The sequence below is a fragment of the Poecilia reticulata genome, chromosome 11, assembly GCF_904066995.2.
Source record: "Poecilia reticulata chromosome 11, P_reticulata-male-v2, whole genome shotgun sequence".
Classification (NCBI taxonomy): Eukaryota; Metazoa; Chordata; class Actinopteri; order Cyprinodontiformes; family Poeciliidae; genus Poecilia; species Poecilia reticulata.
The window spans coordinates 12963579-13102257 of record NC_088840.1 but is presented as its reverse complement, the minus strand read 5'-3'; the positions used below and the strand labels follow the sequence as shown (position 1 = coordinate 13102257).

Sequence of the window (138679 nt, the reverse complement as noted above, 5' to 3'; positions counted from 1 at the left end):
CCACAACGGCTCTCGACGCACCTCCACATAGACTTTGAATGTAAAACAGACGAGCCTGACGTTCAAAACGCGTTTGTTGTGAACGCACCATTAGCTGCTCAACATCTCTGGCTAGCTAAGAAGGATCGGCGGAATCAACTAACTCATTCGTTCTTTGGTTACCTAGCAACTCACTCGCTCTTTGGTTGCCTGGCAACAACCTATTGAGTAACTCGCGCAGTTTCAAGTTTCGCCGCAGTGCCTCATAACTGCTTAAAAATAGACAATGGCGTGGAGTGAAAACCGTGGATAAGAGTTTTTCAGATATTTAAAACAAACAAAACAAAAACAACTAATCAATAATTATCATCGATAAGGATAGTGGTGAGTTTTTCAGCCTTATCATCCATGTCTATGTATGACACAGTGGGGTGCTGCTAGAGGGGGCGCCAAAAATGATAGCGGTAAAATTATTTCTAGAGGGGATTTTCTATATTTAACAGCTGTTTGTGCTTTGAAACCCCCCTATAATGTGTCTGCATGCACCTCAGAAAGTACTTAGCTGCACCACGTGTGTGTGTGTGTGTGTGTGTGTGTGTGTGTGTGTGTGTGTGTGTGTGTGTGTGTGTGTGTGTGTGTGTGTGTGTGTGTGTGTGTGTGTGTGTGTGTGTGTGTGTGCGTGCGTGTGTGTGTGTATATTGCTGAGAGGACAGCGGACATCACTGGTGCCACCTGCTTTAATGGGACAAAGGGTCAGACATATATACAGCTATTTGCATATGCAGACAGGCAAGCAGAGGTCATAGTGGTCTCTTAACATAGAATTGCTGGTATCATTTACTTAACCTTTTTACACTTGAGTTATCCCTGCAGTCCCTCCTGTCAGAGTCCTCCTCCTTCCCCCCCATGTCTCCTCTTCCGTGTCCCTGCCTGTCCTTTCATCTCCCCATCTCTGAGTCATCACACAGGGTGAGAGGTCTGAGAGGAAAACAAGCTGCCAGAGTTGGACATGCCATAACAATGCCGCACCTGTCACTATACAGTCTGTGTGTGTGTGTGTGTGTGCGTGTGTGTGTGTGTGTGTGTGTGTGTGTGTGTGCGGGCATGTGCATGTGCATGCAGCTGTCTCAGAGTGTCTGCCATCAGGAGAAAGCAGGCAACTTTGAGAGAGAAAAAAATATATATATATACGCCCCGACCTTTCATTGTTTCTGTGTTTCTGTGTGGCTTTCTCCAGAAGTTGCTCTGCCACCTTATTGATTGGCTGTCTTGCTTTGTGGCAGGAAATGAGCCGGCGGAGCTCAACACCTGCGTGACCCCAGCCGCAGTGGGCTCACTCCCTGTAATGATCTGAGCTCTTCTGCTCGGGTCTCATGCTTCAGTCACTTCCTTCCTTTGAGCGGACCTGATCAATGACACGCCCATCTGCGTCTGCTCGGCAGACAGACATCACACGTCTTCACCGGCTTGCTAAGGTAATCAAAACCATAGTGCTACAACCACACACTTAAGAGTATTTTATGTTGTTTTTTGTGTGTGTGTTTTAGACTAACACAAAGCAGTGTGTAGCTGTGAGGCGGAAGGTAAAAAGTATTCACAGCATCATGACTTCTTATTTCTTTTTTTCTTCACAACTGATTTAAAAAGCGTGCCATGGGATTGAATTCAGTCTCCCAAAGTCTATATCTTTTTACAACACTCCTGTGTCTCTACTGGCTTTACAGACATACAGACTCAGACCAGGATGGTGAGCATATCTGACCATCAGTTTTTAAGTCGGGCCATGTTCCACACCCCTTCTGAAGAGAAGGATCCCCACAGCATGATTCCGCTAGCACCATGTTTCACCAAGGAGGATTATATTTTGTATATTTTCTGTACTTGCGTTAATTTTCTTCCACAAGTGCAGTTTTTCTTGTCAGCCGAAAAGTTAAAATTTGTTCTTACCTGCCCAGAGTATCTTGTTTTGCATGCTCCCTGTGTCGTTTTCTCCCTGCCACTCTTCCGTAGAGATGCATGTGTTGTGGTTCGTTTGCCCTGTCAGCAGATTATTTTGGTTGTGGTCGATTTTTGCAGCTCCTCCATAGGCCTGTCATGATAACAAATTTTGCTGTGCAATTAATTGTCTAAAAAATTATTGCGATAAACGATAATATTGTTTCAAGACTTTTTGACACTGATTTAATGGAAATGACTAATAATGCATGCAATTTCCTGCCATAGATAGATGCACTTTATTTTCAAAAGAACATATAACACTGGAACTGATAAGCTAAATAAATAAAACAAAATGATTCTCAGTCTCCATTAACAAAAAACGTACTTGAATAAAAACTAAGCAACATAAAGCGAAAGTGGAAATAAATATTGCATTCAACCAAAAGAGTCTGTATACTATATTGCCCTTCAGTAATCACTAGATTTAAATAGAGAAGACGGGCACATTCGACTACCTAATGCAATAGTTAATACTACACGATTTTTTGCCCCTATTTTCTCCTTATGACAATCTTAGATCGTTGGCCGATCTAAGATTGTCGCTGGTGATTTCGTAACCGATCATCCTGTAGTGTGATTTAGATCGTCGTGGCAGCTCCGATCTAAATCAGGGGTTTTCCCCGACTGGGAGGGTTAACACCAAATGTGACAGGTAGCCAATCAGAAAGCGCGGATTCTCCTCCGTGCTTTCTGAGGGGAAATTACGGAGGGGAATCCCAAACAGCTGACACGGCGCAACACGAAGTCCAGCAGACATTGGAGATGATATGTGGAAGTTGGAGCCAAATCGCTACCACCAGGGGCGAATCTACTGGGGTGGCATGGGGTGGCAGTCAGTGACTGCCAGTGCCCCCCCTGTCATCTGATTGGCCCCCCCAGTGGCCCCCCCTGATGATTGACATGTAACAGCACCAGGTCATTCCTGTACATTATTTGGAATCATTCTAAGTCATCCTAATATCTAAAGAAGAAAAACAATAATAAATATATGAAAAGAAAATGTATAAAACTTTATATAAGTCCATGTGATGATATAAATAAATAGATTTTTATCAGACGCGATACCAGCCTCCTTTATACTCATAACAACAAGCTGATATTGTTCTCCTGGGTGTTTCAGTTGCTGCGCTGTGGTGCAATTCAAAGGCTAAAGCACTTTATACCTGGTGGTGATGGTAAAACACCAATAAGTTATTTATTGATCCTCCGCAAAAAAGAGAAAAAACCGAAGAAGGGCCGACAATGTTCGTAGTTTGGAGCAGAGGTGGCGCTACAGCTTTTTTCGTTGTCCGTCAAAGAAAAAAATCATTTTATTTCCAATTTGTAGTCATCAAATGAAACATTTATTGTTTCTCTGCGAGAACGTTTTTGAAATCAGGTAACATTTCACGAAATGACGTGATTAGAAGACGGCAGAACTCTGATCATTTCCTGATCCCTCAGCGGGAGAAAAACCAGCAGAAGCGGATCAGCTGCTGGGCTCTCCAAAGCCTCTGGTCCGTTAAAGCGACCAGATCAGAGATGATTCTCTGACAGATGTCATTCTTAGTATGATTAATAATGAGCTCCACGATGTTCTCTGCGTAAAGTTGAAACTGTCTGCGCACCAAGTGGTCAGCTGATCACATTCTGGACAGAAACCAGCGAACTGCTCTCTGTTCTTATCAAGATGAGGGTGAGGAGGGAATCTGACATATTAACTCAGTTAAGTTTTTACTGGTTTTGTTTTTAATACACCATTAACGTAAGCAGTGTAACTATATATTGTATATTTGGCGTTTGTCGTCTCATGTGTGATTAATTGGAACTATACAATATTAAGAAATTGTATGTAATCCTCAGTGCTTCATTAAGCTCATTTTAAAAACAATATTTTGCAACAAGTAAATAAAGTAAATTAAGTCCAATGTTAGGTCTGGGTAAGCTAAATGTGAGAATGAGACGTTTTATATTTCTGATTTAGATATATATATAATTTCTGTCGGCTAATGTGTGGTCTCTCAGGTTTTGAAAATGGGCCAATAGTCGGCCGGCAACTTGTGTAGTGTGCGCTGAGCATTACACTAAGGAAATAAGGAAGGGAGGGTCAGTGGAGAGCACCGGAGCTGAGCCTTTTTTCATTCAGTGTCATCAACAGAAAGAAAAAAAGGCAGGAAGAGATGATAAAACCGATAATTAAAATGAGGTCGATAGGTTTAATTTATCGTGCGATTAATTGATTTATCGTTTATCGCGACAGACCTACTCCAGAGTAATCACGGTGCCAAACTTTTCAGTCTAAATGGGCAGCTGTGTTAGTTGTTCCATAATCTTCCTTAATTTTAATGTTTTTATAATATTACATATATAATTTTCTTACATGCACCATTTTGCGTTACTCTGTCTCTTAAAATTGCTTACAATGTGACAAAATAGGAGAAGGTTTTAGGAGTATGAATATTTGTCATGCTGTGTACTCTCTGTGTGTGGATGTGTACTTCAGATCAAACCACCAGAGCACCTGTATATGTCTCTGCTCCTCCCTGCTGCTTGTTGCTTGTGTTGATTTGTGCATCAGGTTGGTGATTTTAATATTGATAAACCTGATGCTGCAAATTGCCCAGAGCTCAGCTGTAAACTTGCATTGATGTCGAGCCGCTTTCCCTGCAACCAGAGGCGGCAACTTGGAATTAATTAGACTATGACAAGCAGCCCATAATAAGACGTTTAAAACAGGATGATGAGTTGGGGAGGGTACGTGGGGGGGTGACTGGTATCCAAGTGCAGGGTATCCATAGAGACAGTTGCTATGGCGGAGAGAAATCTCACCTCATTAGGAACAAATATAAATAGCCTCACGTCTTGGCTTTATGGTCATGATGCCCGCGAGAGCAGGCTCAGAGGCTTCCGGGTCAGCAGAGCAAGTGCTGAAAGATGGAGAGATCAATATGGGGGGATGACCAAAAAGATTCAGAGGGAGAGATGAAATCTGGATTTGTAACGACAGATTGATGAAGGGATGCAGCCAGAAAGTTTGTCACTTCTGTCAGGAGGAGAGGGAAGAGAGAAAAAAAAATCTCCCAAATGTCAGCAGGTTTGTTTTTTATTCGTGTTACAGCGCCGAAACAAACGCTTCAACACCATTTCAATGGATCCGGATTAGCATTCAGCGTGTTTTTACGATAATTAACACCACCCAAGAAGCAGCATCACAGAGCAGATGTGCAACAAAAACAAAAAAAAACCTAAAATAACACGAGGAGATAGTGTAAACGACCCCTTGAGGTATAGAGCTGATGTCTGTATCTGGTACAACTGGCTGCTTTTGCAGAAATGTTTGCTTTTCCCAGCAACATTCATAATGAGGAAGGAGGAGGAGGAGGAGGAGGAGGAGGAGGAGAACAGAGCAGGAGCTGTGGGAGGAAAGCTGGGAGAGGTTGACAGCCGAGCGGAGAGGAGACAGATGGGAGCAGAGTGAGAACTCAAGAAATCCAGTGCTGATTGCATCAACAGGTCTAAACCCCTACAGGTATGCTGCAGTGCGCCTTCACTATTACTACAGTATTGACTCATCTGGTATTTGCTGTCCGGAGGTCATCCGTCTCACTTCCTCCTTCGCTGTGTTTGGCCGCTCTTCCTTCCTCGGTGGTGGCATCATTAGGTTTAGAGTGTTTCACTGGTACTTAGTCATCAAAGTCCTGCATGTGCGTCTCCGCTTTCAGAGAAATCCACAACACTCTGGCAGAAGCATTCATGCCCCTGAATATTTCTCACATTTTTGGTCATAAGCATCAATGTATTTTAGCTGGATTTAATGCGATAGGCCAACATAATGTAGTTACAGAGTGGCCAAAAAGGGATGATTTTAAAAATTATTTGCAACTACACATCTGTAAAGCATCACATGCATGTGTATTCAGCTCTCTTTACTCTGATTCCCCTAAATAAATTCTAGTGCAACCATTTGCTTTTTATAGCATAATCATAGTCACTATGTTACCTTCAGTTGTAATAAAAATGCTTTACATAACAACATAACGTAATAAATAAATCAAGTTGACTTGTACAAAATCAACAAGTGAAACGTCACATTTTTCCAAAAGCCGTCGTTACACATCAAAATGTTGGTTAGCATTTCATTCATTATGGTACTTAAAGAAGCAATATTGTATAAAATTCACTCTTTTGAGCTTTACATCATGTTTTAATGTTATTCCCTCATCAAAAACATACCTGGAGTGTTGCCTCAATGTTTTTTCATGCATGTTTTAGAAATCCTGTAATCTCCATGGCAACCGTTCAGCTGCGCGAAACGGTTGGGCTGCAGCTGCTCCCCAACTCAGCTCCTTCAGACTAGCCTGCAGCAATTAGCAAACACCAGGTAGGACTGCTGTGCTCATTATACAAGCTACTTTTCTGGGTGACGCTGGTAAAACGTTGCTCAAGGTTTAATAGAGGAGCGATGTTGTGATGACCTCCTGGATGCGGAGTTTCAGAAAGAGCAGGAGTCTTTAAAGAGACAGAGGCCCAATTTTAAGATGTCTGTTAAGTACGTATTGGATACATACAACATTTTCATAACAACCAAAGGTGACACAGTTACTTGATTTTGTAATAAAATGGCACTATGTGCCTGAAAAACTCATAATGCTGCCACTTCAAAAGAAATTTGACTTTTCAATTCAACAACTTGAAATTGGGCCTCTGTCTCTTTAAGAAGGTCCTGCTCTTTCCAACACTCCGCCTTCAGCGCATCATCACAATGTCTCTCCACTACGCTGCTTACAATCGTTCTTAGGAGTGACGCACTGAGAAGTAGTTTGTAGGATAAGGTCTCAACCATTCTCAAGTAATATAGTGATAATAGCAGAACGATGCAAATTCACCCTCTCAAGAACCAATAAACTTTAATTTAGTAAAGGACACTTAACACTGGAAGTGGAGTCAAACAATGAGGTCATTAGCAGGACTCTGGAGAAGTTGACTGCATACTCACCTGAATCAGCCATTTGATTCAGGTGTGTAAAAGTCGCAGCATCTCGAGGCCTGGAATCGATCGCCGCTGGTCTATCTCATAATATCTAAACAAAACACACTCGAGTGTGTGAAAAAAATGGGAGGATATGAATAATTTTGCTTCGCACCAGTCTTGATATCACAGTTCGGACCGAATTTATTTTTCAGTTTTCCAAACAAGTAGGTGTGATTAATGCAGAGCGACTTTCTGTCGCCCTCTTCTTTAACACAGCAACACCAATTTAAATGTGATATTTAAACTCGTAATTATTTGCTTCAGGTACCACGGTGGCGATTTGACAAATTTCAGGGAAACTGGTCAATTAAAGCATAGAAAGCAGGGAGAGTCCCTCTCCTCAATGCAAATAAAACTTAAAAGCTCGCCGTGGCTTCCTGTTCTTCAAAGCTAAATGGTTTTCTCTCGCCTTTGTTGTGAACAGTGTGTTTTCAGCTCTGGAACAAAGGTGTCTGAGACTGAAAGATGAAAACTGCGACAGCTGATGAAGACGGTGTAGAGTTCAGACGTGCGTTTGTGTGGGCTGTCTAATTGAAGAGATTGTTTGATTCCCCTCCCTCGCCGCTTCTCTCTGAAGGCCTGTCAAACTCATAATCAGCCAAAACAACATACAGAGATGGATTTGGAGGAGCAGGAGGGGAAAAAATAGTGGAACTGGGAAGACGGTGTGTTTAGGATGTGAGAGAGAAGGAGGCAGGGAGGGAGAGAGCGTTCGCCCACCGCCTGAAGAGATGAGAAGACAGGCAGAGGAGGGAGAACGTGTGGAGGAAGCAGTGTGCGAGCGCCAGAGCTCATCAGCCTGTCAAACATCCGTTATAGACCACAAACCCACACAGCCATCGTGCTGCTGCTGCTGAGGTCTGTCACTTAACAGGTGCACCTCCCTCACCCTCACACAGCCTCTTACACTCTCCCCAGAAAGTGTCTATACGAGCCTGTCGGTGCCCACGTCTGCCCAAGTTTCGGTCCTGTCCTCGGGGCACAGGACCTCTTGGATCATTCTCCTGTACCCGAAGTGGATCCATAGTGACTCACCGCCATTGATCAGAAAATAAGACCAGTCCTCGTGCTTCTTTTCTCTCGCACCCCTCCTAACAGTGTTTTTAGCTCTCCACCAGCAACAATCCTAGTGCTCGCTTTCAGCCCAGCCCACGTTTTGAACGAACCCATATTATTTCTCACTGTGCTCGTAGTTTTGTAATTCTGACTGCTGACGCACTGCGTCTAGATTCATCACCCACTTGCCCCCAGGTGTTAAAGCGGATTTGGTGTTGGTTTCGTTTACACCTCCCGTTAAAGGTGTGACTCAGGGTTCGATGCGTACGACCCTCCTGAAACGAGGCCAATGGTCGTCCTTCTTGAAAACCCCTTCATCCTGCGATTAAAAAAACCAAGTTATTAATAATTCATGTGTCTTCACATTTAAATCGTCACTCAGATCTGTGTTTAAGAAGCAGAACATCAGTGACATATGCCTTCAGCCCGCCAATGAAAACAGTGGCTGCTAATGTGAACCCTGTTGTGATGCAGAAAATGTTCTCAATGTAGAAAATGTGCTATTTTAAGAGTTAACCTTTTTCTGGGGATCTTTCTTGACTTTTCTACAATTTGCATGTTGATTTATTTTGAAAAATATGCACTTTGGTCATGTAGATGTTTAGGAACCTCTGATTGAGATCGCTGCCTGTGTGAGCTATTATACGACGAAGAGTAAAAATAATTCAAGAGGAAAAATTATTTCCTAATGCAGACTGTAAGTTATTGAGGGTTTAAAGTGAACATAGAGGAAGTAGCATATAATTGACTCAATTCATTATTAGCTTTTTGTTTACACCTGTTGTAGAAACGGATTGCTGATGCTAAATTTCTAAAGTTTTGAATTATTCCTACAGTGCTCTACATAATAACTGAGAGATACGAGTACATGACTTGGATAGATGCGTTCATGAAAGGATATTATGAAAAAATTTTGGGATAAAAAAAAAACAGTCTGTATATTCACTTTTCTAAATGGGAAAGACAAAAGTTCATACCATGCAAATGAGTCAGATATGTGTTCATCTCTATAAATCAAGAAATATTTACAAGAAATCGTAGAACTTTGTTAAATAAGGCTGGATTTTATTGTGCCACCAATCACAGTGAGGAAGAAAAACAAGTAAAAGTAATCAGCAGAGCTCACCGTTTGAGAACTTGAGCAATGAATGGCATCTCTGAACCTTCAGGTCTCCATAGCAACCGTTTAGTTAGTGGTTTTCGACCACATCTTTACAGTGGATCTAAATAACTGTAGAGGCAGCTGTACTTCTGTTCCTAACAATCTTTTTCTTCAGAGTAAGTCCGATCCTGGGGGGGGGCGAGTGGGAAACAGCTTTTAGATTTGTTTCTGCTTAAATGCTCCTGAATCAAATAACCAAATAATAATTATTCAGTTGTTTCCATGTTTTTTTCCCCCCTTCAGTAAGACATGTGAGTTAGTACAAAGAGTGGATGTTACACGCTTTTCTTCTTTCTGAGACATCTACGAACATTTAATAGAAAGTGGAAACTGTTCCAGTGTTCTGCCTGCAAAATTCTCTGGAGTAAGAAATCATTCAATAACTTTTTGTCACTATTGCAATAAGTTCTAGCATCTCCAATGCTCAGACATTGAACAAAGGACTTTCTGAAGACGTCCAAGCTCAGAACTTTATTGAAAACTTTAGGCTGCATTACATCTGTAGGTACAGTCAAGCTGAAAATCAAACCATGACTCATAAATACTGTCACCTCTAGTAAAGATGTATTAAAAGTCTACAAACAAATACAGTGTACGGTAATCTTAGACTTAAATTTGACTAAATATATCCATCAACCCATCCATTTTCTCCTATGGCCATTGCAGCGTCCGCCATTAAACTCCACCAGTCCATCACAGAGGCAGACTCTCAATGGCCTGAGGACAATTTGGTGACACCAATTAATTTCACAGTCATGTTTTTGGACTGTGTGATCCCCCATCGCCATTAGGAGAGCCCTTTGACATCTTCCATGACATTTGACAAGGTTGTTGCCTGAAGAGACCGTTGATCTTTGCAAAGCGTAGACCATAACATCCTGGCTCAGCGCCATTGTTTTCCGTAGGAGCTCCAGAGATTGTGACGCCCTTGGGAGACGGTGGATTTTCTCTTGTTTCGGTGTTTGTGAGGTAGAAATGTTGTTGCTAATGCGATATAGAATTCGTTTTCACTTTTTATTTGAAGTGTTTTGAGATTTTAAGAGTTCTGTTTCACGGGTTCATCCTTTTATTTTACACCGGACTACAACGGTCAAGTTTCATCAAAAGCAAAGCTGTTGCAGGAAAAATGCAAACTCCACAGGTTTACATTTGTGATAGTAGGACTTACCCTCCCCAAATAATCCATTTGCTTGTAGATAGCATTATGAAGGCTTATACACCCAAGTTGCCACTCTTTGCTGCTCCTCTCTGACATTAAGCTGTGGAGACTTTGACCTTCTCCTTCCACCCTGCTAACTATGTTTATTTTATAAATATATATTCTCGTACGTGCTGATGGTCAGTGGCTGTAATCTATCCGGAAGATTTTGCTCGGCTGGTCAAAAATGGAGACTTGGCGTGCATCGCAAACATTAATTTCGCCCTTCTCCACGTGAAAACGAAACGGTGACATTGTGTATTCCTAATTTGAATTAATGTAGTTTTAAAGAAGGGGGATGTGCTGTTGCTGATGGGAAGAAGCAGAGGAAGAGGAGGGAGGTCTATTTATCTGGTCCTTGTCTGTGACTGTCTATTCACTGGGCCACTCGTTCCATCACGGTTTAAATATTCATCAGTCCGCCCTCTGAATATTCATGAGCGCTCTATTAATATTTATAAACCGCACTTTTGAGCTGTCACTTGATCTCTTGTACACATTGCAGTGATCAAAGCACATATCTGTGTCTGCATGGTTAAAATTATGTGGTCAGATACTCTCGTGCCAGGTTGTAATGGTAAATAACAACAAACAAGCTGCTTATGTCTGGAATATGGGTAAAATAAGACATTTTAAATTTGGGGAAACAGCTTTTAAAGTTCAGTCGGTGATATTTCTTATGTGGCTGCTGCAATTGTGCCATTCAACCACTTTGCTGCCTCTATGCATCTACATTAAGTGGGGAGTTCCCTCGTTGCTGCTGAGAAGTATAAGATGTGGCTAAAGGCCTGCATATTATCCTTCCTCAGAATCTTGTTTAATTTCGCTGAAGGGCACCATGTAAGCGAGAACCGCCTCAGAACTTGGTGTTATGGTTTGGTTCAAAACGCTGCATCAGATGCCCACTACCTCAGACTGCTTAAAATAATCCACAGCAAACCATGTCAACACACATGCTAACAAGCGAGGCAGGCAGCAGACTCAGGAAGGCTAAGGGAAAAAGTCACCCCAAACCTGATAATTGCTTGTTATTTTCAAGCTGTTCTTTCTTATTGATTTAACAGTTCATGTGGCATGTGTTGATTAAAAAAAAACAACAACAAAAAACATCCCTGGTACGCTGATTCTGTGACCTTTGGACAGAGCCAGGATAGATGTTTCCTACTGTTTTCAGATTTTCTGCCAATCTGAGACTCGACACAGCCAGAGAGGAAATTATCCAATAACTATACCAGGGGAAATTAAACCGTTTTAAAAGCCTTTGTTGTTAATAATGCATCCACTACTAAAGGAGAAAAAAAAGACTGTAAAATAGCTTTTTTTTGGACAAAAACCTGACACTCAAAAGATATACTGCTTGGATCTAAAGGCAGAGTGATGGTAAGTTTACCAACTGCTGGCTCCCTAAAGGACATAGCGGCTCTGATCCCTGTTCCAGTCAGGCCTTTAAACAGACATTTCTACACCTCGCTGAAGAGCTGGAACTGATGTAACTGTATCACACACACACACACACACACACACACACACACACACTCAGCTGTCCTCTCTCTGATGAGTGTGTTACCTAACAAGCCACAACAGCGATATTTCTGTGCACGCGTATTCAAGCGCCGCTGAGTCTCGACCTCGTGTTCACACACACACACACACACACACACACACACACACACACACACAACACACACGCACCCCCACACACACACACAACACATGCGCGCGCACACACACACATGCACACAATCCCAACCGCGCTGAGAGAAGCCTCAAACAGCAGCTGTACGCGTCTCTCCCCTGTGTGTGTTGCTGCTGTCGTGCCAATTCTCGGAACAAATTTAAAATTTTATTCACACCAGCTGTCTGCAGACAAATTGTCTGAGCGCACGCAAAAAAAATAAAAAATTGTCCCATGTGTTGAGTGTTGACGTAAAATGATCAGTGAAGTGCCATCACCGACCTGTAGATGTGTGTGAGTGCGTGTAGTGGTGTGGTGGGAGTGAGACCGGTGATGCAGACACGCTGAAATGTCTGCTACATTACAAATGACGCACATCCTGAGGCTTCTCGCTCAGTCACTTCTGAAACTTGTGGTTGCAACTTTAAGTCTAAATCATGTGTTGCCCTTTCATTTCACAATTACTGTAAAGCCAAACTCAAAACTGCTATTAAATATCTGCAAAATAAGTGCTGAAATGCACTAGTAAGTAAATAACCTTAAACTGTGTTCTGTTAATTGAGGTCACTGAAAAATCTTAAGGAAAATACACAATCTCATAATAAATGTGTAACACTGCTGTTTCGGTTAGTTTTAGCTTCTCAACACATGACACATACATTGTTTTTATGGCATAAATCCATCCTGCTCTCACTAAATAATAAAGTTACATAAAGGCATCGAACAAGCAGAGATACTCTAAGTTAATATATAATCCACAAGAACACAGTGTGATTTTGCAGCTAGGTAAACTGTACGTCTAGCTATTTGAAGATTCTTAGAGGAGTCCTCCAAGGCTTAATCATTATTTTCCACTTTTGTTAATCAGATTTAAAATAATGTCGAAGCATTGTCTTTGGAAGTCAGACGTTTTTTGTTTTCAATTAGATGCGCTACATAAACTTCCCCTAAAGTAGAGATTTCATTGTGAAAATTAGTTGAACAACCCCAGGTTCAATGCCTGAAATGATGACAGAGTTATGAAAGATGTAGGTAAAAATAGTTTATTAGCACTTCCAATAGTTTGTACCTCAAAAAAAACAGAGGGCTTTCTTCTACTGGCGAATATGTTCCTTTGATATCTGAAAGCATAACACAGAGAAACATGCACGCTTATTGGCTTGAAATGCTAATATTTGTGTAGCATCACAACAAATAGCAAATCCTTCTGGTTTCTACTAGAATGCTCTGAACTCAGGTGTGATGTCATTCCCGGATCTGGGCTCCAACAAATCCTACACAGCATTGGTTTACAGCTAACATCCACCGTTATGGAGGTGACTTCATACTCTATTCTGTTGGGTGTTTGCTGAGGCAGACGTGATCCATAAAAGAGATTTTTTTTAGATTTGGCTTGCAGTGTGAGGTTAGCCATTTAAAGGATATGACTTTGGTAACCCAAATAAATTAGACTGTGAATAAATATAGATAAAACAGAGTAGTCATGTGCTGATTACCAATACACAAAGCTATATCAAAATATTAAAAAGTTATAGTTTCACAACTGCTGAGTTGCTCTGTTGCAATTTTCCTGCAGCTTAAAGTCCTTTTAATAACAAAAAAGGGGCTGGATGAAGCGTTTGCAAACCAGTTACTTTCCAGCTCTGCACTGCTTGGCAACTGGCTGAAAGAAATGTCCTTCACAGGGAAGATAAACTCAGCTACTTTTTGAAGTGTTTATGGATGCAAAAAACAGTCATGTGTTGAAACTAAAGGGAAACCATCTAGTGGTGCAGTAATAGTGTTTTGAAACACAGTTGTGTATCTGCGATTGGTATGTTTGTTAAGCAGCCAACCGCAGGTTAGCTATGCCTACAGATAGCCTGACTAATATTATCTAATATTAATATTTTTGAGTGGCTTTATATTGAGAGGGATGACCAAAAGGGAAAAATAATCTTCACAAAAGGTATGAATCAAGTGAATAATTCAAAATCTACCGCAGCTCAACCGTATTGAGTCGCTACTACAGTGTCTACTCAATACACACAATCAAAATAACAATAAATAAATGTTTCAGATAACAAAATTATGATTGCAGTAATGGATACCGTATTTTCCGCACTATAAGGTGCACCGGATTATAAGGCGCACCTTCAATGAATGGCCTATTTTAAAACTTTTTTCATATATAAGGCGCATAGAATAGACACTTCAGTTTGGGTTGCACAATTTGTTACATATTCTATTATTACACATCCACATTTGTAAAGAAGTGGTCCCCGAGTACTTTATATAGTAGGCTGCCCCAGTCGTTGTTTCACTCATGGTGTTGGTGTTGCAATATTGTGCCCAACTGCTTTCTGGGTAACACAGACCAACCGACACGCTGCCACCGCAGTAAGTTTCTCTTCCTCCGCCCCTGCGCTCCCCCTGGCTTTAAATGTATTATCAAACTTTATTAACAAACCAGCGTTCTGACAACTATCCCAGCATGCGCCGCGCACTTCTTCTACGGGGGAAAATGAAGTCGGCGGCTGCTTACCATTGTTGCTAGACCTGTTGTGGCTCAATATTGGTCCATATATAAGGTGCACCGGATTATAAGGCGCAGTTGGCTTTTGAGGAAATTGAAGGTTTTTAGGTGCACCTTATAATGCAGAAAATAGTCTTTTTTTTACATTATTTTAGCAGCAACTGGTAAAATGTGTGCTCCTCTGATTGAAACAAAACTACTCAGACCCTTTTATGTGTAAATATCTTTGGTAAAACATTGGTATATTTACACAAGCGCATAATAATGTGAGAATCTCATTCAAGCTCATGTTGTCTTTCCACTCTACAGATGTCTTCAGTCTTGTCCCGAGCATTTCAGGAGAAGATTATGTGAAAATGGTTTGATTCTGAGCTGTTTTGCAGCTTCAGGGACTGAGCAGTTTGCAGCCGCTTTTCCTACTATCAGAACTGCAATCAGATCCAAACAGTAGGATACAAGACACTGAGAGACCATCTGTGAGCATGACGAAGAAGTAAATCTCTCAACAACCCGACAGTCTGCGGAGAGAATCAACCAGAGTGGCTGAAATAGAGCGAAGAAAATGTTTTTGCAGGATTTAACAGCAGCAGTAGATCAGATTTTGCAAAACTGAGTTGCTGCTCAGAGGAGGATTACAAATCCGGACGTTTCTTCTTGAATGAATCCAATATTTCCTCTGCTACATCAGCACAGTTTAAGAAACAGTCTGCTCAAATAATGCTAATATTGCAGCTATTTCACTGGATTTAGCTTTTTTATTTATTTTTTTTTATCAAGGCATACAGGAGAAATGTTGGATAATTCACTCAGAGAGGCCCCGGCTCAGCTAACTCTCATTGGTGATCAGCATCCTTATGAAGGATGAGAGAATTTGTTGATTTGTCCGCTTTTGTGCTATAATCAGTTCCCTAAATCTTCCATAGCGTCTGACTCAATGTAGATATTAACAACTTCAGAAAGTGTTCGGTGATCTTCTATTTTGGGACAAAGGGTGAAGCTGCGAAGTCGTTTCATCTCCTCCAAACTACATTCATCACTGGGCTTCTCCTGTGTGCGTTTTTTCTCCCTGTGAATAATGAGGTCTGTGAATGACTTTGAACTGCGTGAGAGTAGAATTAATGAAATGTGAATGAGTCTGCCGTCTCCGGGCTCCGTACTCCCATCTTCGCGCAGATGCGTGTGTTTCAGCTCATGTCCCATTTGGGTCCTAATTGCTGTCCCAACAGAGGACCTGTGTCAGAATCAGCAGATAAATCCCCTCTTAAAATCTGGATTTTGCTGTTTTTGATTTCCCGATTTGCTGCTGGGGTTTTTTTGCACGTGGAGAAGGTCGTCGTGTCTTGTGCGCTAAATCAGCAGAAAAAGGAAACAGTCCAGATGTGGACCGCGTTTGACATCTCTGCAATTTAACAAACATCCCGTAGGACCGAAAAGCTCCAGAAGCTAGCTTAATTACCAGGGGATTTGAAGATCTCCCAGATTTGGCCCTGTGGCGCTTCACGTGTTCTCTTCTTCTAAGTCCTTTTTTAAAAGCTAATAATCAATCTTGAACTGTAAATCTAGGACGGAGACTTCGCGAGAAAGAAAGTGAGACAAACAACGAGATCTGCAAGCTCATTTTTATCCAGAGACCCCAGCAGGTGCTGCCGTGCCCCCCTTTGAGTTCGGACGTCTGTGACGGATGGCTGCAGCAGCAAACATCCATTCGGACACATGATAGTTTCTCTAAAAGAGACCTGGCCGCGGTACAGATATGAGGCTTGATGAGACGTCAGCCGGGTAACAGGATACCTTATTATTTGTGTCTGATGTGGTGAAACCATAGGAAGAGTAGACTGGATGGTTTGGATTCAGGACGGCTCTGCTGTAAGTGCACACACGGCAGATTGAAAAAGGACACCAGGCTCCTGCCACTGCGGGGCAATGAAGTTTGTGACTCAGTTTTGTGCACTGGGGGAATATCTTTTTTCTACTGATATTCTATACAGTGCCCTGCAAAGGCATTCACAATCAATAAACATTTCAGCGTTTTCTCATGTCACAACCACAAACTTGAATGGGTTTTACTGAGATTTTATGTGACAGTACAACACAAAACTGATGCAGACTTGTCAAGTTAAAGGATAAATATATGTGGATATCAACATTTTTGACAGATAAAAAACATGAGAGCATGTTCAGCCTTTCAGAGTCAGTATTTTGCAGAACAAGTGTTCACTCCAATTTTATCAGCTTTATGCATCTACAGACTGATTTCTCCCTTTCTCCTTCCCATTTTTCTTTTTTCCCCCCAAAGTAGTGAGATTGTTTCTACATTAACTTTCAAATCTTGTCACTTCACAGTCAGATTTAAGTCTGAACTTAAACTATTAAGTAGTACTGTTGATGGCCAGGAAAGTGGTATTTCTCATGTCTTTCTGTATTTCCCTATAATAAGCTCCAGTCGTCTTACCATCAACACTGTCTTGCTTTCCTGTTCCTGCTGCAGATAAACGACCCCAGATCATGATGCTGCCTCCACTATGTTTCACAGTGTGGACAGCGCATTCTGGGTGATGTGTAGGGTTAGCTTTCTGCCACACACAATAGCTTGTTTGTCGTGTAGATCAAAAATTTCTACTCAGGTCTAATCTAACCAGAGATCCTCCTTTTAGCAAATGTGATATCATTTGGGTTTCCATTCAAGAATAGAGTTTATTTAGAAGTGTCCGAGATCCACAGAGAGATATGAAACATTTTGATAGTCGAGTTTTTTGGGGGGACATCAAAAAGAGACAAATTTTCAAAGGTATAGAGCTACAGGAATGTACCAGATGGCATACGTTATACAATATAGAACAATAATGTTACCAAAAAGTAGTCTAAATAATAATGGACCTGAGCAGACTCCCTGAGTAACCTCAGAACTGATAGGAGCACTAAAAGGGAACAATCTCTCAAAGTGAGCAGAAAGCCTCCTGATTTTAACCAGAGCTCTGTAACAGCAGAAAAACACTAAGAAGGACAGATTCAATACTGCAGCATGACTGGCTAAAGCTTGACAGCAAAACATTGTTTGATTGATTATCATTTGAGCCAAGTTATCCAACTAACTCTTTGCATGAAACACAATATCTTGCTTTAGAAAAACTAATGCAATAACTGTCCTAAGAGCCATCAGGACAAGTTAAGTTTACTTGTGTAGCCACATGCTAATCGCACGCAGGGTAATTTAAAAAGCTCCACGGGAAGGTAAAGGAAAAGAGATATAAGAATTACACTAAAAACAAGGAAACTAATAATGACAGTAAAAACAAAACATTACATAAAAACAAAAACATAATAAAACTGTAAATTGAACCAACAGGGCAAATAGATGCATTGATTCTCCAGTTCTCAGTTTCCCTGCCTCTGAATGAACTGAAACAAGCAGGCAGCCGTGTGTCTGCGATTCATCAAGGTAAAACAACCAAACTGTGACATAATAGGCTGTGTAATTATTGTCATACAATAGGCTGTATGTGTGTGACTCTTGTCTCTGTAATTAAATGCAGCTTTTGTTGCGGCAACACTGAGCTGCAGTAGATTTTCAATTACTCGCTTAATCCATAAGCATAACACAGAATAAATAAACTGCTGCCTCTATCATAGTAGAAGTTAAAATGTGAGGCTGGTTTTTATTTAAAGTGATGGATAGATTAGATCCAGAGATTTTATAGACAGATTTAAGGCCACAGTTGGTTCTGGAATGCTTCCCCCCCGCCCTAGGTTGATTTATTTCCAATACCTGTAAAGGAAATGGCTCCAGCATTTGTAATAATATTAATGTGTATAAAAATAGGAAGCTGACAGACTAATTTCACCTTTACTCATGCTTTAAGTGTTGGAAATAAGAGTGGGCCGAATTTGTTCACAGCAACGCGAGAGACTGATAAAATCATTCAGAAAGTGTACTTAACATTTCTCTGTCTTTTGTGTTTCTCAAGACTTGAGTTTAGAGTTGAATCATGTTATAACCTGGTACAGACTAAAACATTTTTATTTACCAAGAATGACAAAACATTTTTATTTACCAAGAATGAATTAATGAATATTTATTTGTACGCCTCTATGATTTGCATACAACTAAATCAATAACTGTCATCTAGGAAGACCATTACATCTCTACCTTTCTGTTGCTTGCACATGCAGCAAGTAACCACAACCCTTCAGCTTTTTCCAAATGTCACATCACATTACAACCACAAACTTCAGCTTTCATGTGTTTGACCTGCACAAACTCTGTAGGGCTGTTTTGATGTAGCAGGGACAGAAAACCTAGTCAGTTTTGATTGGGGGAAAAATGCAAAAAAAAAAAAAAAAAACTGGAATAAGACAGCTGTTCTGGTTCTGGGATGATGACTTAATAGCCAGAGCTACAAAGGCATAGTTTAAGTTTGAGATGCATGATATATCGAATAACAATAATCATTGCAATTTTAATGTCCTCACCAGCTATAAATAAAACCATGTCATCAGTATAAATCTGGTGACCTGGATTAGCATAGGAATATTGCTGATAATTCATAATCTACAACGAAGTTTACCAAGAACCAAACCTTAATTGTAGTACACATCTATTCGTTTTCGAAATTACCATTTCTCACTACTGATAAGATTGAATTTGACCAAGTTTCATAAAATATTATCTAAACCACTCTAAGCTGTTCTTTGAAAAGTTCATGTTTAATAATTTCAGCATTAGAACATCATGGTTGAAGAATCAAATGTATTTTTTTTAACACATATTAACTGTTTTAGTTACAATGATTATTTGAACTGCTCAATAAGAAGTAAGGAGCCTCTGGAATATTGAGGACGAAAACCTAGATGTAAAGAACGTAGTTGTCTATTTAACTGCTTGTACTTCATTAATTGATTGGCCACAAGCAACTCCAGAAACACAGGTAAAATTAATTAACTGTTAATTGATTAATATGGGACTGAATTTTTAAAATCTGAGAAAACATTTATCCTAAACAAGTCACACGACTTTATGTTGCTAAATCCTAATAAAAAGTCACTTTTTCTGTTCGAAAAGTAACAAAATAAAACAAGTTTTAATAAAAAATAAAAATAAAAAGCTGATATGTGAGTATTAGCAGTGAACTAAAGGTCTGAAGGGTCAAATAAAGTGGTGAATGCAGGTGGATAGATGCGCAGAGAGGAGCTGGCTTTCAGGGCGCGTGGAGAGACAGGAGCTCGTGCATTCCTAACGTGTGTGTATGTGTATGTGTGTGGGCGCGTGGCTCGGGGTTCAGAGCTGTCGCCCGTCCTCTTCCTCCTCCTCCTCTTTCTCCTCCTGCTGCTGCTTCTCCTCCCCCTGCTCCTCCTGCCTGCCTCCACGGAGACGAGCAAAAGGCTGGGGAGGAGCGACAGAGCCCTTCAGTCAACAGACGCGGTGTGTACAGAAGCGGCGGTCGGCACCGGCTGCACCGGCAGGAACCCGGCGGAGGAGCGTCACCTCACGGTAAGCTAACGGTCGATCGTCACCGCGACGATGCTGACTAACGGTCGCTCCGCGGGGTGGAGAGGGGCGATGACATCGACGCTGCTCGCTTTCTTTTCAATTCTTTGGTTATTTTCTCTCGATTTGTTTTAATTGGACATGTAATGCTACGATTTTTTAAAGCTGAAACTATGAAGTGACAGCGGGGAAAGTCTGGAGGTCTGACTCCAGCTAGCGGAGCTCAGCCGCAGCTCGCTGTCTGCCTGTATCGTTAGCGGCTCCGCTGAATGATTTGTTATACCCTGAAAAAGATGTGCCCTACTCCGAATCCTCTGCATTTTATTATTATTATTATCATTATTTTTATTTTTAAATATTATTATTCCTGCTCAAGTGAGAGTACATAAAGCTTGATTGCATCAATGAGTGTTTCCGTTGGTGGGTTGAAACCAGCCCCCCGCAGCTGTACATCCTTCACCCGCCCGAACAGCGCCGTGAAGTCCCGGAGCAGGAGGTCCGCTCTCTCCTAGACCAGTGTAAAAATAGCCCGGTGTGTCAGCTCAGCTCAGCTCAGTCTTGGTCACACCCGTACCCAAACAGAGCCCAGAGAGATCGTTTCCCGAAAGTAGACCACCGAACACTTATCCGTCTGGTTATGCGGGTCAACAGGAAGCCGCAGAGGTGCCACCTGTTCGTGTTAGCCGACCCCCTGCATCCTTCTAGTAAATGAGCCGAGCATGGGTTACTTACACTGGCCCAGGGGCGCAAACACTTCAAATTCAGAAACATCATATGTGTCTGAGACAGAGACGTAGTTGTAACTATGGATGGGAGAGATCTCAAATAGCTAAAGAGACACAAAACCCCTTTACTTGCTAAAGTTAAATATGAAAAGATCAAGATAAGACTATAGTGGCTGTCAAAACTGACTAAGAAAAAAAAACCTTCAGTTAGAAACACACTAAAATAGTTCAACTCTACAGAAGGATGCACAAAATCTGCTGGACTATCGAGGACATAAAAAGAATACGAAACTTTTTTTTTGCTGCTGTTTTGTATGTCTGAGCAGAGAGATTGTGATCTGTGACCCATTCACGCCTTCTGGCTACCAAAACAGCTGTACAATGTTAGAAAATGATCCAAGTGACATCATTGCTCTTGAGTTTTGCAATGGCGAAAACAATGAGGCAGGGGACAATTTGAAAGCTGTGGCCACGTAGTGAGAGTTTTATTATGACACTGGTTTGGAGGGAGCAGATAGTAGAAAGTGTCATGCTGTGAAAACAACTGCTGTATGAATAAATAAATATTATATTCAACTAATTGATGCTTAATCTCCTTTCTGTTGAATTAATAATCATTAATGTAAGAACATTGCACATAGTAACGTTTTGCCACTGCCCTTTGGTGATGCCACTGCAGTGGTCATTAAATCTATTTCTTCTTCACTCATTCCTTTTTCATCTGTGACCGTCTTAACCGTCGTCTGTCCGGTGTGACCACCTACTGCAGAGGCAACAGGCTGATTATGTTATCGATGTGCAAATGCACAAACCTTGCAATAATAATCCTGCACATTATGACACTGCCGTCTATATTTCTACATTTATTTTTCAGAGTTCAGGTGTTTTTGCGAACTTCCCCTTCTAAGCAACAGAAGCGGCAGCTCTTGCCGCCCTGCTGAGTTGCGCTTACGTATATAGTTATGCGTTTTTTCCCTATCTGGGGTTTGAGTTCAGCTGCAGAGCAACGCAGCTGTGGAAACCACAAGTCACCTTCGTGATAAGACTGGTGCGGCTGGCCAGGTGCTGATGACAGGACAGTATAACCTAAATCTAACATGTGCAACCTACTTACTGCTGGCTCTTCAGTCGTCTTTAAAGTGCGGTGTGAGATAACGCGTTACCCTGCTGTGGGTTTGCAGCAAAAGGAAATGAAAATGAAACTCGTGGGGAGAAAATTCAAAAGGTGCACACACACACACACACACACACACACACCACCACCACCAGCAAAACTGAAATTGAAATGATGACAAAAAATGTATTGTGTCGTTCCCCCCCCCCCCAAACCCCCAATTAGAAGAAAGCCCATAAATGTTATGGGTCAGAGTTAGCCTCAAAATTCACAATTACTGTTTTTTAATCAGCGTTTCCTAATGAGCTCCCTGGCTGAGGAGAAAAATAAAATAAGATCTTGTTTTAGATTCAGCCAGGCCCTTAGAGAGAAAACACTAACAGCAGCCTCTTTGACTCGAGGCGGTAAGGATTTCTTGTTTTATCCGTTTCATACGATGGAGTGGGACGATGATAAAGGAACCTGCAGTCGGCAAATATGGATATAAATATTTACAAGTACAAGAGTTCAGGGTGACAAATCTAAGGAGCCAAGCTACAGTGGTAAACAATAGAAGCGATATGCTATTGATAGGTGAATTTTTTTTTTCTTTCAGGGGTTTTAATTACAAAAAGGATTGCAGCAGGTTTAGGAGCTTAAAGCGTCTCTTGGATATGTTTCCCCCGTCCTGCCTGCATGTCAGTGTGTAGATGAGCCGGAAAGCTTTTGGCCAGAGAAAAAAGGTTTCCCGGTGGGCGAGTGGCTCCGAGGCTTCAGAGGCTTCGGAGAGAGCAGCAGATGGATGATGATGTAGCGGGAACTGGTGCTCCCTGCCTCCCGCCGCCATCCGTCACACGCTAATGATCGTGTCACACCTTCTCCCCGGGAGGCCGGCCACTTCTGCAGCGCTCAGCTCAAAAACCAGTGGCTGCGCTCTAATCCCCTCTTCACTGCCGTCGGCTGAAAAGCCTGGAAGCAGGAGTGTCGCTGCGAGCCTCTCCATCACCAATTCCTCACTTTTTTCCCTCCTTCCTCCATCGCCTCTTTTCATTCCTCCTTCACCTTTAAAGCCCCGTACAAAACGCTCTCTCTCGTCTCTCTTCATCTTTTCCCGTCTAATTCATCTGCTCCATAGCCTTCCTCCTCGTGTCTTTCTTCGTGTCATCTCTTATTGGTGTAAATTCACAGGCATAATCCAGCCCCAGCATGTCTCCTCCTGCTTTACATCCAGATTCTCTTTGATCGTCATAATTAAAGGAGATGCGTTGATTCTCCACTCCCCCCCCTCCCTCTCGCGTTGTGAGGTCTGGGGTCAGGGTTGACCACAGGGCAGCAGCGTTCATGGAGCTGGTGTGTGTTTGGCTGATGGACAGCTCAGCAAGAACTCGCCAGCAGCACATTAGGGAGCCCGCCAACCTTATCCTTCTGGACTGTTTATACAACTCTAAACCATTTCCTCTTTACACAGGCTGCAGTAGACCGCCACACAAAGCCAGATTTGGATCTTTATTAGTCTTTTGTTAACTGTGAAACTTCACCAGCTAGCGGGGTATGCAGGAACTCCCATTGGTTATCGCTTTGATTAATCTGATCTGATCAGGTCAAATTCAGAAAAGAAAAAAGAATCTGATTTTTGCTGTTTACTCTACTCATCAATACTAAGAACTCCAACAGTGTTTGGTCTATAAATCCATTGGTCAACAACACGTATATTGATACTACTTTAGGTAGATAAAAATAAAATTTGATATGCATGTTGTTCATTTTCTGCTGGATTCAAAAGTATTTGTCAGCGAACCTCCACCCCATCTTTCCTGTTTTATGTAGAAAAGGAGCAATAGAATCGGTCAGAGTAATTGGGATTAACTGGACACTCCTGTCCATTTAAATCCTGATTATTCCGTCTCAGTGCGAATTGTTGTCAGCATCTTGTTCACTGGAAAATGTCAGGTGCAGAAACACGGGGATCTTAGTGGTCTTTGGTTTGATTTCTGGTTTATAATAAAGATGCACAGAGAACAGAACCAATCAGTTTCCAACTGAATGGCTGGTTAAATACTCAATCTTTTTTATTATTATTACTATCAAATGTCTTATTATCCTTACAAAACATCTGCGTTGGCAGGTCAGAAATAACCTCCTATGTTCAGTATAATACAGCGTTATAGAAAACTTGGTTTATTTTAGTAACTTGACTCACTAAGTATTATTAAAATTACACACAGAGTGATATTTTCAAGCCTTTATTTCTGTTAATTATAATTTTTCGCTTACAGCTGAAAAAAAATGCGACATTTAATTTCCTAGAGCAGGAAATTACATCAGACCAATAAAAACATTATTAATACAGAAATGTGGGTGTAATGAAAAGTATGTTTAAGGCTGTTATTTTCAAAAGATACTTTCAGTGCAACAAATGATCCTCATTAAACTGCATATTCTAGTTTATTAAATGTTGCTGTATTTAATACAGTTATTGTAACTAGCCAATAACAGTTTTGAGTTTTGTTCGATCTGTTCGGTTTTTATCCAATTCAGAACCAAAATAAATAAGAGAGGAAAAATGTGGTGCAGATTCTTTGATCAAGAAGGTAGTTATGAATCCGAGTAGATAGGCCCATTTATTTAACAATCTATATATCAATAATCATTGTCTAATATTTTGCATGTCTTTATAGACCAAAAATGGTGGCAATTCTTAGTTTTAATATATTTATTGAACAGGTGGGAAAAGCACCATTTGTTTTTCAACATTTGACCCCACCGATCACCATCTGAAAAATAATCTGATTCCTGTGTGTGGCCAATTAGTTGATGCAGCTGCGGTGAATTTCTTCTCGATTGTAAAAGGTTGGATTATACATAATGTATGTTTACGCAACAGTCCTACAGCCAATCCCTTTTCTAATGTAAATTTTTAGACCACCACATGCCGAGATTTCAATGTCAATGATATTTTTTATTTATGCCGCACTAAGATGCCAATGGGAAGTAAACTGCGTTCAGCTGTTAAATAGTCATGTTGTGGGACTCGGCATCCTCTCAGCTCGTTATTCCCTCTCAGGTGTTGCAGGCCGAAGCGTCCCCCGGAGCGGCGTGTTACAGCAGACTGCGTCCGCTTTAGAAAAGATGCCGGAATGCCGCCTCCTTTGTGTGTGACTTGTGCGTCTTTCCTCTGGTCCCCTCCGACTGTCTCGCCACAGGGATCAGGGATTCGGCTCAGCATTCGGAGGAATATCAGCGTCGCCGGATCAGATGATGCTCTGACTCTCTCTCTTTCTTCCGCAGCTGCTGTTTCTAAGAAAAGCTCAAGGACGTGCTTTAAAACGCACAAGCGCACCAACATACCGTGCACGCGTGAGGCAGGTTTCACTTCCGAGCACAAGGCTCGTTCGTACGCGTGCGTTGAAGACGCAGAGTAAAACAATTACTGCTGGAAGACTGCAATTAGCCGTCAAGCCAGGAGAGCTTTCTGGAAGTGCCGACAGAGGTTCACACACAAACGAGCACAAGATTGCAGGCGGGCTTTTATGCTCCGGCTACCGTTTGAAACAGGCGTGTGGCGGCGATTCTGTCATACAATAACTGCTGACAGGTTTTTACCCCCCCTTTCTCTCTCTCTCTCTCTTATGTTTTCTGATTTCTTCAGGCTGTTTTCCATTGACCACTGAAGGGGGCCTGCAGAGAGGAGAACGTTAGCGAAGCCGAGCAGAGGCGGACGCGATAATTGCATTTCTTGCTGCCCTGTGGGAACATGGGATATATGACCCCATCATTCACTCGTAAGGCTCTCCAGTAAACAATTCCACACAGGTAGGGACGGGGTAAGAATCTAGCCAAAAATATTTCTCTAAATGGTAATAAAATGCTCATTATTTGGCTAAACAGGGCTTGCGGTTTTGTGTGTGTGTTTTTTTTTTTCAGAAGGATGACGGAGGCGGTCGTAGAGAGTGCAGATGTCCTTGCAAAACCCTGTGACACAAAAACCCACCCCTCCCTGTCGCCATGTCTACCCCTCTGCAGTCAGAAGGGGGGTGGGGAGTGTCACACTGACATTAAGAAGCTCCAGCAGCAGCAGGTGAGTGACATTTAACATACACATCCTGCTAATTAACAACGCCGATATGATTCATCTTTCTCCCTACACCGCTCATTTTACGAGGTCCTGGTAATAAATTGTTCCCTTGCCCGCAGGAACACTGTAACCAGGTGATACCAAAGAAAAAATTCAAGGTAAGCTAAAGTTGCGCCTCCTCTCATTATTCATTTTTACTGGGATATCGATTGCAGTGGGCCCTATGAATTTGTAATAATGCTTGTGTATGTGTTTCAGCCCAAAGGAAAGTTGGTGCGCAGCATGGCGTTCAGCGAGGAGTCCTCCCCGTTTGAAGAAACCAAGGTAGGAGACATACACATCTCATAATCTTCCGCCCCCCTCCGCAGCCTCATCACGGCGCTCAAATTACTCTTTATTTTCTTCCGTTTCAGGCATCTCCAGACACAAACATCCCATCCAGCTGCCATGACAACGAGAGGACCTCCAGTAGGGACGAGGAGCAGGAGAACAGCCCCGATCCAAAGAAACCACCACTGTCTAAAGGTGTGTGTGAGACGGACGCCTCACAAAGAGACAAGTGGAAAGCAAATAAATTTGAAATGTAATCAAATGTGATAATAAATGCGGGCATTTGTTATTGCGACATAAGACTTTGTGTTGTTCCATTATCTCTCAGAGTCCAGTGTGGAGTACACCGACTCTACCGGAACAGATCTGGACCAGTTTATTGAGGACACCCTCAACAGCAACCCCAGAGACCGTCTGACACTGCTGAAACTGGAGCAGGACATGACTGATTTCATCTTCAGCAATAGGTGAGTCCATGTGAAGTAGCGTGTGTTTCAGTGTCTCTGTTTAATGCACAGCTAGAGAGGTTCTACAATTCATTAAATTAAACTACGTTTCTCCTTCAATCAACCAAATCGTAAACAACCCATGTAATCATGCAATTAAGTAAAACCCAAACGTAGGCACAACTTATGGATCATTTGTTTGGCATTGTGGCCTAAAATCCATAATCCATCCACCACCAGAACCACCTCTGGAGATTGTAGTTCATCTCCATCCTCCTCTTTCTCTCAGTTCCTTTAAGAAGTTCCCTCAAATGTCGTCCTACCACCGCATGCTGGTCCATCGGGTGGCGGCCTACTTTGGCATGGAGCACAATGTGGACCACACAGGCAAGTCGGTCATCATCAACAGGACGAGCAACACGCGCATGTAAGCCCTAAAAAAAACATCTATGTGTTTCCCTGTGGCCACTTACGTATCGGTGTGAACTGATACATTTGAATATTTGTCTGCTTTAGACCGGAGCAGCGCTTCTCAGACATGGTTCACAAGGACAAGACCGAAGACACACTCCCTCTGAAGATACTATTAAAGAGGGACAATTCGGACGACCAGGTCTAACTTTGCTCTAGGAAATTATCTTCAAAGCCGACATTGATCGCAGTCTATCCTTGACCTCTTTTTCCCCATTCTTCTCCCTAACAGGGCCGCCACCACCCTTCACGCGAGAGGCAAAGTAAGTCGATGGAGGAGAGAGAAGAAGAGTACCAAAGGGCACGAGAACGAATCTTCAACAAAGAGGTGAGAGAAAGAGACTGAGAGGAACTAAACGGGACACGACAAAAAAAAAAAAAAAAGAAAAAGAACGGAATGGACTGGAGTTAATTTCTCCTCTGCGCCTCTTTTTTTTTTTTTATCACTGCAGCCACTCTGCACTCAGGAGAGCGGCCATGCAGAAAGCAGGTAACCTTGCCTGAGGTGTATATTTTCCATGTAACTTTCAGCATATTATATTTAGATGAGGACATTAATATACGCCTGTGTGCGTGCAGGGACGTGGAGGAGTACAATTCATACGTGGAGACCCAGAGGAAAAGACAGCTCTTCAGGTAAAGCGCTCGCTGCAAACATGCAGCCATTTATCATCTTAATCTGGTCAGCCTGGCTGGCGCAGGGCTTTTCAGAATCTGCAGCAAGAGCTAGATCTTGTTTTATTCATTTGTGTGTGTCAGTGTCAAAGATTCCTGGAAGTACATAAAGTATTTAAAATGTTGGTGAGTTAATGGATAATGGCCTAATCCCTTTATTACATGCTGCATGTAGGCAGAGATTCGCGTAGGCAGCAGGTGCTGACTGGAATCGGACCATTTTCAGCTCGATTAGCCCCGACCGGTTACTGGCTGGCTGGAAACGCAAAAATCACATCTTTTTCCAATCAGCAAGTGAGACCTGGTATTGATATTGGTTCCAGTTGATCAGATGCAGACAAGTCTTAAGGTCAAAATTCCCACCTGACAGATCAGCTAAAAATTAGACTTGGAGCTAATTACCAAAGCTACTGTAACCTGTCCAAGCACCATTTGGAAAGTTTGAAGTTTGACTACTGTAATGTCTGTAAATTTTCCATTGATGATTGGAAAGTCATTTTTAAAATGAAACATTAATAAAAGGTGATCATTATTTTTCCAATATTGCTACTTCTTTTTCTCTTTTGAAGATTGTTTCTGTTAAAAATAGAAATCGCTCGCGGCCAATTTTTTACTAGGAGACATTTCTGCAATGCTGCCGTGAGGAGTAATATGTCAGCAGGTGATTCTTAAATGTGCCGTTGGGCAGACTGTGCAGATACGAGTGTCGCACTGAGAGGAGATTTTCTTCAAACTCCTCTGAAGGTGGTCTGAAAACCGTCTTCAGTGAATATGTTCTCGTCATGCTCCTTTCAGATCACATGAACAGACCGAGGTTAGCAATTTTCAGGACCAGTGAGGTGCTACAACGTGAAGCCAGAGGATTTATAGAGATTTAATAAACCATCTAAAAAGAAACTGTGTTTTCTACATGTCCAGACATGCCTATGGGGGTTTGAGAACGAGAGAAAGAGAGCAAGATTTTCAGCTGATAACAGGAAGGCTGATTAGAAAACAAAAAAATTGCTCATGTTTTTACTTTATTATGGAATATCCTGGATTTGAACATTTATGCAGCTTTTTGTAAATCTCTCGACTGCTGTCTTAGAAATACATCCGTAAAAGAGGCTCAAATGTCTCCATAAACATATTTTCTATTAAAATGTTCCAGTTTGTTTTACTGTAGCTGCTCTCTCACATTTTAACTTTGCCTCAACTCCTAATATAAATAACATGTTTTTTTTATTATTAGTATTACTTCCATTACTACCAAGAAATCCAAATAATCCAACAACTGATTGGTTTTGATGAGAATGTCTCATGACTTCCTGACAGGAAAAGTCGTGCCAACTCGAGCTCCAGCTGGACGGGCAGCAGCAAGCAGAGCAGCATCGAGACCGACTATTGCTATAGCAACGACCCCCCACCTTGGAGCAGCACAGATTCAGACTCGTCCTTCCAGTGGACAAGTCCAGCGGTGAAAGCCCACCAGCCTTCCGGTCAGAGTTGGGACACACGATCAGGTGCGTTTTTATTTCAAGCTTCGGAGAGAAAAAAATCAAAAATCAAAATCACTTAGTAACTTTTCAGCACTTATCGCTCGTCTCACTGAGGTGTAAACTCAGTCATCAGAGGTGAGGGGCTTCACTCCTCCACACCTGTGCACACGGAAAGAGAGGCGCAGGCTTCATCACCGTCACGTGTGCCCGAGCGGGGCTCGCTGTTTATAAATTATCAGCTTTTATTCAGAAGCGCCTAATTAACAAAAAGTCGAAGTTCTGGTGTGAAAATTAAACTCCAATCTACAAATCTTCACACCAGAGCTGTAAATTTTCACGCAACACCTCCAGTCTTTCTCACATATTCTGGAGAGGGGGGAAAAAAAAAAAAAAACGTCATCGCTGCGGAAGAGGTTGTTTTTAGCACAACTTCTTCTCTTTTTTTTTTTTTTTTTTAAATAATTGTGAGAAATCTGCTGTTCATCTTGCATTCTTCTCTTGGTCTCCGTCAGGCTCCATCTCACTTTACAGACTGCCACCCCCTTGTGCGCACCCGTCTCCGCCTCCTCCCATCATCGAGGAGCCGGTTCACGGCTACGTCACGGAGAACGGCATTCCTCCAGGGAGCATACTAGTGAACCCTCTTACTGGTACATGACACACACACATTGCATCGCATCGTTCTGTCAACAGCAAGTTCACGTTCATCATATTCAACCTTTAACCTCACAGGGCAACCTTTCCTGAACCCTGACGGAAGCCCAGCTGTGTACAACCCTCCAGATAGTCAGCAACCAATCAGTAGCCAGACTCTGCCGCCTCAGCAGCAGGTGACACACTTTACTGGACTTTTACTTCCACACACTTTGTTCCAGACCCAGCCTACGAAATACTAAAGTTCTCCATGAATTTATAAATGGAAACTGCATATTAGGGTAGGAAATATGGCCAAGAAATGTTTTGCAACTGTTTTTCTGACTCGTACACCTGGAAAACACTGACATCATACATGACACACTACAAAAACATGAACTCTTATAAGTATTATTGGTCTAGTTTTCACTGCAAATATCTTAGTACATCTGAAATGAGACAAAAAATAAACTACAAGTAACTTTTCAGCACGATCTGGGAGTTTCTTTTAGGTCAATAATTCCTTAATATTGATGGAAAAGGACTAGTTGTATGCTAAATAATCTGCCAGTGGAACAAGACATTTTTCCCGAAATGTTTTGAGAAGAACAAGACATTATGGGTTTTTACTGGAAAACTCAGCTGTGTCAGAAAGACATTTCTCCCATATTATAATGTATAAAATGGGAAAAGTGTCTTGTTTCACTGGCTGATTATTTAATTTATCATTCGTACCTTTTCATCAATATTAAGACAGTATTTACTGTAATTTATTTTTGCACTAGAAACTAAACCAAAAACACTCGGATTGTGTTTTTGCAGTGCACACAATCTCAACCTTCCAAAGTTCTTTGACCCTGACTTTCAGTTTAAAATATTAAAAACTGCAGTTTTCCATGAATTTATTAAAAAGATTCCTATAGACTGGTTTTGTAAATGGAACCTAGGATTCAGGATGGGAAATGGGGTAGAGAAACCATTTTTTTGTCATATGAGGGAAAACGACTGAAGTCACACATGCCAAACACGATCACACTGACACGCTCATGTTTATCTGTGTCTCCATCCGTCTCTCAGGTGGTTCAGTACTCGTCTGTCTCTTACTCAGCTCCCCAGATGTTACCTGTCACTCCCTCACAGCCATACTCAACAGTATGTATCACTGAGTGGCCCGCTGTGCGCGTCTATGTGTGTGTCTGTGTGTACTGACCTCCTTTCTCTGGACTTGACAGGTTGAAGATCTCTCCTCACAGTTTGCTCATGTGACAGTGAGCTGCCCGTCGACAGGAGATGCCGCTCCCATCTACCCTCCCAGTCAGGGTTACATCTATGCAGCTCCTGCCCCTCCTAACCTGCCCAGCTACTGCCAGCCCTCACCACAGGTAAAGGCAAACACTTTTTTCTGCCTTGTATATTTCACTTTAGACTTGGAAATGTATACCCAGCACCAATGATGTCGCCCAATAGGTGCCTGTGTACGTTTACCCTACCTCAGCCCAGCCTGGATTCAGGCCCGCTTCGCCCTCCCAACATGTCCGCAGCTCAGCAGCACAACCAGCAGGTACTTCCTCTTTCTTTCTTGTCTTTTTTTTTTTTTTTTGGTGGAAGAGAAAACTGCAGCAGTAGAGGAGGGGGCCGTTACACTGTCAGAGATGTAGTCTGAGGGTCTCACAGTGAACCGGTCTCTTTTCCTGCTGTTTCTTTTCATCAGAAAGACGACACAGTTCAACCTCCTGATCCCTGCTGGTTAAATACTTTACCAGCATTTTTTTTAATTCAGTGTTAAATTGGTGTTTGAAGGAAATGTAAAGCAGGAGATCTTATGAAGTGACGAAGGTGAAGGTCTTATGTTTTAAACCATCACAGTTCTTATAATGAAATGCTAAAGAAACTATGAGTGAACAGAGCTTTGTCTGATTATTACAACTAACTAACTTGTTGCACACTTCCTGTCAGCTTGCTCAAAGAAGGCCACTACACTTACAAATGAACCAGATTCGACTGCTTGAAAATATCTTCTGTCCCAAAAAAATAAATAACACATAAACTTGACAAAGCAAAAAAAAAAAAAAAACTATCACCATTTTTAAGGTAATCGTATTACCTTAAAAATGTAGTTGGCAAACTACATGCAGGATACTTTAAGTAGCCTATAGGATAAAGTTAGTCGTCTAATATTAACGTATTAATATTAACTTATTAGAAAAAAAGTAGCTTATTTTTGGACAGTGAAGTCACAAAAAAGACAAAACATTGAGTGAAGGCAAAAGTAATTACACAGACTGAATATAATCAAGTAAATTTAAATATGCAATGATGTCCACTTCTCATTATAAATAGACAAAACTTGTTGCTTTATAAAGAGGAATACAGCAAAAATATTCTTCTTTATAAGTAATTGAAACCTAACACTCAATAATGTGACTAATAGTCAGTATGTTTTTTTTATTTCAGCATGAATGGCAGTAACTGCTGCTAAACTTTTTAATACATTTAAAAATGTATATGTAATAATCATAAAAGCCTCAGTGATATGACAACAGCCCAGCCCAACTCACAATATGTTAAGAAAAATGTCAAAACATTTGTGTTGCCCACCGTTTTTTATTTATCTCTGTGATGAAATCAGCTCCTAATAATCCCAGTGGTGCGTCTGTGTGCAGCAGGTTACCCCCCTGCTGTGAGGGTGCAGCAGTCTTCCCACACCCAGCCTCAGCCTGTGCTGGGCACATACACGCCAGTTGCCTCCCACCAGTGTAGCATGGTTCAGGTAACTTCCTGTCTCACCCCCACTGACTCATCCATTTGTTCTAACACAACATGTAAAAAATGATCTGCCCTAACGTTGCTTTTCTTGCCCCCCTGCAGGGAGGCGCTTCGGTGCCCTTTCCTCAAAGCAAAGCTGGGCCTGGGGGAGTTGGAGACGCGGGGTATTGCTGCGTGGTTCCCCCACCTCCTCATCACAGTAGCTGCACCAACCTCAGAGCACCTGCTTGGAACATGCAGTATTGATGGTGTGACAATACCTTGGTTCCTGTGTCGTCACACGCTCGCACACTTTTTTCTCCCCCCCCTCTTTTTTTTCTCTTTTTTTCAATGCAAATACATTTTTTCGCACTCCCTTACCTTCACCCTCTTTCCTCCCGACGGTGTGGGTTCGCTGTTCCCACACTCACAACATAGCCTCGCTCACAGATAAATGTTCCACTGTACCAAAGCTTAGTAGAATATATAAGAGCTGCTGTACTGAATGCATAATTTATATACACAAATGGAGTTTTATATTGTTATTAAATTATATATATATTGTGTTTTAAGGAAATGCACTGTGTGAAGAGAATAAAGTGCCATGGTTTGACTGATGAGGTCACATGTCTGCATCACCCAGCCGTTTTGTTTCCTCTGAACCCAACGCTGATGTCATTGACAGTACAGAGAGCTGTGATGAGAGGAAATATTACGGGAAGACGCCCTCCGCTGCAGCAGAACCTTTTTCTGTGGCGAAGTAGCAAACGGCAATCTGAAGATTAAAGAAACGGGGCTGTTTGTAGGAAATCAATTTATCATTGTCTGACAAGCAAGATACTTGTGTAATCCTGGGTACTCAGCCAAAGGAATAATGGGCTTATTATGAGACAGAGCAAGAGAACCGACAAGAACTAATGACGCTTTTACACTTACAAGTGACAGAGAGGAAGAAAGTCTCCATTAACTAGTCTTCTGTAGGACTTCAGCACCCCCTGGTGTTCAGTAGTGAGCATTGCTTTGATAAACTTTTTGACCCTGCAGAACTCGCACAGACAGGTTGGCATACGGTGACAGTAAAAATGCACAAAACTTTCTGCACTGATTTAAAGGATAATTTTATCCTTTAAATTTTGTAACCAAAATTACAAAATTATTGTAATTTTGGTTTTTGACTTAAAAATATATATTTCTGAATACTTGCTATAATCAGTAGTTGCATAATTTAAATTCCTTTTATAGAAGAAGATAACCTAACAACATATGCAGCTGGTCTGTACCCATTTAGTTTCTGCTCAATTGTATTTTACACTACTGGGAATATCTAAATATCTAAATTTGTTTACCCAATGACGGAAAAATAGAGAAAACTGGTTATTGCCGCACCATCCGTTGACAAAGACTTCAAACTGGCGTTGCATGGTATATGTAATGTGTCGGGCATTCATGCTCTGCATATCAGCAACAGATTTAGCTTTCACTTCCCTTAATGTTCATGACATTACAGTCATTAGGAGACGAGATGCTAAAGCTCAGGGAAAATTGAGAGGGTGTTAATAAAAATCAAGGACATTATTGCTTCTGGAAAATTTCCAGATGTGAAAGCCTCAACTTTCTAAAACATCTCTTTATTCCTGAAACTTATAAATATGTGAGAATTATGCAAAAGCTTTTAATTGCTGGGGGGGGAACTTGAGAAGTCTTTTTGGATAAAAGGTTGGAATCAAAACAAGCAAAAAAACAAACAAGTTTTTTTTTACTACCAAACACCATCTCCATCTCACTCAAACTATTTTCCTCTTCACCGAGAAAGCCCAGATGCAACTAACAACATTAGTGACAACTCGGCTGTGTTCAAGTTTCTCTACTAAATCGTGACAGTGAAAAAGAGCCAGCAGGCACCGACCTGCAGCCGAAGCGGCTAAATGAAATTCAACCATCACTAACTTTATTTACACTGGCGTTTGTTTTCCTGCTGAACATCCACCCGAGCTGATCAGAACCCGGCAAAGTTCTTCCAAAATCCAATTAGCTCTTTCACAGACATGCAGGACTGTGTCATTACACCAAAACAGTCGCTTTTAAGTCTGCAGGCAATCTTCGTTTTGCTCTGCCGCAATAAACCCGCGCTCTCTGTCAAGCGAGCAACGGCTGCTGATGTGCCATTGTTTCAAACGCTGCGTAATTCATTTTGTTCTCCGCGTGATTCATAATCTTCCCTTCATATCCAATGAAACATATCCATCACCCACACGAGCCCTTCAAAATTAAATTTAGATTTCATAACTGCGGCACAGAATGCATAATTCAAACAGGCCGGTGGGTTTTGCGAGAGTCGAGACTATTTTTGTTCCAACATTCGAGCCGCCTCACACGCACACACACACACACACACACACACACACACATACACAGACACACAGGCGGAGGCAGCTGTGCAGGTTCCATCATCTTTAATAAAAGGCACATGTACAGCCAAAGTGAGATGAGTGAGTCCACCGGCATAGAGACGAAGCATCAAAAACACAGAAATACAGGAAGCAGAGGTCGGGAGGAGAGAGATCTGCCTGCCTTTACAGTAGAATCTACATGAGTAACATCATCATCATCATCATCTCGCTTCGTTCAAGTCTGTCTAACACTAAGATGTGTCTGTACTCAGGTCAAACGCCTCTGGAACCATCCCGCCGCACACTACTTCATCCAAACTCTTCTTCTGTGGTTCAGTTACTTTGTGGTAAAAACCATATTAAATTTAGGAGGGAAAAACCCCCCACAAATCACAAAAAAGCAGGATTAACATAATTAGATAAAATTTGTTATCTAAGGAGCGATTAAACTTTAATTTTCTCAAAGGTGTTAAAAACAAAATCAAAAACAGCTTTTAAAAAAGTAATTGCTAAGAAAACATTTTTTTAAAAAAAGAAAAAAAAAAAGGAAAATGCTTCATGTAAAACAGCTGAAATAAATATAAACACACACAGCCTGTTTAGTTACCAGAAAGCAAGTGACACAGTGAAGCCCCTGAATGTTTTGGTTGTGGTCCAGCCTGGCTGGTTCCGTCCAGCAGGACGTCACAGCTGTGATCTGTTGACACACACACACACACACACATTCATTCATTCATAAACTCAATCCATCATTCATTCAATCAAAAAGATTTGAAAAAAAAAAAAATCACAGATACTTAAATATTCAGGGTTAAGAGAACAGAAGAGGCTGTTAGTGTAACCACCGCAGGAGGAATAAGAAGGAACTAAAAATGCTGCGCGGCCGTCTCTCCCCTTGAACGGTGGAAGGAAGGGGTGGTGGCGGTGGAGCGCTGCAGTCGCTTAGCGGACGCAAAAAACGACAGGGAAGGTGTTGAAGGGGAGAGAAAAAAAAACAAAACAAAGAAATGGTGTGCAGAGGGAGGCGGGGAGATAAAACACACATCTGCCCCCTTCCGCCCTCATTCGCACCTCCAAATAACAGCTGAGCAGAGTCAGTCACTCTATTTTCACATCATCGCCCGTCTTTGGGACGCGTCCACGTGCCAGCAGAGAAGTCTGGACGCACGCTGTGGATCGTCGCTTCGTCTTGGTTGGTTTCTTTTTTTCTTTTTGTTCGCAAACATTCAACATGGCGCGCACACACACACACGCATGTGCGAGTCCTTCGTCTGTGGGCGTCCAAAGCGAATCGTCGGTCACGTACCACAGGTACCACACACCCACCGCCGCTCCCATCCTCCAAATCCCCAGGTTTCACCCCTCCAGTCTCGTCTTCACAGCAACTCACAGCTTTCTGGAGAAAACCAGCTTGTAAAAACAGCGTTATGCGTGTTGTGATTAGCGCGCACGCGTGTGTGTGTGTATGTGTGTGTTAAGAGGTATCAATGGTTCAGTGGTGTCTCTCTTTAATCATCACGTCCTCTCTTTGACGCTGGCCTTCAATCAACGCACTTCTCCTTCATCCGTTCCATCACTCCTCCTCCTCCTCGCCTTCCTCCTCTAGAGGTCTTTATTTTTGGACTTGGAAGATGAACAGGCGCAGGTTGATGTTTTTGGCGGCCAGGAGTTTGTTGCACTCCACCGAGTCGGAGATGGGCAGAGGGACGTATTCGGTCTCGTTGGTGTCGTTGCTGAAGGAGTGGTGGTAGATGACCGGCTTGATCCGCACGTCGTCATACGGCCCCTTCAGCAGCAGGAAGGAGCACTCCAGGGCAGAGTTCACCTGTGTGCACAAAAAAAAAAAAAAAGTCCATTTGGAATCAGCCCCCTTTTACTTCGATACCCTGAAATAAAATCCAAAGCAACCAATTGCCTTCAAGAGTCAAGAAAGTCAACTTGGAAACAGCCTCTCTCTCTCTCTCTCTAAAAGAATTTTACAATGACAACTGGAAGAAAAACTACTTCAAGATCATGGTTTTACTGGAAACACAGATTACATCTGCTAATCTGACAGTAAAATTTGAAAATGTATAGCATTAATGAGTTAACCAAGACATCAAAATGCTCTCCTAAAATATTTTCTCCTGTTTTTAACATGAGCAAATATTTTAACTGCAATAAAGAATCTGAATGTTGCGTTTTTATATAATTATATCATATTTACAAGCATATTTTTGACTTAGTGACATTGTGTTGAGTTATACTGCGATTAGGGCCGAAACTGATGATTATTTTAGTAATAAATTAATCAACCATTTATTCTGACACATTCTACAGGTTTTTTATTTAACCACTTAAGCCTTAGAAATACATTAAAAGATGCCAATAAACAACTTGATTCTTTTCTCTTTTTTTTAAATAAGAAAGCAAACATTTTATTGCCTAAAATGCAACACCATAAAATTCCTTTAGATGAAGCTAAAACTATACTACTTGAGTTTTGGCTAAACATATTTACAGACAAAGGTGTTTTTATGTTAAATGAAAAAAAAAAAAATTGTGCAGTTTTGGCTTAACTGAACATGTTGTTTTAATAACTAAATTGCCTTTTTTTTTTTTAAAGTCTAGAAACTCTTAATGATTCATGAATTCCTAAATTAGCTAACGATTATTTTGATAATCGATTAATCACAATTAATCTGATTAATCGTTACAGCTCTATTTGCAATAACAATAAATTTGGGATATTGTGCTTTATATGCAGCTTCAATTGCAGCCAAATGTCACCGAGGTATTGACTCCAGGGCTACTGACGTCACGCTACTGACGTCACGCTAACCTCTATTTATAAACTGTTTAGAAACAGCATATTTTAAAAAAAACTTCACAAAAATGTGCTACTGTGTTTTCATCTATCACGTAAAACACACTAAAGTTTGTGAAAAAGTCCAGGGGGTGAAAATACTTTCGTGAAGATGTTTCTCTAATCACTCTCTTCTGCTCTTTGAGGTCACCTGGTCATACGTTGCCATGGCGGCGCTAGCAAGGAGCTGGCGCAAGCAATCAACCCGACTGGAGGGAGGCGGCTTGGACTGGGTTTTAGTTTATCGCTTGGTTTTGAACTGGAGTTGTTCAAGTTAAATATGGAAATAATATTTATGTTTTCTAGAGATTTTATTGAGTTAATAGAGTATGTAATGTGCATAAAGAGTGAATTTTGCAGTAAAGTCTTAAAAACTGGGTGGATGAAACGGTACGCCTCGTTCGGGGAAAGAAACGGAAGATGCAAAACATTTTTACAATTTATATATATATAAATTAAATCATCTGCATCCTGTTTTTCTTGGTGTGCATTTCTGCCACCTCAGCCATTTTAAAGACAACGTTTTGAGTGTAAAGCCTTACAGACATTAGAAATTGACTAATTTCATGACCATATGTTGCACTATCTGCTTACTAATTAGCGAATTAATTAAAGTATGTATAAAACTTATCCTGAGGTGCTCCATTAACGTGAGAAAACTGAAATCTGTGGCTAGCATCTAAACTGATGCGCTGCATTGTTTACTGCTACTAATCTCATTTGGCTAATATCTGTGGTTTAGGTCAGCTGCTTAATCTGGGGATGTCCAGCTTAATTAGGCAGCCACATACTGCAGATGATCAATGCGCCGCTGTCATGAGGCTTTCTGGTTAAATCCAAGTTTCAAATATTTTGGGATTTTTTATGGAAATGGGGAAAATCACACACCACTTGATCTAAAGAGCAGATTTCCTCAGAAAGCCTGGGGTAATTCTGAAAAATCAATAACGAATCTTAACTTTTTGAACTTCTCTGAACACCAAACCATGAAGCATTACTCTCACTCGGGAAGCACCGTTATTGCTCCCTCCCTCAGGAGTGGAGCCATTTCAAGGCTCCTGGAGAAGCCGAGGCCGTTTCCCAGTGCCTCGTGTGTCTAATGAAGGAGAAAGACGGCTGTGGGGACACACCCACATTAGGCAGCTCTGAGAATGAATCGCTCCGCGTTTCCCTGCTGGAAGAGGCAGCGAGCGAGCCGCTACTTGTCTCCAGGTCTCGGGTGGCCGACACGGCGAGGAGTGTGAAACAAGTGAGCGCGATCTCCGGGGAGATTCCACCGCTTCTTAAATTAGATGAATAAACTGACTCACCTCCTCCTCCCAACCCCGCAAACTTTGTCGTTTCCGTTTTTTTAGCATTTTCCCGCTCCTGTTTTTGTTTTGTTTTTTCTAAAAACAAAGTTCACATCCCAGCTTGTGTAAAACTGGCTACCAACTATTACAATGCATTAAACGATGGTCCATCGCACAGATTTCTCTTCTATTTCCAAAAATACTTTATTAATCCCAAAGTGGGATTCATTAAACAAACAAATAAATGAATAAACTTTGGCTATAGGACGTTAAAATTGAGTTTTTCCTACCCGACATGATCAGGAAAACGAAAGCAATATTATTGATGAACACTGCAGCACAATCACTGTTGCAGTTTGACCAGATGCTGATTTTAACTTTTCATCGTTGTGCTCACCACTCGCCATGCAATTTAGCGCTGCAATCTTTAAGCAGTGTGGGTATGGAGAGCAGGAAATGTGGACAAATGGCCAAATACATCACTGGCATGCAGAGTTTGAATTCATGACACTTAAAATATAAATAGCTCACTACATGTTGCATCCAATCAGTCTTACACAACTGGATATTGCACATACTGACACATCTCTTCCACACTTTCTTTTCCCACACTAACGTTTGCAAAGCTTTCACTAATTTGCCTTCAGCTTAAAATAGGGAAGGAAAGACGGGAAGAGAGGAATTGAATTTTTGAAATTTATTAGCTTATTTGTCAGGGACAATGCACATGGATTAATATTTCTGTAAATGTGTCAGAATGGCTGATTTTCATCTGTCGGTCTGGACAATGAGCTTCGCCACGACGGGAAGATAAACAACTTTCAGACTTTTTCCCCGTACTTGTGCAGGCCTGGAAAACACCGAAATCAAACTCTAGACTTTTCCAGACTGTAGGAACTTTGATTTGAGTTCAATTTTGAAGCCCAAACAATATGCTAGATAGAGCTGCTTACTGGCTGCTCATTCCCACTTAGCTCGATCTCAAGTATCTTTTTAAGGATCGTAGTTCACAGAGGGCAACAGTTGTCGATCCGACAGAAGCTCTGAGATTTATACGTCAAAGCATTTGCTCTTTAACCTTTATCTGATTTTTCTTTTTTTTTTACCAATGCTAAACAAAACGCATAGCAGAAAATGCATTGATGGAGGTTTTCTGTCTCGATCCATTTACTGAGAGGAAAACTCAAATTTCAGTAGCAGATTTCCATTGTTGACTAGAGCACTCGTTGAGTACGTTTCCTTCTGGTTAAAATAATCTGACAAATTGAAATGATCCCCCAAACCTCTGCAGCACCTTCTACATTTTTTCTATGTAGAAGGAAAAAAGCAGATGCAGAGAGAAGAGGGCGTACCTTGCTCTTGAGGATGAGCTGGAAGGAGAGCGTACGCTTGCAGGACAGATTGGGATTGCGCTCGGAGTCGTTGACTCGGGCCTTCAGAACCCACGTCTGGTTGAGAACGGTGAAACGCGGAGTTTCGTAGTACAGGCGAGTGATGAAGTCGTCGGTGCGGTACGGTCTGAACTGCACCTCTGAAACGACGAGGACGAATCAGAACGAGGCGAAGGAGCCGGAGGGCGCGGAGCGACCAGATCGGAAAATCGTGCCCAGCGTTCTGTACCTGTAAAGCCGATCTTCTCGTAGCACAGCAGGCTGAAGATGCTGTTGTATAGCTGCATGTCTCTGCGGTGGTTCTGGTCCATTTCTCCCAGTATTCCCATCAACTCTGTCCCAGTCTTGGTCGGGTGAGAGCACTCGCTCTCGTGCGCCGGCAGCTCGTGAAACGGGCCTTGCCAGGGGCAACCGATTCTCTTGTACTTGCACTGCGTCACCCTGGAAACATGACATGCAGAAACAGTTAATGTAGGGAAATTAAAAAAAAACAAAAAAAACGCAGATGCTGCTTCATATCAATTAGATCGTTTGCTGTGTGATGACTATGGGTCGCTTGCACCGATTGGGAGTTAATGGTACGAAAGGTACTAATTAACCCAGGAAGTGAACTGCAACAAATGAAAGCAGTGCTGGGATAAGAGCACAACCTCCGAGGGGAAAAAAAGCCATAGATTCGTATCAATTACGCCATGGATAAAAGGTGAATCTTAATAAATGCCTGTTCCTCTCTAAAGCTAAAAGGAGGGATTAATAATTTGAAAGGTGCTACTTAGTCTCTGCAGTGAGGCAGAGCTAATTGAAGTCGCCCTTGTATAATTCTCAGCTTTCACGGAAAACTTTTGTCTCACGCAATCCGAGAGACAAAAGAAAAATACGTGAAATCTGGAGAAAAATACGTGAAATCTGTGGTTATAATTACAGCAACTTAAATACGGAGCCGAGGGTCCAAAAAAAACCCAACGGCTGTATTTTTGACAATAACATCCTGAACGCTGCGTCCTGGCAGGAGGCCGGCTGCATTTTCCGTCTGACCTGACTGAAAACCACCTGGAGCCTGCCGCGGCTGCTGTCATAACAACGCCCGCAGACGCATCGCTCGTCAAGGCAGGGTCGTCGTTCGCCATGGAAACAACCTCGGAGGATTTCAGGAGCGCCTGAGAATCACCTGTGACTAATGCGTGCTCTGTAATCACTCCAGCAGTTCATCTCCTTGGAGTCTCTTTCCATCTCAACTCTGAGACGCTGCGATTCGCTGGCTGTCAGCACAAATACGCAGTCATTCTTTGCAGTAAGAAACAGTCGCTTATGTTTTTGTATCTTTGAAAAAAACAATTTCTTTCTTCATATGATCCTGTCTAAATTGGTTATGCGTGTTGTCTTATTACCGCATGTAATGTAGTTGAATTATCAGAGCTTCATTTTACATCAAAGCTGCAGCACAAATTCAGACATTTTTATCGCCACTGCATCACAGAGCCCAGTGATTTAACAGTAAGAGAAATAAATATCGATTCATTTAAAAAAGTGAATTACATATCAGGCCTGAAGGATTTTTTTGAAGGAAACAGACAGTCGGCATTGGACACCATGAAACGGAATTTGTCTTCTTACAATTTGCTTCTATATTTGCTTTTCTGCAACTAATGTTCGCATCAGACAAGCAGCACTCTTGTTTCTACACTCCACTCATCTGGAACAAACTTCCAGAAAACAGCAAAACAGCTGAAACACAGAGTTCCTTCAAACCAAAGGTAAAACCCCACATGTTTAGAGTGTATTGATCCATATGTTTGAAGATTTTGATAAAATGCTGTGTTCATTGTCGCTCGTTTCATAATTAGTTACTGAATTATGTTTTTATGACGTAAATCACTCACTGCTGAAATATGCTAGACAAATAAACTTGAAATTGGAGTAAAATAACCAGAATAAATTCAAATTGCTATATTTTTTTTCCATTTAAATATGTCATTAATCGGGGGAGAAAACCAACCTAGCTCTATTTGAAACTTTAATGCCCCTGTTGCTAAATTATAAATGAAATGGTAAAAAAAAAAAAAAGGCCAGACTTCATTATTGCCAGATCTGTAGAATAAAGCAACTTCTTAAATGGAACCTGTGTGACAACATGAAGTAGGCCAAAGTGGCAAAGAAAAGCAACGCATCACGCTCTTATCTAAAGAAACTGCAGAACAAGACTTTATAGACGTTAAGTTATTCATCTACTGGTATGGAAAATGGCTTAAGGATTCCAACAAACCTCAAAGGCACAAATGGAGAGAACAATTTAAAAAAGTGTTCAACTATCCCAAGAATTCTGGTGTTTTTACACCAGAATAGTCTACATGACTCGGTTCAATTGAGCAATGGAGGGGGAGAGAACAAGATGTGCTGCTGTGGTTACAGAGACACCCAATGAGCCATTTTCAGATCCCATAAAAGCCAATACATCACATGCAGAAGATGAATCACTTCCTCTGTTTGATTTGCTTGTACCCATGTTTATGATAGAGTTCGTTTCTTTGGACCACACCAGAGTTCAAATGAGCTTTTACATGATATGCGCAACAAAACGATTTGGACCAAAAACTGAGGCACTCAGCTGAGATTCGTGATTCAACATATGAAACAAACCGGGGAAAAACGAGTCTGTGAGAGAGTTTCACACACTACTGCGAACCAGAAATCCTCAGTCAGCTCTGCTTCTGCTTGTTTTTTCATGGTGTCATCAGCTGAAAAAGACTACTCTTCAAACTTCCACTTGACAGCAGACATATTTATCGTAGCTGATAACTACACAGCATCAACTTCTCTTGAACAAATAAAAGTTAAAGCAAAGCGTTAATGACCATATTAATAAAGTGGAACTGTTAATATTTCTCAACATCCTGCTTTTCAGCACATTAATACTGGCAGTCCTATTATTGTAAGATTAAGAGCATTTAACGTTTCTGGCTGCTCATAAATTAGGACAATTTGTAGAAGAAAAAAAAACTAATTGTGGCAAAAGTTATTAATTTTTTCCATGTGTTATTCTTAATGTCTAATTGAATGGAGCTGTGAACCTGTCTTGGCACTCCTCCTTCTGGTGCCTCTCCAGGCTGGAGCGGGGGAACTGCTTTAGGCAAAAGGTACATTCTGTCGGCAGCTCGCTGACAGCCTTCTCCACCGCGAGGTTCCTACAGCACAGGTTCTTGCTTATCTCACACCTACATGGACACGGAAAAAACAATGATTCATACGTCAGCGCAGAGGCATAAATAATATTTGTGGAATCGGCAATATGGTAATACAAGTTTGTGGACATTGCAGAGGCGGCAGCTCACTGGGAATAGGAAAAGATCTGCTAAGGCAGATTCTTACTTCAAGACGTACAGCACACAATCGAGTTACCTTCACTTCTGTGCACACGGTAAGTCAGAAATGTCCACAAAAAATATGCTGGTGATGATCAAGAAAATGGTTTCTTGGCTACTGATAACCTTCAGATCTTTTTTGTTTCCTAAGATTCCCCCCCCCCAAAAAAATAAAACCTTTTTGTCTTTTGTAAGTTTGGCAAAATCATCCAATTGTTTATTAACACTTGCATATCAACTGGATCTTAAAGCTGCACATGCAATTTAATAAAGTTTGTCAAATTTATTTCTTTTTCTTTAACACTGGACTGCAGAGGCTCCGAGTTAATTCACACTTTCAGTTTACACCAAATTCTTGCAATCTTGTCCCAACCTACAAGCAATGTAATCAACTGTTGCTTTTTACTGCTTCCTTTTGGTACTGAAGTGTTTTGAAGTGTTTCTGTAAAAATATTTTTTGTAAAAATGCACAAATGTTATTATTTTTAATTGCATGTCATTTTCTGAAAACTCTGCATTACTGAATATGGTTCTAATACCATTGTGGTGCAGCTGACTAATAAAATTATAACCAGGAATGTCCATTCCTATCATGTGAAAGAATCATATAACTATTTTGTTATTTTACAGTAGATCATGGGTGAGTTAATAAAAAAAAATCCTTTAAAATCATTAAAACAGGTACACAACTTCCAAAGAAAAGGTATGCATTGACAACACTATAAAATTTCCTTCTTCTTCTTGGACTCAAAAACGTCAGGTAGAAAACTGCAAAAACTCTGAAAATGGCAAGAAAGGTCAGATGACGAACTGAATCAGTCACAGAAAAACAAAATGTCAGGAGGGACTTTTCAGTAAGATGTGAAAACTATGTGGGAACGTGAAGCAAATCTATACCTGCTGTATGAACAGACTAAACAGATCACTGTCTGTTTCCTGCACGTTTATTTATGTGCACGTTTTACTAAAAGTACTCGTTTAGTAAAAAGCTCCCTAAGAAAGAGTCAACTGGTATTTTAGGTATATTGGCCTGCTTTGTATTATGACTAGAATCAAATGAAAATCTATGGATTTTGAAGCGCGAATGTTTTTCTCCTGGCATTTCTGTGAAACCTGGTGCGTCCACAGTGAAGCGGGTTTACCTGCAGTTGGGACACGTGGCCTGTTCCTCCTTGAGACGGGAATCGGCCAAGAGGTGAATAAAACAGCCAGCGCACATCAGGTGTCCATTGGTACACTGACAAAAAGACAAGGACGGGTTTATAAAGATCAAAAGGCACTGCGTGATATACAGAATGGATGCCAAAAAATAAAAAAATAAACATCCAAGACTCAGGCGGGACATTTTTTGCAGTAGTTAAAATAGTTTGCTATAGTCTGGTTTAATTTTAAATGATCTATTTTACGTTATATTTATACTAGGTTTAGATATTTTAGGGATGAGAAAACAGAAAAAAAAAAATATATATATATATATATATATGGAATTTTGTTGTTCCCATTATTGGACACTATGAGGTTTTAAAAGTGCATTATAAATAAACTGAATCATTATTATAATTGTAGAAGTATGGCCTTTGTAAATAAACATCAACAAATATTTAGATAGGAAATTACATTTGGGTAAGAGGACACAAACCTATTTTTATATTATTTCTGATCTTTTAACATTTTGCTGGAATATCTCGCATCACTAGTAACATGCAGGTCAGGTGCTTGCAGCATTTTACTGTTGGATATAAATACAAGCCTACATTTTCAAAGACTCTCAGATCAAGAGCTTTAAGCATTCATATTATGACTGTATGCTAGTTTAAAGCAATAAGCAACAATTACAACTACATGTGTATAATTTTGATTAAGTGCAGAAATGTTTTTTTAAATTGCTAATAAAGAGAACACAAGAATCATTACTGGCTATAAAAAAAACCCGTCAGTGCATACTATATACAGGGATAAAAACACATTAATCCAGGTTATTTTGGGGTATTTAAAACCTTATTGGACTGCACTAATGTCAATGCGTACTTTTAGAAAGTTGCAGTTTACGACTACAATTTAAGACATAAAATAAAGGTGAAGATTTGCCAAGATGGACATTTTTGTGGGATGATTTAACAAAAACATCAATAAGAAATCATGCATATTGTTTAATAAAAAATACTACTAATGTTTTGCAGTGTCAACGACTCATGTGCAAATTAAACATAAGAAAGGCTGTTCTACACTCTGATTTTGCGGTTGTAAGGTTGACTAAAATCAGAAGTGACTGAAATTTTGTCTCGACAAAGGTCGGAGATTATTAATGGGCTAAAAGGGAGATAGATAGAAAGTCAATGAGGCCAAGATGTAATAAGTGGGATGGGGCTGTTGTATTTCCTGAGGATTAACACAGAAAAATTCATCCTACATTGTAAACTGGAGTTGACCACTGGCGTGTCTGTCCTCCACATGGCTGAAATTTACTATAGGGACACTTTTTCAGACTGTTAGATCAGGTCTCAGTAAAAATAAAGGAAATGGGCCCAGACATTCAACAGGTTGACTGTTAGGTTTGGGACACAGAGGGGAGCTTCTATTGTGGTTTTTCCAGCAGATTTATGTATGCTTGACAGCGAGTTAATTAAGGAGCATTAGGGCTTTGGTTGTGATTGGCACCACCTTTACCTGATATACAGACGCCTTGGGCAAGTCTAGGCACACGGTGCAGCACAGCACTGAGTACAGTCTCTCCTCCAGCTTCCCTGACTCTCCTTCGGGTATTTTCAGCCTCTTTTTGGGTGGCTCGTCCGGGTCAGACTCGGGCCCCTCTCGCCGTATACCGACATCCTCCTGCATGGCCGCGACCCCGGCGACAGCCTCCACCGCTGCCCCCACGGCCCCGACCCCCAGGCCGGCCGAGGAGGAGCTAGGAGCGACCGCAACGCCCACGTCTCTTTCTTCCAGCGAAGACATTGCGATGACTGTCTGGAAAAATGCCTGTTATGTACCTGCCCGGACCAGGCTGAGCCCGAAAAATATTAGGACGTTAGCTCGGGTTAGCTAACAACCTGTCGAGCTAACGTGAGCTAGGCTAACACGTCAGAAGCAAGCTCACTGTGAACACAGCCCTGCACACAGGAAGGTTGATTTTAACAAGCCAATTCTTAAGAAATAACGAGAACATGAGCCAAATTTTATAGTAGCTACTAAGGAAATCAAATTTTGACTAGTTTAGATGACTTACAGCGAGGCTAGCAGTCCTTTTTCCTGAGCCCAGGCAGAACAAAAACAACTCGGCCTCACTCAGCTGTCCGTTATTCGCAACGACAGCAGGTAACGACGTGCCCTGCCAGCGGCCCTGTTCGGCTGCTCTCCCCCGCGTCCCTGCCTGCTGCTCCGGTACCGGCTGGCTCTCGATTTGTCTGTCTGTCCACTGGACCACGACCACGCACAGAACCTGTCGGAGACTACAGCTGGAGAGAGAGTTCTGTTGGGACTTGTCTCTCTGGCTACACAGCCATCTTTGTTTTGTTTTGTTTTTGTGTTTTTTCCCCTCCTGTCCGTTCCCTGACTTGACCGTGTTCTGCTTTTTCTATTTCGGGAAGGTTCTAAATTGTAACACTGGGCTCCATGCCGAAAATTTAAAAGTAAATGTATAGCGCCTGCATATGCAGGGGCCTCTACGCTACAGTCGTAAATTGGCTGACAGGAATGTTTTGTTGTGGCAGATGACTTGGGGTATTTAAAGAGTTTGAGACACGCATGCGCACTGAGCATCTTTTGCCAGCGCCGAGAAGGTAACCAGAACCTGATATGCGACAAAGTTTGGCTTCTCCCCCAGAGGATGAAATACTTCACTGTTATTTTTTTTAATCTTTTGACTTTTTTTTGCGGAAACTTAGAACACAATGTTTTCTCACTTACTTTGTCTCAAAACTGTTTTAGTGCAATTTCATGAGGCTTTTTTGAAAATCTCAAATCACACTACCTGGTTTACTTAAGTGATTACCAAATATTTCAATCAAGCCCTAATCTCAACAAACTAAGTTTAAAATCTCTATGCTTGTACAAATACCTAGAGCTTAGGCTAAGATTTCGTGGGGAAATTTGTCAGAAGATGGGTTACTAATGAAAAGTAGCAGTCCTTTACAAATACAGGCTAAATCATGTTTTTAAGTAAAGCAAATAATAATATTCACATATTTTTTGATAGATACTCACTAATTTTGGGTGCTACTGCTTTGTTGTGGCAGATGACTTGATAAGTAACACATTTAGGTTTGTCCACCAGAGAATGAAGTATTTCACAGTAATCCAATTCATCTGGTTAGTTTTATTCTTGCGCTGATCTCCAGAGCAAATGTTTTTTCTTCTTTTGTTTTTAACGCCACCTTTGCTTTGCTACATCTTATGAATTTTACAAATGAAACTTTCCATTTAGTGGGAAATATTGTCAGCAAAAAGCATCTGATAATGTGCTTATTAATACAGCAACAGGTTTTTCAATAAGTGCAAAATATGGTAATGTAGTATTTGCTAAGTCTAAAAGTTGACTACAGGGAAATACAGCTTTTACATTAAGCAAATCACTATATTGTTATGCATTTAGCACAAAGGATATCTTGTTCTTAATAATCTTAACAACAATGTAACTTATGCTAACAGTGAAATGCTATTCACAAAAAAAAAAAAATGCACGCACAACAAAAGCAATGATCATTTATTGCAAGTCTGTAAGTTACAGTAAATTACTGCTTTCATGTAAAGCAAACACAAAAAAGATTTGTTACTAGCGACTACAAGTCAAGGGCTGAAAGTTTCTGCAATTAGCTTAGCAACAGTATTTTACAACAAAAGCAACTATTGATTGCTGGTAAAATACTGTTTTTACACAAAATGAATAATGATGTAATTATATTTCTATTGGTACAAATCAAGTGGTCAAGCGTACACATTCTTACGTAATCTTTTCAAAACTGTTCTGTTAGTATTTAAATTATTTTGGTATTTAAAAGAGAAGGTATTTTACTTACAGCTGTGAATTGGCTGTTTTGTTGTGCCAGATGACTTGGGGCATTGAGCATCGTCTGGTCCGCAGTCAAAAAGAGATCCAAACCTGATATGCTACAAACCTAGGCTTGTCCCCCAGAGGATAAAATACCTCACAGAAATGGAATTTGACATTTCACTCTTGCTCTGAAGTTCTGATCAAACTTTGATGTCATTGCTACTTTATTATGTCATGTATAACATTTCTGTAAAATGTAGTTTGTTTCAAGCAATTAAGGATTTTAAAACATGTCTAGGTATTATTTATGCTATTAAACATCTCATAAAAATACATAGCTTGCTAGAAAATAAAATACACAACAGCCTTTCATTTCGACACATTCGATTTAAAATCTGTATCTATTTATTTTTTGCTTCAAAGTTAGTTATTTATATGCATTCTAGGCTGCATCTCACAAATATAAGTAAAAAAATTCAATGAAGCAATTTTCAGTAGACTAATTGCCAATATGCTGAATTATATCAACAAAATACTTTTTACAGAAAACAACAACAACAACAAAAAGATCTTATTGTATTTCTCATTAGATGGGAAAAACGTTTTAGTCACAAGCAGAACCTTTTCTCCAATGGACACATCCATCACTTCCATTTGCCTTACATGTCTCCACCTTGTGAAAAAGTTGAAAGCATTTCTCCTAATTCTACCATATTGTTAATAATGTTAGTGAAGGATTGTTTCTTCAAACAATAAGCTGCTAACATGTGATGACCAAATCACGTCATTTGTGTTTTGGTGTCCGGACTGCACCATTAAAGATCTTTTGCTGCAGTCCATAAAATTCAGCTCATTTGAATGAATTCTGTGAATGTGTGTTTTGAGTAAGCATGAATAATTTAGCCAGAGCAGCAGGATCTTTGAGAGAGGCTTTAATTACCCCCGGCCCGCAGCACTGACACTTGACCATAGTCATTTATAAGCGCTATCATTCCATCAGTGCCCTCAGATATACAGCTTAGAAGCCACAAAGGTTGCGGATGTGAACTGACCTGGATAAGGGGGTTGCGGAGTTGTGGATGTCCTTTGGGTTGGGTGGGGCAGGATGTCTGAGTGTCAGCTGTCTGCAATCGGGAGGGACAGGATTAACCAGCCCTCATTGGACAGAAAGATAGGCCTTATTTGGTGTGTGTGGAATGGCAAGGGACCAGTACCCCCCGTAGGTATGCACAGAAAGTTAGTCCAGTAGCTGAATGTGGTCACACTGTCCTCAGCGTGTTCCAACCCCCCACATTGTTTACAACCCCTTACTACACATTCATTTAGACATTACGAATGTCTTTATGGTAAAGTCACACCAGCAGTAGTTCACTGTCAAAAAATATGCGATGAACCAATTGTAAAGAACGATAAAGGGAAATTTACTCATTTCAAATCGGGAATTCATATCATGGTAAACAGACAAATTATCCAACCATATATATGTACAGACTCATACTTTTATGTAACTAAAAATAGCTACCAGCCGCAGAGATCTCATCTACAAAAGACACAAATGATTTGCAGAGAAACGTAAACAAAAATACGTAAGAAATGTACTAAAAACGTAATCAAGCAACTTATAAAACGCTTCCTGTTTACAAGCTTCATTCATAGGGTTTGGGCAGAGGCTCGGACATAACACAAAATCCCATGATTAGTTACAAAATGCAGGACAAATGGCGTATGCACGTATATCAGGTGCATCAAATCTCATCAATCAGACTCTATTCATTCTACGAAAATAAAAACCCATCATCTGCCTGTCACCCACAGCTTCAATTACTAAAAAAAAATAAAAAAAATCAGGGCTATTGTTTGCAACAAGGAAAATGATGACCCTGATCTAATTATAAAATCAAACAGAGCAAAATCCCAGACACGTCAGGGCTTGTATGTGTTGTGACCATTTGCCTTGGTGTGGTTTTCAGTCTATTTGTGGAGGGCGGCTGCAGGGTGGGAGTGTGTGAGCTTTGGTGCCGAAGGACAGAGCTGAAGAATCAGCTGCTGGTCTGGGATGAATTATGCTGTTCTCAGCAATTTGCTATTGTTGGTGTTCGGTTAGAGCTGTCGGATCCACTGGTCACTGCTGTTCCCCGTTCTGCTTGGACTGCAGTTTATTCTGGGATGAAGGCTCGGTTTGAGTTATGGAGGAGTCACTTTGATTTAAAAGGTCCACATTTGTGAGCTTTTGACCAGAATCCTGAATGTTTTCCCTGCTGTGCTGCTCTGCAGAGATAGTTTCTGGGTTTTTTTGACAAGCTGTTTCATATAGAGGTGTTTGCTTCTTCTTCTGGGAAGCCGCAGTGTCGATAGTGCTCATATCTTCTGATTGGACCAGTGGAGTTTTGTTCTGGTCTTGTCCTCTTGTTGTGAATTCATCATGTCTCCTGGGGGATATTTCCTTCTTGGTGCCAGAGTTTCCTGCTATTTGATTCGCCAGTGATTCTGCTGCTTTTGTTGGAGTTGCTCTGTGCAGTTCTGCTTTACTATCTGCTGAGTCCCTCTTAGTTTTGTCAGAGAGCGCCCTCTGGCTGCAGACTGAAGCCATGGCCTTCACCCATTTGTGCTGGAGGATCTGCTCTGCCGTCAGCCTCACTGTGGGGTCTTGTTTAAGCAGAGATCTGACAAGACCTTTAGCTTCTGTTTGTCCACAAAGAAAAGAAAGAATCAGATTCTGAAAACTGCAAAAGCTTTGAAGCTATTTTAAATTTGTTACACTTCCACTCATACTGTCTTGTGATCTCTTAAACTGCCTGCCCAAAGCAGCTTCATGCAATTTGTTTAAAAATGGAGGACAGTAGCACCAGTTCAAAAATATGCACTTATATCACGCCAATGGAAAGTTGAAATCTAGGATAATCTTGTTTGTGCTAAAATACGATTCTCTCTCTCTCTCTCTCTCTCTCTCTCTCTCTCTCTCTCTCTCTCTCTCTCTCTCTCTCTCTCTCTCTCTCTCAAACAGTTTTTGTGGTATATATTTTAAAAGGAAGAGAAACTGATGTAATAAGAAAAAGACTGAAGAAGTAGCTGAAGTCTAGAAACAAACTGTAAAATCTTCATAAAGCTAGAAGTTGTGAGAAATACAGTTTCACACAAGTGTTTTCTATTAATAAGGAACATATAAAGAAATAAGGCATGACTAAAGGTTTTACTACAGCATAATATTGCAACCTGTCTGGATAACAGTTATTGTAAACAGACAATACACCTTGTATTATATAAATGATATGCTCTAGACTCAAAGACAAAAAGCACACTCCAAAGCTTCCACTGTGTCATCCAACAAAGATGAATCCAAAACAGAGAAAAAGTATGAAACTCTAGAATCTAATGGTAGATAACTTTATTTTTTTTTACCATGAAAATATTTTAGTCAGGTTTACCTTCTGAAATGGAGTCCCAGTAGGGTGAAGGTAAATGAAGTTCTGCGTGTTTTATTAGCTTGAAGAGCTCCTCCTGATCCCGATCCCGGCTGCGGAACGGGGCGAAGCCACACAGCAGGATGTAAAGAATCACCCCCAGAGCCCAAACATCCACTGCTACGCCGTACCCTGCAGAGTAACCAGACTAAGATTATTAAAATAACCTGACTCACATTCAGTCACAAAAGTCTCTCCAAAGTACCTCACCTGTTTCGCAGAGGATCTCTGGGGCCACGTACGTCGGTGTGCCACATATGGTGAAGACCGGTTCTGTTACCACCATAGCCAGGCCGAAGTCCCCCAACTTCAGCCGACCGATGCCAGCGGATACTTTCTCTATCTGAGAGAGAACGAGAATGCAAAATAGACAGCATGACCAGACTGGGATTAATTACCAAAAGTTAGGATTCTAATTGCTTAAAGCAGAGCCAGGCATATCTACATGTGATGCAAATCTACCAAGGCAGGAAATCTTTTACTCTCCTGTGGCAACCATTCAGCTTTTTACTAAATGGTTGCAGTAAACAGGGGCTGCAGTTTCCAGGTTTCCTAGCTCTTTCAGACTAGCCAGCAGCAATTACCAAAGACCTGCTGGAGTTGCACATCTGCTGAGCTCATTATGAGCTACTTCTCAAATGAAATGCTGGTAAAAAAAAAAAGTTAGAGGGTTAATAGGGAAGCGTTGTTGTGATGACTTCCTGAAGGCAAAGTTTCAGAAAGAGCAGAAGTTTTTAAAGAGACAGAAGCCCAATTTCAAAGTGTTTTATATCAAAGTCAAATTTCTTTTAAGTTTTCTACTTTTAAAAGTATGCACTTCATTGGGTTTCTTATGAGACAAACAATCCCATTGGAATCTCAAGCACTTCAATCAGCCCTGATACTAACCAGTAAATTTTCAGGTTTCAGGTCTCTGTGGACGATGCTCCTGTAGTGGATGTAGTTCAGCGCTTCGCTCACGTCCAAAACCATCCGTCCGGCCTCGGGCTCTGGAAACTTCCCCTTCTCATTGATGGCCTCAAACAGATCCCCTCCGCTCACCAGCTCCATCACCAGGTAGGAGTGCGTACGGGTGTGGTGGTGGGCCAGCAGCCGCACGATACGGGGGTGACTCAGACTACCGAGGAGGCTCAGCTCGTTCTGCATCATGTGCTCTCGACCGACCAGCTTGGAGCGCTCCACGATCTTCACGGCGACGGGTTGGCCATCGTCACGCCGACGGCACTCCCGCACCACGGCAAAGTTCCCGTCTCCGATCAAACGGCCGATTTCATAGCAGCGCTCGATGTCAGCCAGGGTAAGACCTGTGCCCTCGGAGGGGAGGATGCAGCTGTCTGCGAGTCGTGCTTCTGTGTGAGCTGAAGCCACATGTGGAGCTGGACGTAGAAGCTGCGATGGCGCACAGCTCTTCTCCTTGTCTCTGCTGACTTGAGGAGACAAGGGACTGTTAGAAACATCTGACGGCTTCACCTCTTGACCTGTGTGATGGCTTCCTTTCTGCTTCTTTGACACAGGAGGGAGAGGGACCCTTCCTGATAGAGTACCGATCAGTCCTGAAGCCAGAGGTCTTGACCTTGTCGCCAAGCAGTTCTCACACAGAATAGGAGAGGGGATATCTGCGTCTCTGAGAACCTCATTATGCTTGAATGGACCAATAGGAGAAGGATGTCTCTCTTTGACTTCTCCCCTAACACGCAACTTCTGGAGGTTGTTTGGAAGGTAAGCTGGTTTTTTGGAAGAGTTCTTCTTATTTGACTTCTGGGAGTCAGGAATATATTGTCCTTGCTGATTTTTGTCTGCGTGTTGAGACGTGTGAGCATCAGTATGATTCTTGACATGCGTACGTGTGTCTCGTTGCGCCTCTTGCACTTTCCCAGTGTTTTCCGTCTCCTCGCTGTAGCCACTGTCAGCTTTAGCAGCTTTATCTGGCGCTGGCCGGAGTTTCTTCTCCCAGACCCGCAGGGCATCGGCGCGGTAATGGGAATGTTCTGGAAAAAGTTCCTCCAGGGCATCCTGCACACTGTTCAGCACGGGGCGGGCCTTTCCGAGAGCCAAGAAGGCCACTTCACCACGGAAGAAATCACACACACCCCTTACCTAGAAAAAAAAGAGAAAAATGAGTTATCTAGAAATAACGAGTTGGGAGATAAATCTGGAACCGGACATCTGCTGGAAGGTTTTCTTTTAAGTCAATTTGGAAAAGCTAGAATTAATTGAAAACGTTTTATGACAGATGAAGCATTTAAACACTTAATATTTCAAAAAAGGTGATCTGAATCACAAAGAAAATGTTACATAAAGATAAATAAAACTGGTTTGAAACACTAAAGTTAAACTTGTATTGGGTCCAGTGCTCAGGAGAAGAATAGGGAGTAGGCAGAGGTCTATTTGCATTTTTTTCTAGATCCTCCCACTTCATGTTAAATCAGTTCAAGTTTGCCTCACCTCTCGAGCGTGTGTCGTGTACAGACGAGTGACTCTTCCTCTGTGCCAGCGAGGAAACCCCAACGCTTCTGAGAGATCCAGGAGCAGCTGCTCAAATGACACCACGGCCCTGCGGTTCAGTAGCACCGTCACCTTACAACCAGCAAGAAAAAGACAAAAGCATATTGTTTTCTCTGTAAAGTAAAACCAGTTAAGCAACATATATATATGAACTGAAAAATACTAGGGCAATAAATACTTATACTACCTTAGGTAAGCCATTTGGTGTTAAATATTTGTCATTTAAATAATCAATATAACCATTACGTAATTATAAACAGTACAGTAACAGTTTTGTTTGTGGGTTTCTGGTCTGAAGGAATCAAGCCCGAATTTTTGATCGAAGTTTTAAAAAGTATGTTCGGAAAAAACATTAAGCATTACCAAAACACTGGGTCACTGGGTTAGTGGCAGCATCATGCTTTGCAGTTATTTCAGGTGATAATTTTGAAATTATGAGCTGTTCCAAAAACCCAATCAGTTTCAAAACAAAGATCTCTTAGGTGCTTGTTTCAAAAACACTGGATTAAAGGGGATTTAATTTTTTTTCACCATCAGGTGGATTTGAGGTCATTAAAAAATGCTTTAGTAGATAAAAAAATATATATTTTTAGAGACCTGACAATGTCCTTGCATAGTTATTTAAAACATTTACAAGATGATTTAGCAAAGATGACCAATTCATGAAGAGTAACGTTGGCAAAATCCTACCAGAGAAGACTGAATGCATAAATATAATCAAATTATGTTTTTTTTTTTACATTTAGTTAAGTGTGGGATTACTTATGCAACTATGTTATTGCACCTTTTTATATTTTTTATGTTTCCCAATGATTATTTCTTTGTATTTCAGTTCAATTAAATGAGATATACATCATATTAGAAGTGTAAAAAATTTGGAAATGATTTATTATGATGTCAGTTACTATGTGTCAAAAATCTGAAATTTACACATCTGAAATTTAGAATGGCTCTCTTCTAGAAAGAGAGCCATTCTAGAAGAAGAAGTTTTATTTATATAGCACTTTTTCAGCAACAAGGCAGTTCAAAGTGCTTAGTGCTTATTCTAGATGACTGGTCCAAATTAAGACAGATGCTTAGGAGCAAACAGCCTAAAGCATGCCTGTGCTCACAAGTCACCAAGCTCACACCTTTGAGGGTGTGAGCTTGGGGTGACTATTCTACATAAAGAACCAATATTAGCCTTGAAACTTCAAGAGTTCAAGTTTGTCATGTAAAAAAAACATAATTGTTGAGTTTATAATTCTCCAAAAATATTTAGGAACCAAGCTTGTTTCTTAATGCACAATGCCACATACAATCTGAGGCCTTTTGCAACTTCTGCATTAGTCACAGACTTTATTTAATATTTATTTTTGTTGTCATCTTCTGTAATACACATACACGCTTTTATTTGTTTGACTTTTAAGTTAATCATTAAAACTTTTAGTGAACTCTTTGAAATGTGCTTATTAACTTACTAAATTTATTATAACAACTGAGTACTTTGTGGACACAAAATAACCTCTATATAATCAATTGAAATATTAAAAAAAGTCACAGATTAAAACCTTCTGAGCCCTTCAGGAGTTATGCCGCGGACTGCGGAGTTATTACCTTCCGCAGTCCGTTTTGACTACATGGGCGGACAATAGTGACCAGATGAGGCCGCTCAGCGCTTTCCTCCGCATGCCTTGTGTGGAAGAGCGGTGGGTGAGGAGGAGGGATGAGGGGCCTGTATGCCCGCTCCACTTGGTGTGGGCGTAGGGGCCAAGGCTGAGGGGCCCAACCAGCACGCTTCAATAAGGGCACAGGGGGGCCTGAAACAAACAATAAGAAGGAAACTCATTTTAGACTATAGTGAAAGTGTACTGAGTAACAGTGTTGTCTTTTTTTTTCCGAGACTTGTAAACATAGAAAAACTCATAAGTAACACAACACCGGCTCCTTATCCTGCGCGACTGTGTGTGAAAGCAAATCCGACTGATCAGATTTGAGCGTTTTCCATCACATGGAGTGCAGGGGCCATTTGAGATTCTTCAATCAGCATGCTGCACTGGTTGAATTATTCAGGCTTCCTTAAGTCAATAAAACCCTACACACACACGCGCACACACACTCAGTACATACACACACACCTACAAACAAAAGCTTGCTTGACCTGGTTAGGGCTCAGCTGCATCTGCATGATTAGTAGAGCATTATAGATTCCCACCATCTTTGATATTTTATCTTCTGGCATTGATAGATTTTATCTGTCCTGTCTAAGGGAGTTTTTGTTGCCACTAGACAGACAGAAACTCAAGAGTAAGATGTAACAATGCACATTTACAAAAGAAAGGTTTCTCAGTAGCCTACATACAAATAAGCCCGTCTAGTGACATGTGAGAAAATAAAATCTTTTTTTTTAGCATACTGTTTGCTTTGAGGTCAGCTATTGTTTGCCTTGAAGCCCCTACTTTTTAAGCAGCTGAACTAAATGTCTCTTACTAAAAATTACTCCGTGCTTAACAGCAAGTGTCAGAAAAATTAGTTAATTCATTCATTTCCAGATTGAAATAAAACGAAGAGATCGGATTTGTCCATTGTTATAATAATAAATGATAATAATTAATGTTGTTATTATTAAGTCGTACCCACGAATTAAACAAGTTGTTGCCACGATGTCTTTCCCCCCTCATGTCACCAGACGGGCTCCGTAAAGATACAAAGACGCCAAAGAATTTTGAAAAAAAAAAAAAGAAAAAAAAAATTCCTGCAATAAATTTCAAGAATCAATTTAGCCAGTTAATATTATGATACTCCAAAGTTTTATGTATTTCTATTTTGAGCAAAAGTAGTTATATCCTTCAAAAAACTCACCTGCCACTCCCCATTTAGTGTTTCGTGCCACTTCACCTCCATTCCTGGCCTTCATAACGACGTCATTTATTTTAAGCAACTGTAAAAATAATCTTGTAATGTATTAATTTTACTTAATCCCACTAAAACCATGAGTTGTTGCTGGGTTACTCTCCTCTGCTAGCTCTCAAGGAAAGCAAGGGGATGTGAGAGGACCATGTAGCTACAGTGGTTGCTATGGAAACCCGTCCAACTAAACAGCTAAGGGCAGAGAAGACCGGAAGTTTAGTAGTTGACTGTCAACATAAAAGAACTGAATCATTCGACGCTCTCCCGAGAATGATATTTCTTTACTAATCAGACTCTGTCACTCAAATTTATTATTTTATACACAATATCTCTTTGAAAAGAGATATTGTGGGTTATATTGTCTGCAGGTTCAAATATCAAAACTATTTTGGTATCAAAATCGGAAGTTTTTTTCTGTATTTCCTCAACTTGACACTAACGAGAAGAAAAGCGTATGGACTATTTTCACTTCTTAGAAGCGCTCATATGTTTACCCTGTATATTTTTTTTGCCTTTACTTTCGTATAGTCTCAACTTGAATGCAAGTCAAAAATTGAACCGTGTTTGATTTATGTAGACGGACATATAATAGGAAATGCAAGTTTGCGACTTATTATTTAAATGGGGAGGGGAAAACAAAGATGTAGATGATATTTAGGAATTATAAGACATTTGAATGAATTTAAGATCCTGAAAAATATTTCAAATATTTTTCTCCTTTCTTATTTCAGGAATGATAATTGTAAAAAAATAAAATAAAATAAATAAAAGTAAAATAAAATAAAACATGTTTTATACTTATATTATCACGAATATTTATATTAAGGTACATCAGAGTTTTAAAACATTAGCTGAAAGAAGTCTGACACCATTGTTTCGCCTATAAGAAAGTTAAATGTTTTGAAATGTTTTTAGATGCAAGAATGATGGACACCGATAATTTTATACCATTCAATTTACAATTTAATACACTGAAACAGTGTTTTGTTTGTTTGTTTTCATACTGACCAATGCATATTCAAGCATTTTTTATTTATTCATTTTTTTAAGTCACAACAAAATTTATGAAAAATCAGAGTAAAGTCAGTGATGTTTTAGAACTATGAACGTTTATTCGTCTTTCTCTGGTTTAAACCCACACAGCATATTGTGTTGCATGTTTGTTTACCTCTATGAATTTCAATAATTCACTGAAACACTACAATGCGGCTGCCTTCTCAGTAACACCTTTGTAAGGTCTATGCTGAAAGAAAACTCTGGGTCTCAGAAAGAATGAAAAATCACACTGACAGTGGGCGAAAAGGGCTGGAGGCAGCTTCAGGGTGAGTTACCATGGTTTCACTGATGGAATCCAATAGTCTGGTACACACACACGCACACACACACACACACACACACACACACACACACACACACACACACACACACACACACACACACACACACACACACACACACACACACACACAGTGAAACACAAGCATTGCTGAGTGTGAGTCCAGTTGATCTTTCAAAACCCTTCCCCCCTGGGGCCTTCCTCTCTACTGCATACGCTGGGTCAGGAAGCTTTAACTCCGGTTCCGGCTTCACATATTCATACTACTGAAATGTAACGTTCAAAACTGTTATTTTTCAACATTTATAAAGACTTTAACATTATATTGCAAATAAGGAAAAATACTTTTTTAATTTAACATGATGCTGATCTTTTCTTATACATTTATGTGTTTTATTCTGTTTGGTGATTCTCGTTTTGCAGCAGCTGATGTTTTATGAAGTTTAAAGGTTCGGTCAAAGTGTAAACACCAACTGTACTACCAGTTTACCACCAGCAGAGGGGGTAAGTGAGCCTGGCGTATCTGGGAAGGAATTGTAGTTTGAATGCCAGGAAGCACTAAAAGTTTTTGTATGCAGACGTATTACGTAGGTTTGCGTATAAGAATGGTGTGTATAATAAAGACACAAATAATTTAAAAAAGAAAACAAGTGGCAGGAAAACTTTGAGTGACTGTCCTCTTTCTGTGTTTTTCCATTTCATATTCTTTGCAGGTTCCCTGGAGGATTTGCAAAGCAAATCAAGGAATGCAATCTTAAACCTCTCTGAGGTGACACAAAGCACAGATACACAAACAGTGCGCTAAGCCTGACTGAGCCAACATGTGCTACCATGAAAAGATAGCATATTCCATCAACCCACACTGCCAAACTGAAGATTTGGATACCGTTAGGACATCCTGGCATATCATGGGCTCTTTAGATTTAACTTTTGACATTTACTAAAGCAGCAGTTTATGCAGTTACTCTTTCACAAGGGTACACAGAAAGGAGTGTGAACAGATCCGATGTTCAGTGAACCTGCACTTTTTTTGAAGAACATGATTCAAAAACACCATCCACGTCACAGCCAAATGAGGCGTGATACTGGAACGCCATGGTGCTCACAGTTCAAAATAGAGGTGATAAGACTTACTTCTCTTTGTAGTCAACATCACCTCTATTTAAAGGTTTTTAAGAGAATATTAGATAAGAAACAGTATCACAAGAAGCATTGAGAAGTTGGATGAAGATAAAAGCAAAGGAAATCCTGCAAGAAAATCTGGTAGAGGGTGTAAAATACCAAAGGTCCTAAAAAACATCCAGCAAAAACAGAAAATAGTTTAGATCAGTGCATCATTTTTATGAATGGCCAAAACCTAATTCCAAGAATAGTCGGAACTTAATCATGAAGCCAGAGTTACAGTGGAATATTTCACATACAAAAATCTAAAAATATAAATACATCCTACAGTGTTCAAGTTTGTATTTGTAAACAGTTTGAAATTCTCGTCCTCCTACCACCTCACAGTAATCAGCTATAGGCCTCTAAAGAATAATTTGTAGCTTCAAGAACGTGCTTGCAGCATGAAAAACATAATAATAAAAAAAAAAACTTTGAGAAGTGTGAATACGTTTGCAAGGCACTTTAATAAAACAAACTTTTAACCAATGGGGTGGCTTTACAGTAAGCCTGGTACTGCCCAACTCTTAGGTTGCTTTTGTTCTGAGGAAGCATTTCACATGAGAAATGAAACTCCTCGATAAATAAAAGATTACGTCAGGGCGCAGTCTACTCAGTCACTTTGGATAAACATCAATTTAAAACTGTCATTATGCAATCCAACCCACATGACGATGTTCATCTCGTTGAACCTCGTTGATGAAATTAACTCTCTTAATTGCTTCACCTATAGATGGACACATGGAGGAAGAGTGACGACAGATGTTTGGTTAAAAAGGAAAAAAAAGCATGAAAATAAATTAGTTTGTGTTAGAAACGGGTGTTAACTCGCTCATGTGTTACACAGTCTCACAAAGATGCGCAGGAAAACTGTAAGATGTCTGGAATGAATATCAACATTCCTGGTTTTATGATCTCCATGCTCTTCCTTTGGCTCTTGAGGGATTCAGCAACCTTCTGCAACAAAGGCCTTCCTGGCTTTATGCCTGTCTGCTGAAAGGCGACTTTGATAAAGTTCTACTGTGCTCAAGGCAAAACATGCTATATGAGTTTCTGCTGGATTATATTTGCTACTCCTTTGACTTCTTCACATTACAGCAATAAACGTCTTTGTATTTTGTTTAGAAGTTTTTCTCTGATAGAGTAACTCCAGGTACTGGATAAAAGCAAAATGGGAGATGAGTCCATTTTCTTTACAAATAAAAATCTAAGAGGTGTGACACTGATTTGCATTAAGCCTTTCTGGGTAAATATTTTTGCACAGCCTCCTTTAGCTGCCATTGCAGATGCAGGTCTTTAGGAGTTTGTCTCTTTCAGTACACAAAGACACTAAAATGTTGGCCACCCTTTTTTTGCAAAATAGCTCAAGCTCTGAGACATTGCTGGAGGTTCGTCTTTCAGCAGAGCAACGTGCTGAAACACTCCTTTTTGTAAGAGTGAGTACAATAGCTTGCTACCAAATAGACGTACTCAAGGACATGTGAATACACCACATGTTCGGTGACTGTGAGTCTGAAAAGGAGTATAATGAAGTTTAACTTCTCTAATCATTCCCCTTTTCCATTATGTAATTCATAACTCAAATAATCTTCCCATTTCTCATATCCCTTCTAAATACATATATTTATTTCATAAAATCTCAGTGAAATAATTACGGTTATGTTTATATCTTCATTTATTGCAAGATTACCGCATATATGGCAGCTATAATCGCATCAACAACCAATAGTTTCACCAGGAATCTGCAGAGAAAAGCATATTTTATCATGTACTCTCAGCCCAAGTACAGCATATCAGTTTCAATACAAGCTGATACGCTGGAGCTTGCAGTGGTCACAAATAGCTCGGTACGTTACATTAGTTAATGTAAATCTTAGCCCATTATCTGCGTTTTTCCACGTACTGGGTAGTGCTCATAAAGCAATAAAGCTCCATGTCTTATGTGAGATTGCCAAAGTTCACAGAATGCACCATGAGTAACCTTTCACAAAGAGGATATTCAAAGGCATCAGGAGAAAATCCATTTCAGTTTGACTTAAGGCCAGCCTGTAACCTCAAAGTACTTCGTCATGCGATTGACAAAAGATCAAACACACACCCACACACATGTTGAAACACATTCGTGAAGCTACTGACAGCCTGAGAACGTGCTCACTGTAACTAGAGCAGCGTGGATGTTTATTCCACCCACTTCTGTCAAATTTAGAGTCAAATGGAAGGAGAAAATGTATTTATATTCGTCAGTAGCACACACTTAGAGAGAAAATAGATGTTTGCATACGCTGCATAAATAAATACCTACTGTTTTTTTCACTGTCAGAATTGAAATTAAACTAAATTTCGTCCTGTTGCTGTAATTTTGGCTTGTTCCTCCTCACAGAGTCGGTGTAACTGGGTCAGATTTGATGGCTCTATTGCTCCTACAAACCTGTTCAGGTCGAATTTTCAATGGGATGAATATCAGGGCTTTTTGGTTGACCATTCCATGACAGTGACTTTTTTAATTAATTTGGCTGTCAGCGATGGTCATTATCCACCATTTGTGTTTAACTTCTGCTGTTACCACATAATATTCATCCCTTATTATGTCATGTTTTTTGTAGATGCATGCCACAGTCCCTCCTGTGGAAAAACACCCACACAACCTGATGCTTCCAGGTCTGTACAAGTTCCCACAGTTTTTTTTTTTTTTAGCAATGGTCAGCATGGAGCAACAATTAAGTTTAAGTTTCATCATACCACAGGATATGTCTTCAGAAGTGGAGCCCGTTGACTCTGAGTCCATGCGACTTTTTATGTTGGTTTTAGGGCCATGGCTTCTTGCTCACTGAGTGGCCTTTCAGACTTTCTTCACTATAGGTGACTAGGCCAGTTTGTATTTTAGCACCAAATTATTGCAATCTCTGGGTCACACAGCTCAACCCTTTCCTGAGAAAAGGGTTCTCTGGAGAGAAATTGTTATCCTGGTTATACATACATTTAATTATTTAAACAAGTGCATGCAGCACCGTTCTCCTTTTTGAAGTCCGCAGTTCTCTTCTTGATGCTTTTCTTGGGATTTTTCACGTGGAGTCTACAAGGAAAAGCAGCCTTTTTAACGAGTTTCTTTCCCATTTAATTCAGTTTAAGCTTACAAATTTAGACCATCATCACCTGGGTTTTTGCAAAAAATGTCTAAAGCACAAATGACCTAATTCAGAAAATATTTTAATATCAAAACAGCGAGAAAAAAATTGTTGCCTACTCGTTCAGCAATGCACATCTGAACAGAACACACTTTACGTGGAGGTTTTTGTGCTCAATGTTGTAGAACTTTTAAAACCTAAAAGGACGACTGAAAGTTGAGAACCCCGATCTCAATAATGTCAACCTTTCACCTCCTATCGCTCTTCCTCAGATTTTTCCATGTGTCTCTCACACACCTGTTTATTAACCATCAAGCTCCTTCACGCCACTTTGTGTCAAACACACACATACTGTCACTTTAAGCACACTCGCAGTAGTAAAACAAGTCTAGAAAACAGCAAGGGGAGTGGACAGAATAACATGGAATGATGTGATGATGTAACAATTTTCACTATTGACTTTTTTTTTTTTTTTTACCCCCATCCCCTTTTGGTGCGTCTCTGCGGTGTTGGAGTTACTGTCATTGTTGCACAACCTCTAGAGATCATCTGACCGTGAGTCTGCTGCTGGTAAAATTTCATCAGAAAGAGATTCAGACTGAAGGATTGAATGGGATTTTAGGGTTATAATTTGGTTTAGGTTCAAAAGGGAAACACAAATTTAAGAAAAGCAAAGGTGAATTTAGTATTATTAAGAGCTCCAACAATTACAAGCACACTAAACCCTTAAACATCTATTTTTGGGGTTCAGTTGAGTTGTAGTAATTTAGGATACAATAAATAACCGTGTTTGTAGGGAAGCCTGCAGATTGATGTGAATCTTCATTTTGGTGCAAAACCTCAGCCTGAGTAAGACAGCGTGACGTTAGAGGGTCATGCCTCTGATGAATGGCTACTTCCCTCAAGTGGTTTAAGAGGATGGACATGAGACACATACAAACTGATTTTGGTTCAGAGAGACCAAACAGCAACTTCTGTGCTCTCATAACATCTTTTTAAAATATTTTTTGGCACCAGGCCTTTATTGAACAAAATATTGACAGGAAACAGGGCGGAGAGAGAAAGAGAGAGAGACATGCAGCAAATGGCCCCAATACCAGGAGTGAAACTCAGGACAACTGCATGGAGGACTATGTCGTCAGAACATAGTGCACATGCTTTGCTAACTGGTCTGCCCGCTTCTTCGAAGTTTGTATCCATTTCTTCCTAACAGGTAATTACTTCCATAGCACCTTCTTGCTTCCTCAAGACAAGAGTAAAAACATGTAGTGAGTGCAAAACAAGCTCTATAGCAACACCAATCTTCCAGAGCCCCTATCTTCTTCATATTTATGACAGCTCTCCTCACCACCACGAGCCACTGCACTCCTGGGCTTTCCAAGTCTATACACAAACACACAATAACACTTTTGGTCATGCCCTTACAGGTAAAAAAAGTATTCATACCGCCACCTTCTCCCACTTTGTGACGTTAGATCCAAAACTCTCTGTGGGCTTTATGTGATAGATCAAACAGAGCAGGGCCTAGTTGCAATATATAAAGAAATGTTCCCAAAAAAGAAATCCAAAATGTGTGGCATGCCGTTGTGTTCGGCTCCCCTGAGCCAATCGGATCCATCGTTTGTTGCAGTTACTGCTGTCAGCTTTGCACATCTTGAGTCTGAAATTGTCGACCATTCTTCTTTGAGAAATCGATCAAACTCAGCCAGACTAGACAAGGTGAAGCTGAGAAAAATAAATATTTCTTTTATCTGGATCAGGGTTTTGACACATAGAAATACTTTGATCCAACTCATTTCAGACAGTATGTTGAGGACCATTATCCTGCTGGAAGTTGAAGCTCCCCTCTTGTCTCCAATATTTTTATAGCCCTTCTTAACATGTTCTGTATATAAACTCTGACCAGTTTTATTATTAAAGCTCTCTTTGCATCCTGTTTGCTCATTAATATTCTGAATGTAAACCTCTGAAACCTTGACAGAACACTTGCATTTATACTCATGATAAATTAAGACTCGGTTTACTCACTGACTGACATCTTAAGGATTTTATTTAGGTGGATCAGAGTAAAGGGGTGTGAATAGAAATGTGTGCCACTCTCAGTGGTTTTACTTTAAAAAACGTTGAATAGCAGTGCGCTTTTTCCTTCCAGCCATGCACTGCTTTGTACTGGTCTATACAATCCAACAAAACGCACTGATATCTGCTGATGCAATTCAACAAAAATGTGAATTAAACACATTTGTCAAGTAATGAAGGCTCAAGAATGAATCTGAGAAGACAGCCATGACATTTTTCTAGGGGGAAAAAAAAAATCAACCGCTGCCCATCCTCCACTCAAGCTCAATCTCCATCTGTTTTTTCTTTTCTTCCCTCGTTTGTGTCTCTAACAGTGAAGCCTTATTCATGATCGACCCTCTTGCCCCCATCTCCTTTAGTCCCTTTATTCCCCTAGCTTGGGTTTCTTTGTGGCTCTTTGTGATCCTCTCTTTCATACTTCCAACACTAACGCTGCGGTTTGATTAAATAAACCACTGCGTCAGAGTTGAGTGACTTTATAAATTACATGCATAAATAACAGGGGGGTAAAAAAAAAATCGAAAGAAATCACCTCATGCACATGCAGTGTCAAGCAGCGTACTGTCTCCACCTCCTTTCCTGCTCTGCTCTTCACGGGCGGGTGACATCACGAACAGCCGGTTTGCATCCGACCAGTCAGATCGCAGAGAGGCCTGAGCTGCTGAATAAACTCTCCTCTTTCTGTCTCCCTCCGCTCTCATTCCGCCGCTCCTCTTCCTCGCCGCTGACTGCTTTAACCCTCTTACAGGCTCGCGTCCTCATTTCACTGCGCAACTGCAAACATGGTCGAGGCTTTCGTGGGCACGTGGAACCTGAAGGAGAGCGAGCAATTTGATGAATACATGAAAGAGCTGGGTAAGGAGGATTTCTCTGTTTTCGTCCGGTGCACATTTATTCAATGCGAGCGTGTGCGCATGCGTGCGACACAGGAGAGGATGCAAGCGCTGCCAGGGTCTGCACGTGAACACATGCGGCAAAAAAGAAAAGGCTGCGGAATGATAAAGATCTGCGTTTAGCTTTTAAGCGCTCTGCGAGGATGGGTAGCGTGGGTGAAATTAAATAACTGTGGTACAGCAAACGAGAGAGGAACCTAATTGCATAATTAGGAGGAGGAAATGGGATTTAAGAGTGGGTGTGTGGAGGGGAGAAAATTAAACAAAAAACAGAAGACGAAAGCCAGAATGGGGGAGGAAGAATGGTGGACCGCATGGCCAGAGAGCTGCGAGTAAGGGAGGGGTTCGCCTTTGGTGCAAAAAAGAAAACCCCAACTGTAAAGACGATGAATGGTCTGCAACTGTCTCTCTCTTTCATTCTTTCACACATGCGCGCGCACACACACACACACACACACAGTTGTGCATAATGTGTGTGTTCCTAACTAAAAGCTTCTCATTGTTTGCCACCACGATAAGAGTTGCATATGAAAATGACTCCGACATTATGGAGTTTGCAGAATAACAACATGGCGGCAAAATCTTCCACATATGTGCTGGTTTAGCATGCAGTACTGGAACAGGTGCGGTGAATTTTACAACCGTGACGAGCTATTTGACTTTGTCAGGAAGATTGATGGTCCTTGACCTCACAGGATTCCCACCATTGACCTGCCTGCTCCGTTTCAGCTCAGAAACCATGGGACTTTTCAACCCTTTGACCCCAGTTGTTGGATCAATGACGCATCTTGCTATGTCAAGTCCATCCACAAACACGTTTTTTTTTTGTTTGTAAGCCTTATTGAGAGCAGGTTTTCTACTACGGTATGGTAGGGTGTGAGTCATTATTACCCAATCACATAAACTCCTTTTATCCCTCATGCTCACACACCCCCATTCTGAAAGGCAAGTCAGTAATCAGTTGCTCTCTCGCATGTTCAGACAGGAACTCCGGTCAATGGGACCCCACTGTGTTTAAAGAGCATGCTCCAAGCCTGATAGTAGTCAAATAAAGATTACAGATTGTGCCATTTGAAGGCACCCAGGGGCCAAATCCACAGCTTCTGCCTTAACCTTGTATCAACAGATCCCACTGACTTTCTCTAAATCATCTGTAAACGACAAAGAATTGGTTTCGGGAGAACATGTTTCAACAACCGATACAGCTATTGCTTCATAATCTCAACTTTTGTTTTGAACATTTTCCTCTCTCTTTTGGATTTTTATATGATCTCATCCTAACTTTGGACTTTTTCGTCAGAAAGAGCATCCAAGTGTAATTTTAAAGTCAATTTAGCTGTTAAATAGTCACAAATAATGATTGGGTTTTTAGCATGTATTCGTTTTACCTAGGTTTAAAAATATCAAAAATATGTCTTCTGCCATCTTTGCATTTATTTAACAAAGATAAAGCAAAAAGGAAAAATTAAGTATATCCTAAAACAAAACACTCAGTAAAAACTCAGCTGCACAAAGTTGGCACTATCAGCTTTACTTTGAATATCTAATTTACCAAATATATCTTTTTATTATTATTATTATTATTATTGAAACACTGGAAGTTTATAACCATCCATGATTAAATGCTTTTAAGAGTTTTCTTTTTTACTTTTAGGAGAAGCTTAATTTGCATGTCCTCATGAGAGGAAACATTCCCCATGCTAAAAAAAACAGAAGGGGGGCCCAGTATAGGCCCCTGTGGGATGGCGCAGTGTAACAGGACTGTGCAAAAATATAAAAGTGCACATTAATTCCTCTGAAAATCCCTATGAAAAATAATTGTTTTCAGGAAACTGTTGACATGAACTTTGCAGAGTGGTATTCAGGCTGGAGAATCTTTCAGCCTTGGCCTTACTAGCAGGCCTCAAATATAACTGTATTCAGGCATTTAAAATGTTTGTTTGTTTTTTTTGTTATTGTTTTTTTTTTTACTTTCCCTGATTAATTGCATTTGTCGTTTTGTTCAGGTGTGGGCTTTGCAACGCGCAAGATAGGCAACATGACTAAACCCACCACAATTATCTCTGTGGATGACGACACGGTGACCGTGAAGACCCAGAGCAGTATTAAGAACACGGAGCTTTCCTTTAAGGTCGGAAAGGAGTTTGACGAGACCACCGCAGATGACAGGAAGGTCAAGGTGAGAGGTCAAAGGTTTTTCAGTTCTGTAATCAACTCTAGAAGCTTAACAATTTAAATATATGTGATGTGAATACCTTTTTTTCTGTTGCACATTATAGACCTCATTAGAAAAATATACTGAAATTACAACTTTAGGAAACGTTGAAGTTGCCAGATGCAACTTTTTATAAGTGCTGTTGTAAAATAAGATAAAATGGGTAAACAAAACACTTTCTGCCCACTGTTTGTGGTCTTTCCTATGATGATGGACGTTAGCCATAAAGATTTGAAGATAAGACGTTAAGGTCAATTAACTAAAATGTATTTGAGCTTCATTTTTAGCACGGGTAATGTTAATTAACATTTTTTCCTTTTTAGCAGATAGTATTCTCTACATTTACATTTAAGATATTTAATAAATATAGTTTTTCCTTCAGGACAGAAGGAAAGTTTAAGTAAAAAGTAAATTGTAATATTCGCATAAATTAGAAAAAAATAAATAAAAATATGTGTGTATATATATATATATACACATCGTTTTAGCTTAGCACAGCTAATGTAGAGACTTTAAATCTAAAATTATAGTCAGACTAAAAGTAATTTATCTTGCCAAGCTTATGCAGTTTTAACTGGCATGTCTTTTTAATGATAACTTGCTCATTTTAAAGCAAAGGTTCATTGGGAGATGGAAACGTAGCTAATGCTTGAAAAATTTACCTTAATTTATGTTAGTGATTGTTGCATAATAATTTTTTTATTTATTTTGCTTAGACTAAAATGACACTCAAGTCTGTTTAGTTCATTAGGTAAAGCAAGTGACTACATGTTGCTTTATTTATGTTTCCATATTTCCATTTATTAAATCTCTTTTTTTTTTTCTCTCTCTCTCTCTCTAAAGTCCCTAGTGACAGTGGAGGACGGCAAGTTGGTACACGTACAGAAGTGGGACGGTAAAGAGACCAGTTTGGTCAGGGAAGTTGACGGAAACAAGCTCACATTGGTAGGTATCATACAATATATTTAACACCTGTATGTGTTGCGTGTTTCCAGATTTTAATCTTCTCCTCATTTCTCTGCCACAGACACTTAAAATCGGAGAGGTGGTTTGCACGCGTCGCTATGAGAAAGCCGAGTGAAACCCACCACGGAGTGAATTGCATCAGCTGAAGCCCCAAAACTCTGTACTACTCAGTAGCAAGGAGGCCAAGAAAACGCCATGTGTGGCTGCTAGTCCCCTTTTACTGTACCTTCAGTATTATTGTTACTGTTGACCTTGACTTTGCCTGTTCCGTAAACTTCTTTTTTCTGTTTGTCCCTTTACTAAGACACTGAATAAATTCCAATAATTTGTTGTTGTCAATAAAACTGCTGATTTGTTGGGTTTTTATATATATATATATGTATACATATTAAAAATACTGTATTTTGCATGGTGCTTAAAAAACCTTGCAAATTTCTGGAATTTTAAATGTTGTGATCTCAAACATTCAAAAATAAAAGTCAACAATGAAACAGGTAAATCAGTCTTATCTATTCTTTAATATACAGGCTGCTTTTTAAGTCATTGTTTAAAGGTCAAGCAGAGGTTATTCACTTTTTTCTCTTGCTGTTGGATGAATTAATTTTTAATAAAGCAGCTCCCTCCAAGGTCATAGCTTCCTTAATTACACTTATGTAACGCTTGTTGAACCTGCTCAACAAGGCTGTAGTGTGAACTATACTTAGCTGTAAACTTTGAGATGTAACTAAGTACTGCGTGCAACCACTGTTTCCATCACAATCGGCTGTACTGGAGTTGAAGATAATTATAGCTCCTAAAAAAACAAAAACCTTCTGTGTGTCAAGAGTGTGTATATTTTCCCGTGGTGTGGAGAGGTTTGATCAGAGTGTTCGCCCAGGATGAGGGAAATGTTATGTCCTCTATTCGTGTATTAGGTGTGGGATCTAAATTTGTATCCCTCCCTCTCAGATCATGTGGTAATAACTCAGAGCCAACTGGATGCAGGGTTAAGGGGTAAAAGGGCAGGGAAGGAGATGGTTCATGTCCTGTCTGCCACCACCAAAGATAACCACAACTGTTTGAGGAACGTCTTCAGTTTGCAGAGGAAACTGTTGGAAGTTAATGAAAATTAATCATCTGTCTGATTTTGTTTCATAGTTCAAATTTTACAGTTGAGTCTAACAAAACTGAAGATATCGCAAAAAAACCTTGACCAAGTTTAGTCATATAGAAAGAGTGTCAAACAGATTCCAGTGAGATACTATACATCCATTTCTTTACACCCTTGTCCCTTAGTGGGGTTGGGAGGGTTGCTGGTGCCTATCTCCAGCTAACGTTCCGGGCGAGAGGCGGGGTCACCCTGGACAGGTCGCCAGTCTGTCGCAGGGCAACACAGAGACACACAGGACACACAACCATGCACATACACACTCACACCTAGGGGCAATTTTAGACAGACCAATTAACCTGACAGTCATTTTTTTGGACTGTGGGAGGAACCCGGAGAAAACCCACGCATGCACAGGGAGAACATGCAAACTCCATGCAGAAAGACCCGGGCCGGGAATTGAACCCAGAACCTTCTTGCTGCAAGGCAACAGCTCTACCAACTGCACCACTGTGCAGCCCAGTGGGATACTAGTTAAGAGAAAATCATTTAATGCCACTAAATATTCCAGGGTTTAATAAAATCTTATATCCACTGCATTTTTCTGTAAGTAGCCTAGACTAATTTATTACATGTACATGCACTTTTTGAAAATTTCAGTGACATTCAAGTCAAAGGTGTAGTTCTCTTCTACCAGTGTGCCAACATAATTACTAGTCCACCACACATGTGTGTCGTTAATTATAGGTGGAACAACTGAATGGGAGGTTTTCTGAAAGTCAAAACAAATTAGAGCAGCTTCATCTGTAAGCTGGAGGATTGTTTCAGGAATATTCCTACAGGTGTTTGTGTTTAGCTGATGGGAAAAGACACACTGTCGGAGTGAACCAGTTGTTCCCGACACATGATGCCACTCACACTGATTTGTTAAAAAGTTTAGCATCCATTTCACCAAACATCCCCGGCTGTGAGCCGGCTGGGCGTCCAGCTGAGGTTCAGCTGTCCGATTTGGGTTTTTACGTCTTGGTGAGATGTTTCTGCGACACCATAAGAGAGTTTATCTGCACCTTTGCTGAGGAGATGCACAAGGCTCAACTCTCAGAATTTCTGGCCAAGTTGCAGCTTGCCGGTCGGTGGTTAGAGGGAAAAATAAAGAACGATGAAAGACATTTTGTATCATTCTCTCTGCATTGAGTAATTCTCCAGTTCCCCTTGTAAATCAAATAACTCGCAACCAAGACAAAGAAGCTTCTGTGTTCTTTCTGTTGAACATTATCCATTTACATATACCACTCAAGGTGTTTTGAGTGTTCGTTATTTGCTTTACTGCAAACTTTAGTCAAGCTTAATAGCTTGGGTTGTGCGACTTCTTTCTCTGATTCTTTACTTTTAAACTCCCAGCAGGAATCCTGCAGCTGTTGTAACGCAGCTGCCGCAGCACGTCTCGGCCCGGTGACTTGCGAATCGATCCGCGCCACGTTGAACTGCTTCTCAGCAAGTTACACGTGTTCTTGAACAGTTCAGTGAGCACCTCGAAAGGTGAACTTATTTCAGCAATCCGAGTCAAAAAGCTATTATCTACGCACAGAGAGTGCTATATTTCAGATATTTATTTTTATTGATGGTGATAATTGTGGTTTATCAATGAAGAACCTAAATTCAAAACATTTAATGTTCATTCTGACTGACATGGCTTGTGTGCCTCCTCCAGCAGCACTAAATAATGATTTGTGACTTAAAGAAAAAAAAGCCTGTAACATTTTTGAATAATAATAAAAAAGAACACTAGAGATAAGAACACTTTTAGTAGAAATTGGTTAATTCTGTGGTTCATGTAAACCAAAGATGAAACTATAAATAACTACAGTGTGGTTCATAACTGCAGTATAGTTTATCTTACAGTGTTTTTACCCCAGTCACTATTTCTATTCCACATAAAGTATGGTGACAAAATCAAATGCAACTAGCTATTACTGGCAAACTGTTCACTTTATACTGATAAAGAGTCTGTTTTTTCTCTAAGATGTCGAAATAAGGAGGAAAATGTGTGGAAAATGTGAAGCTTGTGATCAGATCTGATCTTGAGTTTTACTGTAATATATGTCTTTCTGAAGTTCAGTCACTGTTTAGATCAGCACAGCTGGAGGCTCTAGCCCAGTAACTCTGGTGAACAACATGCTCCGATTTTATTTTCAAAAGGTACCGCTATCTTTCTTTCATAGTAGCTGAAAAGCAAATATTTCCGTTTCCCTCTAAAATTTGAGTTTCACTGTTTATTTACAGCAATTTCAACCGTAACTGTTGTTAATCATTTCCCAAGAGACAAAGTAAAATACAAAACGACTGACTCACAACAGGGTTACAATTCTGGTTATGAAAGTTTGGGACTGTCTATTAGATCCACATGGAGTAAACAAGAGAAGAAGAAACGAAGAGGATTCTTGAGATTCAATTTATTGCCAGTGGGCTGCGCTGGAGCCGTTTCAAACCACTGCATCTGGAAATAATCTGTCAAATCTCAAGCAGAAAGTTGAATCTGGGTCAGTGCAGCACAAAACATGGGAAATGTAAGGTTTTTGTGGGATTCTTATATTGGTTACAAACTTAATTGTTTTATTGTTGTTGTTTTTTACTTAAATGTTATGTGAGGAACCAATACCAAGCTATGCATAATTCTGAAGTGGGAAGAAATGTATGTACGGTTTTCAAGTTTTTTGCAAATTACCTACACATTTTTATTGTTCTACTGTAGCTGTATGCTTGTTGCCCTCCACGTGGGAGGGCAACATTAGTATGTTTAGTGTAATGTGTAGTGCTATAGTTTTCTGCCACATGGCATTTTGAATTTAGCCTCATTGGTGCTCCCTAACAAACCTCTTTTATTGAAATAACATTACGTTATAAGCAGGTGGACTTCTGGAGGTTATTGGTATTGATTCCATTTAATGATTATGAGACTTCTCTGAGAGCAGTTTTGCTGTACTGGATTTGTGGATGGGCTTCAGAGTAAACGTGACCGAATACAATAAAAACACGAATCGTTTTCATTCTCCTTCGCATCTATCCGAAAAAAATAAATAAATAAAATCCCACTTAATTTTACATCCAGTGCTATTTTTAACGTCAAAATCTGAAAAAAAATGGGGTGTGAATAGTTTTTCTAGTCACAGTATGACCAGCTCTATTTGACCGACCACCTTGCTTGAAAACATTGACTGGATGTGACCTTGTGCTGGTATGTACTCTGGGCCGGAGGGCAGATTTTAACAGCAGCATTATGACTTCAAGGTCTTTGAACAAAGAGAAGTCAGGAGGCTCTTTGTTGTCTTTACAGGTGCAAACAGATTTAATGGAGTCAGCAGGTCAGGAAGCGGGTTGTGGAAATACACACATAAACACATGCATCTACAACAACATGAAAACATAAATCTGAATGTCACCATAATACCAGGGTCTTGTTGCGTTCACTCGTGCGGTATTACATTTCCTGTGTGTGTGTGTGTGTGTCTGTCTGTCAGCTTTACCCCCCCAACGTCTCGTTAATTGATTTCAGAAACCGGATAGCTGTAAACAATATCTGTATTTTTAAAAAAAAGGTGGATGTCATATAATTTACACATATTTGATTACACAAGAGGCGAAGACTCGTATCACCGTGGGCGTCAAAGGTTACTCTAGGCCAGACGGGGGATGGTCACATGACCTTTTTTTCAAAACAGTATTTTCCTTTGAGCTTTCACAGGAAATGGATTACAAGTGAAAAAAAATAAATAAATAAAAAAACCCCACAAAACTGCTAAATTACGACTGTATTTTCTATAGTTAGCTTGTGGTTTATAAGGAATAATGATGAGATAAAGAGACCGCAAGTCTATCGCTTTGTTTTATCAACATGTGCATGTGTGATAGTGGTGGCGTGACTGACTCGAGGCATGTATGTATGTGTGTGTGCGTGTGTGTGTGTGTGAGTGTAGCTTTCCGGCTGTCTCAGCTGTGCTTGTGTGATTTCTGTTTCTTGTGCTTCTTCTTTTTCTTCTCCTGCCTGTCGAGGCTGTTGCTATGACGCCTCCTCTTGGTTTTACACTCGCTGCTGCTATCGCTGTCTGACTCCTTTCTCTCCCTCTTCTTCTTCTTCTTCATTTTCTTTTCCTGAAGAACACACACACATACGTATAAATGTGTAAGTGCCTTCAAAAAGTATTTATACCCTTGTTACAACCACATCACAGAATTTATTTTATTAGACTGATAAATTAGCTCATATTAGCTCTCAATTTTGAAGTAGACCACGACGTGGTTCATATATATTTTTTCATCAAAAAAAAATATGAAAAGTGTTGCAGAGTTTAATTGCTAAATGTGCAAAGCAGGCATACCACAAAATGACTTGCAGCTGTAACTGGAAATGTCATTCTACAAGTATTACTGCAGCGGAGCTGGAAAGAAATGCATGCTGCGATTTCTTTGTCTAAAAGATCCTATCATTTTCCTGTTACTTCACATTTAGGAAACACTCAAAATCACGACAAAACCCATCAAGGCTTGTGGTTGTAATTTGTCAAAAAGTGACAAAGTCCAAAGAGCCTCTAGGAGTTCCTCAAGGCACCGTGAAAGGAAATCTGAACGTTGAGGCTGCAGATACGTACAGAAATCTGACAGCAGTTTCATTACCTCAAAACTGGGTCACACAGCTTTTCTGTCAAATCAGCATAAAACAGGAGTTCTCATGATGCTCCTGCCACGTCGGATCACATGAGCTGTCAGACGGCCGACGTGAGAAACATCGGAGGAATAAACAGGAAGAGAAAGCAGGGGCAGGTTTTGTTTAGCTTAACGTTTTCACCTTCTTTTTCTTCTTTTTGTCCGAGTCCTGCGGTGGCCTGATTGTGGCTGTCTGCTGCTGCTGCTGTGCCTCTGCGTCGTCCTCTTCAGGCACGAGAGCGTACTGCAAGCCCGGAGCTGAGAAACAGTCCTTTGTGAAGTGACCTGAAAGGAGTCTTGAGTTAACTGAAACTGACTTTGAACAACATCGACATGTCTCAAAAAAATTTTTTTTCACAATTTGATTTTTTTTTTTTTTATAGTTCTAGTCTTGCTGGAGCACCTTTGCAGCCGCACTTTGAACACGTCGTGTTGAGCACGGCCTCCAGGGTGATCCTGTTACTCGTGTGATCTCTGAACTGCTTCCTGCGCCTCGCATCCTGACTGCAAACACAAACAGAGGAGGATAACACTCTCCTTTGCAAACACACACACACACACGCACGAAACTGCAAGCACTTACTCTGCCGTAACATTGTTGGGGTCCAAGTCTTGTCCTGTTCCCTGGTTTACAGCCTTCATGGAGAAGGACATCTTCACCTTGTCACCTTGAATCTGACAGACAGGCGGGAAGGAAGGGTCGTACTGCGGTGACGCTGGATTTACATTCCACACCTGTGTGTGTGTGCTTGTGCTTTTTTTGTATGTTGTTACCTCGCGCCCGATGACTTTGATCCACACGTGTTCTCCAACATCCACAATCTCAGAGGCATTTTCAACTCTGGTGGCAGACATCTCACTCACGTGAACCAAACCTATTCATAGTGGAGTTACAGGTTTTTTTTTATTATTTTTTTTTTTTATAAAGATGTCACACAAAAATAACTTACAGGATGAAAACATACCGTTCTAAGATGTTTATAGCCACACATCACAGCCAACAACGTCATATTAATTTTAGGCTTTTATTCCATTCAGCCAGCTATCCGGACACGAGGAGTCCAGCTACTTTAAAGTCAAGCTCCTGTGTGTAAATGTGAAAAAGTGATGCTTTTTCATGTGATTAAATTAATTAAAATTAAATGAAATTAATTGTATGTTCTATTTTTGTCCCTCTTGGGCTTTATTTAACTTTTCTCTGAAACCAAACTTTTGCTGAGTGTGCCCTCTAGCGGTGAAAAGCATTAGCAATTTTTCAAAGTGGCCAGTGATAAGGCATCATCAAATACGTAACTCGTAGGCTAAATATAGATTTCAGATGACCTGCTTCATACAGCTCTCATATTTCTCATATCCTTGTATTGTCTCCCTCCTTATGCTTTCCGTAACACATTATGTGTGTGTTCCTTTTTAAACATGTATAATTAGCAAATAAGCATAAATTTGTGGAACATAATCATATTTATTCTTGAAAGGGAAACATAAGTTATGCATGATATGAATGAAATTGGATTGTGTTAACAATAGTTTGCCCATCATTTGAGAGCACTCTGGTTTATTTTAGTGATTCACCTCCTCTGTTATGCTAACCTAAAACCTTAAACCTGTCTTTGTCTGTAACATTTTTTCCCCCTGTTATGATTCTTTACTTTAAATTCCCTCTGCAAGCCCTTTTTACTAACCTTCCTTCTTGTAACCTGGCAGTCGGACAAAGGCTCCGTAGCTTTGCACAGAGACCACCTCTCCTTTGGCAATACTGTGCAGCGGCGGCAGACCATCCAATCCGGCCGGCTCACGACCATGTCCACCTCGATCAGACATTATCCCAACTAGGGGTGGGTCACGACTGTCTAATGGTAGATCTGGTTGACAGATAATTAAACAGATATTAGGATTTGCAGCATCATTAAAAGTGAGGGAAGAAAAGATGTAAAGTAACAGAAGGCACAGTGAGTAGAAAGGTCTACTTTTTCTCTGTTTTGAAATAAAATAAAACATTTACACCAGTTAAAAAGTGCATTAAGTATTAAAATATGTTTTATAATAATAATAATACTTATTATTATTATTATTATTATTATTATTATTATTATTATTATTATTATTATTATTCCAGCAGCATATTCTGAAACCCAAATTTCAGAACATTTATTTGGTCAGTAATCAAATAAAATATGCAATAACTAAAGCTGTTATCATTGCTTATGCAATATAATTTTTTTTTACGTTAATCAGTGCCAAACTTTTAATTTATAATCATGACTTCCTGTTTTCCTGAGCTACAAATGAGACCTGAAATAGAAGCACATTTCAAAATGGGAAATAAACGAGAACATACCATTCTACTAAGGATAAGGTATGTTGATCTTAATAAGATAGAGGAATAAAGCTTATTGCTGAAAATTAATTACAGATAATTAAAATGTTTACATTCATTTGGATGGTGACAGACAAGGCTGGAAGAGGACCAAATTTTGTCTTGTAAGCACACATTTTGAACAGGATGGTAAGGAAGATAAAAAAAAAAACATCCAAAGCTCCCAAATTTAGACGCATCATCTCACGGGAAAGCATGGTAGTGGCAACATCATGCTGTGGAGGTGCTTTTCTTCAGCAGGGACATACAAATCTGTCCTGAGTTTATAGGAAGAATGACAGAGCTACATAAAAGTGAATCCTGGATGAAAATCTGTTCTTCCAGATTCACCTTCAGGCAGAATACTGAACTTAAACATATTACAATGAAATGGAATAGATAAAAACCCATGCAGTTAAAACCCAGCTCTAGGTCCAATTGAGCTACCGTGGATAGACTTGAAAATAATGTTAACAAACGCTCTCTGTCCAATCTGACTGGGCTTCTGTTATTTTGAAAAGAGAAATGACCGAAAATCGAAGCATACCCAAAAGGAGTATACAATCAGTAAAACCTTTTAAAAGCAACGTATTGTGTACTTCACAGTAATGCGCTACTTTCTGTTGGTCAAGCATATAAAACCCAAATAAAATACGTCGAAATTTATGATTCTAAACGGAGTACATTTTAAATGCTGCTGGACGATGCATTTCAGACAGTAAAACGAAAATAATAGCCGATGGAACACACTGTTTACGTTTTGTCAAGTAACACAGAGGCGGAAGGTATCACATAAATGTTTAAAAACCCCACATTCATATATTCAGTCTTATCAAGCTAATATTTCATGCAGATTTATGATTATTAAAGAAGGAACAGTGCTAACTTGGACAACAAGCCTAGGAAAATATAAGTCAATGCTGTACCTTTCGTGTTAACAGAACAGTGAATGTTTTACATCCGGTGTAAAACCCTACCCAAGAAGCAGAATAGCCAATCATCGCATCCGGCTCAAACTTTGACCAATAACAATCCTTCTATCTAGCGGAAGTATTTCCATGTTCCGTCTTCTCCGTTGTTACTGCTTCCGTCGACATTCTTTTTAGTTCAACAAAGTCCATTCATTTTCTTGGACAAACTGTAGCCTTGTTTTGAGGGATTTTCTGCTCTTTTTCGGCTGTTCCGGGATGATTGAGCCTTTGAAGAGAGCCGGCGACATGGCGGTGGTTCCCTCCGCCATGAAGCGGCCCCGGATGGAGCTGGTGGCGGCGGCTCAGACCCAGCAGCTCGTGGCCGCGGTACGAACCATAGCTGCTGCTGCTGCTGCTGCGTCCTCATATCTGCTTCTTTTACATAAATGATACTTACATTAGCTTTTTATAGGGTGATTTAAAAGTAGTTACTGAACACAGAGATTATTTTAAAATAAATTATATAGAAGATGACTTGTTAGTTAAGCAAGAAAACATCTTAAACAAAAATACATCGATGTGTTTGATCTAAATTGTTCAGTTGTATGCCTTAAATGTCACACATGCGATCAGTTCAATACATTTAGGCATTAATCATGATCACCTGGATATTGATTGTCACCCTAAGCAGTAATAATCTGTTATAAAGCGTGTCTTTACATAATTCAAGTCTTACAGAGTTTTAAAGTCGATCCGACTTTAAAACTGTTCTAGGGAACCACTAAGTCTGCTTATGATTGCTTAATTAATGAGGTAATTTGCTGTTATCTAATGTGTTATCTTCACTGAAACATTGTCAGTTTTCCTTCTTGGAAATCATGCTTTTTTAATCAAAAGTACAGCAAAATGTCAGCACATCCTTTTTGTGTTTGCATCATAATGAATTAGGCACGTGTGATGCAGAAACTATAAATGTTTGTGCTCCCATAGGGCCCTCCACGGACCTCCAGCCTGCAGGCCCCCATCATGCTGATGTCAGGCCACGAGGGCGAGGTCTACTGCTGCAAGTTTCACCCCAACGGAGCCACGCTGACCTCCTCAGGATTTGACAGGCTCATACGTGAGTAGCTGCCAAAAGTTAAACTCCATCAACCAGTGGACCAGAGCGCGGCCGACGGACCACTGTTCCTGTCAATAACATATTGTTTGCTGTGTGACGTTGCTGCAGTGATGTGGAACGTCTATGGAGACTGCGACAACTTCGCCACCCTGAAGGGCCACAGTGGAGCAGTGATGGAGCTGCATTACAACACAGATGGCAGGTGTGGGCAGCTGTCAGAGATGGTTATCCCAATCTCTTATTTGTTTTTGTTTTTTTATTTTATAGAAATGTTTGCTGTAAACGTTTATAAATTCTTCTTTTGGCAGTGATACGTTTTTATGTATTCCAGCTTGTTGTTCTCGGCGAGCACAGACAAGACCGTGGGCGTGTGGGACAGCGAGACCGGCGAGAGGATCAAGCGTCTGAAGGGCCACACCTCTTTTGTTAACACCTGCTATCCGGCTCGTCGGGGGCCCCAGCTGGTGTGCACTGGCAGTGATGACGGGACAGTGAAGGTGGGTTACGTGTTAAAATAATCCATGTAACGGCTCAGTGGCTTAGTATTGAAATGAAATGCATACCCGACCACATTTTTGCACTTTAAAGTCGGTCATAACTTAAATGCAGTGCTTTTTGTCACGTTACAGCTTTGGGACATCCGCAAAAAAGGGGCCATCCACACTTTTCAGAACACATACCAGGTGCTGGCCGTGACGTTTAATGACACCAGCGATCAGATTCTGTCTGGAGGCATCGACAATGACATCAAGGTACTAAAATCAAAGATACTAAACAATCCTAAACATGGCTGCACTGACAATTAAACATTCAGTATTAACGATAGAAAGTAATACACTTTTAATTTTGTTGGTTTTTTTTAACTTTTCAAATTGAATTTTAATGTGAACTGCGTTATAGTGAGGCTGCACAACAAATGCAGGATTTGGTCGCTTCTAAATTCCAAATTTCATGTTATGTTTTAATCAGTTGGAGTCTCACTTAATTAGACGCCCACACCTGACTCAGACGATGAGGGTATAAAACGATAAATGTCACAGACACTTTTAGAAGAATAGCAATAATGGATGAGAAAAAAGAGAGAATAATGTGAGTTTTTGTACACCGATTTTTGTCCTCTTAAGGCACGGGCCGGTATGGTAGCCTCAGGGAAACCTTTAGTAAATTAATGAAAAATTTAAAACTTGATTTGGTTACATTATTTAAAACGGAAAACCATCAGTTATTCAAACTGCTTCAAAATTATACAATATCGTTGAAGTTGGAATAATGTCAACCATAATCAACAATCATGAATCGCAGCTTTTTTTTTTTCTTTTAGTGAACATTGAGCTAAACTGCTTTTTTGTTTGTTTGTTTTTTGCATCTGTCGTGTTTTCACCTCTGCTAAACGAAGAGGAGCGGGTTCTCCTCACCTTTCTCTTGGACCACCTGGCAGATAAACAGCCATAATTACTGCGCAGATGTTGCCTTTCGTTTACGTGACTGAAGGTTTTGTTATTTTTAACGAGGGACGCCGACCTCGCAGTGCTCTAAAACTGCATGCAATTACAAACGCAATCTTAATGGTCGCACTTTCGGTCGAGCTCTCGGACCCATTTTGCGTTTTAATAACGGCGGCATTAAAACATGAAGGAAAGGCATCTGTTTTAGAAATTAGGCCTCAATGAAAACGAGTTTATGTGTCCAAAGTGAAGTCAGGTTACTAAAACTCTGTTATGACCTCATTGATGTGCTAATTAGAGAAATGAAGTCATGACCTACTTGTTGTTGTTGTTTTAAAACAATGTTACCCTAATGAGAATGTTGTCTCCCAGCTACTTTCTACACCTTGATTTTTCACTTTTTGTTACACTGAATATTTCTAGCTTATTTTGTCTTGTGAGGTAGAAGTGTGGTAGGCATGTTTCAGCCAGCTGACCGGCAGGTGAGAAGGAGACTAAACTATGTTACTCTGTGCTCCAAACAGCCGCAGGGTGAGTCCTAACCCTAACCTCTAGTGACTCTGGCACTTGCTCTGGTTTCATTAAACAAACGTTAAACTGGGGGATGTAAATAACTGAGAATTTTAATAGTTTTTGAATGTAACAATTTATATGTAGTTTTCAATTCTTACTTGTTTCTTTCATGTGGTCTTCATCAGGCTTTCTGAGCATTTTGTTTCAAAGTACTCCTTTAGACTGTGGCTGATTTCGTTTCATTCTCTATTCATTCTGTGCCACCGCGTATCACAGCATTGTGTACTATTGCAAAAAAAAAAAAAAAATAGGCCACACGTGTTATTTCTTCAAAGAAATGTAAACATGAACTTGTGCGAGTTTAAATATTTTTGGTCCAAATAGAACTATACTGGAGGATAAAATAAGACGTGGTTGGTTGCATGTTGTGCTCTCTGATATTTTATCCTCTAATTGCATGTTTTTCCTGGGCTACCCATCATTGCTGGAAAAAGTGATAAAGCAACACTTTGAGGCCATGTCAATACTCACTGTAATCCTCTGAGGAAATACAAACATAACAGCCGGTAGAATTTTAACTTGTTAAAATTCTTTGGTTTTGCAGGTTTGTCTGAATTTCAATTAGTTTAACTATCGAAAAGAAAACATTATTTTTCCGGTACGCAGTACGCAGTTGGCGTACTGTTGAGTAAAGTGTAACCGCCCCGGAATTAAACAGAACAAAAACAGTTTATCTTTTGAGAGACTCCAGAAACTCTGTGGGTATTTATAGAAAAAAAAAAGTTTGACAATCCCACCGTTTTCTTCGACTCCTGCTGATGCCCCTTATAACCGTTGGTTTTTACCACCATGACTCAGAACTCATGGCAAGTGCCCTGGCCCCTCAGAAACGTGCACTATCTCCACCATCTGCATCAGATGGCCTACTTTAAAGCTCTCTGTGTGTTCTTTGTGAAAACCGTTTCTCAACCCACTCGTCGTGCAGGTGTGGGACCTGCGTCAGAACAAGCTGATCTACAACATGCACGGCCACGGCGACTCTGTGACCGGACTCAGCCTGAGCTCCGAGGGATCGTATCTCCTGTCGAACTCCATGGACAACACAGGTGGCGTTTGGGTTTCTTGTGGCTCATAATGTGGAGGATGAGTTCTGTTGTTTTAGAACTGCGCGTCTTTCACACAGTGCGGATCTGGGACGTGCGACCGTTCGCGCCCAAGGAGAGATGCGTGAAGATTTTCCAGGGTAACGTTCACAACTTCGAGAAGGTAATCCTGATTTATTAGCAGGGAAAGCAGGTCAAAGAGTTTATTAATTAAACACTAAAACTAGGAAGTTTTTTCACACTGATTAAGCTTCATTCCGCTGTTTTGTAATGGAAACCCATCATTCAGTCAGTAAATGCCTTTATATTTGCTCGAACTAATTGCTGCCCTGAATGACTCGCAGATCATGTCTCATTGCTAATGCAGCCTGTTGCGTGTTTTGCTGTTTGTTCAGAACCTGCTGAGGTGCTCCTGGTCCACTGACGGCAGTAAGATCGCAGCAGGTTCAGCTGACAGGTAACAAACAAACCGCCAGACAACACCGTAAATTGTTTCCTGTACTAGCAACGACCTTGAATTGCAGAATAATCTAGAACTGTAGAGTCAACAATAAAGGCTTTGTCAGAGCGTTGGATAAAATTTGCAGAATTCAAAATCAACCTGCACGCGAATAGTAACAGAATGTTTGAAATCTCTCGGTGTCTTTTGTGATTTCTTTCAAATCACAAAATTCTTTCAATTTAACATGAATTTGTTCACCTTTGTAGGCTACTGTAGCTTTAAGATATGCTTACTTTATACATGTATGTTGTCTCAATTACTTCATTTCTGGTACTAATGATTTGTCCATTGTATCTTTTGAAAAACTGACTTACATTATCTGATTCTTGAACTCAAAGTGTGAGATGCTTGCAGCTCTAATGCAAAGCGCTGAGTGGTCAAAATGACTGGTAAAGCACTATATAAGTTCAGTCCAATTACCATTTAGTAACATCAACCCTACACTTTGTTTTTAGGGTTAGACATTAATATTCAAAACTAACAAAAGTTTTCTGTTTAAACTCATATTGAGGAGGTGTCGCCACTAAAAAGCATGCCACACCTTTCATATTTTTATATCTAAAAATTCTGAAAACAATTAAATTTTCTTTCACATTCAAAAATTTTTCCTTCTATCATAATAATCAAATAGGATGTGATTGTAACGTGACAATAAATAAAAATATTCCGACTGTATTTTCCAGTTTGATATGTCTGTACAGAGACATTATGAAAAAGCTACTAAATCTAAAAAAAAAAACGAGTTAGATGTTAGACCTTTCTGAATTTTTTTCTGTTCCTCTGTAACAGTTCGCCATCTTCCTTTCAAAGATGGCGGACAGACTTAAAAACACCAGCGCAGATTATGTAAAGTGACTCTTTCTGCTGCTGTCTCCTCTCCCAGATTTGTGTACATCTGGGACACCACGTCCAGACGGATCCTGTACAAGCTGCCGGGTCACGCCGGCTCTGTCAACGAGGTGGTCTTCCACCCAGAGGAGCCTGTCGGTGAGTCAGTCGCTCAGCTGCTGCAGCTTAGAGCAGAAACCTTTGAAGCATCAAAGACGTGTTTATCTTCCTCTTTAGGTCACAAACTAACCCCAAATGCAGTATTGATGCAGCTTCTAAATGGATCAAGTCTGTTAATTTTATTGGGCTGCTCATCTGTTTTCTCTCTGCAGTGCTGTCTGGCTCCAGTGATAAACGTCTGTACATGGGAGAAATTCAGTAGAGAAAGTGTGTGTGTGTGTGTGTGTGGATGTTTGATTGTGTGTGAGTTTGTGAGCGGCCTGCCTCGGAAGTGTTTTATGGGCACTGATGGAGTTTATTTTACATGCTTCGTCTCGCCTCAGAACAACCTCAGGATGAACTTTATTACCATCAGTCAGCCTCAAAAATGGCCCTTTTTTTCTTTTTCTTTCTTTCTTTTTTTTTTTTTACTTTGATTTATTTCTTTTTTTTAAAATAAACTTTTGGTATTCAGTAAAAACAACTCTTGTCATATCATTTTGTCTCTGGTGTTTTACTATCATGCGGGGGAGAAGATTTACATTTGTCCTGGCTAGCATTTAAAACAGACAAAGCTGTTTTTTAAGAAGGGATACAAAAGCTGCTGCTATGGGTTTTGCTACATTTGTTTTTCTTTTACTTCTTGAACATTGAAATAATTTTCAAACAAGAAAAAGTAGAAGTAATTATAGCATGTTGTTTTAAGCATTTTGAGGCTTGGGAGTTTTTGGAGTCCTGTCTTCATGCACACAGTAAACCGTTTTCTGCTTCACATATTTTGGCCCTAGAAATGATCCTGCAGCTTTTCCCAATAGTTACAGCTTTCCTATAAATATTTTACAATCCTTTAGTGATTATGTGATTACCAGTTCTCACAATGCGCCGTTGTTTTGGAGCGTATTTTGTTTTAGAGAACATTTTTGTTCATAGTTTGGGGAAAAAATAACAACTTTAATATATATCTCAAGAAGGCTTCCTACTAGGTTTCTCCAGGGATTTTATTTGGGTTGCTGTTGGAGTGTTTGGACACTTAAGGGATTTCCAGTCCATACATCACCAAAACAACATTCTCAACACAAAGTTGATCTTCTTGCTACTGTGGGTTGGACTCCGCCAGAACTGCTCCTTGTCTCCAGTCGTGTTTGTGGTGAGCATGGAGAGGTTCTAAAGGCATAATGAAGAGTGTCGGGTTAAAGAAAACCAGGGTCTCTTTTTGCAGATGATGTCACTGTTGCTGTATTCCTACCGTGACCTTCAGGGTACATTAGAATCGGTTTACAGCTCGATGAGAAATGGTCTAACACCAGAGATACTCTGTGAACTTTTGGTCTCTGAGAATCTCTCACTGTGATTCTCAGTGTTCTGTGACCAAAAAAAAAAAAAAAATACAGTTTTATATCACTAAGAACTGAATGTGCTGACTAAGAAACGAGGCACTGCTCCACAATGGGTGCCTTCAAAGATAGAAATCTAAACCAGCTGTTGACCATGTTAGTTTGATGGCGCGCTACCATGGTTACTGGTGCAGTACACAAAGGGGGACTGAACCTCAAATCAAGAGCTGGATGGAAACTGGGACATGGTTGGATGTTTCAACAGGACAGACTTCTGGAATAGACCAGACTTTGACCTGGCTGAAAATCTGTGGCTCTTATGCTGAAATGACGGAAATATGTTGTGTATAAACCTTGTTAAGACACATAAGTGTTGGGTTGAATGACACTAATATGTAAATTCCTTTGACTTTTTTCCTAGCCTGAAACATACATGTGGGACCCAAATGGAGTTAAGCTAGGCTACATGGACCCATGGTAGCTATGTAGGTTTAATGTGTGATGGCTTTAACGGGTATTTTAGACCAATATCTTTAGAAATGTTTGAGCTTATATTGTGAATGCCTCTTTAAGACTTAGCTGCTTGAATTGGTTTTCCAATATTGGTTGTTAAGCTTTAAATCATAATAATGAAGTAGAATAAAAGGAACATGCTGTGGGCCTTGTCCAATTATTCATCTAGTGTGAAGAGAATTCACATGAATTGGTTGGTGCCAAGGTCAGATTCAAAATTTTAACAAAAGTTTTAGTGCAAATTTAGAAGAGTTTTGAGAACTTTTGGTCAAAAGTTAAGTTGACAAGACATAAACCTCTGTATATCATTCCATAATTTCTTCCACAAACAATTTTAATAAGGGAGGAACAAACCTAAAACAGAAAAAAATACTATTTAATGTGCCCGAGGCTCAGTTACATCATGCGTGCATTATAAAACCAGAGGCCAGTTTTCTTAACGATTATGTCCGCTGTTTGTTCACTTTATGAACTAACATGTACAGACTGAATGAAATAACTCTATTACATGGTGGGTGCTTTTTTCCATGCTCATAAAGCGGTCATTATCTACCGCCAGTGTTTGCTGACTTAGCAAACTTTATTGGAAGAAGGCATGGCTTGAGGTCTGGCAGAAATGAACCACGGCTGTTAAAGTGTGCATTTTATTTCCCCTCTGAACAATAATCACAAACTGGACTCTCCTCGGCCGGAGTCCACACTGATGTCGACGATAACACACTGACTCGCTCTCCGCATTTGGCTGAACCTCTTTAACCACTTTTGTGATCTCTTAAATTGGGGAGTATTGTATAAATTTTACTTTTCTGAGTTCCACATCATGTTATAATGTCACTAAACACGGAGTGTTGCTTTGACTCATTCATGCATGTTTGAGAAATCCTTGAATCTGACGCCTTAACGGCTGGTCATACAATGCACCACCTATTTACGCAAAGCTCCGCCTTTAAGCTTCAGCCTCCAGCCAAGCTCCACCAGACTAGCAGCAGCAGCAGCAATTAGCAAACACCTGGTGGAACTTTTGCGTCTGCTTAGCTCATCATATTAACTACAATGCCCCTAAATGTGGTTCTGAACGGCACCAATGGACATCTTGGAGAAGCATTGTTGGGATGATGCAATGAAGGGGGAATGTCAGAAATGGAGTTGATTTTTTGAGATTGGCACCAGCCATCACGCTTCCCTGCAAGGGTAAGCGGATATAGACGGTGAACGGATGGGTGGACTTCATACTCAATGTTTTGAGGTGGAAAGGTATTGCGCATCATCCTAAAAACGCTTGGTTAGTATTTTTATTCAAATCAATTTATAGCTAACAACAACAAGGACTCAAGGAGCAAAAGAAGGCAAACATCCAGATTATGTCCAGAAATGAATACAAATTTAAAATCAGTGACATACACACAAATCCAGTCCTAATTATTGCAGTCTTCAGTCAGGTAACTAATGGAAGGATTTATGGATTACAGCATCATTCTTGATAATAATCTGAAGATGGAACCGAATTGGATTTTTCAGCAAGAGATTGATGCCAAACACACAGACATGGAAACTCTGAGCTGGTTTCAGGGAGCAAAAAGAAACCCATTAGGCGGCTGACCCGGTCAGTCAACGGACTTTGCATTCGGAACCCAAATGCAAATTTATGTAAAGAACTGACTAAAGAGCGTGGAAGAGGCGACAGAACCTTCAGAACTTGAGAAGAGTTTATGTGGACGAAATGGACGACCAACACATGTGATCAGCTTCTCTGCATAGGAAACATCTTGAAGTTGTCATCCACTAGACAGAATTTTTTTTTGCTAATAATTAGTGTTACTAATGACTGCCATGTATTACACATTAATTTCTGGACTAGATTGTATTGATTTCTTATATGTGTAAGTTGTTTGGCCGTTGCTGCCATATCGCAATAGGATAAATAAAAGTATATTTAATGTGAAAAAGTTTACTGTTAGTGTGATCAGCCTGTCCGCTCTTAAATTCATGATTACCAAACATACATAAGAAACTTTCTAGGAGCCTTATAGGTGAAAGGGGTGCCCAGTACCCACCACTCTCCCTGGTGTCTGTAGTTCTTTTGAACGCCCCTGCAGAAACCTCACAGCTCCTCATCTTTGAGGGGGGGGGGAGGCTCGCGGTGACTGTGGGCCCCCACCCCCTCATCCCGCTCCCTCTCTGCCCCCCCCCCCCCGGCTCCTCCTGCGCTCGCCCCGGCACGGATTGTTGACAAAAGACGCTGCGAGACGGAGACGTTGGAGGCCAGAGCCGGTGCTGGTGAGTAGATATCCCCGTTAACTTGATTCTTTATTTTTTAGCTTCTCCTAGCAGAGTGGGATCCCAGCGGGGAGAATGGGATGGAAACCCGCCGTGGAAGGAGGAGTCCGGGCGGGCTGCTTTGTGTCCGCGGCTGAGGACCCGACCGTTAGCCGTAGTGTTAATGCGGGGTCGGTCCCCTCCTCCCCGCTGCCTCCCCACCTCCGTGTGATCCGGTATCATATGATGTTCATTTCAGTCTGCAGCCTGGGGCAGATTGTGACAGCTTTCCGTCTCTCTTTGTGCCTTTGTGTGTCTCCCCCCTCTCCGGAAGGTGTGGCCGAGGTGATTCGGAGTCGGTCGGACCTCGCAGCAGCAGCAGCAGCAGCAGCAGGCCGGTGTGAAGCGGACTCCCCCAGCACCTCCTTCCTTCTCATCACCTCTCTCTTTTCCTCCCGCTGAAAACATTCCCGCGACTGGAATTGTGTAGACAAAAGCGGAGGCTAGAGATGGATCAGCTACTGTGAGTGGAAGCGCCGGAGGAAGCGGCTGCGGTGGCGGCGGCCTTGTGCAGGTCTGTTCATCCCGGGAATGGTGTGAGCTGAGACGGGAAGGCAGTCTGGATCTGACCGGGGACTCGTCGTTTCCCCGGAGCCTCCGCGGCTCCAAGCCGCGACCCGAGCCCTCCAAAATGGGGAAGTGTGACGGCAGATGCACGCTGTTGGTGATCTGTTCACTGCAGCTGGTAAGTGAGCATGCTTTGATACAGAGCCGGTCCAAGACTGAATGGGGCCCTAGGCACATATTGTAACCAACATAAGTCTCTACTAATGTTCCTTGACTATCACTCAAGTTTAAATCCCTGCAGTTCTCCAAGTTACATTTAATTCACACCAAATGTATTAACTCTTTAAACTCTGATAAAAAATAAGCAGTAGTAGGAAAATCTTATACTTTACAAACTATGTTTTTTAGATGCTTTGACAAAATATCTAAATATTGATATAGTTACATTAATATTACATTATATATTTACATAAAGCGTTCAACAATATAGAGTTGAAGTTTTTGCTTTTTCTATCTAATTTGAAGGTATAAAACATACATACTGACCCATAATATAATTTTGTACTTGAAGTATCGCCATGAAGCATTTCATATTTACATTACTTACTGTATGACTCTGTTAGACTGTTTTTTTAAAGGAAATAAAATTTGAAAAACATTTCATGTTCTGTAATCATTCCAACATTAAGAGTTTGCATTTCACGAGGAAGCTGTTTCTTGAAAGTTCACACTGCCATCTATGAATTTTGGTTGACACTGGCACTTTTCTTCAGTTGTACTTAGGTCCTCCACTAGAGGGCATAAAACAAGTATATCATTTGATACAGCAGGTTTTTGAGGAAAATTGCTTCTTTTTTTTTTTAAAAAGATACAGAGATCTCAGAAATTCATCCATCATAACTGATACATTTAGCATGACAGGCGTTTGTATTAATATTTTTTTCCTGTTGTCATAGATTTAATTAGTTTTCCTGTTTTTGAGGTAGAAAACGCAGAGTGAAACCAGCTGGCTTACTTTTACTACATTAATTTGTTCCACATGTATTTTAAAACTTGTTACAACATGACTACACTGATTCACTTGTAATATTTAACATTAAGGACCAGAAGTTTTGTTTTACATGATTAGCACTGATAAATCACCCTCGTTTGGGAGCCCCAAGCAGCTGCTTAGTTCACTTTTTGCCTTGGGTCGGCTCTGTTTTAATACATGTGTGTGTTTGTGTGTCCACAGCTGAGACTGCCTCTCTAACCACCAAGATATAATTAGAGCGGCGTGCTACAGACACACACATTGTAATCAGACATTTTTGTCCAGCCTCCTTGTACAGTCACACACTCACACACACACATAGCTTTGAGCTGCAGCTGCTGGGGCGCCATCCCACATTACAGGCGAGGCTGTGGTTCCCTGAAGGAGAGGGAACAGGGTAGCCTCTGCATGTTGGTGTAGGCAAAATCATGTGAATCTTTAGAAGAACTCGCCCATGAACGTACGGGGCCCTAAACGGAATATAATTAGGGGCCCTACTTCCTGCTAAGGTCACCAGGCACCACAGCACCGTTAATGTGCCATAAAAAGTGTCCGAGATCTAATTTTTTTCCGTGTTGTCCATTTTAACACTATAGTTTCGTATTTCCTTAGCACACCCACAATAAAACTGATGGTGTTGATAGAGTGGTAGAATGATCATTAATAAAGAGCAGGCTAAGAATGTTGTAGAAAATGTTGTTTTTATTACTTGTTTGTGGGCCTGTCACAATAAACAATAAGTTGATTAATCCCAAGATAAACTAAAGCAAACTCAATCATTTACATTTGCTCGATTCATCGTTTTTCTTTTTTCTCTCTCCTTTGTTCCGAAACTGGTCTTCAGTTTGATGCTTTGGTTTCAGTTATCCCTTTTTTGAAAGACAGTTTTGTCTACGGAGACTTCAGAATTCATTTTAGTTGTCGTTTCTGTTGTTTTGTTTATTTATTTTGGATATTTAAAATGTTTTCCAGTTCCAATGCTTAAATGTTCATCAAAATGTAAAGTTTATTGATCTTTGAGAAAGTGTTGCATTATTCTTCCATTGTTACGATAATATTAGTTGGAAATTGTCTCAAAATAACAATATAAGTTTTGGGACAGTTTATCGTCTGGCAAAATTTGTTATCGAGACAGGCCTACGTTGTTTGGCAAGTACATATTCAATTCAGCAAGACGTTGCCATTTGAATTGGTTGTAATAGAAAACTGTCATTCATGGAAACAGATACATGTATAAATCAAAAACTGAATTACTTGAAATGTCATTAATATTTAAAGCTTGTTTAGAAATTAGCCTCATTCTTGATAAACATTCTACACATTTCAGGTTTTCAGAGCTCAGATATCTTCAGCGCCTCCTACTGGCCTGGGGCAGCAGCCCAGCTCGACTATATGAAAAACGGCCAAACTTAACTGGCTTACAGTCACAGAGACACCGATGCCTGTTAATGCATAATCAGCACATACCATGCATCACTTTGCTGCCATCTAGTGGTTGAGTTATGATCAATTCTACCTGATTTAGCTAATTTACATACTGCATAAACCTTTGATGGATTTAAAATCCCTGTGACAGCAAAAGCCTTGTTTAGGTTTTATGTAATGCAGGTAATAAAGTGTTAAGACATTCCTTTTATAATGTTTAGGACATGCTGTGAGTGTGCCTAGCAGCCTCGTTAGAACTGCTCATTGTGGCCATTGTTTGCTGTGCTGATGAGTTTTGTGCAGCAGAGGGATTTGGCCCATATATTCTCATTAGTTTGGCCCAGCTATTTTTTATTTTTTTATTTATTTTTTTGTTTTGTAAGGGGTGGTCTTTTTTACAGTCCCTGGACTGGCTGGTGCTCCAGGCAGTTTCCATGGTAACAGCTGCGGCAGCCTCGTGTATGTGTGTCCCTGTCACTCTGTGCGTGTGTGATACCTTGATTAAGTGAGGATGCTTTATGTCCCTGCGTGCTTTTGATTATCCCTCCACTGACAGGACTTTGTGTGTGTGCATCTGAACCTCCGTAGGTGGCGGCCCTTCAGAGGCAGGTGTTTGACTTTCTGGGCTACCAGTGGGCTCCCATCCTGGCCAACTTCCTGCACATTATGGCCGTCATCCTGGGCATGTTTGGCACTGTGCAGTTTCGCTTCAGATACCTCATTTTTGTGAGTGCCTCGTACTCCCCCACCCCCTGCCCACCCCTATCAGCATTCCACATTCCTGTCACTGAACTGATTTAATTTCATGAAAGCACTTTTGATTGGATCTTTCTGGCAGTATGCAGTATGGCTGGTCCTGTGGGTTGGATGGAACTCCTTCATTATTTGTTTCTACCTGGAAGTGGGAAACCTGTCGCAGGTAAACACATTCAATTCTGTGAGAGTCCATGTGTTACTCTAATAAAAGCCTATTTTACTACTTTTTATATAATCTATTTTTATATAATCTATTTCAGATTATCTGCTATGTTAAGAAACCAAAATTCCTTTGAGAAAGTGAGATGATTAGGGTAGAAAAAATTAGCAGAGCTTGTGTTACAACTGTTTCACCTTTCAGTATCGCTGTCATGACACCAGAAAATAATCGATATCAGTAATGCTTCGGTCCATAATGGATGTGTTGGGCCAGACTCCAGCATCACCATTGTGATTTCCATAAATACATTAATCAGTTATCTCAAAATTCAATATTTTTTTAAATTTTTTATCTCCTCTGGAAATAGTCACAATTCTACCAGAAGAAATTGAATTAGTCTGCCATGAACATAGATTCACACTTTTCACACGGTGTTAATTTTAGTAATAATAAACTGTCATCCTTCATTTCAAACCCAATGACTAAAACCAGGATAGAAATTTCTGTCAACTAACAACATGCGGCAGAAATATTGTCAGAAATAATTGTAGTTGTTTTGAAAATCTGAATGAGTTAGAAAAAAATAGCCAACGAGATTTAATCCTGGGCAGTAGATAGTGAATTATGTGATATACATATGTGTCTAGCGTCAACATGATACTTGCCTAAACAGTATAAAATTGATAATTGCATTTATTTCATTCAGGTCAAACAATCCTAATGGTGATGTTGTGTATCCACTTTTGAAATTTGACAATTTCAGGTTTTGAATTGGCACAGTTTAACTTAAAATTTCAGAGTTGCTCTGCTTTCACAGTTTCTAATTTAATAAAGAACGTAGTCTGTCTTTTGTAAACGATGGTTTGCTGTGTAGCTTTAAGATTCCCTTCTTGCATAGAGATTGCACCTAAGTAAAGAAGAATTAGAGCATGTTTAAAGGTACCAGACCTCTCCCGCCGGTCTTTAAAAGTCTGTAACGTCTGAAGACTGATTGGTGCTCTGAAAGTCCCTTTATGTTGTGCGGAGAAACATTGCTGACCAATCAGACATTTTCCAGGATAGGGACTTTCTCATGACTTTCAACACGTCCCTCCATCGTTCGTGGTGGATGGAGCACGGGCCCGGCTGCCTCGTGACGCCAGTGCTGGACTCTCGGATGGCCCCCGACGACCATCACGTCATCACGGTGTCGGGATGTCTCCTCGACTACCAGTACATCGAGGTGTTGAGTTCGGCCATCCAGATCCTTTTGGCTGTAAGTGTCTTGACACGAGTCTTCCTATTAAAGTTTGCGTCGGCACCCGTTGTTGTTGTTGTTATTTTTCGAAGACTGTTAAACCAAAACGTGCTCTCTGACTGGAATATTTCCAACTTCTCAACAGCTCTTCGGCTTCGTGTACGCCTGCTACGTGAGCAAAGTCTTCCAGGATGACGAGGACAGCTGTGAGTGCTCTCTGGGGGTCTGCTAGTGTCGTGACAACGGTATCGGGTCGACTCGTCCTGCTGCCGAGGATGTTCTTTTTTGGGAGGGGTGGTGGTGGTGGCGCTCAGTAGGTTTTGGGTGTGAGAGAGATGCCATCTCATTGTCTTCTCCTGCGTGAGTCATGCTTAGAGATCTCAGTGCGCAGGATTCCCTCCGGGTGATCTGATCTCCCCGTCTGTGGGAAGCATTACGTGGGCTGTAGTACTCTCACCGCCACAGCGGCTGTCTGTCGGGCCGGCCATCTGTGTGTCTGGCGGGCCTTTCTCATCGGAGTTTAATTCTCACTCTATGAGACAAAAAAGTTGGTGTAGGACCTAGCACATATCATTGATGTCCTTTCTTTGAAGTCTGAAAGGTTTTGCTCTCATATGGATAATGGAAATAATGCCTATCAGCATGTGTCGTCCTCAGTATTACATTTTATATGGGTGTTGGTAAATGACCGCATCATCCTCGTGAGTAATTATGACTCATTTATGAGTTGCAGTGCAATGAAAAATATTATATAATCTGCTTGGTCAGATTTAATGGTTCCTCTGGTAAATCACTTAAATGTGCAACAGACCTAAGTCTATTAGCTACTCTTGAAAAAAGGAGAGAATAGAAAACACACCTTTGAAGGAAAGCAGATGCGCGATGACCTACTAATCTAGTCGCCTATAGTTTGAGTGGAATGTTCTCTCATTTTTTCCCATTTTGAGTTATTAGAATAAACTGGCTACTGGGCTATTTCATATTGTTTCTCCAGGGAGATAGAGGTCCATTTCTCTGAGACACTCTTAAAAATCGACATTCCGTGAGGCCAGAGTCAGAGTGTCAATTAAAAATGTTTTGAAACCTCTGGATCTTTAGCAAGTCAGGCTGGTGGGGGACCAAATGTCATCCTGCCGTCAGGGTCGGGGAGCCTTGTGGTAAGAGAGGTGAAAAACTGCTCAGCTGTAGAAAAAAAAAAAAAGATGCATTTTGTGGTCACAAAATCAGCAACCATCCATTTAAAGGTCTCTGTGCAAAACAGAAGATGTTGCTGTAAATCCAAGATACAGTCAGATGAATTCATAAACTCTCTTATTGTTATAGATTCTGATTAAACTAGAACACTTAGTGATATTGATGCTATATTTCTCTTTCTCTTTTTTTTTTTTTGCCTTTTTCAAGTTGACTTTATTGGTGGATTCGACTCGTACGGCTACCAGCCACCCCAGAAGTCCTCTCATCTGCAGCTACAGCCTCTTTACACGTGAGTCGCAAAGTATTCACACATGTTGAACTACTCCACGTTTTGTCACAATACAACCAAAAACCTCAATGAATTTTATTGGGATTTATGTATAACGAGCCATCATAATGGAGTCCATAATTGTGAAACAGAAGGAAAGATAAGCATGTATTTGTATTGTTACGTCCCTTTTGTTCTGTTGTCCCTGTATAAAAGCTCAGTTCAATCGATTTCTTTCGGAAGTCGTTTAATTAGTCAACAGAGATCTCGGTATAAATCCAGCTTACTGAGAAGGCATCAGTGATGTAATAGCAAACATTGGAGAGCATCATGGGAATAAAGATGTGGAGACGTTTCTGAACCAGTATAACAAACTTTGGAAAAACTCTCTGCGCTCTTTAACCCATCAATGGGACAAACCTAAACATATAGTCAGACCATTTTAACATATTCATTTATTAGAAAGGTCTAGTTAAAGTTCAGCTGTAACTGCAGCAAAAGGTTGGTCTCCAACCTATTAGCATAGAGGCAAATTACAAATAAAGGTCAGAGTTTAGTGGATTCTATCAAATAAATTAAAAAAACAATGTATAATTTCCCCTCCAGAAATAAGTTATGCACTAATATGTTTAATTTGAACATATAAAATCGTAATAAAATATGCTGTATCTCTTATATCAAAGGGAATTAATTTTGACTGTGATTTAATCCTCTCCTCCTCCCAGGGCTGGTTAAGTGTCGGTAGCGCCCCCTTGAGGCCCAAGCCTGAAGTTGTCACTGTGGATGGAAAGAAAGAAAGAAGCGGCAGGTCGCCCACCACCCCACCCCCGATTACACTCACTCGTTTGTGTCGCAGTTTACCCGAGGAGCGGACCTTTGACCCCGGAGAGGAGAGACGGTGTGAGCATGTTTGCGTGTGTGTGTTTTGTGTCCGAGGAAGGAAAACTGAAATCAGCCCTGAAACGAACGTTGCAGAGCTCAGGGACAAACCAGCGGTTCCCGGTGCGGAGAGGAGCTGGAGGGAATTCAGAGAAGATTCACTCAAAACTGCCAGCTCTGAGCGCTTCCTCCCGAGTCGAAATGTGTGTGTGTCTGTACATGGGTGTGTGTGATACGACTGCGCACCTCCGAGCTGGTGCTTCGTGTTTGTCCTCTGGACTCTACGACCACTTTACGCCTGTGTTTGTTTGATTTCTTTGTTGGGGTGAATGCTCCTGTGTGTGTGTGTGTGTGTGTGTGTGTGTGTGTGTGTGTGTGTGTGTGTGTGTGTGTGTGTGTGTGTGTGTGTGTGTGTGTGGGTGGATGTTTTTGGAGGGGGCGGAGCTGCGCGATAGACCGAGGCACAGCTCGTACCTGTTGTCGTTTTAGAGTGTGACGTTAAAGCTAGAGCAGTCTTGCAGTTTCCTCCTCCCAAAGCCGTCTTTCTTTCCTCCCATGCTGCTGCAACTGCACACCTCAGGCCCGTAGGAGAGGGCATCGAAACCATAACTCCTTAAAGGATCAGCCTCGCATAAATCAGTGTTTGTTCTGGTACAGAAGAACTAAACAAACAAGCAATCAGAGTGTTAAGTCTGTCGTGCAATAATCTCTCTCACACACACACACACTCCGTGTGACTGGTGTTATTTTGGACTGTAATGCAGCTGTTGAACAGTAATCCCTCCATGCGATGTCCTGATAAAAGGTGCCAATTTCTGTTTTTGTTTCCAGGAATATCTGTTGGGCATGAGTTCAGATGAGATGGCTTTGGGATGAGGCATTAGTGTGTATTTTTATTTTTATTTGTTGGGGTGGGAAGTAGTAGTGTGCATGTAAATAACCAGACGATGATTGTTTTGTTGGTTCTATTTACAGAAGAAAAAATAAAAGAGGGTCACATCATGGAGGGGGTGGGAGGGGTTACAGCAAATTTGTTTTGTACCTGTTTCTCTTCTTCTCTCTTTTTGTATATATCATGTTGCCTTGTTTTAGCCAGTTTGCAGTATTCCTCCTTGTTGTATCAGGAAGACATGGAGTCCGAGCAGCTCGTTCATTGACTCTCATCAGAACAGGGGGAGGGGGCGAAGGAGACTTTAGAGACTTTTCTTTTTTTCAATAATAAATGTGTCAGAAAGTGAGAATAAAGGAGACAGGTATGAGGTGCAGACCTCTCCGGGTGTAAAGTAAAGTTTGAAATAATAAAAGTACACTTTCTACTTCAAATGTGACTTCTGTCGTCATCTGCAGACACGTTTGTCTCACAGAGTGTCTAAAGGTTGAATAAACTTGAGTGCTGTCGCGACTGGTTTTGTTTCTCTGCATCCCGTTTCACTTCAGTCCTTTGTTAGCCGTCAGCCTTGAAGATCTTCAGCGTACAGGGGAATGGCTCTTAGAGAGTGCACAGGAAAATGTGAGAGACGTTCCTGCAAATACAGTCATGGCCAAAAGTTTTGAGAATGACACAAATATATTTTCACATTATCTGCTGCACTCTGGTTTTCATGTGTGTATGTCAGATGTTATCACATACAGAAATACGATTACAATCATGAGTAACAAAAGCTTTTATTGACAGAATGAGTTAATGCAGCAAATCAATATTTGCAGTGTTGACCCCTCTTCTTCAGGACCTCTGCAATTCTACCTGGCATGCTCTCAATCAACTTCTGGACCAAATCCTGACTGATAGCAGTCCATACTTGCACAATCAATGCTTGCATTTTGTCAGAATTCCTAGGTTTTTGTTTGTCCACCCGTCTCTTGATGATTGACCACAAGTTTTCAATGGGCTTAAGATCTGGGGAGTTTCCAAGCCATGGACCCAAAATCTCTATGTTTTGTTCCCTGAGTTATAGTTATCACCTTTGCTTTATGGCAAGGTGCTCCATCATGATGGAAAAGGCATTGCTCATTACCAAACTGCTCTTGGACGGTTGGGAGAAGTTGCTCTCGGAGGACATTCTGGTCCCATTCTTTATTCATGGCTGTGTTTTTAGGCAAGACTGTGAGAGAGCCGACTCCCTTGGCTGAGAAGCAACCCCACACATGAATGGTTTCAGGATGCCTTACAGTTGGCATGAGACAAGACTGGTGGTAGCGCTCACCTCTTCTTCTCCGAACAAGCCGTTTTCCAGATGTCCCAAACAATCGGAAAGGGGATTCATCAGAGACAATGACTTTACCCCAGTCCTCAGCAGTCCACTCTCTGTACCTTTTACAGAATATCAGTCTGTCCCTGATGTTTTTCCTGGAGAGAAGTGGCATCTTTGCTGCCCTCCTTGAGACCAGGCCTTGCTCCAAGAGTCTCCGCCTCACAGTCTGTGCAGATGCACTTACACCTGCCTGCTGCCATTCCTGAGCAAGCTGCACTGCTGGTAGCCCGATCCTGCAGCTGAAACACTTTTAAGAGACGGTCCTAGCGCTTGCTGGTCTTTCTTGGGCGCCCTGCAGCCTTTTTGGCAACAATGGAATCTCTCTCCTTGAAGTTCTTGATGATTGTTGACTGAGGTGCAATCTTTCTAGCTGCGATACTTTTCCCTGTTAGGCCATTTTTGTGCAGTGCAATGATGACTGCACGTGTTTCTTTAGAGATAACCATGGTTCATAGAAGAGAAACAATGATGCCAAGCACCAGCCTCTTTTTAAAGTGTCCAGTGGTGTCATTCTTACTTAATCATGACAGATTGATCTCCAACCCTGTCCTCATCAACACCCACACCTGTGTTAATGGAGCAATCACTGAAACATGTTAGCTGGTCCTTTTAAGGCAAGGCTGCAATGAAGTTGAAATGTGTTTTGGGGGATAAAGTTAATTTTCTAGGCAAATATTGACTTTGCAATTAATCGCTGTTAAGCTGATCACTCTTTATAACATTCTGAAGTATATGCAAATTGCCATTATAAAAACTGAAGCAGTAGACTTTGTAAATATTAACATTTGAATCATTCTCAAAACTTTTGGTCATGACTGTACACTCGAGAATTTTTTTTCACTTAAAATCAGCGGTTCAATCCTTTCTGGTGTCCTAGTATGTTAAAATCGGTATTACTTTAATATTATTAAGCACTACAAATTAGAAAATACTTTTTTCATAATGTAATTTTGTTTTTTTTACCATCACTGACACAATCTAGTTTCATCCTGCTGCACAGCAGTTGTGTTCCTTCACTGACCTCACAGAAAGACTATACAAACATAAAAAATTTATATATCCTAAAATATATTGTCTGATGGATTACTCTCGTGAAACATAACTGTAAAAAAATAAAATAAAATAAAAAAAAAAGTTTGGTCTACCTTGCAAAAGCTGTAAATGTCTTTTCAGATGAATCTACACATTTTATCCTGATTTCAGTTGTTTCATGTCTGTCTCAACGTGGCTTTTTGCCAGACCTCCCTCCCAAAAAATGTTAATCTGAGTTTTTTTTCCTGATAAAATACAGGAAAATAAATTAATTAATATAAAAAAGGAAATTTTAAATGGCTAGGTGGATGTGACACTACAAATGCATGCATTACAAATATAAACAAAGGAAAAATAATCCTGAATCAAAAAAAAAAAAATCTCTAATCTTATCTGTATAAATTATGGAAGCTGCCCCTCTTACCCGCTCCTCTCTATGTTTATGTCCTGACCTGCACAAGCATAAGGCTCGTAGATAATAAATCTGGCCTTACATTTTACTCTGTAATTACATAAATGTAATCTGGTATGCAATTCTTTCCACCACGAGTTAGTCTGAACTGTTTACTTATTTATCTCCCACCAGGGTAAATTATGTGTAATCTTCTGTTTCCATGCTATTTATATGAGTCATTACTCTCGTTTTGACTATGTTTATCCATGGAGTAAAGCTAACAAGCAGCCTGTAGTCAATGTCCCAAAAGTGCCCATATTTCTCTAAAGGTAACCCAATTAACGGGAATGTTTTGCATCCGCATTACATCATCCACACACTGTCAGCACTCTCTCTCTCTTTCTCTCTCTCTACCTCTATGTGTGTGTGTGTGTGTGTGTGTGTGTGTGTGTGTGTGTGTGTGTGTGTGTGTGTGTGTGTGTGTGTGTGTGTGTGTGTGTGTGTGTGTGTGTGTGTGTGTGTGTGTCTCTGGGTGGACACTGGCACATTCCCAAATGCCCGCTGGGGGTCTCTTTATTTAATTATTTATTTATTCTCCTGGTAACACCCCCTCTCTTTTCCACGCCGTCCCTTCACATTCCTGAGATGTAGCGGAGCGTCCTGAAGCTATACGCACTGGATGGCCGTGCGGTGCAGCGCGCCGCTGCCATGGCTGCACGCACCCCGTTACCGTGGAGACCCGGTTGCTTTGTGCGTCCACCACAACTAGACGTCTTTCTATCACCACTGATCACCACCCAACAAACTGAGGAATTAATACCAACATTCTTTACATAATTTTAATTGATAATTCTCTGACATCGATGCCAAATCTTATATTATTTGCTACGGTATTTTATCTCATTAATTAGTGTTTATTTAATTTTCTGGGATGTTTATTTTACTGAGGCAACAGCGAGTACAGCAAATCTTTAGCACGACCAGCTTTGTGAATGGGGTTAAAAAACAAAACCTCAACAAATACTGCGAACAATACCAGCAGACAAGACACTGGCGCTTAACAAAGGGACCGGTGCGATGTGAACCCTCCCTCTAAACTCTGTTGGAGGCTATGGCAAGCTAATTCATCATATAAATGGGAAGACATTATTTTGCCAATATTAATCTTTTCCTGGACAAAATAAAAATTTCAGGAAAATTTTACATCGGAGATAATTTACATGTTTGTCATAGGACAATTGATTTGCCAACACGTTCTGTGAAGTACCTTATTGTTATTTCAGATATCTAAAACAGAATCACCAGCAGGAGAAATTTACATTTTTGATTTTAATAAACCACTTTTCATTACTCAGTCGCATGGTTTTTTATACATATCTAAATGAACAACATTTAATATTCCATTTACTTAATTCTGAATATGTGTATCATGACAAAATATTTGATTAAGGAATTTACATTACTGTTAGAAATTTTTAAATAAATGTGCAAAAATGTAAATAAATCAAATTTGCCTTTTAATTATTGTTTTCAGCGGCAATACTTGATTTTCTCCCAATGCATAGCAGTGACTCTATGCATAAACTCTACCAAAAGGGGGCAGTAATGCACCAGGTTGGGGAATCCACCACAAAGACTTAGTGGATTATTGTTTTAAACACATAAGGAAATAGATAATAATGATAGACTAAAGAATTATTTCTGAAATTATATTTCCTTTTGATAAACTTAAATTATTGCTTGGGTGAGTATTCTATAATCAGAATGGGGTTCATACTGACAGTATAAGAAAGCACTTTTTCACCCTCATCAAATAGCAATTAGTAAAAAAAAATTACGTAAACGCGATATGTCTGTCTGGAAAGCATGGATAGCTGAAGCAGAAGAAGAAACATTTTAGATATCTGCCATAAATCTGGCATTGTAACTGGATAAACAATATATATATATATATATATATATATATATATATATATATATATATATATATATATATATATATATATATATGCAAAATGAAGAACAATCCAGACATCGTTAAGATGATTTTAAATGTTCGAAACTGAACTATAATAGATGTTCCCACATTCAAAAAGATAACTATTAACACACTTGATCATTTAATACGGCCATCAAATAGTAAGGTAATCGTTTTTTCCCGGCACTTTGCTGTAATTTAGTCCTAATAATATTTCCACCAGGGGCAGTAATGTCTCTAATTTGTTTGCCAACCACTGTGAGACTTTCAGAGGTTCATCATTCTTACTAATAGTGACATAAGAAACAGTTTTCTGTTGTCCTCACGCTTTGTCAGCCATATGACAGAGAAAAAGAAATGGCATTATTCTTTACCAATCTGCTTGACAGCTGTGTGTGGGGTAATATTAAGCAAAAACAAAACCAAACAAATTAGTAATATAATTATTCTACAGCAGTTTAGTTTGAAATGTCTATACTTCAACTTTGAATAACTGAACATTTGATTGTAACTATCTTGTATGCATTTATAACAGGTTAAATAAAAATGTCAGACATCAGATACCATAATAGGAAGAAAAACTATATTTAGAAATATCTTCAGTGATATCATGGATTGTAAATAGCTTTTTTGTAAAACTATTTTTTTATCAAACTCTCACAAAATTTAATATGTGCCAGCTCTTTTGAAGCAGAAATTGAAGTCACCGACTTTCTTTGTGCCAATTCCAACTTCAGGGGACTGCTGTATTTGATTGCTAAATTTAGAAACTAAAAACATTTTACTTCTCGGTACCATGATATTCTCTGTGGATCAGGTTAATTGCCACATAGAACATATAGGTTAGGTTGATAGTATCTCCAAATTGTAGATGCCATTGAGTGGCATGTCAAACCCAAAAGTTGTAACAGGAGTTTAATGAAGCCTCTTGCTCAGGCAAGACTCAAAATTTATAACAGAATAAAAACTTGAACAAATGAATAGATTCATATTTTTAAAATATTAAATACCAAAGTCACTTGGTTCAATGTGTCAGAATGTGCTTTTCTGAATCTGTGAACAATTTGAGATTGTTTTGTCTCTGTTTGCTTGTAAAACTATTTGCTCTTAAGTGCCAAAACATTTGAGCAGGTGATGTATTTTGGAATTTATTTATTAAATGATATTTTTCTTCAATGTGCTCTTATCCTTTTTAAACTAAAAATTACAACTTCTGTCCTTCCAGCATGTGCTGTTCAAAATACACCTTTTTAATCCAGAACGCAGTTTGAATGATAGTTTAATGTGATATTTTTTCATTCACTGGTGCTAATGTTTAATTTTTTTTTTCCATTTGTTGAGGATATTAGTCATGCACTTTAACCCACAAAAGTATCATTTATATCTAAAGTACCATTTTTATAAGTTCGGTTTGATTAGATATTGCTATGGCTTGCCATACAGACGCAATGAACCGTACGCTCCCTCTCATCCCTTCCCGTCATGCGGCGCTGCTGCCTGCTCCTCCGTCGAGCCGCCATGTTGTCGGAGTGAAAGCCCGGGGTGTCAGAGAGAAACTGGGGCCGAAATCCGCGACCATCCACCCTCTCCGCCGGTAGGTATCGCCTTGACTATCTCCACTGTTTCTCCAGACTTTAGTTATCGACGCCCCGATGCAGATATTGCAGCTTTAGTGGGCCAGGAAGTGGTGAAATAAGAGGGTTTTGTGAAGCTGGAGCGGCAGTGCACCTTTCTGCTGCCTGGCTCCTTCCTCCCCTTGTGTCGGTCTTCCGCTCCAGACAGTTTTCGGGCCTTTGTTAGCATCCGCATCAGCTTTATCTACCCAGACAACTGGGTCGCCAGACACGTAAAACCCCTCGGGTGTTTATCTATAACAGAATTATGAAGCCGTGAGGCTACCGAGGCTGTTAAAATCATTGCTAGAAGCCCGTGTTTGCAACCGGTTGGAGCTTGTAACGGGAGGCCGTGTTATTGTTGGTAGACACGGGCAGTGAACCCTCCGTAACTCACGGATAACCGACGTGAGCGAAGGCCAGTGCACGAAAAGAAACCCTGGAAAGGGTGAAGCTTTTTCAGCCTGCATCTACGGTTTCTGTTTGGTTGGTGTGTGTGCCGGGGTGGCCTGTGTGTGGAGGCACCAAACACTATCTGTTGTTAGCCGCAGGTTGGGATTGTCACACCCCTGTCTGTGCCCGGAATGCGGTGGATTGAGCCCGGTTATTGAATGATTAACCCCGCTGGACTGTGGGAGACTCTGCCCGTTTCCGGGTGCCGAGGTGAACTGAGAGCACACCGAGCAGTGTGCGCTGGATTTCCGGGTGTTTAGAGAACTGGAATGAAGAGCTAGCATTTCCTTGTTGCTGAATGAAGAGTGCAACAGGAAAACAAAGGCTGCACTTGGTTTGTGAATGACCAGTTGGCAGGCTGGTTTGTTTTTAGCTGCTGGAGGTGTTTAGCCGGCTGGTTTGGGGCTATATGTTTCTAGGTAATTTTAGTTATTTAAACTATGTGTGTTTAGAGGACCTAAAGTGTCAGACAGGCGCACACAAAGATAATTACTATATATGGATGAGTTTAAAAAGGACTGCTTGTCACTCCTTCTTGGCCTGTAGGGACACTAATGTGAGATTAGAGCCTGTTGGATAAGGAGAGGTTGTAAAACACAAATTATGCTCTCACTGCTGGACACCGCTAATGCTGTCATGACCTGTACAGCACCTTGCAAGAGTAGCCATACTGCTTTATCTTTTTCACATTTTGTTACAGTTTAAAGATCAACTTTTCTAATATTTTATTGGGATTTTATATGTTAAACCGACACAAAGTAGTGCGTAACTGTGAAGTTGACTCAAAACGTGCACTTAAAAATTGCGAATGATGTATCTTGCTTGTACAGTAGGGGCTAAACGATATTGGGGGAAACAAGCAATACGCGATAATGACATCACTTAGAATAAACACATAATGAATGTCACCAAATGCATTGCAATCACAGACAGCCTGGATGCTTGGCACTTAAATAATTAGCCAACATTTGCTGCGGTTCTGGCAGCTCTTCTTCTTGCGATAACAAAATATTATTTACAGTTGTGTAGCCATACTGTGTCGAGGCAGTTTTCTGGGGGGGTGTTTGGACCAGCTTAAAAATGTTTGACCACTATCCCACTCAAAAATACCTCCAGCTCAGTCAGAGTGGAGAGTCTCTGTGAAGGTGAATTTTCAGATCTTATCACAAATTTTGGATTAGATTTGAGTCTGGGTTTGATCTAATCCACTGCGTTGTAACTCCGGCTGTATGTTCAGGTTCATGGAAAGTGAACCTTTGCCTCTTCCAGGTTTTATTGTCTATACTGCGTTTAGATACACCCATCTGCCCTCTCACCACTTTCCTTGTACTTGCTGAAAAAATACATCCCCACTAAGGCTGTACAGTACATCTCAACTAAATCGTCAAAGCGATGTCAAACACAAACACTAATCGCGATATTTACCAATATTCTCAGCATCACCGAGGTAAATTGTCCAAGTTATTTGAAAATCAGGCGTCATTTTTCCTTCTACTTCAGTCACCTGCTACTTTGTGTCGGTCAGTCACGTCAAAATTCAACTAAAATCCATTACATTTTGTGGATATAACGTAACCCGAAAAGCGTTCTAGACGCGCAAAAACGGTGCACGTCACTGTATCCGCAATCGTAACCCGCGCATGTTTCTTCAGGTTTAAAACTGCATTTAATCGCCACACGGCCTTCACTCTTTCCCCTGATTAAGTAACCAGGCCACCTCTGACCTTTTCAAGATGACAGCCACCAGTTTGGCTCCATATCTTGCAAATAAAGTGAGTAATCTCGCTCTTGTGTGTGCACACATTCTTAGATAGTGTTATTTCTTTTTTTTTTTTTTTTTCCAAATAGTTTCATTTGCGCAATATGCTGAGTGGCGAGTTTGTTTGGTACAAATAGATAAGGCGAACAGATTTAACAGTTACTCTGTTTGTGAGAGAGCTGTTCGTTGTACTTTGGAGGCACTGACCTTTGTTTTTCCCGTTATTCCCGCGCTGAAAGAAATGAACAGAAAAACCAAAGACGGAAAAATTGTTTTCTAACAAACGACACCAAAAAAAAAGTGTAGTAGTCTGACACGTGATTACTCTTGTGACGGCACTAAAAACAAAATATCTGAAATGCTTGGTAAATATTGATCTCCAGCAGTTTCTCACCACAAACTATTCTTTGGATTAGTTTCATAACTAAAGCTTTTCAGCTGATGGCACTATGAGGATCAGAAGCCAGAACACTAATCAGTGACTTAGGGCATATCGTGCATAAAGCAAATAATTGCTGGAATATTACAAATAATTGTATAACTGTCGACTCAATCTGTTGTCTTAAGTCATGAGCTTTAGATTAGATGTAGTAAAGAGATTAGGTACCTACGTTGACCTTTTTAAAATGAATTTTTGTCATCTTGTGGCTAAAATTAATCTTTAATATCAAGTCGATCCCTTTAATCATTTGACTTCACTATAATGTGATGCTAACGTTAAGCTAACTTCGATAATAACTGGACTTCTGTGCGAAACCTGTGACTTGACCGATAATTTATTTGTTTTGAAAGTAAATTATTGGTCAAAGTGTAGACGAAATATGTTGAAACGTTCAAAGGCCAAAGAAAAACACGTCTCCAATAAACATCTTGAGGCCTCCGAGACCTTTTTGGAAAATATTCTGTCAGCTTCTGAGACAAGAATGAAACATTTTTGTGTTAGTTTTTCTTGAATAAAACTAGAATGCCAGAAAAGGAGCAGCATACGCACAGTGGGAAAAATGGTGGTGGCGGTGTTATGGTCTGGGACCTCAATGCTTTAGCCTTTATTAATAAAACCATGATCTCTAAAGCATAAACGAGAATTGTTGTCTTTTTTCTCATTATCTTAAGCTTTATTCATGCACCAGGGCAATGATCCAATCCACTCAAGTTCACCTCTTAATGGCACCAAAAAGGAAGGGTTTGGAGTGGCCTAGTCAAAGTTTGGACTTAAAATTCACTTAGATACTGTTACAGGACATTAAACAAGACTGCTTATTCTCTAAAACCCTCTTTGTGGATGGATTAAAACCGTCCTCTAAAGAAGAGTGGGACTGCGGCCTCTCTCACTTCCATTTTTTTCAGAAAATGCCTGGTGGTAGTTGTTCCTGCCAGTGGGATCACAGCCAGTTTGGTTTTGGGGACAGTTTCCTTTTTATATAGACTTTACTTTCTACATCTGCTCTTTTTTCTGACCCAGATGCTAAGTGATTATTGTTGCATCTGGGCTCCTAAAGCCCTCATGACTGCCATAACCGATGTTTACGTTAGTGTTAGAATCATTGTCCGGAGTGGTCCTCCTCTGTCTTTCATTATTGTGCAGATGTACTAGTAAAATTATTTTGGCAGTGCTTTTATGCAAACACCTTTTAAATCAACTGTGTATCTGGAGCCCAATAAAATCAGTTTCATTTCATTTTGTTCTCTCCTCAGTATAATCTGTTTTGTGGACAGATTCTAAATCATGAATTAAGAGCAAATTTGACATTTAAATGAAAACCGCATCTAAAAAAAAAAAAATAATAATAATAATGAATTTTATAGGGCTTGGTTAAACTGGTTCACATTTGCCCAAATTTTTCTCTGGTCTGGAAAAATGTTGGTCACACAGTGTTTATGATAGTAACCAAAGTTCTCAGTTTTATTGTAAACTTTTCATTATATTATTCTTTCATTTGCTATCATTGGGCCACATTTCAAAGAATTAATCTTGTATGGAAAACATTATTTTTTCCTTCCCCACTTGTAGATGGTATAAAGTGGATAAAAAACATCAGTCTCTTTAAGCATTAATTTATTCCTTTATTTCTCTGTGTGGACTTGTTTCCAACTAAAACCCCCAGGGCATCTTGTATCTATGGTGTTGTCGAGCTGTAATATTCGTTCTATTATTGCTGTTCATGTTCCAGTCCTGATGTACATAATCGGCTTTTATCTGATTTGTAGCTTCCAATCAAAACTAAACCAAACAAGAATTTGACCGTTTAAGTCACCTCAACCATATTTAATTCTCTCCACCTTCTAATCAAAATAACTCTTCCTGACCAATCCAGACTGTAAATTACATTATACACAGAGAGTCTTTAACAAACACTTTGAGATTTATGATGCATTCATATGTAAAAATGGTAAACAAGGCTTTTATTCTCAATCCACTGGGATTTACCTGTTTTATTGATAAATTATTGAAATAGTTTTATTGTCCAGGCTTGGAACATTGTTTTAATGAGTACAAACTGTAAGTGAACAACAACAACTGCATCCATGACAATGTCCACCTAGTAAAGCCTGCACTGTTTTATTGAAGAAACATCACTGTTGATTTGTAGGGATGCACCCATCCACTTTTTTCATTACAAATACCGATATTTGTGTATTTAAGGATCCTCAATTCTTCCTGGGGTCCACACCAAACGTTACAGTTAAATCGTCGTTTACAGACATTGCAAAAAGACAAAACAAAATTAAACACAAAATTCAAATCAACCGCTTCAACAGTTATAGCAACTTGCAAACATTACGAAAAAGCATGGCAAAATACAATACCACACTATCAATTTCAGCAATGTCAAAACTAAGCTAAAAACAAATGACAAACTTCAGATATAAATGTATAAAAAACAAATGCATACATAACCCCCCCCCCACCCCCCCCACTAAAATAAATAAACAATGCTTAGCCTGGCGGGGGCTCAAGTAAAGCCTGGTGGCCCACCAGGCTTAATAATACACTGGGGGAAACCCTGAGATACTTAAATGCCTCCAAACTAGTGACGTAACCTTTACTTTTTTTAATCACAGTTTTCACTCTGTGCTGCTGTTTTTATTTTTAAGCAGTTATAAGGCACGGTGGTGAAACCTTATACTGCTGCTGCGCAACTTACTCAACAGGTTGTTGCTAGGTAACCAAAGAGCGAGCTACAGTTAGATGATGCCACCTTGAGAAGTTGAGCAGCAAAAGCCTTTTCCTCTGCCTACATCTCCCAGAATGCTGTGCGATTCTGGCTCAGAGTTCAGTGAAATTATTAAACATTCGATCGGACGTATTGCCTATCAATATTGATCACGTGTCTATTGAGATATATATTGCTTTTGATTGGCTGTTTTGTACACGTCAGCCTGTAACTGAAAAGTCTGTGAGTTTTCGCAAATAACTAATACGCAAATAATTTGGAGTTACAGTCCACAGAATTAATACCAAACTACTCTACACCCCTTTATATAACTAAACTTGTGAAGTTGCTTATATGTCTTTCCAGCTGACTATTCGACTATTCTATCTTTCAAAAAGCGCTTTCAAGTCAAACCTAAAATTTGTGGCGCTGAAAGTACCCAACACTTAGATTTATTTATTTATTTATTTTTCATCGCTGCAGTTTCAGCTCTGGCTCCAGCCCTGAAGAAGCGAACAAGCCTCATTAAGAGCTGGAGCCAGACTTGTATTGACCGACGACAAATAAAAATGTTGCCAGCGTCAAATTGCAAATCTGTGATTTTCAGTTTTAGTCTGACTAATTGAAGATTTAAAACAAAATGCAGTTTTAACACTGTAGTATAATGAGCTTCTTTCCTCTGTGCTGTTTGTTTTAATACAACCTGCCATGCAGTCATTTTTGGCCACTGAAACACAGAAAACTGCTTTTCCCTGAATTTATGAAGGCTGTTTTCAAATGCAGGTACAAAATTAGTCGACTCCTGTGGACCGGCATCTTTAATTCCCATTCATAGTCTGTTTATGATTATTGATCTGAGGTCGGAAGTGCCAGTCTTCATTGTAAAGAGCTCTGCCAGTATTTGTATACTATATAAGACATCTGTTTTAAAGTGATATTGATTGAAAATATATAGACTTATAATGACAAACTGTCTTTAATCTCAGATTCTGTAATGAAATACAGAATTACTAAATTAAATTTTAATAATTTCACTTTGGGTTGAGATACTACAACAGTTTTTTTGTTGTTGTTTTCAGCTGCTCTGAATTTCCTGTTTGGCCTTTGTAGCAGCCTATAAATCAGTAGAAATCATCTTAAACTTGTCTGGACGGATCAAACATGTGTTTCTACATCCTTTTGAATCAGTAGGCAAAAGTCGTCTTCTAACACGTGTGTGTGTGTGTGTGTGTGTGTGTGTGTGTGTGTGTGTGTGTGTGTGTGTGTGTGTGTGTGTGTGTGTGTGTGTGTGTGTGTGTGTGTGTGTGTGTGTGTGTGTGTGTGTGTGTGTGTGTGTGTGTCTCTGTCTGAACAGGCTGTGGTGGAATGAGCAGTGTGTGTGTGTTGAAGAGGAAAGCAGTGCTCTGGCAGGATTCATTCAGCCCCCACCATAGAAGTACATCTCCCAGCATGCCTGTGGTGCTGAGTAGTGGAGGACATGCCCCCCCAACTGGACAGACCCCTCAGGCCACACCCCCCAGTCAGCAGGTAATACCTACCACTCTGATTCCTCTCTGCTTCGGGCTCATTCATAAATCAATGGATGCATCTGTTTAAAAAGAAAGCAGGAAAGTTGAGCTTATTTACTTCCTTGTGTATTTACATATTTATTCAGAGTCCCGTTTAGGACTTAAAGGTGACCTATTATGCTTCCCTGAACAGGTTAGGATAGGTCTATGGGCTAAACAAAACATGCTCTTTACATATTTTCCACAAAATCATCTAAAATGAGACTAAAGAGCGATTAGAATGAGCTGCTTTTGGACCTCTTGTCACCTTAAACCCAAATAAGCTGCTGTTGCTGCCGGCCACGCCCACCAACTCAACGCTTACACTCGCAGGTGAAAATGGCTGAAAACAGATGCACAATTATACAGCCGTACATCTTTGAAAAGCAATAGTAGAGCCTCCTGCACAACCAACAAGGACTCAGCAAGTGGTTTCTGAATGGTTAAGACAACAACAAGACAATTCGTCTTTTCCAGCAGCCAAATGTGCTGGAGCTCTGCTGGGGTTGCTAGGTGATGGGTTGGGCTTCCTGGGGTTGCTAGGTAACAGCGTAGGGCGCATCAATTTTACTCAACATTCGGGAAGTTTTTAAAATAGCTCATTATCCAGACAAGGTAGGGTTTTCTTTGTTTTGTTTTTTATGTTTGGGTTGTTTTTCAAAGCAGTTGAGACCCACGTGGAAGAATAAAAATGTAACCATAAATAAAACAAATTATTAATCATCAGAATGGAAGTTATAGAGATCATTTTAATTTATCATGCAATTAATTGTGTTCGAGTGTTCATGAAGCCGAATGCTCAATCAAGGTTTCTTGGACACTTGAGAGGGAAAACACTCCCAAGCAGTAAGATTTAGCAATCGATGCAGGTTTTCATGATTACTAAACTTGAAAATGAATTTCACCACACTATGCCACTAGATTACAAACCAAATACATTAAGGTTTTCTCTAATGGAATTGAAAAATTATATTGCAACAAATGTGCTTCACTTCTTGTTTTTCTTTGTAAACCTAATCCATTCTGTGTCTGTCATTTTAAGATGCGTCTTATCTTTACAAACCACTTGCATCTTCTGTAGTGCAATCAGCAATTAAATAAAAACACCTTTTAGAGACTTTTTTACAGTCAGTTTGTAGAAAAAGTACAAAAAGTGTAGTTAATATTCTTCACCGTCTAGATAGTGAGCTGTAGAAACTGTGTTAGTATTACTTCACAAATGGTGAAAGTAATTCATAGATTATAAACATTTAGTTGTTTTTCCCGGGTTGGTTGAGGCGCCCCTGTATCAGCAGCACAGTTTAGTTGCCCTGACAACCATAGTGACTGGTTGTCAGACAGGACAGTCAACATGCCAAAAATGTGTAGTAAAAACAACAAAATGTAAAAAAATACATTTTGCAGTTGACGATCTAAGACGTGGTTACCAGATCTGACTCTTGTTGCGTCAGTCCTGCGCTAAATGCCTTATTTGATCTGGTTTAACACTTTTAGGTTATCTCGTAAGAAGTAACCTACTTTCTTTTTTTTTATAAATAGTACAATTAAACAGCTGTCACTGTAAGTCAAATTTTAATATTCTTTGTGTGTCAGAGGATGATTAAGTCCATCTGTTTCCAGAGCTGTTTGACCACTTGTGGTGGCAGACATGTTTTTCAGGGGAATTCAGTGTTTACTCTCAGAATGAGTAAGCGGAGAAGTCATCTTTCCTCTTATTTGGAAAAAGTACTCCTTTCTGTTAGAATGCATCTAACTTTTACGCATCAACATGCGGCTCTGGTCGGCTCGTTGTGGGTTTAGATGATGCAAGCCCAGAAAATGTCTCTCTGTGGATGAATTTTTCCTCGGTTGACCCTGACTGATGATCGGCAGGTCAAGTAATGAGAAATCTGGGGGGACAGGTTGTTCATTAAGCACATCAAAAGCAAAAAGTCTAAATTTTTCGGCCTGTGAAACGCAATGAAACCGTTTCCTGTTCTTTATTTTAGCTCCAGTAAATCAGAGGAAGGTTAAGGTCGTATGTTTTGATGCCCAAGTGGAAATAAAACTTTAATTCCTCCGTTGCGTCGTTTTCAAAAATTTCTGCCTAGATCAAGGAGTCATCTAGGGTCGACATTTGTTACACTCAATTGTTCAGTGAGCACAAAGTTTGCACAGTGAAATGTGTGTTTTGTAATTGATGAAAACCTGAACTGGTTATTGAGCGGTAAATATTTTTGTCCTCTTGTCCCATAGTTATAGATTTGAATTTTGCTCAACTTATTTTCTCTGGAGTCATATTCCACATGTTTGCCCTGATTTCTGTCAATTTTATCACAATATGGCGGTAACGATGTCTGTCGGTGTTTTAACCGAAGGGTGTGGCGGGCGCTGGACGTTCCCAGGACGATGCCATGGTAGATTATTTCTTCCAGCGGCAGCATGGCGAGCAGCCCGGCAAACATCGCTGGCCCACTGGAGACAACATCCATGACAGTCAGGTGTGTACATATTTGATTGAATTTGTCTCTTTTTGTGTCTAGCTGACCAGCAGAGCACAGCAACAGGCAGTGTTTTAATGTGGGCTTCAAACAGCCGGAAAACAGACCAATCACTTCTCTGGTTTCACAACAAAATGACTTGAAGAACATTATAAAGAAAATACTAGTTTGCCGACCCAAAATTGTTTACGTGGCATCGGTAGCTTGCCTGGATAATTGCATCAGACGAAAGTAGATTTTTTTTGGGGGGGGGCAACGCATGGCGCAGTGGATAGAGGCTGTAGTCTTCGTCATGGTTGTCTTCCTCCTCTTCTTTCTGCTCCCTTCCTGTCTACCTACTGCCAGAAAAATGGAGAAAGGTCACAATAGCCAGCCAAAAACAACAAGAAGAAAGTTGTTTTCAGGGATGGAATTTGTCTCCTACTTGGTCTCTTCTCTCAGAAGCACTTCATGATTCTCCAGACAAATCAACGTTCATTGTGGCAGAAGGGAGCTGCAAACAAACCGGGAACTTTTCATATGATTTCATGCTTTGGGCAGAGAGTAACTCTTTAACAGGCTGTTTGGGAAGTACACACCTTGGTTGTTTTTATGACTGTATTTTTTTACATTTATTCGTTGTTTTGATGCTCAGGTGCGGTCCATGTATGAGCTGAATCAGGACTTCCAGGCTCTGGCTCTAGAAGGGCGAGCGATGGGAGAGGTAAGTCGGATCCAGGTTTCTTCAGACAATCCCAAACCATCTGTGCACCTTTTGTTTTCGGAAAGATTCTCTAAACAGAATTGTGACTCGTGATTTACACGCCCAGTCAAACTTAAAATCTTAAAAGTAAAAGTTATTAAGATAAAAGTCATTCATAAATTTGAAGTGTTTCTATCAGGATGAATTTTTATATCGTTGTTTAAAATGTTGTAAACTGTAAAAAGCACTTTTATCATCTACAAACACATTTGTTCTCCTTTTGTTTCACATGTACAGGTCACAGAGTTTCTCCAAAAAACAGTATTTTCTCATGTAGCTGAAATGCAGCAAAGATTTAATAACAGAATATATCTAGGCTTCTGGTAAGATGCCAAAATCAAAATGCCGGTTTAAAAAAAAGTTATTTTTCCCATAATATGAAAAATCCAGGAAGATCAACCTGGATTCCTTTGACTCTTACAGCCCTTCAGCCAGACTTTACCCTCTTCTTACAATAAAAATTGTAATATCGTGGGCTTTTTTTTTTCTTTTCACTTTTCTGCTCAAATGTTCCTTTTCTTTTTGACTCTATGTAATGCTTTTTTCCCCTGTGTCCCTACAGCAGCTCCTAACTGGGAAGAAATTCTGGGAAGCGGATGACTCGGTGAAGGACGGACCAAAAGGGATCTTCTTGGACCAGTGGAGGGACAGTGCGTGGGGTGCCTCAGGTATTAAGCGTTTTTTGTTTTTTTTGATACAGTGAAGAACAAAACCATCAAAATTTAAGCCAGAAACCACCTCTGACAGGGTTTTATTTTTAGATCCCTGTCTGAATCAAAAGATGACATCAAAGTGAAATCAAGCTAAATCCTGCTGCCTCACTTCAGCTCAGAGTAGTTATTTCTGTAGACATGACTAAAGATTTTTCTGCTTTGAAGCTCTGTGGCGCCACACCAGAAAACATCTTCACTGTAGATGTCTCTGCAGGTTTTAACATGAGGCTGGGCGCATTTTTGGAACTCCTCTGGAAATATTTTACAGGATGTTCAATGTTTTGAAAACAGAATGGGGAAAAAAAAATCATGCGTATGCGTATAAAAATGATTCTATGTCCTGATAAAAACATATGATTAAAAGTGCTTCTCTGACTCGCGCCGTCTGTGTCTGGAATCCCTCAGGAAGCGGTCGGATTGCTACGGAAACGCGTTTCCTTCTGCGTCCCGTTGAGCACTTCTTGCCATTTTGGATATTTCAAATGTTTTCCAGTTCCACTGTTAAATGTCCTTAAGAAATTAAAGTCTTTTTTTAGCTTTGAGAGTGTGTACTTGCATAAATATGTTGTTAATATTATTTGGAAATGGTTTGAAGATGGCGATATTACTATTTATCGCAATAATTTCTGGGGCAATTTATCATCCAGCAGAAGTTATTGTGACAGCCCTGCATTAATGCTGCGTCTCTGTCCCTTTCGCTGCAGATCACTCCGTGTCTCAGCCCATCATGGTGTCCCGTCGGCCGGGGCAGGGCTTCCACGGCGGGGGCGAAGTCGGGGTGGGATCTGTGATGTCGCCGCGCTCTGAAAGCGGTGGCCTGGGGGTGAGCATGGTGGAGTACGTCCTGTCGTCCTCCCCGGCTGACAAGCTGGACCCCTGCCTCAGAAAAGGACCATATGTGAGCCCTTCAGCTTAATTACTTAAACGCTCTTCCAAATCTTGCGTGGATGTCCTGTGTCGTGTTTATAATTTTTCCGTTCGTGTTCCACGACGCAGGGACAGCGAGATGGAGAGGTGGAGGAAGAGAAGAGGGAGAAGCCGAAGACTACGTTCGAGGGAGAGAAGCTGAAAGAGTTAGTGGAAAGTGAAAGCGATGTGATCAACGACGTCATCAACCCAAACGGGCTGCCCGTGCAGAACGGCCTGGACGTCGATGTGAAGGAGTTCGGGTGAGAGGCGCTGCGCTCGGTCTCGTTTAGAGCAGCGCTCGCTAGTCAGACATGAAAATTGACCCGGTGGCGTTCTCTCGTCCCCGCAGTCGTCCCCCTGGCAACATGCCTCCGCCCGGCCCCGAGGGCGACCTGCTGGGGTGTCCGGGAGGGGTCGGGGCCGAAGGCTTGACACCGCTAGGGGGCGGTGGAGGCCCCAAACCCCCTGACGACTTCTCCGGGGTGGACCAAGGAGGCGTTACCATGGACCCCATGGAGTCGGTGATGGAGCCGCTTCAGTTCGACTACAACTCTCAGATGCCCATGGACTCTGCGCCCACCGTGGGCCTGTTTGACTACACCAACCAGCAGCAGGTAACGGCTGCGGGCAGAGAGAGCACGATGGCTTCTCCAGGCGCCTCAGTTGACGTTAAACTGCGACGATGTGTTCTCAGCTTTTTCAGAGAAACAACGCTCTGGCTGTGCAGCAGTTAACGGCCGCTCAGCAGCAACAGTACGCGCTGGCAGCTGCGCAGCAGCCTCACATCGGTAAGTCTCATTTCACCTGTCCACACTGAAGCTGCACTATTTTTTTTACAGTTTATTTTGGTGTTTATATAAAAGGAATAAATGCAGATTATCCAAGACCTCCAATTTTTTTAAAAAGACACTTAAATCAATGGAAATTCTCTTTAATAAAGAGAACTTATTATTTTAAAAGCTTTACCTTTAAAAATACTTTACTAGCGCCGAAACAATCACATGTATAAGGAAGATGAATGTTCAGTTAATATAAAAACGTATTTAAAGAAATCTTTGTTCAGCTTGATCTCTCCAAGTCATTGAAATTTTGAGCTAAACAGGGCTGACAGCGGTCCGAGCTGAATAAAACCGTGACCTGTCCCTTTAACACAGTGGCGATACTCCCAGAAGCAGACGGCAACTTGCTCATCATTAGCGGCTAGTTGTGCTGCTCTCACATTGCTTTGTGATTAAGTCCACTGATGGCTGTTTTAGTTTTTTTTTATTTTTTCTAACAAGTTCCCAAAATGCTGTCACACAAACAATTTAAAAGTAGAGGGAGATCCTCTAGAGCTCTTTAGCGACTGGTGTTATCTGAAAGCTTGAGGACTAGGAAGTCCTCTGCCACTCAAATATTGATTCACTAGCGTTTCAGCTCAACTCACCACGTTTCATATCCGTTTCTCATAATAATCACCTACTCTTACTTTTCCAGACACATGCTGATAGTAATCCAGATAGCGCCTCGCCTGGCAGAATTCAGTGCGACAAGAAACATTCTGGCTTTTCCAGTTTGACGACATGTTAGCACCAAGCGACAGACGCACAACAATGTCACGCTGTGTTCAGTTCGTCTTTGGTGAAAATGTTCCAACGTCGTCTGCACAGCTATAAAACGTTGATGGCGTAATGCTTGGTTAAAAGGCTGGGAGTTTTCTTAAAAAAAGAACAGAAATAAAAGCTATTTAAGAACTCTGTTTTACAGTTATTCTTAAAATCATTCATACCATTCTACTATTTTTTGCAAAGCTCAGACGAGGCCATACTAATTTGTTTATATGTAATAAATCATAGAATAAGAAAAGGTTTTGGATCTCTTACAGGACATTAATAAATGTTCAGATATAATTTTGAAAGAGTAGAAATTGTGACATTGAGTAAAAATTATATATATGTAGATATTTATAAAGTGAGACATATTTATTAGACCTTGCAGTTGGGGATAGAATTTAATAAGCTTTGTCTTCTTCCTACTCCTCTTCGAACTGGATTTGAAAGTTTTCATGTTTGACTAATGTTTTATTTTTTTGTTCTTTTTCTTTTTTTTCTCTGACATTTTGATTGTGCAAAATAAATGCAAATACAAAGTTCAAGTGACCAGTTCCTGAAAGAATGTGATTTTATCCTAATAAATTTAGTAAAACTCATTTTAATTCTTAAGCTTTTGCTTCCAACTTAATAACCTCCCTATGCACGAAGCTCGAACATTGTGACGAACACTTGTTCGTCACAATGTTGCAAAACATTGTGAAGAATATATTTGCATCAACGGTCAAATCAATCGAGGGATGTACCAATAAGATTTTTACTGGCTGGTGCAGATTTATTTAAAGTCCGAACCGCTTCATTTTTCACCGTTTCTTTTTCCCGTTTTAGGTCTTGCCCCAGCGTTTGTACCCAATCCTTACATCATCAGCGCCGCTCCTCCAGGGACGGACCCCTACGCAGCAGGACTGGCAGCAGCAGCTACTCTCGGTCAGGCGCGGCTCGCCGCACCGATCTTTAACCAAGAATCGCTTTAGTGCTAAATGTTTGTTTTTAATCTCTGTTTGTTCAGCTTCATAAGCAGAGCCACCACTAATCTCTCCGCTCTCACGTTTCCTGCAGGTCCTGCGGTGATGCCTCCCCAGTACTACGGTGTGACCCCCTGGGGGGTCTATCCTGCCAACCTCTTTCAGCAGCAGGCTGCTGCAGCCAACAATTCGGCCAATCAGCAGGCGGCAGGACAGGGCCAGCAGAACCAGCAGCAGGTCAGTTTTTCTACCTGGCGGAGAAAAAAAAGATTTTTTTTTTTGTTCCAGCTCCATTCTCCCTCAACTATTTAACTTACAGATTTATACTTGTCAACATATTTCCATTTTATGCACATTTACTGATTTTTAAAGTGTACACATGTAGCTTTTCTAAGCTTTTAGCATTTTATTTACTACTTGAGTCCTGATCTAAGAAATTTTCTGGTAAATAACATTTTATGTGTGATTTTTGTGAAGGTGATGCGAGCTGGAGGAAACCAGCGTCCGTTGACCCCCAGCCAGGGTCAACAGGGTCAGCAGAACGATCAGCTGGTTGCCGCGGCAGCGGTAAACTCAGCGCTTGCCTTCGGGCAGGGGTTAGCAGCAGGCGTCCCCGGTTAGTACAGCATTTCTCAAACGGCTATTATTGCTGTGGAAACGAGTCTCTGCAAATGTATTCGCCCTTACAGTACTGTTATGCAAATGCAGCGATTAGGGACATTCAAACGAGGAGTTCTTCCACTTCATGTAACGAATTGAGCCATGCTGGGTCTGTTCTCTCGTTTCTCAGGATACCCGGTCCTGGCGCCGGCGGCCTACTACGACCAGACAGGGGCGCTGGTGGTCAACACCGGAGCCAGGAGCGGACCGGTCCGCCTCATGGCCCCTGCCTCCGTCATCATCTCCCCCTCTGCAGCACAAGCAGGTAAGCGCATGAAAACGAGCTCAAACACAAAACAACAGATTCCCCCTCACCCCTCCATCAGTCAGTTCTGCTCAGTCATAGCATGATTTGGTTTGTGTTTTGATGCACCAGCCACACAAATGAACCTCCTGAGTACACATATAAGCTTTCAACTTATCGTTAAATCCCTTTTTCATCTCCCCTGCGTCGCTTTTCTTCCAGTTGCAGCTGCAGCAGCTTCAGCCGGAGGTGCCAATGGCGGTTTGGGCGGCGGCGCGAACGGCCCGTTTCGTGCCATGACGTCCCAGCAGCCTCAGCAGCAGGGCGGCCCTGGCGGCGCGCTGGGAGGAAGCTCCTTCTACGGCTCCTCGTCCCTCAGCTCCTCCTCCCAGAGCTCCTCTCTGTTCTCACAGGGCTCGGCCCAGCCGGGACCCGGGTCGGCCTCGCTGGGCTTCAGCCAGCCCACCTCTTCCTCGCTCGGCGCCACTCTGGGAGCCACTCTGGGAGGTTTTGGCACTGCAGGTGAGGTCCACATTTCCAGAGTCTTCCACATGTATTGCCGCGCTTTGGACCTTTTTCCACATTCTGCCACAAACGTAGTCGTATTTTAAGTTTTTCTGAAAACAACAAAAGAAAAAAACCACAAAGCAGTGAATAATTTAGGTTGAAGGGGAAAACATTCCTGGTTTTCAAGGTTTTTTTTCCACATGCAAAACGGGAAAAGTAAGACAAACATTTATTTAACGACCTTTACGTTCCTAAATAAAATCTTCCTGGCTACCAATTGTTTTCGAAAGTCATATAATTAGTAAATAACGTTTTGTTTTTTTTAAGTTAAACTCAGAATAGGAGCCATCAGGAATTCAGTTTAAACTTTAAAACTGTAGAATACAAACAAACACAAGCAGCTGGTCTGCACGAAATGCCTAACATTTCATATCATTCCTAGCATGGTGTTGACAGCATTTTGCTGTGGGAATGCTTTTCCTTACTGGACAAGGACACCATTCTGGAAGAAAAGCTGTTTTATGGTGCAAAAAACTGACTTTCCCTCAGGAAAAACCAAAACATTCAGTCAGAGCTGCAAATATACGGCACTGAATGGTAGGAATGAATGCAAAAATGCACTTTTAAACATTTTATATGTGAATAAAATACAAACCGGATTCCAAAAAAGTTGGGACACTAAACAAATTGTGAATAAAAAACTGAATGCAATGATGTGGAGGTGCCAACATCTAATACACAGTAGAACACAAATCACAGATCAAAAGTTTAAACTGAGAGAATGTATCATTTTTAAGGGAAAAATATGTTGTTTCAAAATTTCATGACGTCAACAAATCCCAAAAAAGTTGGGACAAGGCCATTTTTACCACTGTGTGGCATCTCCCCTTCTTCTTAAAACATTCAACAGACGTCTGGGGACAGAGACCAGTTTCTCAAGTTTAGAAATATGAATGCTCTCCTATTCATGTCTAATACAGGCCTCTAACTGTTCAATCGTCTTGGGCCTTCTTTGTCGCACCTTCCTCTTTGTGATGCGCCAAATGTTCTCTATAGGAGAAAGATCTGTACTGCAGGCTAGTCATTTCAGTACCCGGATCCTTCTCCTAAGTAGCCATGATGTTGTGATTGCTGCAGAATGTTGTCTGGCATCATCTTGTTGACAAATGCAGGGTCTTCCCTGAAAGAGATGACAACGTCTAGATGGGAGCATATGTTGTTCTAGAACCTGAACATAGTTCTCTACATTAATGGTGCCTTTCCAGACATGCAAGCTGCCCAGGCCACCAGCACTCATGCAACCCCATATCATCAGTGATGCAGCTTCTGAATGGAGCGTTGATAACAACTTGGGTTATCCTTGTCCTCTCTGGTCCGGATGACATGGCGTCCCAGTGTCCCATAAAGAACTTCAAATCGTGACTCATCTGACCACAGAACAGTCTCCATTTTGCCTCACTCCATTTTAAATGACTCCTGGCAAACGGCTGAGCTTGTGGAGCTTAGATATGGTTTCCTCTTTGCACTGTAGATTTTCAGCTGGCATCTGCGGATGGTGCGGTGGATTGTGTTCACTGACTATGCTTTCTGGAAGTATTCCTGAGCCCATACTGTCATTTCCTTGACAGTGACATTCCTGTTTGAGGTGCAGTGACGTTTAAGGGCCCAGAGATCACGAGCATCAGTAGAGTTTTACGGCCTTGTCCCTTACGCACAGCGATTATTCCAGATTTTCTGAATCTTTTGATGATGTTATGCACGATTGATGATGATAACTTCAAAGTCTTTGCTATTTTACGCTGGGTAACACCATTCTGGTATTGCTGCACCATCTTTCTGCACAACGATGGTGGAATTGGTGATGCTCTTACCATCTTGGCTTCAGAGAGACACTGACACTAGAAGCTCTTTTTATACCCAATCATGTTATCAATTGACCTAATTAGTGTTAATTGGTCTTCCAGCTGTTTGTTATATGTTCAATTTCCTTTTTCCAGCCACTTATTGCTACTTGTCCCAACTTTTTTGGGATTTGTAGACACTGTGAAATTTTGAATCAACATATTTTTCCTTTAAAATGTTACATTTACTCAGATTAAACTTTTGATCTGCCATCTATGTTCTATTACGAATAAAATATTGACATTTGCCATCTCCACATCATTGCATTCAGTTTTTATTCACAATTTGTTTAGTGTCCCAACTTTTTTGGAATCCGGTTTGTATGATAAAAACTGTATTATTTTTCTTTTCATGCATTGCTTTGTGTTGCTCTGTTACGTAAAATCTTAAACTTAGAAACAAAGTGGTTGTGATAAATGCAAAAAAGTTCAAGAGGCGTGCAGACTTATGCAACAGAATGGGGTTATTTTTAGAAATAGAAAACACATGGCTCAATACTACATCCATTCCAGATCTTGTTTCTATTATCTGAAGAGATACTTAAATAGCTACACATGTTGTTATTTTGATTTAAAAAAATGTAGGCAAGCTGAGAGGAAGGACTGGACATCTTTTGTTTCATTTCATTGATGTTTTATATTTCCAGCTTTTTTATTTGATTTTACTTGCTCAATATGAAATGAAGATAACGCTATCATAAGTAAAAAAATGTAGACAAATTCTCCTAATGAACATATTTTAATGTGTTGTAAGGAGAAGTAAGTGTTACAGGTCACACAGGAGTGTCCAAGATTCAGAGGTAGCCAAAAATTGCACTCAAGTTAGAGTATCACTACTTCAACATGTTTTTACTCAAGTAGAAGTAGCCACCCAAGAAATTAATCAAGTAAGAGTAAAAAAGTATTTGGTAAAAAGTCTACTCAAGTAGAGTAACTGACCAAATTATCAACCATTTAATATTTACAAATTACATCATCAGATGGAACAAAATATGAAGTGAGGTGGAAATTTGGGTATTTTAATTATGAAAATGACAATAATTCATATTAGTAACAAAATCAGGCAAAAGAACATTTTTTAAAATCTGTTTTTTTCGATAAACTTTTGAAACTTTAACAAAAACTGCATGTCTGTGTCTGGTGATTTTTGGTTAAAACCTGATGGTTTTTCATTTAGTGGGTAGAGAATCCAGAAATTTTACTAAAGTAAGAGTAACAATACTTTACAATAAAATTACTCAAGTAAAAGTAAAAAGTACTGCATAGTAAAAATACTCCTTAATTTTTTTATTATTATTATTATTATTACTTTTCCCAAAAAAGTATCTCTAGTAAATGTAATTACTTGAGTTATTACATTAACTCTGCCAGGCATACTTCCCTTGCAGCTGTGAACAAACCACACAGCTGATTGATGATGGTAACGGTAGATATTGTCTCCCTCTAGTGGCCAACTCCAGTGGTGGCAGTGGTTCCAGGCGGGACTCCTTGACTGGCAACAGCGAGCTGTACAAGCGCACCCCATCCAGTCTCACTCCCATCGGTCACGGGGGCTTCTACAACGGCACCCTGGGCTTCAGCCCATCCCCTGGCCCGGTGGGCATGCCGCTCCCCAACCAGGGGCCGTCCCACTCCCTCACGCCCCCGCCCTCGCTGTCCAATCACAGCTCCTCATCCAACCTCAATCTCGGTGAGTGCCTTTGAAAAGCGAGCCTCTAAATGATCCGTTGCTCGGCTAACACCCTCTTCCGAAACCAACTAATAAAAACATGGCCGTCTTTTCTTCAGTGACTTTAGGAGCTCCTCGCCACTCATTTTGGTCTCTCATGTTTTTCTGTGTTTTTTTTTTCTGATTGACGTCTGACAAATTAAAACAAAACTCAGTCATCTACACTGGTGAAATGCCAGCCGAACTGACAGCTTCATTATGGTATAATTATCACCCTGATTGATTACCTAACGTCATCGTTTCTCAAGCGTTCGCCGCTGCTGCGCAGCAGCCATTTAGCAGCATTAAAGGTCATGTTTTGCAGGAAGTAAATAGGACCATGTTTTGGGTGTGACTCATTTCCAAGCATGAGCCAAACCTTAAACATGTGGCACAGATGTTTCTGAATGTTTACATATAAATTCAGATATGTGTACACGGTTCAATGTAGTCACATAAATGTTTGTACAGTAAGGGAGAGTACAGTTAATCTGCAGATGAACCGGTTTAATCAGCAGGGCTGTATGAGAGACTTTTGGTGTGTTTTGTTAGCGTTCTTATCTGGAAATCCTCTTTTTATGAAGATTCTTCTTCCCCAGTCAAGGCATGTTTAAGGTTGTGCTGCCACCCAGTGCCCTGTTTCAGTGCTGCAGAGCTCAGTTTGAATTTTTATGATATAATGTCTAGCACAGCAATAAAATTAGATGAAAGAAATTAATTTTATCCAAAATCTTGCTGCATACAGTTGAAAGTTCATTCTATCTAAGAACCGTTTTGTTTACATACGCTTTCTTTTCTTGTTTTCATGGAAGATTTTTACATTCCTGTAGATATTCAATAACAATTTCCCAGCTTGCATGGAGCCTGTCGTTGAAACCGTGACGACCTCGACTGCGTTCTGACCCACAGGAGGCCTGACCAACGGCAGCGGCCGCTTCATCTCGGCGGCTCCGGGAGCGGAGGCCAAGTACCGCAGCGCAGCCAGCTCCGGCTCCTCCCTTTTCTCGCCCAGCAGCCAGCTGTTCCCGTCGTCACGGCTACGCTACGGCATGTCGGACGTGATGCCTTCAGGCAGGAGCCGCCTGCTGGAGGACTTCAGGAACAACCGCTACCCTAACCTGCAGCTCCGAGACATCGCCGGGCACATCATGGAGTTCAGTCAGGACCAGCACGGCAGCAGGTACTCGCCGTTTGAACGCCTCGGTTCTAATCTGAGGGAATCACTGCACCCTAACAATAACAAAAAAACCATTGAACTTGTTCTGATTACAAATATTTATACCAGCCACTAAGTCTCTGTTTATTCCTTGGAGAAAAGGCAGCTGCTGTTGCACGTCTTACAGACTGAAATTGACGTCCCTAAACATCTGTAAAAGCTGATTCTGAGATCAATTTTAAATTAATCCAGTGAAAATGAAAACAGATTTTAATAAATAAAATTACAACTGAATATCCATTCTAACTTGCGCAGCGTTGCAGCGTTTACCCTTTGACACAGAATTAAAATAAATAAAAAATTCTGGGACACGTTTATTGTTTGTGTTTCAAAACAAGCAAACACATTCAAACAGCATATTTTAACACTTACATTTTTTATAAATAGATGCTTTTAGCATCAACTATATTAACAAAATGTACCTTTTTCACGTCTATAGTTGAAAAAACATGCCGCTGAGAGTTTAGTGTGTCAGGGACCGCAGATAGAAATTAACTCTGAGAGCTTTAATCTGGTATAAAACATTCATTTCGTGACCAACTGGTTAAATTGAGAAGATGCAACTAACCTGAAATGCTCTCTGTTCTTTAAACGACTCGTTTACAACCGAGTCGAAACAAACGAGACTGTAACACCGGTGGACATGTTTCGGGTGCATTCAGTTTATGCCGTCATACAGTCTATAATAAGATTAACAGCTGAATTATCTGGTTTCCTCTCTGTTCCAATCTGAGAGTTGTTTATAATTTGTCGCCGTGGAAACCACCCTCCTCGTTTCAGGGTCAGTTTTAGCCAGCAAGGCAGAGCTTTCTACTGAGATGAACTATTTATAACCCAGAGCGTCCAGGCCTCTCATTCCAGAGTCGTTCCTCTCCTCAGGATCGCTGTCTGTTTTTCCATCCTTCCCTGGCATCCATCATTTCACCTCCCAGCCTGCTGCTCAGCTCCTTCATCTCCCTCTTTTATGCGCTCTCTCTCTCCACTCTGAAATTCATCTCATATTGTCTGGCTGCTCCCTCAGGTTAAAGATATAGGAGCCGTTTCTGTCTCACTTTATTGCTCTGCCGGTTTATTTGTTTTCGCTGCCAAGCAAACTTTTGTAAATCCTCTCGATGCGCCGGGTGGATTTTCAGACATCTGTCTTTTTCCATCTTCCAAAGGCAAATGGAGAATTAAATATTGAGGAAGACAACAAGTACATCTGTGTTCATTTCCTTCTTCTTTTTCTCCCCCCCCCACACTTTTAAAGGTTTATCCAGTTAAAATTGGAGCGAGCCAGTTCAGCCGAGCGCCAGCTCGTCTTCAGCGAGATCCTGCAGGCGGCCTATCAGCTCATGGTGGATGTGTTTGGAAACTACGTCATCCAGAAGTTCTTTGAGGTATGCAGATGGAGTTGGTGTGAGAATCAGACTCCTTCAGTTTTTCACTCGGGGTGAAGGGTGCTTGAAATGTTTGAAACTGCTTCAATAAGGTGTTTCCGGGGTCTGGAAAGTACTTGATTTCTGTATAAAGTCCTTGACAGTGCTTTATATTCTATCTGCACAGCTTGGTAATGAAGTTGTAATGAACTTTTATGAGAAAAGACTCTTTTCAGAAAGTCAAGTGATAATAATTTAAACTGTTTAAGGATTTAATTTGAACAGGAAGGTCATTTAAATGAACACAAACTGCTCTATGATTTATTGCTCTGTGTAACTAAAATAAAAGTGGTTTTATATTTTATAAGTCGGTTATTAAAATTTAGAATTTTTTTTGTTTAATTTGTGAGACTTTAAAAAAATTATATATTTTTTAATAGCAATCTATCGATTATTCTGACAGCTAATCAAATTTTTAAAATTAGTCAATATTTTCCATTTAAGACTCTTCTAAACACTATTAGAGATGCATTAAAAATGCAAACAAACAAATAATTTCCTTTTTAAAATAAGAAAATAAACATTATTTTGCCTAACATACAATGCCATAAAGTATTCCTTTAGTGTGCGCTTGACCTGATTTGTAGCAAAAGATGAATCTGCATCTTAAAAAAAATCTTTCTTACATCAAAATGAAATGTGAAAAGCTCTGTCGTTTCTGCTGGGCTTAACATCGACACAGTGCAGGGCTGGTATGTTGGTTGTTATTTTGATGGCTAAAGACGCTGAAGAGATTTTGTTTTTATAGAAATTAAAACGGTCAAAACTTGAGTTCTTGGTCGCTGCAAATGCAAATTGTATCTATTTTTGTACAGCATGTTTTTCCTGCAAATTGACCTTTTTTGACTTAATCAAATTGCTAAGGGGCTTTGAGTTTCAACAATCGATTCAAACCGGTTCATCTTTTTAGCCCTACTTGAAAAAGCTTCTTTTGCTGTGGTAAAAGTGAACGAACCTTGAACCTTGTTTGCGACAGAGAAAAGTCACGGGTTTGTTTTCGTTTCAGTTTGGGAGCCTGGACCAGAAGCTGGCTCTGGCCGAAAGAATCCGGGGTCACGTTCTGTCTCTGGCCCTGCAGATGTACGGCTGCAGGGTCATCCAGAAAGCCCTGGAGTTCATCCCATCGGAGCAGCAGGTCATCGTAAGTGCAGTCCCGCCCGTCTCACCGCATTCCATTGAAACGGGGATAATGATTAACTTCCTGGTGCGCCACAGCACCCGTCGTCCCCCGCGCTGCTTCGCAACGTGGCCGTAAAGTAGTGAGGGTTCCTCGTAGATCTGTTAAAACGATGAAGAGGTGCGCCTCTCGCTTTGAAAGCACGTTTCATCTTCAGCGTGGGGTTCTTGTTGGTGGAACAGCAGGCTCCCTGCATTCACACAAATAATGGCTCTGTTTATATGCAAATGCAGAACTGCAGCTAGAAAGATAAATAAGTCCAGGCATGACGTACATTTGCTCAAATATTGTGTTTTTAGAAAAGTGTGTGTGTGAGGAGGGGTGGGGAAAAAAAAAGCAACTATCAATCTTCCCTTAATGGACCCCAATAGATTTCCCAGTAGGGCATGTGTTAAAAGTCCAGGGTTATTTGTTGGGCACTGAGCCACACTGAGAGAGTTTGCGAAATGCCTCCAGGAAATATTTGATTACAAACAATTACACGTCCCTCCCCTCACATTCTGCCTCGCTCTCCGCCCCCCCAGAGCGACATGGTGCGCGAGCTGGACGGCCACGTGCTGAAATGCGTGAAGGACCAGAACGGGAACCACGTCGTGCAGAAGTGCATCGAATGCGTCCAGCCTCACGCGCTGCACTTCATCATCGAGGCCTTTAAGGGACAGGTGGGTCCCTGCTGTGCTCCGCCTCAACGTCCTTCCTTGTTCAGTCGCTACATCGCTACAGTCTGCCGGGGTTTGGCTGACATCCAAACACACACACACACACACACACACACACACACACACACACACACACACACACACACACACATTCGATGTTGCTGTCATATTGTCTGTCAAAACAAACATTGAGACGTTAATTGCTGTTTTATTAGAAACCGTTGGATTTCCTGCGACCCTTAAATAAAACTGACTTGAGAAGTCTCTTAATTTGGAAATGGGAACCCTGGTACGTGATTAAATCTCAGAGTAGATGCAGCTGCTCTGTTCATTTGAGGGTTATTGGAGAAGATTAAGAGAACGGGGGCAAAGTTAGAGAAGCTTATAGAACATTATCCCAAAATACAATCTACCAAGATGTTTCCATCCACCAAAACTTACAGGCAAGGATATAATTAATCAGAGAAGCAGCGAAGAGGCCGACAGTAACTGTTAGTGTGGCAGAAACCTGCAGCTCAGGTGGGAGTAAACTTTAAGTCTAAAGTTTACAGAGGAGTGTAAGGAAGAAATAGTCAAAAAAGATGAATATAAGGTAATTGTGGCAAAGCTTGAAAATTTGACTTTTGCTTACAGATGCTCTCCGATACATTAAATTGTCCCAGAAATTATTGCGATAAAATGTAATATTGTTGTTTTGAAACCATTTTAATAAATATATTGATAATTAACTATAAATATATCCTCCCTCTCAAAGATCAATAAACCTAAATTTTGTAAAGAACACTTAACACTGAAACTGGAAGACATTTTAAATAACCAAAAAAAAACCCAAAGCATAATGACGAAAAGCAATAAATAAAATAAAATGAAAAATAAAATAAACAACCGCACACAACCGGAACCATCAATAAAAAACATTATGAAGCCTTAAAACAAAATTGCCCTTAAAAGATATAAATTATCATAAAGGAAATCAATTTATCAGGCAATTAATTGGTTATTGTGACAGACTTAACCTTGTGTCACTTTTGTTCCCAATTATATCTATTACAGTCTGTAGTTGCAACCTGTCAAAATGTGCATAAATCTCAGGGTGGTGAATACTTTTGGACCAGTATGCCAACTACATGGTACAGAAGATGACCAGGAACTGGTTGAGTTTATATAAAAGCTTCCGGACGTGACAGTAAATGTCACCGATGTGTGTGTGTGTGTGTGTGTGTGTGTGTGTGTGTGTGTGATGTCTCTTGTACGTGTGTGTGTGTTGTGTAACTGCATATTTTCTGCTTGGTGCCTGTGATTTGTTTACGAAGCTGGAAGCAGCGAAGGAATTTGCTTTCACCTTCCCCTGTGCAGGGCCGGGCTCTCTATGTGAAGGAACAGACTCGGATAAATCTGTTGCTGCAGCTCCTTTCTGCACCACGTGAAAATATTTTTAGAAAGAGAACATTATTGCGGCTCACCTCAGCCTTATCGTGTGTGTGCGCGAGTGTGTGTGTGCACGGAAAGTGACTAACGGTGAATAATTACTCCCGTCGCAGGTCTTCGCCCTCTCTACTCACCCATATGGCTGCCGAGTCATCCAGCGTATTCTCGAACACTGCCTTCCCGAACAGACGCTGCCTATACTGGAGGAGCTCCATCAGCACACAGAGCAGCTAGTGCAGGTAAAATACACACACACACACACATACAAACAACAAACGCTGTTCAGGGTGACTCCTCTCCTCGCTCTGAGCCTCCGGATTTTCAGAACCTGGCAGCGTCTGATGTGACGTCGGACCCACCAGCTGTCCTCGCATTTTGGTTGAAAGCATTTGCGGTTTTTGGTTTGATTTAGGACCAGTACGGGAACTACGTCATCCAGCACGTTCTGGAGCACGGCCGGGCCGAGGATAAGAGCAAGATCGTGGCTGAAATAAGAGGCAATGTTCTGGGACTCAGCCAGCACAAGTTTGCCAGGTAAATTCCACTCCCAGCACGTTTTCTGCACATTATTCCTGGAGGGTTTTTTTCTTTCTTTCTTCTCTCTATAATGGCAGCCACACCTGAAAATTAGTTCTCTTTTCACCAGTGTGTGTGTGTGTTTATTATTATTTGGCCTGCAGGGTGTTATGCTACTCTGCTGGGGCCTGTTACTCTGAATCAAACATCCACACGCAGTAGGTCCTCTGCAGCACAAGTAGCACGTTGAGTCAGTGGCTTTTAGTGTCTTAGTGTGTGTCTGCACATGACTGGATGCTTCGTTTGGCACAAGCTCAGCATGCGTGTACAGGATGATAAATTAGAAGATTAAAACACAAAAGTAAGTTTATCATTACGGCTTACAGAGGAAAACCTTAAATCTGGTCTTTCGGAGTATTAAAATAATAAATAAGAACATTCTTTAAAGAGATTTTAACAGAGAAATGCTTTTTAGTCATTAGTCATCATTTATTCTTGTATGATTTTAAACATTTAATAGTTTATTGAATTCTATATCCAGGCATAGTCATGGAAAGTTAAGTGGAAGGAGGAGCTGTGGTTTTAAAAATAAGTGCACAAGTTTGTTGAAGAATTCACCTTTGTGCTTCTCTGCTAAGAGTTCATGAGAAAATACTGAATTAAACAAATATCCCCAGCCTATTCTTGTCATTTTTTCCTTCTACTTGCCAATTTGAAGATAAACTCTTCTCTCAAGTCGGGATTCTCATCCTGACGGGTCGCCCTGTCACTCTTGTTTCATTCAGCAACGTGGTAGAGAAGTGTGTGACCCACGCGTCTCGGGCAGAACGTGCGCTGCTGATAGACGAGGTGTGCAGCCTGACTGAGGGTCCCCACAGTGCCTTATACACCATGATGAAGGACCAGTACGCCAACTACGTGGTGCAGAAGATGATCGACGTGGCCGAACCCACACAGCGCAAAATCGTCATGCATAAGGTTGGTGAAAGGATGTGTGAGTGTGTGTGTCTCATTTAGCCGGAGGTATTTCTGATATATGTCCTCTAAAGCCTTCCTGCAACGGCTGTATAAAACATTTATTTCTTATTCTCATTCCTTGTTCTATTTCTAATTTTACATTTTTAAATGTGTGCAAAGGATGCATTTTGCATTTAAATGTGATAAAAATTAAACCAGAAACCTTAAGTTATTTAGGTTTCTGGAGGAGCCAACAGTTAGTCAGTTAGTCCAAAGGAGCTTATAAAATAGGTTTGTAGCATTTTGGTCTTATTTTTATTTTTGTTTCCTAAATTCCCAAAGTGCTACCAGGTATTTGTTTTAAATATGCTTTAGAAACGATGTATTTAGCCAACCAGATCTCCTATACAGTGTGGAATTGAATTTTATCTTCTGAATTTTTATTTATTTTTAGTCTGAAAAGGTATAAAAACAGGAAATGATTGTGGAAAATGATTATAATTTCCAGATTTTGTCATAACTGAAACAATCAAATTTGAGTTTTATGATTTTTTTTTTAAGATTGATTTATTATTAGATAATTACTCATGTACCTTCAACATAAAAGTTTACATTTTTGTCCTACTGATTACTTTAGGTTTTGAGTTGCTGAGAGAAAACATTGGTTAATCCACATTGTCTTCAAAAATAATAATAATTAAAAAAAATTGATACTTCTTTTACCCTTTTAGTTTGAGTCTCAGATGAAGCTTGATCTTTTAGCAAAACATTGCCACTTTATTTTTTATTTGTGATCAGATCTCACAAATACTGTAAAGTATCTTTATTTAATGCATTATAGGAAATTGTTCTGATCTATGTTTGTCGAAGTCGCAACCTTCCAAAAGTACAGGAAACATCCCTGAACTAATTTCAGCATCAACATTTTGTGATTTTTATTTTTGTTTTGTTGGCTTCAGCTTGCTGATGTTTCATTCTAAAGGTGGTTTAATAGCAGCTGGCGAGTCCTCTGTTTTATTTTCATAAAACTTTACCACCGTTTTTTTTGGTCTGACATAAAGGAGCAAAAAAGAAAAGCAGGTCCTGGTTTGTCCACCAGAGTCTGACCTCCTTACTGTACTGAATCGTTTCGCGGTGGAAACCCGGTGTGACTAACGGGCGTGTCTCTCCCTGTCCGCCCAGATCCGGCCCCACATCCAGACCCTGAGGAAGTACACGTACGGCAAACACATCCTCGCCAAGCTGGAGAAGTACTACATGAAGAACGGCGTCGACCTCGGCCCGATCTGTGGTCCTCCTAACGGCATCATGTGAGAGCCGCCTTCCTTCCTCCACACCAAACCCGAAATCATGTCCACGCCCGCCCCGCCCCACCTCTCGGCTCACCTTCATCCAGCTGTCGCTCCGCCTCAGCTGCCCCTTGTCAGACCCTTCAGAAGAACCCCCCTCCTCCCTTCAGCCTCTGAAGACGTCAGGCGGCCTTAGATTTTTTTTTTTTTCCGTAACCCCTCCCCCATCGAGTCCCAACCTGCTGAACGCAGCGCAGACAGAGAGGGGTGGAGATAAAGAGGCGTTACCTGATCTACTCTTCTTGCTTTTCTCCTCTTAAACCCCACTTTTTTGTTGTTGTTGTTTCTGATGAACTGAAATCATTTCACTTTTTTTTTTTTTTTTTTTTTTGCTACTGCTGCACACAATCCCGGTTCCCCCCCGTCCTCCTCCGCCTCGCCCCAGTGAAGATATTTACCACTATGAGACGGAGTATTTAATTTGTCCGACGTCACCGAATCATAGACAGATCCACACACGCCATCGGCTTAACCAGCAGACAGATCATTTAGCATGGGAGATTCGTTTTCTGGTCTTGCTTCTATAAATATAACGTGTATACTTGGTGTAGACCTTTGCATATATATATATAAATATATATATAAAACTTTGTAGTTTTTCTGGTTTTTGATGTTGAATCTGTATCTATAATGTATCCTAGTAGTGACCACATACTTCTGACTGTATAATTGTACATTTGTAAACCCTTGTAATGTAAAAGTGCTTTACCACCCTTTTTTGGTATGAGAAGAAAAAAGAAAAAAAAAAATCACTCTAGAAAAAAAAAAAAGAATCTGTGCATTTCAGTGTATATTCTCACCTCATTGGTTGTGACATATGAGTTGTTGTATATTGTAAATTGTAATATCAAATTTTTGTTTTGAAAAGCCCTTTCTATACAGCGTAGTACTTGTACAAAGATTCGCCACGCTTGGTTTTATCTTTATCATGTCACTGCTTAACTTAAAAAGACATTGGTCTCCCACTGACTCCCAATTGGACACGTTCTGTTTGACTCTGTGGTGTCTTCTGGCTTACGTTGAAGGTTCTTTTTTGTCTTTTTTTTTTATTAAATGAAAAAACAAAAAAAGAAGATCTTTTTATAGGAGTGCTTTTACCCCCACGAAACGTTTGTGTACAGGTATGCCGGTTGGCATGGCGATTTGAAATTTTACTGATTCAAACCCCACTCAGCTCCTGAGTTAATACCACAAGCGGTTTCTGGGGGTAAATCCATGGATTGTACAGAGGAGATTCTTGTGTTTTTTGGCATTTCTTTTCCCCCTAGTGCTGTAAGTGCTGTATCATACATGTCCTTTTGGGTGAGAGAGGCGGCCCGCCACGGCGGCGGTGTACATTTGGAGCAGCCTTGTGTATATTTACTACGAGCACACCTGTAACCATATGTGTATAGTTAACAGAACCTGTGTATGCTTATTGCCTGGGCAACTATTTTTTGTAACTCCTGTTGTAGATTGTCTCTAAACAATTGTGTGATCTTTATTTTGAAACCAAACAAAACAAAAAAACTTTGAAAATTTAACCGTCTCACGTGTGCCTCATTGTAAATGCATGCGAATGTTTGTGTGCGGGGGGCTGCAGGAACTGTGGTTTTGCACCATTTGTCCCTCAGCTGGAAAACTGGGGCACGGGTTAGGCGTGGCGGCGCCGTCCTGCGGGGTGAACCCTGGATGCCCCCTTACGATCCACTGGCGAGAACCACGGACGCCTCCTTCAAACGTGATGTAACAAAATCAGAAACAAAAATGCTTGAAATAATAGGGTAGAGCAGAATTTTTTTATGTTTTTTTTACTTTTGTTTTGCAAATGACTTGGTCAAGTTTTATTTTATTGGGTTTACAGCTATTTTGTAGATTGTTGAGTTACGCGCTCCAGGCTCAACGGAATATTATCAATATTATCAGGATGTTTGTCACTTCTGTCTCCTTTCACATCATCAGCTGTTAATGACGGGATAAAATGTGTCTGACCTTGTCTTGCCCTCAAACACTTTGCTTTCCGTTTAATAAGAAAACTCCTCCCCACACTCGAGTCGACTGTCGGTGATTGTGAAGGAACTCGCCCACAGTGAAGCAAGTTTATTATCGGCGTGGAGATAAATGCAAACCAAGGAGAAAGGGTCCTGCTCCCAGATCTGCAGCTGAAATCTGTAGCGGCCCATGTGGAAAAGCCAAAAAGTCTTCTGGAGAAACGAGAAAGAATTAAGGCCACAATTGCGTAAAGTTGGTTTGGATAAACTGACATATTTTCAAGCATGATGGTGGCAGCCTCATGCTGTGGGCTCCTTTTACTGCAGGTGTTGAAACATGGATACAACATCCAGAAAGAGTAATAGTTCTTTAAAAGAAAATAAAGGAACACAGATGGAGAACTATATTTTAAAAAATACAAGGCATTAAAACAATAATAGCAATATTTAAACATCTCATAAAAGAAAAACATGTTAAAATGTAAATTTAAGACATATTTACGTAAACCATGATGAAAATGACTTATCAGTATTGGACCTTTATGGCTAAGCTGCAGGAAAACAATATTTTCAGTTCTCATTTAAATTAACCACAAACAAAAACGCATCAGACCTGGTTGTAAAAGCATTAAACACACTAAAATTCAATTCAGTCAGCAGTGGTGGGAAGTAACGAAGTACAAGTACGTCGTTACTGTACCTAAGTACAATTTTCGTGTATCTGTACTTTACTTAAGTAGATTTAATAATGGATACTTTCTACTTTTACTCCACTACATTTTACAGTAAGTATCTGTACTTTCTACTTCACTACATTTCTACAAAACTGTCGCGTTACTCGTTACATCCAAGTCGCATTGTGCTTTTTTCCGTTAAAATGTGAAGTTCAGGGACTTAAGGTCGCGCCGTAAAATCCAAGCAGTAACGTGACTTTCGTGTCTGTTGTCACCCATCGCCTCCACCTTTACTGCAGTGAAGCTCCAAGACATGTGTAATAGTTTCCTCTGAGAGGGAGGCGGTCTGTCTTATCGTCAGTAATATAATAGCGCTGCATAAATTGATATGGCGACATGTAAAATCGGCAGCGCTTCGCTTTCACAGACGGTGGGGACTTTGTCCAACTTTTAGCATCACTTGGAAGGAAAGCTTAAAGAAAGGTAAGCGCTGTGGACGTGATGCTAGCAAAGCTAGCTGTACTGAGACACATGTTGCATATGCGATGAAAAAAGTTGTCACTCATGGGCTGAATTATTGTGTGTTGACTGAGGTGTCGCAAATATGGAACAACGCTGGTACCAAAGTGCAATATAGTGATATGACATTCAGGAACGATCCGAGTCTTCTGGACGGATCTTTACTGATTAAATTTATTTCAGCTCTAAGTATTTAATATCTAGTTTTTTTTATGGGAATGTGGATCTTTTTCAGATCAATTTGAGAAGCAATTTTGATAGGTAAAAGTAATTTTTTTTTTGTCATGTAGGGCTGGGTGGCGGTCTTGACTTGGTCTTGGGTAGGTGGTCTTGACTACAACACTGCTACTGGCTCCTTGGTTGCCTGTCATCTCCCACCCACCTTCTTTCCATCCCCTTTCTGTTGGATTTCTTTAAAAATAAAAGCCACTAGTGGCAAAAAAAGTGAAGTTCATGTTATGTTAGGACAGGAGACAAGATGTTTCCATTCCTGAAATTATGATGCATAGAATCACATATCTAAGTCTAAACTATGTTACATAGTAAACACAATAAAAACAAGCTTTATCTGTGGCATTGTTCATTAAAATGGCACATTTCTAATGTATTAAAATAAAATACAATCGGTACCCTTAATGATATTAGCGATTAGGTAATCCATTCAGCAAGTACTTTTACTTTTAATACTTAAGTATTTTTTAAAAGTCAGTACTTTTTTACTTTTACTTAAGTACAAATGTTAATGTGGTAGTTTTACTTTTACTTGAGTACATTTTTGTCTGTGTATTTGTACTTTTACTTAAGTAATTTTTTTTCAGTACTTTCCCCCCACTGACTAACTGACTAACTGTCAGTTAGTTGGAAATCCTCAATCCCAACCCAGAAAATCTCTACTCTGTGCAAAAAGAGATAATCCAGAAAACCAAACAGTTTACATCTAACCTATCATTTTTGATGACTGGTCCCATTTCCAGGCAGAACTAAAGAAGTTTGTTCATGGCTACAACAAAGTTTGCGTTTTCTACGCACCTTAATAATTACTATGTATAAATGTCTAGGTGTATAGTTTTCATCATTCATTGATATGAGTAAACCCACAATGACACGAAACTTGTGCGTAGAGCTATTGTTTTGAAATTCCTGAACTAGCTTATATTCCATCATTAAACAGAGCACCTAAAATAAATCATTAAAAAAAGAGGATACAGATGATGATGGCAACACTTTATTTGACAGGGTGTGCATAAGACCGACATAACAGTCATAAACATGACATAACACCTGTTATCAACATGAAGGAGTCTTTATGAATGTGTATGACTGTTTACTTTCGGTAAATAATGACGCTTTTAATGCAAATTTGCATGAAAAGTTGCATTAAAAGTCTATCAAAAGTATCAACTTAGCATTAGTTGGTAAACAGTGACTGTTTTTATGCAACGTTCCATTAAAACTTAGCCAGTTAAAAGAGTCGACTTTCCATTACTTATTTACCGAATTTACTGTCATAAAACATGACATGGATGTCATGTTTTACGACAGTGTCGTGTCAGTCTTGCGCACATCCCTTCAAATAAAGCGCCACCATCATGATGGGTGTATGCAGACTTCTGACCCCCTCTGCCGTGCCTGCAGCGTCGTGACTCGGAAGGCCAGCCAGGGTTGCTCGGCCACGTCGCTCTGGCTGATTAATGAGCCCTGCGCCCTGACACAGCCCTTCCTGACAGACAGCCATTCTGAACGCCCAATGGAAGCACTCCCCCCCTCCCCCTCCCCCACCCGCACAACTAAATAACCACTTAACTGGTGCACCACCAACAGAGCCCATTATTTCTACTCCGTGGCAGATCGTCCAGATAATTCAATGATCATAACCGGAGGGATAACGGTGACATGAGGGATAAGATGACTCATGCTGGCTCCAGTTAGCGCTCCGGTTGGACTTTGGATTTGACTAATGGGCTGCAGGAAGCGTGACAAGCAAACATTTAGGCTGCGGCGTTTTGAAGGTAGTATGTGTCTGAACACACCATTCCTCCTGTGGTCGCTCGGCGGCTCGTCATAAACTTGTTCCGACCCGTCTGGCTTTTGTTGAGAGCTGCGCGCTGCTCCCGACACAATCCGGATGTTATTCTGAACGTGAAGCTGGGGGATGACTCTGCTGATCCAGTCAGGGATGAGTTAGTTTCCTTATAAGATCAAATAAACTAGAGCCATCAGCTGCTTAGGTTTAAGCTGTTAAATTAGGCCTTTTCTTGTCTTTTATTTTGCTGTTTGTTTGTTCGTTTTGGAGCGTTAGTCCCTCCAATCTCCTCTTCACCAGATAAAATGCTCTATACGGTCTGCGGGACGATACTTTGAGTTAGCATCGTCCTGCATGATGAAGGATCTCCCTCTTATGGGTGGGCTTTTATCGTAAAGTTAATCATTTATTGTGAAAAACTTCTTATCCTAGTAATATTTTTAATTTATTATCTCATTAAATTTCAATTGACAATGTAAAAAAAAAAAAAATCGACAATGATATCAATATTATCAAAAACAGCTTTTTTTTCCTCCACTTTTTATTGCATCTGTAAGTATCAGTACATTTGAAAATATCACTAAAACACAGCTACTGTTTGCAATGTAATGGTATAAATAACACATACTGAAGCAATTTTCACCCTGAGGAAGCCCATTTCAAATGGGAATGTTTCTCAAGACAACACTTTGTGTTTGTGTCGCTATGAATGTCGTGCCATGCACTCATAGCCATATAGTTACCTAAAAAAAGAAAGAATAGTTTTTAATCGCCATTCTTATTGGTAGCACAATAGTACCGCAAAATACTGAGATAAAATTCTCACTCCATACTACCGACCATATTTTTTGCATCCCTTTCTTTTTTGAAAGTGTCGAAGTTGTTTTTCTGTCATCGCAGCTGCTGCCAATCGGTTAAAAAGAATGAACGCACTACAGAGGAAGAAACGCAAGCCCAAATCATGATGCTTCCTCCCTTTGGTGCCACTCGTGTGTTTGAGTTTGCACAGATCGGGTCTTTCTCCAAGCTTTCCGTGACTTTAGTAAAGGTTCAACGCATCCATAAAACTTTTGCCGCTTCATTTCTGAGCTCGCCTCTGTACTTTTTGGATAATTACACTCTGGCCTTCATGTTCTTCTTGCTAATTAGTGGTGCGCTTCTCCTGGTGTGGCCCAGCAGATTGTGACATCTTCACCCCCTGCCCTCTGGAGGTTGCTGCAGATGTCACAAACAGATGTTTTTGGGGTTTGTTTTTTTCTAAAGCTCTCACAATGTTTCTGCTGTTTCCTGCTGCTTACTCACTGGATCTCTCTTTCTCATGTCTCTGTTCTGTGGTTTCTCTTCTTTTTTTTTCTTCAGGACATTCAGTTGCCTGTTTTCCCCCCTATGACACATCCAAAAATAAATGCAATCTGAACAGGCGCAACCCAGCAGTGAGTAGACATTAAGGATGATTTATTGTTTGAATGATCAGTGGAAAATGACACACCTGGAGCATCAACAAATACCTGCCAGTCACGTGTTCCGGGTTCTTTTTCTAATAACGCCGCCATCTGAGCTGTGTGTCTGAAAATAAGAGTAAAATGTTGATCTCTTAGTTCATAGTTGTCAAATGTTTTTTTTTTTTTTTGTCTCCAGCAAATATTAAGAAGCTGACCTCTTTGGTTTAATGGTTTGGTTTAATAATTTGCGATACAGTTTCAGTTTCCTAGTGAGAATATTTGAAACATGTGAAGAAACGGTCAAAAATGAACGTTTTATGTGAGTCATCAGTCATAAAACATGTCAAAACATTAACATCATGTTGAGCAAGCATTTCTTATTATCCGGAGCCCTTACAGAAACTGTCTCCGTTTTCATTTTTAATTGTTTCTTTGTGACGTTTCCGTTTTCATTGCCGAGTCTTTACTCCTTTTAGCTTTTTATTCTTTGTTACATTCTGGTAGAAGCGCTGAGTAATTTTATATTGTCTTTCTAATGTGTCTCTTTCACCGTGAAGCAACATGGTGACTTGTTGGAAATGCAGCTAAACGTTTCACCGACTGGCAGACGTAGCAAAACCAAACATTTGTCAAAAGGTTCCTCCTGCATGTTTTATTGGGAATGCTACTGCAAACATTAGAGAAACCGTCATAAAATATTTTCCAAAGGTTTCCTGTATGTTGCATTATGCAGGTT

The 138679-nt window shown here is 40.5% G+C and overlaps 8 protein-coding genes and 2 long non-coding RNA genes across 18 annotated transcripts; 5 read left to right on the top strand and 5 right to left on the bottom strand.

Annotated features, from left to right (window-relative positions):
* The first annotated feature begins 19817 nt into the window (after positions 1–19817).
* Positions 19818–33377, top strand: arpp21 (cAMP-regulated phosphoprotein, 21). 4 transcript variants are annotated; one of them, XM_008421858.3, is made up of 20 exons: positions 19818–20082; positions 25547–25710; positions 25822–25975; positions 26092–26130; positions 26231–26296; positions 26386–26497; positions 26631–26769; positions 27038–27175; positions 27265–27361; positions 27452–27547; positions 27672–27709; positions 27799–27855; positions 29209–29396; positions 29885–30022; positions 30105–30202; positions 31083–31157; positions 31238–31387; positions 31473–31566; positions 32672–32775; positions 32874–33377. In XM_008421858.3, exons 3-20 carry the CDS (start codon positions 25826–25828, stop codon positions 33015–33017), a joined length of 1923 nt encoding a protein of 640 aa, XP_008420080.1. In that variant the 5' UTR covers positions 19818–20082; positions 25547–25710; positions 25822–25825; the 3' UTR covers positions 33018–33377. The 4 variants fall into 4 exon arrangements, with proteins under 4 accessions (XP_008420080.1, XP_081468859.1, XP_008420081.1 ...); XM_081612733.1 differs by having other exon boundaries at positions 19819–20082; positions 25547–25721; positions 32669–32775; XM_008421857.3 differs by having other exon boundaries at positions 19821–20082; positions 32669–32775.
* A 1809-nt stretch (positions 33378–35186) lies between these two features.
* zftraf1 (zinc finger TRAF-type and ring finger containing 1) lies at positions 35187–47758 on the bottom strand. Of its 4 annotated transcripts, none has more exons than XM_008421853.3 (7): positions 47254–47758; positions 46695–47031; positions 45170–45264; positions 43737–43880; positions 40898–41109; positions 40630–40808; positions 35187–36965 (listed from the first exon to the last, which is right to left on the bottom strand). In XM_008421853.3, the coding sequence occupies exons 2-7, from the start codon at positions 46980–46982 to the stop codon at positions 36753–36755; spliced, it is 1131 nt and encodes a 376-aa protein (XP_008420075.1). In that variant the 5' UTR covers positions 46983–47031; positions 47254–47758; the 3' UTR covers positions 35187–36752. The 4 variants fall into 4 exon arrangements, with proteins under 4 accessions (XP_008420075.1, XP_008420076.1, XP_008420078.1 ...); XM_008421854.3 differs by having other exon boundaries at positions 46695–46994; XM_008421856.3 differs by having other exon boundaries at positions 46695–46990.
* Positions 47759–48715: 957 nt separating this feature from the next.
* dclk3 (doublecortin-like kinase 3) lies at positions 48716–58024 on the bottom strand. The gene is made up of 7 exons (XM_008421850.3): positions 57825–58024; positions 56580–56782; positions 54924–55055; positions 53367–54575; positions 52689–52821; positions 52443–52610; positions 48716–51699 (listed from the first exon to the last, which is right to left on the bottom strand). The coding sequence occupies exons 1-7, from the start codon at positions 57877–57879 to the stop codon at positions 51140–51142; spliced, it is 2460 nt and encodes an 819-aa protein (XP_008420072.2). The 5' UTR covers positions 57880–58024; the 3' UTR covers positions 48716–51139.
* Positions 58025–66239: 8215 nt separating this feature from the next.
* Positions 66240–70146, top strand: fabp3 (fatty acid binding protein 3, muscle and heart). The gene is made up of 4 exons (XM_008421851.3): positions 66240–66428; positions 68473–68645; positions 69525–69626; positions 69709–70146. Exons 1-4 carry the CDS (start codon positions 66356–66358, stop codon positions 69760–69762), a joined length of 402 nt encoding a protein of 133 aa, XP_008420073.2. The 5' UTR covers positions 66240–66355; the 3' UTR covers positions 69763–70146.
* A 3906-nt stretch (positions 70147–74052) lies between these two features.
* Positions 74053–77297, bottom strand: zcchc17 (zinc finger, CCHC domain containing 17). The gene is made up of 6 exons (XM_008421847.3): positions 77118–77297; positions 76210–76310; positions 76019–76110; positions 75839–75939; positions 75578–75720; positions 74053–74883 (listed from the first exon to the last, which is right to left on the bottom strand). The coding sequence occupies exons 1-6, from the start codon at positions 77254–77256 to the stop codon at positions 74722–74724; spliced, it is 738 nt and encodes a 245-aa protein (XP_008420069.2). The 5' UTR covers positions 77257–77297; the 3' UTR covers positions 74053–74721.
* On the bottom strand, positions 74053–109976 carry LOC145553776 (uncharacterized). Its single transcript, XR_014089820.1, has 2 exons — positions 109841–109976; positions 74053–74221 (listed from the first exon to the last, which is right to left on the bottom strand). It is a non-coding gene; the product is annotated as an uncharacterized LOC145553776 (long non-coding RNA).
* On the top strand, positions 78873–84870 carry snrnp40 (small nuclear ribonucleoprotein 40 (U5)). The gene is made up of 10 exons (XM_008421849.3): positions 78873–79089; positions 79693–79822; positions 79931–80024; positions 80154–80319; positions 80452–80574; positions 82766–82886; positions 82964–83046; positions 83279–83340; positions 84269–84372; positions 84546–84870. Exons 1-10 carry the CDS (start codon positions 78979–78981, stop codon positions 84593–84595), a joined length of 1044 nt encoding a protein of 347 aa, XP_008420071.2. The 5' UTR covers positions 78873–78978; the 3' UTR covers positions 84596–84870.
* LOC108166718 (uncharacterized) lies at positions 84675–88259 on the bottom strand. Its single transcript, XR_001777068.2, has 2 exons — positions 87302–88259; positions 84675–87237 (listed from the first exon to the last, which is right to left on the bottom strand). It is a non-coding gene; the product is annotated as an uncharacterized LOC108166718 (long non-coding RNA).
* nkain1 (sodium/potassium transporting ATPase interacting 1) lies at positions 88406–97396 on the top strand. Of its 2 annotated transcripts, XM_008421844.3 has the most exons (8): positions 88406–88496; positions 88810–89220; positions 92089–92226; positions 92339–92419; positions 93474–93671; positions 93799–93859; positions 95055–95136; positions 95841–97396. In XM_008421844.3, exons 2-8 carry the CDS (start codon positions 89167–89169, stop codon positions 95848–95850), a joined length of 624 nt encoding a protein of 207 aa, XP_008420066.1. In that variant the 5' UTR covers positions 88406–88496; positions 88810–89166; the 3' UTR covers positions 95851–97396. The 2 variants fall into 2 exon arrangements, with proteins under 2 accessions (XP_008420066.1, XP_017162976.1); XM_017307487.2 differs by lacking the exon at positions 88406–88496 and having other exon boundaries at positions 88661–89220.
* Positions 103100–132838, top strand: pum1 (pumilio RNA-binding family member 1). Of its 2 annotated transcripts, none has more exons than XM_017307597.2 (23): positions 103100–103244; positions 109985–110157; positions 112535–112657; positions 113292–113360; positions 113965–114067; positions 114817–115010; positions 115109–115281; positions 115371–115635; positions 115716–115809; positions 117439–117537; positions 117670–117812; positions 118053–118191; positions 118366–118500; positions 118702–119001; positions 122335–122577; positions 123505–123775; positions 125061–125190; positions 126236–126370; positions 126931–127068; positions 128607–128732; positions 128906–129027; positions 129795–129987; positions 131149–132838. In XM_017307597.2, exons 2-23 carry the CDS (start codon positions 109996–109998, stop codon positions 131278–131280), a joined length of 3489 nt encoding a protein of 1162 aa, XP_017163086.1. In that variant the 5' UTR covers positions 103100–103244; positions 109985–109995; the 3' UTR covers positions 131281–132838. The 2 variants fall into 2 exon arrangements, with proteins under 2 accessions (XP_017163086.1, XP_008420065.1); XM_008421843.3 differs by having other exon boundaries at positions 113962–114067.
* Positions 132839–138679: the final 5841 nt, after the last annotated feature.

Bases quoted from the DNA above. Each gene is read 5' to 3' on its own strand.
- arpp21 (XM_081612733.1), top strand. From the start codon at position 25,826: ATGACGGAGGCGGTCGTAGAGAGTGCAGATGTCCTTGCAAAACCCTGT. The intron at 27,710-27,798 runs GTAACCTTGCCT...GTGTGCGTGCAG, and splicing joins AGCGGCCATGCAGAAAGCAG to GGACGTGGAGGAGTACAATT. The intron at 31,567-32,668 runs GTACTTCCTCTT...GTCTGTGTGCAG, and splicing joins CTCAGCAGCACAACCAGCAG to CAGGTTACCCCCCTGCTGTG.
- fabp3 (XM_008421851.3), top strand. From the start codon at position 66,356: ATGGTCGAGGCTTTCGTGGGCACGTGGAACCTGAAGGAGAGCGAGCAA. The intron at 66,429-68,472 runs GTAAGGAGGATT...CGTTTTGTTCAG, and splicing joins TGAATACATGAAAGAGCTGG to GTGTGGGCTTTGCAACGCGC. The intron at 69,627-69,708 runs GTAGGTATCATA...TCTCTGCCACAG, and splicing joins ACGGAAACAAGCTCACATTG to ACACTTAAAATCGGAGAGGT.
- zftraf1 (XM_008421852.3), bottom strand. From the start codon at position 46,982: ATGTCTTCGCTGGAAGAAAGAGACGTGGGCGTTGCGGTCGCTCCTAGC. The intron at 45,265-46,694 runs GTAAAGGTGGTG...TCTTTTTGTCAG, and splicing joins CCAAGGCGTCTGTATATCAG to TGTACCAATGGACACCTGAT. The intron at 40,809-40,897 runs GTACAGAACGCT...TCGTCGTTTCAG, and splicing joins CGAGAAGATCGGCTTTACAG to AGGTGCAGTTCAGACCGTAC.
- pum1 (XM_008421843.3), top strand. From the start codon at position 109,996: ATGAGCAGTGTGTGTGTGTTGAAGAGGAAAGCAGTGCTCTGGCAGGAT. The intron at 117,813-118,052 runs GTCAGTTTTTCT...ATTTTTGTGAAG, and splicing joins GCCAGCAGAACCAGCAGCAG to GTGATGCGAGCTGGAGGAAA. The intron at 122,578-123,504 runs GTGAGTGCCTTT...TCTGACCCACAG, and splicing joins CTCATCCAACCTCAATCTCG to GAGGCCTGACCAACGGCAGC.
- dclk3 (XM_008421850.3), bottom strand. From the start codon at position 57,879: ATGAAGGCCAGGAATGGAGGTGAAGTGGCACGAAACACTAAATGGGGA. The intron at 56,783-57,824 runs GTGAGTTTTTTG...TGTTTGTTTCAG, and splicing joins CACTAAATGGGGAGTGGCAG to GCCCCCCTGTGCCCTTATTG. The intron at 54,576-54,923 runs GTGAGGCAAACT...TTTTTTTTCTAG, and splicing joins ACACGACACACGCTCGAGAG to GTAAGGGGTGTGTGTGATTT.
- snrnp40 (XM_008421849.3), top strand. From the start codon at position 78,979: ATGATTGAGCCTTTGAAGAGAGCCGGCGACATGGCGGTGGTTCCCTCC. The intron at 79,090-79,692 runs GTACGAACCATA...GTGCTCCCATAG, and splicing joins CCCAGCAGCTCGTGGCCGCG to GGCCCTCCACGGACCTCCAG. The intron at 82,887-82,963 runs GTGGCGTTTGGG...TCTTTCACACAG, and splicing joins GAACTCCATGGACAACACAG to TGCGGATCTGGGACGTGCGA.
- zcchc17 (XM_008421847.3), bottom strand. From the start codon at position 77,256: ATGTCTGATCGAGGTGGACATGGTCGTGAGCCGGCCGGATTGGATGGT. The intron at 76,311-77,117 runs GTTAGTAAAAAG...CACTATGAATAG, and splicing joins GCCAGGTTACAAGAAGGAAG to GTTTGGTTCACGTGAGTGAG. The intron at 75,721-75,838 runs GTGCTCCAGCAA...GACTCCTTTCAG, and splicing joins TTCAAAGTGCGGCTGCAAAG to GTCACTTCACAAAGGACTGT.
- nkain1 (XM_008421844.3), top strand. From the start codon at position 89,167: ATGGGGAAGTGTGACGGCAGATGCACGCTGTTGGTGATCTGTTCACTG. The intron at 92,420-93,473 runs GTAAACACATTC...GACATTTTCCAG, and splicing joins AAGTGGGAAACCTGTCGCAG to GATAGGGACTTTCTCATGAC. The intron at 93,860-95,054 runs GTGAGTGCTCTC...GCCTTTTTCAAG, and splicing joins CCAGGATGACGAGGACAGCT to TTGACTTTATTGGTGGATTC.